Genomic DNA, 137,631 nt, shown 5'->3' with positions numbered 1-137,631 from the left:
TCTAAGTGTAACTTAAAACTTTAATAACAACAATGGTGATAAAAATAGTAATAGTAGTGGTAGCAATACTAATAACAATTTCGAGAGCTTCTCCGCGGTAGATACAAAATCTCTGTTCGCTCAGTTTGCCTCGGACGGCACACCTCGGGGACCTTCCTGCTGCTAGTGCTAGTGGTAACCGCGACGACACCTTCTTTTTGCTCAGGTATGGCGAACGAGGTCAGTTTTTTTCGTGCGGCGCAACTTAGTTTGCAACACCGTTCAGCTGTAGTGGGATGATACGATAGAAGAAAGGTATTGGGAGACGTCAGTCAAACGGCATGATACTACGAGTCTACTAAACGATGTTTGGGGTTTGAATACCGCAAGAGAGGAAATAAAATAATTGCACAAATTCACGCACAAAACAACGCCTTCGGACGAAACGCACACAGGGTAGCCATTCTAGTAGTATATGCCGGTGTAGCAAGCGATATCTCAAGCGTTTTGCGAGTGCACTCACTACCGCGGATACTCAGATACGGTAACTCAACGCTTCGAGTAGATCAAGCAGATCGCAGATCGTGCACCCTATTAAACGAAAACGGTGCTTCTATTACAAAGCTATTATCGTAAGCGAGAAATTGCTTACGATTGCTGTCCAAGAAAACAAGCGATTATTCGATCTTAGCAAATGTCCCGCTATTGCTTGTGTTGTGATGTTTTTTTGTTTTTTTTTGTCGATCGTCGCCGCACTGAGTGACTGGACACGAATTTCCAATCGATTCCACACGATCGTTTGTTGGAAGTGCTCCACGTAGTGCATTTGACGCTTGCGATATTTGAACAGCAGTTCAGAGCGGCTCAAGTATGCGCAAAGTAGGCCGATGGATGTCCGTATTAGATGCTTTCTGTCGGTTGCTGTCAGATGGAGCAGACAGAACATCACCCCAGGTAGTGTTAGTGTGTCTGTCGCATTTCAACCGACGAAATAGCGCCGTTTTCTTCCCCCCCGAAATGCTTATGGCAATCTTTTATCAGCCTAACCCTAAATCGAACCGCTGCCTCTAGAATCGAACGTTAATTACCACACAACGGTGGCCGATATTTATAGACGTTAGAAGCAGGGTCGACGGTCTTGATAGCTGAGCGTCTAATCGAACCAACAACCTGAAACGAACCCAAGGGAGGGGACCTTTATCGTCCAGGGATTGAACGTAAAAGCCGGTTCCCAGCCGGTTACCTTCTACTCGCGCACGCTGCTTTGAGCCCCATCAAGTGACATCGATCGAGCACTCGAGAACGCGCGCTTGGAAACACGCACACATACGCGCGTCGAATCAACAAACCAAGAATGCAATGAACTCGCCGCTCGTGGGGCTGATGACGAGGGTTCTGGATCCGGGAACCCCCTCACGATCCCGCACCCTTCCCTTACCCACCATGCCCGCTGGGACTGGGCTGGGAAACCGTCATATAAGAACGCACAAAAAAATCACACCCAACACCCCGTCAGATTCAATGTCATCGTCACGAAAAACCCCACAACCACAGTGTACTAAGTGGAGGGGTTGCGAGGAAAAAAAAAGCTCGAAAATGTTCCTCATTCTTGCTCACGCGCACACGAGAAGCCCCCAAAAACCCACCGAAGGGCGTCCATTCGCACAATCCCATACTCATTTACAAGTCGATCACCTCTTCTCTCGAGTTACATGTGCGCGCGCGCGCGTGCGTACGTTTTCTCTCGAGTTCTCTCTAGTTCTGTTCTCACGCACTATTACACCGCGTTGACCACCACGTCCTGCTTCGCAAGCGTGCTCGCCATCATATACCCTTATTCGGTTACGATTACCCGCGAGACTTAATATTTATCCATCGCCGCTGCTTGCTGGGATTCTGTTGCGGCGAGTTTGGTGTTCTCATCTCAGCATTTCCCGTCACCAATTAACCCTCTGCGTTGCTCGAGGCTGCCTTGCTGTTCGATCACGCCTTATGCGGTTACGACACACTCCACACGACGCACGTTGCAAATGATCGAGCTCTGGAAGCGCATCAGAACATCGAACATCCAAAAAAAATCACCGCACTCATGTAAAACACCTCCACACACTCGCACGTCTAGAGATAACTGATGTCGGAAAACGGACAACCATTCGAAACGGCACGGCACGGTCCCGATGTTGCACGGATTTTCCGGGAGTTTTCCACACCGTTTGTCGCTAGTCAACTCCAAGCTGGGCAACTCACAGCCTAGCGGTGCACACGCGGTTCTTCACCAGAACAACCAGAACCCCAAGGAACCAAATCTCGGCGGAACTTACGAGAAAACGGCTGAACGAAAAAACAAATAAAAAAAAAAGGAACCACGAACGTCGACGGGCAACGCGCACACCGCACTATCCGGACTCGGCCTCGCTGTCGTGGGGATCGTCGTGGCTGTCGCTCTTCGCGTGTCCTCTCCGATCGGCAATACTTTCCGAAATGGCGGCTGAGGTGAAACTTTGCGTGCAAGTTGGCTAGGTTCTTCGATCACACTGTCTAACCCTTTAGCGCGGCCCAGGCAGTGATGTGCGCGGCGCTCCACGTGCGGCCACCGATGTACGTCGTTCCGGATGGTTGTGGAGGGGAAACAATACCCGGAGAGAGACAGAGAGAGAGAGAGAGAGAGAGAGAGAGAGAGAGAGCGGGTTCTCTCGAAATACGGTGCAAAAACCTGGTCGCAGCTTGGCTGATCGTAAACACTTACACCAGAGGCTCAATTTGCGCAAGCCCTGTAAAAAGTGGATTGCAGTGAAGCGATTTTGTGGGTTTTTCACTCTGTTGCTGTGAGGCGTTCTCGGTGATTTCTTAAGTAGCAATTCACATTGGGAGCGAATGGCGCTTACTTCATAACTTCTAATATTTAGCGCCAATTTAGGAAAACTTTTCAAAATCACGTGTTGCAAATCGTTATTTTTGAGAAAAATGTATGCACAAATTTTTCTTATCACAAATTGTTGTGAAATCAAAAGGAGCTTGGGGAGGTTTGGGGACACAAGATAGCGATCTGGCATGAGAAACCAAACCGGTGACTCTCCTGTCCGGTCCACTCTCTTTGCTTCACTTCCATCGTTCGGTCCAATGCATTCCGGCTTGCTTGCTCATCCGTCCGTACACGCCGCGTCCCGTCGATGGGCTTAGTGTTGGTGCAACCGGCCTTTTTCCACGTTCGAGTTTTCTACCATTCCGACGGAAAGTTCTCTCTCGCATTTCCCCGCGCCCGCTCTCTTCAGCAGAAAGACCACACCGCATCCTTTTTCGGTGGTGCTGTGTTGGTGCGCCTGCCAAGATGATCATCGGCGTGCAGGGCTGAGGCTGTGCGCGAGCGAGCGAACGATGTAACCCGGGAACGGGATGGAACAATGGCGCTCCAATCAAGGAGGCAAACGCAGGACACGGTGTATGGTGTGGGGAACCGGCGAGGGAAACAAAGCAGAAGCCAAATAATGGAACCTTCCCGTTCTGCCTGCGTGTAGAGGAAAAGGGACCGCGAAAGATCAGAAACGCACAAAGCGAATGCCGAAAAACGTAGACCCCCGAAAAATATTCCACTCGGTCCAAAAACGGCAGCATTTTTTATTAAAACGCTACTCGTATGGGTAGGCATGCCGCACGGTTGGGAGGGACGAAAAAGAGGTGGCGGCAAGGGAAAGAACGGACAGAAAGGATGAGAGAAGAGAGCGATTGCCATGAGCGTACGAGAAAAATGAATGAAAACCAGCATAAAGCATAAAGCTGTAGCATGTGTGTGAGTATGCTTGTGACGAGAAAAAGAGAGAGAGCGTGAATGAGCGAGAAAAAAGAGGAAAATACCCAAAAAAAACTGACGCACCATGCACGGGGTGCGTATTCTTATCGCACGCACCGCGTGATCGTTGGAGTAGCAAGAGGAAAACTAAATTGGGGAATGTTACATTAAACGTAAGACAAAATCACTACTTCTTGCTCAGTTTGGTATAATTTGAATTAAAAACTAAACTTCCCTCTAAGGTTTCTTCGTATCAATTAAAACCAAATTACGATCCCCAAGTGATACTACTTCCAACCATGCGATGGTGATGGAATGTTTTTACCACAGTACACGTACAGTTCAGTACCGATCTTCTCACGTCCATGAGTGCGGTGAGCTTTTACGCTCATGCGTTTGTCTCACGCTCATCATCTCACGAACAGTTATCTAGCGATGTGTCATATTTTTCCATTACACTGTTGAATTTGTTCGATAAAATACCCGTAACGTGCCCGTAGAGGATAAATTCTTCAACGAACTGGCATCAAGATCCAAATGTCAGATAGGCAGTGTGCATCGCGCATGCGTACGTACATTCACACGGTGTGATGAGTTCTACAAGTTATCTTTAGACTTTTCGCTTACTTGCGATTTTTTTTAAATTTTTTCCTTCATTTAGCCTACGATGCCAAGTTACCATAGTACATCCATTTGGTCTATCTATCAAATGTGATCGATTGATATCATAGAATGTTCCGTCTTCATGCGCAAAAGCGATCCTCAGCAACCGGACCGGGTTCGTCGCTTGTGCTAAAAAATTGAAATCTCTGTTTTCGCGACGGTCCTCTCCCACTCTCACGTACACAAACACTTACCCAAGGGGGTTTCCAAGCTAAGGGAGTAGTCGCCCCAACATAGATCAGAGCACTCGCCACTCTCATGTTCGTAATCACACCGCGCATGATGGCGCGTTGATTGTTTGCGTGGCCAAGAGAGCTCGCGCTATTGCGATGGGGCGCGCGCACGCTCGCACCATGTGCACTAGGGAGAGCAGGCTCCAATAGAGCAAAGCAAATGGCGGCCTATCGCGTGGACAACCCATCGAACCGTGCCGCTAGCGATTTTTCCCGTGGCGTCCCCTATCTGAGTACGTGACCAAGTACCCCATGTGCCATGTTTCGATGCCATGAGGGAAAATAAAATAAAGAAAATATAACATCACAATTATTTGAGCGACGATTAAAAAGCAATTCTAATTTCCCAGACTACTAGCACATTGAATTAAAAGATGCAACATAAAAAACGTTTGTAGCCCAGTAATTTGATATTCAAAGGCATTCGGCTTGAGGAAAAAATATTGTTTTTTGATGAGAACAATTGCATTCCCGCTGGAAACGGAATTGAAAAGTTACGATAAAATTATTAACCGACAAAACCACGCGGCGGAAACAGCGCCTTCAGTGTCAGATACAAAAATAAAAGTGCACAAAAGTGGAAATGCTGCACGTGGAAAAACGTGTTTCTCTACCGTAATCGTTATATTTACAGGCAAACTCATAGAAACGTCCCGGGCGTATGTATGTGTATATTTTTTTTTCTTCTATTTCTAAAACTGTTTTTTGAAGCCCTAGCCATAGCAACCAGGACCAAAGTTTCCCAAAGCGTACCGGCTTAAACACGTTTCCTAGCGTGAAGAGGGACAGCAAGAAAAAAGGCAAATAATTCATTTAGGTTTTTTTATTCATTCTGTACCCGCAACCAAGCCAAAACGTGCGCGCCGACGACTGGATGAAGGGAAAACAAGGACCCCGCCAGAGGAAGGAGTCCTTTTTTTTGTTTGCTGCGTTTGATATTCCATCGCCCAGCGAGCAGAGAAAAAAAACATCGACCCCTAAAATCTAACGAACGTGCGAAAGGACACCCGGCCCGGTTCTAATCGCTCGTTCTCGCTTCCCATGCCCCCGGTGGAATAGTTTTCTAAATACACGTCTAACGTCTGCGTGCGTCTCCATGGTCGTAGAGATATCCTGTTTTGTGCGGTCGGCCGAGAAAGACCGAGCGTCCGACTTCGCCATGCTGCGGCACAATAAATACTTTATGGAAGGATCCTTCGCCAGGCGGCTGGGATCGGCGTGATTGCGCAGCGCACAGTTGTGGACATGAAATGGCATTTTTATCTTCTCGGGATGCCGAAAAGCTTTACCAGCGAGCCGTGGTTAAATGACGTACGAGCCATGAATTTCCTCGAAACCGAAGCTTCCCCAGCTGTACGAATGGCGCCCCAAATGAACAACATTAAATTATGCCACGGCACCAACGTTGTAGCAGCAGCAGCAGCTTGTTTTCCATCTTGTCGTTTCTTCACTCTGATATCGAATTAATTTTTCCACGTCCCTCCACTGGCGTACACCAGCATATACCCATGGGATCAATAATATTATGCCCACTCGAGTGGATAACCTCACACCCCCCCGAGGGATGCGACGTAACGTCCTGGAAAGTCCTACCCCGTGCATTACCTTCCACCGGAAGTGCGTAAGCGAATATGCAAATCAAGTGTATCCAAAAATGCGTAAATAACGGTCCTTTTGGTCCCCTCGTGCTTCCATACCCACTCATACCACACACACCCACACATACACACTGAAGAAATGATGCCTCTGTCTCTGCGTCAACATGTGGAATGAACCCTAACACAGCGGGTCCTTTTTCCGCGCTCGTTTTCCCCACTCTGTAGCCTGCTGGGGCGGTTTCTTGGCGACGCGCATTAACGAGCAATAATTTAGGGAAAACATATCCAACCCAGTTTTCCTCTATTTCCGCCCCGCTGCAACTCGCAAGGGGACTGGGAGATGTGTTTCCAACGGAACTAAATTTACGTGACATTTGGATAACCGCTCCAGTGAATGGAGTCGATATCGCAACGAATCGCAAGAATCGAAATGGAATTGAATGGAAAAGGTTTCGAGATTTTCATTCGTAGAACATCAGTTTCGTGAAGGAACAAAACAAAACGTTTTTCTCTATTTCTGGTGCCCAGACAAACACCACTCTGTCTTAAAACTATGAATACTTTAAATGAATCTAATTGAACATAACTTATGTAAGATAAATAACTAGTGTGAGTTAATTTATCTTTAGAAAAGCTCGATAGTTTGTTTAATTGTACTATGTTCCAATTATGTGCAAAACACAGTCTTAACTTCGATATTTATAAAATATATTCATTTATAACGTAGTTTCACCTCCATACAAACGATAACAAATCTTTTCGAGAAAGGTGCATAAAAATACTTTTATCACACTACATTAAACATATTGGTTCTGTCAAGCATGTCCAGCACGTCAATACTGGTTAACACGAGGAAATATACAGGGATACCGATCATTTTCTCCGAATTTTTAGTGTTGTATGTTTTTTGTATAATTTCCTTGTTACAGATAACGTTAAATAACGAATACCTTCGAGTCATGGTAAAACTTTAGTCCAACGCCTAAATAAATAGCCCCGAATTCACTCCCTCTCCACTACCATTCTGCTAACAAGACGCACTTTTTTCCCACAATGCTAAGTACATCTTCGCCGAGGGCGGCATTATCCTTATCGGTGCAATTTGAGCCCCACGAGGACGCAACGTTTGGACGAGCGAAAATTACATCCAACGCGACCGCGGCCGGGTGCGTTTCGACAATCTTCTCGGTTTGTTTGCGTTTGGCCCTTCCTTCGAGTGTCCCTCCAGGGCAGATAGGTCCTCTCAATTACCTGTAAGATTGGGCAGGCCAAATCTTGATCCAAAACACCGGCACACCTTCCCATTCGGCACGAAACCCCGGCACAGGTGTGGTTGAGCGCACGCAACGTGAACTGAGATAGCTCCGATGGAAAAGAACGGAAAAGAGCGAAAAAGAGAGAGAGAGTGTGGTTCCTTAGCAACCGGCCATCAATCAATACTCGATTACATAATTGACAGCGCTACCATCAGGGCATGGTACGTCCGTCTTATTTTGGGGCTTTTTTGGAGAGGAAGGAAACAAAATCGCTGCCCCAGGATGGGCCGCGCAGTAGCAGGATTTCCTTTCCGTTCGCTTCCTTTACGGGTGGCTGGATGCCTTCCGGACAGAGGCAGTGGTTTTGTTTGAGGTGCGCTTATTTTGCTAATCGAATTATCGAACCCGGGGCGGCCGCATTACAGCGGGCAATTACACTTATCCGGCGGTTACGCCGGCATTAGCAGCATGCAATGCGTCTGACCCGGGAGCTTCCTAACCTCAACATATCTCCACACGACCAACTAACCAGCTCGATCGTTATCCTCGCAGCCACCGTACACGCTCCGATCATTATCACTGACTGGACGCCGAACAGCTGGGAGATGATTTTGTTGCGGTTCCGTAACCCCGGAAAGGACTCGGGCGACATTTGCCGACGTCCCGATGGTCGCTAATGACGCACCCTTTTGCCCGGAAGGAGTTCATCGGCTGGAACCGCAACCACCTCTACCACAACCGTGGATGCGCCAGCCGGACACCGGCCATTTGGCAAAAAGCGAAAGAACAGCAAACATCCCGTGCATCGTCTAATGACGCTGCAATTGCACGCTTTTATGAAGAAATTAATTAATATCCTGTAAACGTGAGAGTGTGTGTACGTTTTTAGTTCGCTTCGGTTTATCGTTTTTCATTTCCACGTCCCAGAAAGACAATTTTTGTCTCCATTATTGCTCCCAAGTGGTTCATTGCCATCGCTGGCGACACTTGTGCGTTCGGCTCATGAATATTGATCACCATCTAAAGGGCCGTCCGAATGTCGTCAGTTTGAGGCATTGCTGGTTTTGTTTTCCCATTCGCTCATTTCCACAGCCCGCACTGGCTGCTCTTTGCGATCGATTGACGTGATTTTTGCCACTCGATAGCGAGTACAGGCGAGAGAATAAAAAATGGCAATGCTCCTCCGGTTAAAGTGTTTTCGCTAGCTTAAAGAGCGGAGGTAATTGCGCCCGGATGCTCGGAGTCCTTTAAGCTTCCTTCCTTGCCCAAGGGGAGCCAGCTCATTTCCCGGTTAAAGTGAGTTGAACTCACAGCAGAAGTTCCACCCTCTCCAAGTGCGTAGCCGATCTCCGATCTCGCTTCGGTGGCTTGAGTTTGTCAGCCCAAAAAGGACCGCTTGTGTGCGTTCACTCTTTTCCTCTCGTTCTCTCTATCTCTCTCACTCGATGTCTCTTTTTTCCAAGTGAAAAACTTTTCCCCGAAGCAGGTCATTTTCCGCTGGCATCCTTGCCGTGACATGGTGTTGGTGTGCTTTCCCGCCGCATGCTCGTAAGTGCGTGTGAGAGTAGGGGAAATTTTCGGAAAAGTCAAAGCCTCGGTTACACCGGGGGAAAATGGGCATTTTTCGGGGGAGAAAACAAGCCCGCTAAAGTGCAACCACACCGGAGCATCGAACGGAAAAGCCAATAACCTTTACTGCTCGAGCCGTGTAGTGCTCACTCTCGGCGTCATCTCTTTCACGCACACCAACGTCCGCACTTTCCTCCACCCTGGAGCGTCACTGGATGTCCTTCGGCATTCCGGCATGGGACGCCTCGAGAGACAACGGAGGTAGGCGAACGGAACAGGCTGTCTCTTTCAGTCTCCCGTGAACGCAACCCATACACGTAAGCAAACGGCCACAAGCCAACCCGCTTGACGTTCCTTGCAATCCCTCCAGGAACCCGACAGGACGATGAACTTGTAACGAAATGGAAAACGCGCATTTCCGCGCTCACACCGTCGGACCCGATTTTCCGTGCCATTTTGGACCCGGGCCCGGAAGAAGCCCCCAACACACACACGTGTGGTCAAGCTCCGGCGTGGAATGTGAGCAAGGGTTTGTTTCCCTTTCACTCGCAGTTCAACGACCGTCGGGAACGGGGGAGCAGAAAAATTAGGAAATGTTTCCACGCGATTAGAGACGTTCTTTACATGGAATTTGAATTAGAAAAAAAATCCGTCACACCGTTGAGCCGATCAACCGGCTAAAAGGATGCCTCACGAAAAGCGGCCTATTGATTTCCCATTGAAAACTCGCGCCAAGGACGCGTGCAATCACACTTGAAGAGGTATCCTTCTTGCGGCAAAGTCACGAATGACGACATCCTCGGCCTACTGAGGCTGACGTCAGTCATCGCTGCTGTTTTGTGCGTGCGTGCGTTCGTTCGACCTACGCTCACTACATGCATTACCATTTCCGTCGGTGGGACGATGCCTCGCTGATCCTTCGATCCAGATGCTTCAACTCGATCTCAACACGGTGATTTTTTGAATCCTCACGCACACCTTGCTGTTGGAGTAGGCTGTTAAGTGAAATGGATGGAGGTGGTGATTTCTATTTTTCACGCAAGGGGTGCCTTTGCGGCTGCACAAAACCAAACTGTACGGCACGAGGTGACTAAAACTGGAAATCCGGAGCATTCACCAAAAATCAATCGCCATAAATAGACACCTTTGCGGGACACTTTTGCGCGCGAGATCCTTTTCTTCTCGCGTACACACACGCGAACACCACCACACTCGCTCACGCGCGCACACGCACCGTAACGGAGGGAGCAACCAAAAACAAAAATGTTACACCTCGGATTTCCGGGAGCCCGGATGCCAGATGCCCGTCGGAAAAGCCTAGCCACGCGGAAGTACGCCGGGAAAATAACAAAACAATTGCGCACCCGCGCGCGTCCACTTTTTCGGTAGTCGCTGCTGGTCGGTGTGCTTTTTCACTTACTTCCGCGATGATGTCCCTTTGGCTGGACACCCGGGGGGGGTTTTTTTTTATCCGGCGTCACTAATTTGGATGAACGCGCGATATCTTCGATGCGCTTTTGTTTTACAGTTGTTTGAGTTGTGGGGTGTTTTTTTTTTGCCTACTGACTCCTGCCGAGATGCGGTTTGTGCCTGCGAGAGCCCCGCGCGTCTGGTTTGCTACCGAGTGCCGAAGAAACTGGCGGCCATTTTCAGCTCTTGCCCGGCGTGTACCCGGCGCGCGTCATCGTCCTGCGCTCGGGACGATGGAAATTCGGCGGGACGAAACATCAATCGAACGCGTGCTAGTATGGGTGAGCGGGGAGGCACACCGCGCGCGCTCACACTCTCTCTCTCTCTCTCTCTCTTTCTCTCTTTCTTTCTCTCGTGAAGGATAAACCGCCGCACGGAAAATAAGACAAATGAACGATAGTGACATCAGCCCCCCTTTCTGATGATCGTAAGCGTTAGAAAGAAGAAGAAGATTTAGGGGACTCTGTGTGACAGGATAGCGATCGAACGGAGTCAACGGAGCTTGAAAATCTCCGTCGCCAGCTGCCTCTCGCTCGCTCCATTTTATCCCATCCTGGAAACTCCTTTTCCCATGAGGCTTCTCCGGCCCAGCATGAGACAACCACACGTACACACACGCACCGAAACAAGCATGTAGGCAGTTTGGTGACTATTTCCAGCGCGGGCTTAGATCCCTGCGGCCCGCCAGCCGTTAGACGAAATAGGGCAGCATAACAAAACGGCGAAGAACGGTCGCCTCTAACGCACACCAGCAGACGTCGGGCGAGGATGGTAGGCGCCATGGTAGAGGATGTGCGTCCCGTTGCCGGACAAGGCCGTGGAAATGAGGCAAGAGCGCGGACCACCGAACCACCAGGGACGCCATCGTTGGCGGCGTACATACACGCACACAACCGCGGCCCCAGCTCATGCGCAATAGAAACCCACCGAAGAGGGGGCCACACAACGTACCGTGACATGTCGAGGACACGTACGAGGTCCCTGAGGGTGCAGGGATTCACCGTTGATGGTCTCAACGAAGGTTTACGCCTGGCAGGCTCTACGGACTTGAGCATCTCTAGCACCAATTCTTCGTTAGTCCACGTGTGGGAGTACCGTATCCGTGAAACCGGTAAAGGACAAGCTGCACGAGTGTGTGCGGGTTTTGCAAATGGCGGGAAGGTTTTGCTACCTGCACGGGGTACATCCAGCAACTCGAGACAGGCTAGCGTCTTCCAAGGCAAGGGTCCTGAAGCCCTATCGAGTGTAAAAACACGTCCAGAACCTGGCTTACCTGCCCGGCGAGTCCCACAAGGACCTTCTCGTTTGTGGCGTCTCGAGACTCTCTTTAACACTTCCTTCGCACCGTGTTGCTAAGGGTGGCAGGGGGTGACAACTAGCACCTAATTTCGTCTTCAATGGGATGCAGCAAACGGGGAGAAAGTACGCAACTGTACTTTTGGCCGTGTGATGGCTTCGGTTGCGAGCGGCTTTCTCCCACACACAGTTAAGCACCGTTCCTTGGACGTGTGAATATACACGCATACTAGGAACAGGACTGGGATTTAGCGGAAAAATCGGTAGCACGCCAGATGTGCGTCGCGGCTGTTGCTTTCGTTTTTTTTTAATTTTTCTCGTTGCAACAAACAGCCAGCTTTCCCTGGATGGGTGCGAAAAACCCATCGCGAGATCCTCATCGATGAATCATTACCGGGCGGATTTTGCACGGAGCTGGAATGCGAACGATTCGCGTGATCTCCGGACCGAAGCCACCGGAAGACATTCCTTTCCGCGGTGCTGCCATGTGATTCATGGCTGCTCCATTGTGTGATAGGTATTTCCGATAAACGCCGTGAAGGTATGCAATCGTGAGTCAGCATCCAGCACCTGGTGTGTGGCACTTTTGCGTGGGTTTTCCAATGATTTTTCGCAAAGTAGATGATTCTTTTTTACCCTCTTTTTTAATGTGAATCATGACCATCGCGAATAAGCTCAACTTTGTTTTTGATGGTCAATAAGAAGAATGAATTGTTGCTGTGAATCTACAATTTTACTGCTGTTAACACATGTTATTACACCTATTTCAAATATCAGTCATGACCAGGTAGGATCATCACTCACACACGCGGACAGCAACCCAAACAGGCAGATCGAGACGGGTTTCGGTGCCTTTTGCATCCATCCACGCTTCCGTTTAGAAGCACACCGCTGAAAGGTGGCGTTGTTCGCTCGTTGAAAAGTGAAACACGGCACCCTCCCCGGACTTCCTTAACCTTGAAATCATCGATTTTTCATTTCACCATTTTCGTCGCTACTCTCAAGATCACCGCCCGCTCGCCGGTACGAATTCTCCTCATTTGTTTTCCCTTTGTTTTCCTTCCTGTAGAAACTGCCGGACGTAATGGATGTTTCTTCGAGCCGTTTTACACGATGTCCGCAGTTTGTTTCGTGCCACATTAAGCTTGTACTGATCGATTCCACGTGCGCTTATGCAAATCGTGGCAAGATGCAGTATGTCGTTAGGCAATTATAAGCACCACACGCTGTGTATAGGGACAATGCAACGTTGTCTAACATATTTTCACACAAACCCATCTGAGCTTTGCAAGTTTGGGTAGGCTTGCCATAGCTGCTGCTTAAAATAAAATCTCTTGAAGGGAATATTTTGAAGCGACAACTTAAGTTTCTAGTTATTAATATAAAAACCATTTTGAAAGTCAAACTTGAATGCCAGTGGAAGGGTTCGTATTGATGGCAGACAGTACCCGAAGGAAGTAGAACACATCAGTCCCACTAGATAGCAACAGGAGCATGTTTTAAGTTCATCACCTACAGAGCATCGCAACTGGCATCAAGTTCGTTTCGCGTTTGTCTCTTCGCCCATTGTTACCATTACGAGCTGGCGAAAGAAAACGTCAGAAGAAAAAAGGGCGTTAGAGCAATCTATCGAACACTGAACGAATAAAAAACAGAACCAAAAGCCAACCGTATCGATGCGGAAAAGTGGGAAAAACAAACGTACGAGCGGATGGCAGTTACCGGATGGTGCAGTCTGGAAGGAGCACCATCTACCGGGTTCGTTCTGTTGGCGTGACGGAGGACGAACGAGCATCACCGAGGAAGCGCATGCATTTTCCTTTCGCTTGCCCAGCCGATTCGTAGTGGTAAAACAAAAAAAAAAACCCGCGCACACGGAGGGCGAGCGAACTTGAACTTGAGGGTCTCCCCTTTCCAGCTTCGGTAGGGACCTCGCGGAACGTTTCCGAGTGCGACACCACAAGGAATTGCAACAGTTCACCCGACGGATCGGTGCAACAGTGGACGAGTTGCAAAGCTTGTAAGGACTCACAAGTAGAACCGCATCTATTATTCTGGCGGGCGGAAGGGTTCAAACGCCGGCAACCTTTGTCGGGGGAGCCTTTGCATCATGGTTGGCTGTTTGCAGGGCGGCTTTCCTTGCATGTTTGCCGCCTGAAGTGCATTTGAACACGATGGGCTCTTTGAGGAATAAAACATCAATTACATTATTGAAAAAAGGTGGCCTTCTCTCCCCCTTCTCAGCTGAAGCCGACAGAAGTTACGTGATGCAAAGCAGTAGAGTCGATTAATCTTTTGGACGTGACCCTAGGCAAAAGTCCGTTTCGAAGCGGTCTAGTTTGGAGCAGTCGTGTTTCAACAGAAGTGTGATCTTCAACACCGACCATTTTGAGAAATACATTTTATGCAGATCAAGATTCCAATTATGCGCAAAACGTCATTAAGGTGACAACAGACATCAGGCGGTCGAAAAAAAAGGCCCTGCAAATTCGATCACAATTATCGCGTAAAAAAGGTGCAACGACGAGGCTCTTCGCTTTTTCACTACTCCCCACACTCTTATCGGTCTCTGGCCCCACGAAACCTGTTATTAAAGCAAAACTAATTAAAACACAAGCCCGACTGGGGACGAAAAAGGAGACACACACAAAAATTCAATTAGTAGCTGCTTTCGTGGTCGAAAGGAAAATCCCGCAGCCAGCCGCCGCCGATCGGGAGCCGCGCCTCATGTGCATAAATCATACGAACGTGGCCATTCGGGTCCATCTTGGGCTGATTTACGACAACGCAAAGTGCATTCCACCACACGAGAACCCGCTGCAGTTCGCATTCCAGGACACGGCCCGACCAGCGACATAAAACGATCCTCATCGACGCGGCTCCGGCATCCTTGCAGCCCCCGGCGCGTAATTGAAATTAGCTCCGTGCACTTTCGTTTCGCAATTTCTGCCAGCTTTGAGGAAATGCACCATCGACCCATGGGATGGGTTTGGGGACACGAACGGAAGGGCGACAAAGCCACGTCGCCGGGCTATGGCACAAGGCCAAGGTTTCTGTTGCCGAGCCCCCAAGGGTGGGATGGAGAAAGGAACCAGGCAGGATGGGAAACCGGACAGACAGGCAGACAATGCGCGCAGATGCACTTTTATCGCTTCGGCGCGTGCCCGAACCTGGGGGGGAAACTCGGCGAGTGCAGACCGAAAAGGAAAACAAGGAAAACAACCCTCCCGGTGCCCTCCCGTACCAACCGAGAACGGGGAGCAAAAAAGGTCGAAACGAGAAAAAAAAATTAGCGTAAATACAAAAAGCCCCGCCGCCAGCCGAAAAAGTGCATCCGCCAGGCGGTGCATATGCGCGTTCTCTCTCTCTGTACATCTCGCTTGCTCACACGCGCCTGTTGCTGCCTTTTCTGTTGCATCAATTCCCCTACGGCCTACCACTACTATCATCACCATATTGTACGCGCTCGTTCCATCCAGACACGATTTCGTCGGCGATGCAACAGTGCGCCGATGCCACCCTTGATTGGCACTGCAATCGAGAGAGAGAACTAGAGAGTGAAGCCGAATGAGCAAAAAGGAGACGGATATCGTCGAGTGCAGCCGGGTGCATTGTACCTTGCTCTTTTTAATGCTATCCTGCGCTGCATTAATGCAAAAAAGGACTCGCGATGGGCGACGTTGCATATTTGTTGGTTTAACTTATTCGCTCATGCCGGCTTGCTCACTCTCTCGACCATTCTCTCTCGCCGTTTCTTTTTTGCTTGCATCCTTGCATGCCACCGCATGTCCTCCGTTTGGTCGTCCGTCGGTGCATTTCGGTTTTATTTTGACTCGTGCGCGAAGGACGCTTAATTATTGGCCACATACGAGTATATGTGTGTATGTGTATGTGAGTCTTACATATGTTTTTCATCCCTCCAACTCGCGCTCGCACGCACTCCTTGCCATCAAACGACAACCCTTATCGCGCGCACGCCATTCCGATGTGTCATTCCACCGGTCCGGAAAAGAGGGAAATGACCGGACGTGGACGAGCTCGCGATCGGCAACGGGCGTCGCCTTGATGGCTCACTTTTACGATAATGGTTTTCTAATTTAGTTTCTGTACATTTTTTTAACGTTTGCTCGAACCATGGCACAAGAAACGCAATGATAATGTGTACTTTTTTTGTGCTGTTCGTTCCCTTGGTTTTGTAGCAGAACTCGAATTTCTTTTTTGTTTGTTCGTTCATATCTGACAAATTTGATTACACATTGACGGCGTGAATGATTTGAATATTCTCGAAGCGTTTACATGCACCTCGCGAAAGGAATAAGGTGGCGTTGAAAAAAATGCAAGAAGGAATGTTAAATGCCGAGCGAATTGAATAACTTCATTGTCACCCGCGACTGTGCGATTGGCGGATGGCACGCAATTATATACATTGTAAAAACAAACTGTTGCATAAATACGCATAACAGAACGCGGAAGGACGAACGCGCAAAAACGCAACGAAATCCACTGGTTCCATGAGGCCGCACGCGCCCGTGTGCGTATCGAATTACGAGCGCTTTCCCCGCGAACCGCCTGTTCGATGGCGTTGTTTTTCGCATTTTCCGTGCCTTTCGCCTTGCTGCTGGCGACCCACGTGCCGGAGCCGTTCCGGTACTGCAGCCCAGGTTGCATCACGCGCCACGTGCTAGTGCACCGTGAGCGAGAACGTGTTGGCATAACGATTTCCCGTGATTCCATCGTTCGATCGAAACGTCTGCCGTCCGCTGAAGATGTTCATGCGAACGAGGACGAGATTTTCTGGTCGCATCGAGAGTGGCGCTTGGTGTTGTCTTCCAATTTGCATAATTTAACCTTGCATACCCACCGAAGGCAAAGCAAAAGACATTTGCTCGTTGATTTTGTATCAAGTTTTGTTGAGTTCTGCAGCACGTTTGATTAGGCAATCGAGCAGCATGGCCTCAGCTGGTCCGGTTCTTCGCTTGTGTCCCATGTGGTCGAATCGAAAATAAATAAATATTTTAATAAGGCAAATCCATTTGCCCTATTTTATTGCTTATGCTATTCGTAGCACATACAAAGTGTCTATCTCATTTTTCCAAATGAGTTTACAAACATTCCCGAACTGTAACAGACGGTAGAACAGTATTAAATGGGCATCGCATTAAACGCTTCGCATTATCCCTGTGGATACAAACGTCTTGAGCCGTGTAAGGTGCATCAAAAACGCATGTCCTGCGTCACGAAGGTCCCTTGCACCGGGGGATTTTTCGTTAATTTGAAGGACCTCCCGGAATCAACGCACCAGCGCTCGTCAATCGATCATGCCTAGCTTAGCCTCGGGCACGGGAGTGTCTTTGACACGCGACATCGCCATCCTTACCGGCGGTCGAAGGGACATGGGTGCGAGGGTTTATTTAATTTAAAATTAAAACTAAATTAATGGCCTGCTCGTGTACGCGCTCGCAGGACTTGCAGGATGAGCTTCCCGTGTTGGTCGGAAGATGGCGGTCCCGGAACGGGTGGACACGTCCGGCACGGCAAGAGCTGCCGCGATCGAGAAGCCGAAAAGAGACAGTAAGATAACGATCCAGCAAAACAGCCCGCGCTCGTAAACTTTGTGCGAAATAATTTAGGAACCGACCGAGAGACGAACCATTACGCCGTGGAGGAAAACTCCCAATTTCCGAGCACCGACTGGCCGGTTTATTATCATCCCATCGTCCTGCTGTATCGCTGCTGGCCTCCGGTTTCAACCACAACGCCGCACACGAATGTGTCCATTATCAACACTAACAGGTACTTAAGGTTGGCAATAAACGAAGTAATTTTACCACGAGAGAGCCTCCACTGTGCACGAATCCACGGTCTGCGATGACGGCTGGACGGCTACGCTGTGATGAGGATTTCGGGAGGAAAATGGGTAGGTGAGCGAGAGCGATTTTTCACGAAAACGCTTCTCCTCTTCGCTCCCAACACCACAATCAGCAGGCCTAAGGAGCGGGGTGTGATAAAATACTGCCGGATTTAATGCACCGTGCTGGCGGGTTATGGCGGTTCGTGCTTGAAGGACCAAAACCGCGCTTTCGGTGGCGGGTGCGGATCGATATCCTTCAGTATAAATCCATCATCCTGTCGGTACGTGGCGTGTTTGCCTAAAGGCGCGCTAAATGCTTCCGCGTAATCAAGCTGATCGAATCGCAACTAGTTCGATCACGATCATAACTCATCCCCAGGACGAAGCACGCGATACTCGACCTGATGTCCATCTGCATGCCGAGACCCAGCCGGCCAATAAATCCCATCAAAGGCTTCCCCTATGCATGTCTGGCAGGTCCGCAACACCGCACCCGAGCGCACTCGTTCTAAGCGCACTCGTCTAAGTCAACGCGCAACCCCCCACAGGTCAACTGTTCCACCTTCCCGGGGCCTGTCTGCCGGCTGGAACGTCTGGCTGTCTAACTGTCCGTCTGGCAAGTGATCGCCGCTAGGAAGCGCCCCAGACGTCGTTATCAGACCGGAAAGGGCTTAGGGCCACTGGTCGTCAATAAATTACGCCCAGGCAAGCCTACGGACTTTCGGACCTTCGCCAGCATGAGTTATGCACGGTTCGGCCGCTGGAACGAGGACCTCAACTGGTGATGGAGGCAGAATGGCGGCAAGATGATAGGATAATTGGCGTGCTTAGGAACTCCCTTTTTCGGTCGAACCCCTCTTGTTTCGAGTGTGGGGTTTGCGTTTTTTTTGGTTTGTTTCGAAAAACAATCAGCAAATGCTTCGCTTTCCGCAGCTGAACCGCCAGCGTCAGCTGCTGCCGAGCATCGCGAAACGATCGTTCCGATCGGTAGAGTGCTGAAGGAGAGTCAAGCGAGGGTTGCGGAAGGAGCCCCGCCTATGATTTGTAGCATGACGCTGGGACTTTGCTCGGACGTTATGCAAATGAGGATTGAGATTTGAGTGAATTTGTTCCAACGATCAATTCCAAAAGCGCGCTTTTTTTCAGCTAATCAAAAATTATTGCACAGAAAATAAAAGTCCCACTGTCTAATAAGATACTTTTAAGAAAATTTAATGAAATTTTTAGATAAAAACGATTAAAAATGGCACAAAAACATTTAGACCTGTATAATTGATGTATATTCGTTTAATATGTTGTTAGATAGGTATTATAAAATAATTATCGTACAAAAAATGATTCCCATTAATGTATACGTGAACGTTCAATGTGTGAAATAGCAAATGGATAAATGCGGAAGCAGCATCATTCGTGGAAGAGCGCTTAAATACGGCTCGAAACTGTTTAAGGATCAACACACTACACAACCAGAAACGTAATAAAAATTCAAACATTAAAAAAAGGGAAACAGTTTGCTTGAAATCCCATAAAACATGGCCCAAGCCGCCACAAAGGACTCGAGGACCTGCGTCAGAGCCGTTTGTCTAATCGTTAGCGCACGTTACTCGCTTTAGTACGTGCCTTCGCGTTCATCCCTTCTTTCACTCGCACTAAGTCGCTTCCCCTTTATCTGACTCTGCACGGTGTCTCTGTTCGCGATTTCGAGCTTCTTGCACCTGTCCTGTTCGTGGGGCAGCAAACGAAATCGATACGCGAAAGCTTCGTTGGCGAACAGCTAGCAGGATCGCTTGGGCAACAGACCGGACATTAGAAGGTACTCGGGTCCCGAGACCGTCCGGCCGTAAAACGAGCAATGCCAAATGATTGCTAATTTTTATGTGGGTCTCGGTTGGCGTGGAGCAGAGAAAAAAAGGCTTACAGGCACCGAAACATTGGCAGCGATGGGAGCGAACGAGAAAGAGAGAAAGGGAGCGAAAATAAATATGAACCCTTTTGCCGACCCCCATCCCAGAGACGACAGGGGCTTGATTTTATGTCCCGGATTATGGTCCGGCTGCACCGACCGATCGAGTCACGACGTCCGGCGTCTGACGTTGAGACGGCGTGCCATTATTAGCCAAATTATAACGTCAACTTTGGCACCGGCCGCGACCAGGACGCGCGTGCTCGCTAATAATCGCAGCTTATCGAGGTGTTACGATCGGATCGGCGCACCAAGCGTTGCCTCGCGAGACCGCACGGTAGCGGGCAGACGTTTTTCGCCGCATTAAGTCACATGCGGTCGCGGGAATTCGCCCGCTCGAGGACGATAACGATCCTACCGTGGACGCCGAGTTTTTACTGGGAGGCTTTCCCACTTGATCGTAATTAGGCGCAGCACCGTGTGGAGCACCGGTGCATCGTGTGCATAAAGGGAAAACTACCGCCCATTGGGCAATGATAAAGCTCACCTACCTTAAGTCAGAGCCAGCTGCATAGCTTACACCGTTGAAACCGCTGCTGGAACTACCACCTGGAAAGGAACGGAAGCGTTAGAGAAAAAGAAACGAATGGAGTGCGATTACGAGTTTGAAATCGTGCGATAGTGGACTATTGGGTGGATTAGAAGGACAAACAGCCGGCGTGAGTGGCCATTTTTATAACCCCATTTACCCCCACTGCCACATGATGGCATGGGTGACGGCAAAGTTGAAAGGCAAAAGCCGAATTCGGTGACAATTAGAGACCGGCAGGACCGCGGCTCTAATTGGGTTCGCACAAAAAAGGGTGATGAAATAATAGTTTTTATCGTCAAATCTCACACAGACTGGACTATTCCGACTGATTGAGTACATCAAATACACCATACGAGTGCCATTTATATGCACTAGCAAATTCACATGTTGGATTTAAGAAAATTTAAGGCTATCATGCTATGGTAGTTCAAAATGTGCGTCTTTTCCAGTTCAACTGCGACAGCGAGGACACACTTCTCACAGCTACTGCCAGCATGCAGTCACAGCTGCAAGAGGCCAAACCGTGAGCTCCCTTCAACGACATGTCATTTAAATTACTATGAGATTTATCTTGCATATTGTTTTGAAACACAGAAACATGTTATCTCAAAGATAAATGGTGTTTTCGAACTATTTTTAAGAATTTTGAGAATGCCTAAGTTAAAGAGCAATCGCATGAGTGGAGCTGGTGCCTATAGTGAGATGACAGTGAGCTCAAAAAACGCTTAATTTTCTCACGCTAGCGAACCATTAAGAGTGAGTGAAAGAGAAAACGGAATCTCACGCACACTGGACACAAGCGCTCACACGAATTTTAACGCATACAATTTCATGCAAGCTCTCTCGCTCTCTTAACCTAAAGCCCCCCAATTCCCTCTCCCAACGCACCCCCTTCTCAACTGGTGCGAATGATGAGTTAAAAAAAAAAACAAAATACTCAAATATATGTGCAGAAAAAACCACTAATTTGCGACAAACATGTTGTGGATAAATCTAACTCCGTTCTGGCGCGATTTAGAAAATCGCTCCGCTACCAGCATTGGCTTTGCTAGTTCAGCGAAGAACACCTAAATTGCCATATGCTACGCTGTCAGATAGAAAGTCAACGGCTCCCTAGTTTCTTGAGCAAAAATGACAAACGGAAGTAATGGGTTTTGCAATGGAGCAGTACGCACTTTACCTGTTGCATAGTTAGAAATATTCATGCTTTCACACTCGCACTACCGGTTCGCTTTTGGTTCTCTTGGTTTGGCCCCAACAACAAAAAATTCGGTTCCTGCTCTCACACTCGCACGATTCGCACTTCTCACTTTGTTTCACTCGCACCAGATACACTACACACTTGGGATGTTGTAACTTTACTCCCCACTCACGCTATCTCTTTCTTCTAATCTCAACCACACTTTGTCACACGGTCAACTGGTTGTTGCTTCACCAAACTACGGAAGATGAGAAAAAAAACAACAAATAGAACAAGAATGAGAATAAGCCGGCTCGAGTGAACACCTTATCGGGGCGTGCACATCGTGTACTGTTTCTATTGTTCCGGTCCCAGCCGATTCCGGATGCCAGGCAGGAATTCGTGGCAATAGCTAGCAGAGAAACACACCCGCACGAACACACTTCAACACAACGCCTGACGCCACAAAACCAGCAGTACGATACACTCCCGGCGACCGTCTAGAGTACACTACCGAAAAAAGAGACGAAAATCTACTACACATCACGCACTGAGTCCGCCTTTTTCGCCTACTGCGAGCAGCTGCACTGGCGACAGCAATCGATCAAGGTTGGCTCGATTGTGTGGTGTTTTTGTTTTTTGGTCGACCAAATTTGCTGCCACTACCAACACTAGTGGTCCCGGGGCCACTTAATACTGATTTATCTTTGCACCAGCGTGCGGGTCGCTTCTCTGTGGACACTAAGGCGCGCGCACACACACGCACACGTCCGGGGACACGCACGATGACATCCGCAATTTGCATATGCAAAGTCAGTGCCGGGCGATGGGTTTTGATTGAGGTTAGGAGGATTTTTCGCTCGCTTGCAAAAATCCTGCTAATTTCGTTTTGCGGCGTGCGTGCGTGTCGTGCGGCGAGTTGTTCATTCGCGTTAGTAATTAATCATTACGGAAACCGATGATTGGTGGCAAATGCGCTAACTCCCCATCGAATCCTCACACCACACGCCCTCCTCCAGCCCAACGTCACCTTCCTTCGTCATCGGGCCGGATCCATATGACAAATGTTACGTGACGGTGTTTCACCCATACGAAGGGTTCGCAAAGGATGGAAGGGGAAAGAGAGCAGCACCGGACTAGAGGGGAAAATTGTCTCCAAATCGTACGGTGCGAATTTTTTCCCCAACAAGCGTGGGAAAATGGCGGGAAAATGGACGGAAAAATGGAGCAAACTAATCAACGTTTTTAGTGTAGAACACCAAATGTGGAAAAGCAAGATGCGTCGAAGTAAAAAGGCGCACCGCAGTAAAGACAAAACCAAAACACGGGGAAATACCGAGGCTGGAAAGCGCGCGACAAAGAAGAAAACAAAACAAAAATCCACTCCCGAGATGACACAAGTTGCCGGAACAGAAAAAGCTGCGAGTTGGAGCCCGCGCGTTTGGCACAACGGTTCACAAATAACTTAAAACTGGTCCACCGGGTCGAACCGAGAGCGTGCAGAGATAGTCCCTCGCCGGCAGGATCGACGACCAGACAGAAAATTGGGTGCCACAAGAGCCCCCCACCCGCATCCCTACTCCACCACGGCCACCGGCACACACATATATTGGCGTACGCATTCGCGCTTACGCCTGACGTAGGGGCGGGCCCTTCCCGCGTACTCTCACCCCCTTTCTTCATGAGAGCATGGATGAAGAGGAGGGGGGAGTGGGAGGGGGGGCTTGATGAGGGAAGCAGGCGGGAAGGGCGACGAACACATTTGCAGTCTATCGAAAATAATAATAGGATGCCCAGAGGAACGGGACGGAACGGGCCGGGAGCGATTAGAATGAGGGTACGTTGGGGATGACGAGGAAGGTCCGTGGAGCAGGGAAGTCACCCTATACCCCCGCCCACCCCTTAGTTCTCTCTATTGCTATCTCTTTTACTCTCGCTTGGAAGCAATGTTTAACGATCAGAATCTAAAACGAAGACAGAAAGAGATAGGAAGGATGAGAGAAAAAACAACAAAAAGCACGAGAGAGAGGGCGGGGGGGGGAGCAGAGAGAGAGAGAGATTTTTGAAAAATAGTTTGATTAGAAAAAAACCGCATACAACCCTCGTGTCGAATCCCGGAAGATTTCTTAGTATTCTCCCGCCATTCGTCGTAGGACCCGGCATGAGGAGGAGTAGTTCTAATGCGGGGGAGGGAGGAAGGAGTCGATCACACACAGTCACAACTACGGCTGGCGCTCGAATTCCAGCCAGAAGGGACAGGAAGGGAGGCAGAGTCACTCACCACTACCAAGCCGATTGGTTGGAGCCGGCTTCGTCGTCGACGCCTTTCGGAGAGACGTAGAGGAGGGAGGGAGAGAGGTAGGGGGGATGGGGTTGGACAGACGCTAGGAAAGTGCACAATGTGCTCGGTTGGAATGTTGCTATGGCGTGAAATAGCCAGAAACAAACACACCAACGCGAAATAGGACGAAAACAAGCGCTAGACAACCGCCAGCAGGATATGAGATCAGGACTCTTCGAGGTCATCTCGTGTGAGTGTAGGAAAATCATCCTTTGAATCGAAAAACAGGCAATCGACTAAACGTGGTATTTGTTGTAGCATGACTGTTATTTTTACCACCGCTTTTACGTTCGTAAAATTACAATAAGTATCGAACCAACTTTTGTAAATCCATTAGCCACATTATCCTGCAATGGACGTTTAGTCGTTGAAAATAAAGAACACAGTTTTTATTACAAAAAAATCCATAACTGTGTATTTTGATTCCTGGATTAAGTATCCCTAATCAAATGGTCATAATCGATGGATTCAGGACATTTTTGAACAGTCTACCTTGATAGGGGTGAAAACTTCATCCCCTAACTCCGATCGGTCAGAATAAATTCCCTAAAAGCGGAAGTTCCTTCGACTCGAACGGTGCTAAGCCCAGTGTCCAATGCTTACCAAACCCCATTTGGCCATCCCAGACACCAACCCCCTGCTGCATGTGTGCGAATTTTCGCGAAATGGTTGCACTTCTTCCCACTGACGTGGCGTTCGTGTGCTTAATCCACCCCACAAGACAGCTCCGTTCAAAATGTCCGCGATCTTGCGCTGGCGTAAGACGCATGCACCTCGGGTGGACGACGAATGGAGGTGGGTCTTGGGGGGCCTAGGCGAAAGGGGTAGAGGGTGAGTCGAGAAAATTCGGTCAAATCATCTCGCACACTCACACTCGCTACCGGTTCGTCGACTTTTTGTTTTTTTGGTCATTTCATGGTCGCTTCTTCCTATTCCTGCCTACCCCACTTGTTGTGTGTGTGTGTTGCGTTGGGGGTTGCTCCCCTACCGGACCGGAGAAGGAGCGAGCGAGAAGCCTCATGTTCCGTTTCCCGTCCGTGTATCGAGGGTGCACGCGTGTGTCTGTGCGTTCGAATCGCCCGCAATAGGGGTTGATGTGGGGCGAAATGGGCGAGAAAAAAAATAACAAGATCAGCCGCAACTCTACACACCACTTCCCCACGGCGTGCGACATTTGGGGCGAAAAGTCGGCCCCACGGTTGGGTAAACGCACACTCACGCACGATCGCCGTTCACGAGGGTGAACTCGCCCCGATCCGATAAGAACGCACCCTCGTTGGTGGTGGTACGATCTAAGGGGGTTGTGGCAAAGTTATCACCATCTTACCCCCTTGAGAGGGTAGCAAAAATGTAACGGAGTGTGCGTTGAACACCACAAAAGTCAGAGCGAGAGCGAGAGAGAGAGAGAGAGACACAGCGACCGAAATGGCTTGAATTGCCAACAAGACAACTTTCGGTGCGGCGCAAAAATGGCGGCTCAATCCGCGCAGGCGCGACCGTTTCATGCACGGATGAGCCGATTACGCACCAGTCGCGGGCTTTCCGATGGAAATGGAGGATTTTTCACGTAAACCCCAGGGCGAAGGTCGAAAAGCCGGCCGGCAGGTTGCACTTGACACGCAGGCCGCGCCCTTGACGCGTTTCGAAAGCGGCTCCACACGAGAGCGCGTCGTAAAAAGGGGGCCCACATTATGGAGACGTGACGATCGCTAGCCCTTGTTCGCTTTTTAGCTGTGTGGGAAATCACTCGCTTTGGGGCTTAAAATTTAGTCCAAATTTGTCACTGGCTTTGTGCTTGGAAAGTATTAGCTTTTGAAAATAGAAGGCTTTCTTATTTATGCACGACATTTTGCTCGAGCCATTGCGATGATAAATCACACATTTGTTTGAAAAACATGCAGAGAACTTCTCTTTCAACTCAATGAAAATTTGCTTCAAAACTAGAAATCATTGTCACCTGATGTCTGACAAAAACAATCTCCGTCTTGTTGAATCGTTTTTCCCTCGCTTGAGCCTTGAGTTGAATCATTTTTCCATGCTTGTTGACTGCTAGCGTAGGTCTAAGCTGAAAGAGAAACATTTGAAATAGTTAAGATAATTTAGTGAAGATTCAATTCATTTTCAATTTCGCGAGGGAGCTCTGAATATGTAAAAGGAATCGAGTATTGAGTGAATAAACCATATTTTTATTATAGGAAAGGTAGCATTAAAGCAATCAGAGCCAATTTCCTAAATACAGATTATTGAAGATTGATTGGAGTTAGCTAATAAATATTTTTTTTTTTTGAAAGAGGAATACCATGCTTTAGATACGCACTATTCGAATGCATAAGAAACAAAACATGGCGCCCACAAACTGCCTATTTGAACGATCTAAGCCATCTACGATGCATCTCGTTTCCAAAAACTTAACTTCCATCTACAAACCACCATCGAGTAGGCAACGATCGAACCAAACCGCTCCAAAAACGAGAAGGGACGCCAATTATCGATTCCAGCGCCGTGATCGCGCGAGATCTCAGCCCAAATCAAGCGCGACCGCCTCGTGTGCAACTGCACCTCCCTTTCGGCCCAAAGGGCTCGTTGATAAAACCCGTTCCAAACCGCCCAAGGTCCCCGTGGCGTGCTACAATGTAACGTGCGGCTCCCATCTTTCCTTGTACCGCATTCCGATGCATTATGGAACATGTCCAGCGGCTGGGAGGCGAAAGTCAGCGCAGTGGTTTGGGCAGGGAAGATAAGGCGCCCTTCTATGCTCTTCCGCCCTGGAGGTTGTGACTACCGGAACGGAACGAAACGGTTTCGGGTGCGTGGAATATTGGATGTTCAGCGGCTGTAGACGTTCGGCAGTTGCTTCCGCGTTTCACAGGCCACGGTCGAATGTATAATGCAGTTCGGGAAGGACTCGTCGCTTCGTGCCACTGTTTGTGCACCCTGAGAAAGCTCCCTGTTCGGTACTTCCGCGTTGGCCGGTGTGATTTCCTCCCTATTTTCCCTCGGCGCGCGTTGCCGTATTTGACGCGCGTGAATCCCGTTCGGTGTGAGGCGCAAGGATAATCCCGCGACCGGTTTTGCTGGGCGCGGGCTTCGGTGGGAGGCACGGGGAGACTGCGACACAAAACCGGAAGCGATCGGACTGGAAGCCGCTTGTCGAAGGGCTCGCGGAAGTAAACATTGACGCAAAGGCTCTGTCGCTTGCTCACAGTCGAGGGCTGGCCGCTTATCAGATGCGTGTGTTTGCTGATGGGATAGGGCCAAGGATAGGCTGCCCTTGGAAGCCCATCGCCTCGTGGAAAGGCGTCGAAGGGATTGAAAATCATAGCAAGCTCAAAATTCCGCTCGCTCAACAACCAAAAACGCAAAAGGGCGAAACCTGTGCGTTTGCGTTCCCGGTAAATCAATTCCCGATACTCCGTTATTCGCCGTTCGATAGGTTTATGGTCCCTTTAGTGGGCTTCCTTCTCGCTTGTGACCATCTTTTCACTGGCCTTGGAACGAACAGCGGTCGGTTGACGGTCGGAAGGTCGGAAACACAGGCAAAGAAAGAATCCTAATGATGAAACCAGCGCTGGTCCAGCGCGACCGGGGTTGTGGAATTTTGCTTTTTTACCGAACCGAAGATCATAAAGCCGTTGAGCCGAAGAAACCGAAGCTGAGAACGCAAACAAGCCCACGGCGATGCAGCGGTCGTTTGATCCTTCCTGGAACACGCTGGACGCTCCGATCCTCTAGCCTTGGGGATGAAAGTGAAATGCTGCTCCGGTTAGGATTCACACGCGCACGGAGTAAGGAAAGAGACTAAAGCAAAAGAGCAGCGAGAGAAGGGAATTAGCGAAAAGGAACGCTCCCGAATTCCTTCTCGCAAAACAACGGTGAGTGGAAAAAAAACTATACATCCCTGGCAGGACAGCGATCGTGCAGCATGTAAATTTAAGTTGTTTCAAAAATCTTGCACATTTAAGGACACAATTCAGTGTCCTTTCTGTATCTTTTTCAGGGAATTCGATGCTTCAAGAGCAATCGCGATCATCATAGAGGTGCACCAACGTGCTGCACTGGGACGAGCATTACAAGCACCTTAAAAGGGTCATGAGAATTTCGGGGTCACGTGGTACACGTTGCGAAAAACGGCTCATTTCCGATCCAACCGGACCGTCCAGCAATCGTCCCGAAATCCAAACGGGCTGCCGGGGTCTGTTTATTTGTTTGTACCTTCCACCGGACGATGTTCCTAAACAACAAAGCGAAACGAGGGGGCAGAATCCACCAAAGAATCCGCAAAGGGATAACTAGTTCGCCATTTTTTCTTATGGGTCGCGCGTTCGTTTGCTTTTGCACAAAATATCACCGCTACCGGCGACCGTACCCGGCACATGAATGGAAAGTCCCTCATCAACCGTCATCCGGGCGATCCGGCGAATGAAAGCGGCTCGAACGGATGGGAACTAGCGGCCGGTCTAGGAATCCACGCTAGCGAAACGACCGCCAACCGGATCCGTGTCGGATTCGCGTCCTATTCCTGGCCCGCGTGTGCTATTGTCTCGCGGGATTGAAATTCGCATCCTTTTAACGGAGCAAATGCCGCGAAAACGAAGGCTAGAAAGGTACCATCGGCTAGATAAAACCCTTTTTAAAGCTTTCCGTGGCTTCGGCGCGTATACCATGAGAACAATTTGCTTAAGCTATTTGCCTGATGCGTCTACTTTTTATGAATATGCGCTATGTTTGCGCGTGTTGCAGCTGAAACAAAAAAAAGCGACGTATGGGATTGATATATTAGAATTAACGGACGAGTGTACATTGTTTGTTAGATTTTTAAATGCTTTATATATTGACAGTATTGCCTTGGTGCTTTTAATCAAATTTTCCTTGCATAAAAATTTTGCATAAAAATTTTCATTATAAAAAACACGTGTTATGCTAATCAAGAGATTTTTAAAGATATCTTATCAAATAACAAAATTGGACATTTCCTTCCAATTCTAGCCTTATCCCGGGCTTGCTCGGTTGCTGCTACAGGAACTTATGTTGCGAAAATGTGGAGCATAAACGAATGCACCAAACAAAGACTAATAAAGGATTTTTTTTGCTTCCCGCTTGAAAAAACTCTCTCTCCAACCGTCATCAGGATCCCGACCATTAGCTAGGAAGTTGTCGCCTTCCAATCACACACATACACCGACGTGGCAGGAGAAATGCAAATCGGTTGCATGCATGCCGAAGGGGAACAGGTTCTGCACTTGCACAATCGCACTTGCATTTCGGCCGTCCAATTGCAGTGCATCTGACCGATGCATACCCTCCCTTGCCGGTGTCTTCTCATCAACTGTTCCCTCGTTCATGCTGCATACGAACCGCACACCACCAAAGGACACGCGTACGCATCCGGTGCGTACGCAAGGCGCGCGTTGGGGAAAATTCGCACGAAGTGCATCTGCATGCGGTTGCATGCATGCAGTTTTTCCTACACACACATACCCACAAGCGCATACGGGTTCGCGATGGATCACGGTGGCGTCCAATCGGCCAATTGGCGTGCGCAAAATGGCGTCACAGTTGCAGTTGCAACCAATTGCAAAACGGGCGCGCAATCCGATGCACGTGACGATGTCCGGTATCACACCCACGGTGTCGCGAATTATGCGAGACTACTGTATTAAATATTTTTAATGAAGATAATGATAAACTGCTGATGGATATCAAAATAAGGAAACTCACGTTTAACATGTCTGTCCTTTTTGGTATAAGCTCTATACGCCAATATTGTGCTATATTTGTTAGCGTTTTAATCATATTTTATGTTTTTCGCTCGTTCTTTCCTACAAACACTCATGCCAACAAAGGCCGCATAACGTCGCCTGGTACACGGTAGTGGACGATATAACGAGGGTGAACCCATCTGTGCGTGAGTATTGCTTTCCCTAAAGTTTCGCCGAGTAACGCATCGATTCATCATAAACTCGCGCAATCTAGCAACATCGCCAAGTGATGAAGGCCCCCCCATCACTACGCACTCGCTGAGTGGTTACTATTTTTAGCGACGAAATTCATGCTCCTTCCAGGCTTCCGCCCTGTGGCCATCCCGCAAATCTCATCCCCGAGGGGTGTTGGCTACAAAAAAAAGCGGAAATAACCTACCAACGCCACGTGTTCGCGCTGCCCCGGGCACGTTTGGGTTGATGTGAAGGGAAATTAAAAATAGCATCTCCCCGGAATGATGCACACGCCTGCATTGGCCCAGATGGTGGCGGAGTTGGCGAGTGCCTTTGTTCGTGGGCAGCTTCGAAACGCCGCGGGCAGTGTCGGCATTTCGCGGCCATTTTGTCGAATTTTGGCATACTTGGTCACACGCGGGAAAACGTTGCCCATAGAGCAGCTACGCGGCTGGAAAGCGTATAATTTGTGCGTAGCACAACGATTATTTTGCCGTTGTGATTGGAAAAAGGGCGCAAATAGGTATAATTTATGCAATACGCACATACATGCAAAAAAAAGTGTAACATTGCGTAGTGCGTTAATTATACGTCTTCGGCAGGATTCGGTACGGGATTTGGCAGATCCTTGAATTTCCCACACTTTTCACGCTGCTTGCATGGTTGGGTGCGTTGTAACGGTCCCTGCGCTGCGAAAAAATCGCCAGTTGGCGCCAGACCAAACCGCCAAAACAGCCTCCCCATGTGGCTCGGTTTGCTAGGCGGAATAGGAGCGAAGCTTCTTTGTGGCAAGATCGAGACATGAATGAGATGAAAAAAAAACATCAAGGAAATGCTGAGCCTCGCATTTGGATTACATTGTTCGCGAATCAGAGGCGAGATTTATTTCCACCCGATTTTAATGCGATTCCTATGCCCGATGGCCGGACCGGAACGGTTGGTGGTCGGTGGTCAAACAGGCTCGGTGCGTAAGGAATAGTTCACGCATGACGCCGGCCGAGGACACACGCATGATAGGGGATGGTGATAAAAAAACTCTGACCCACCCAGTACACCACCGGAGGGTGACGGAAGAGACCGGATCTGATGGTGGTAGCTACTTTTCACGTGCGGATTACAGGACATCGTACGCAACTGTCAACCGGACGTCTTCGGGTGCGCTGACCCTCCTTGAAGGGATATCGAGACAGCCTGCCGGCCGGTCCCAGACTCCGTTGAATGGCATTATTTATTCGAAATTCAAATTGAATTTAATTTTCGCTACTCGCCCATTCCACCGTGTGGTGAGGGGCAGTCAGGCGGGAACGTGGGGAGCGAAAGAATAATTTAATTAAATACAGAAAACAAGTCGTAAAATCGTGATTGTTCGAAATGCTTTATGCGATATTAATAGTGAGGCTTGTTACGGACAAAAGTACGGATGGTTTTTTTATCTACATCCACAAGTTGCCAAATATTCGAATGGGCAAAACGTTGTCCTTATGGACGTTTTTTGTGATCGTGTCTGCGGAGTTGAACGTATTTCTCGGCTGACTACGTAAGATCTGACGGTGTGGCTTTCACGGGACAGCGACGTGGAAGCTGCGTTTTAATTTGATTATAATAACAATGGAGCCCTATCTTTTCCGATACCAGTTTCGGTGTCCAACCGACCGATGACAATTGGGTAAAAGATTTTGTATTAATGCAAATTTAATGGTACGGTAGTTTGAACATTGGTGGGTAGTCTTCGCTCCGGGTCATAGGTGCTGCTTCCGACCGTAGGAGCCCGGTCGGTTGAAGAATTTCCCGCGCGTCGGTTTCTCATGCTGGACCCGCCGCATGCTGGATGTTGGCCATCTGGCCTGATTAGAGATGATTTCTACTCGACCGGTAAGTTGCCTTGGGAAATCCGCGGATTCAGTTAATATGCAAAATTCTTTGCATCTAGTTTTTCAAGAACTACAAAAACCGTTAAAAATGTCACAAGCCCACGTGGAGCGGATTTTCGGTTGGTGATCCTGTTTTCACAGAGCTCAACAAATTTGAAAAGAGTATTGTATTCTGAGAGTACCTTTTCGTTTTTCGCTGGTTTATTTTCTATTTTTTTTTTCTAATTCGAAGCCGTTGCTACAGGCTTCTTTTCTAAATGGTATTGCTGCAGTCTCAGGTTTGCAGGCATATATTTCTGCTACAAATTACTATTGGAATATGACAGATTATGCTGTTATAATAAATAATGGAATACTAGCTTATGAAATATTTAGTTCAAAACTTATTTTTTTGTCTTTTTAATTATATTTGAATGGACATTGTTTCAATTGACAAATGTACTACTCCAGCTGTTCTTCACGTAAAAGTTTTACGAAATAAAAAGACGTATTAACAAAATTTCTCCCGGTATGTTTATAGGATGGATAAATAGATTTATACAAAAAGGATAATTGTGGTGTGTTTCAAGCATAAAATAAATCTAAATAAGCTTAATGTTATTTAACGGCTATTAATTTGATGCTACGCGGTTTGAAAGAGTATTTGAATTTGTGTTATCATTTCTGACGTTTGCTATGCCAGTATAAGGAAGTGTGTTTGCATTGTTTTGTTTAGTTCAACATAGGTTGTAAGGTAACTATTGTAATCTTGGAGGTAAATTTATTCAAAAAATGTTATCTCTTACGACTACTAGATTAATATTTGGTTTTAACTATGGCGTCTTTACTTTTAGGTTATGTAATTACTCTGGATCCTGACCAAACTCTGTTTGCCGGGTCCAGTATCATTACGATATACAAGTATAGTCAACCAGAGCTATTCAACTTCATCTCACCAAACATCCTTAAAAGTAAGGTGTTCTAGTTTATTATATTTGATATGTATTAGAGTGGGTTCATACGTGGACCATGTGCTCTCTTATTTAAAAACAGTATCATGTGTATATGAAAGAGATGATAAAATGAGTTATGCAATGTTAAACTAAAATTAAAGCATGTGAACAAAGTAATTACTATAAACTACTCTCGGCAAAACAAAACATTATTCAACATGAATTCATTAACAAAACATTGGATGCTCTTCAAGAAAATTCGACAACCTATTGCCAAATGTGCGGCCTTAAAAAAAGAACAATACAGCAGCACACGAAGCCTCGAACATTTTAAAGATGGTCCCTCACTGCAGGATTTTATCCGTGCATCGTCTGAAACTGCAAACATTTACATGGCAGCACGAAACGAAAATGTACCTTATATATCGGCTGAATCCCTCCGGGGTCAAAAGCGAAAGGTGTTTCTCGAAGTGTATGGTTGCCAAATGAACACCAATGATACGGAAATAGTGTGGTCGATAATGAAATCTCACGACTATCAGCGCACCGTACAGTTAAAAGAAGCGGACATCGTTTTAATGATGACATGTGCTATTCGAGAAGGAGCCGAAGATACGATATGGAATCGGCTGAAGCACCTTCGCTTGTTAAAGCAGAAAAGAGAATCGAATGCCGAAAAACCATTGCAGATTGGTGTACTAGGTTGCATGGCGGAGCGTCTGAAAAAGCAATTGGTAGAAAAGGAACACTCGGTTGATGTTGTAGCTGGACCAGACGCATATAAGGACCTACCAAGATTGCTAGCAATCGGTCAAAAAGGGCAGAAAGCTATCAACGTGCTGCTTTCGTTGGATGAAACATACGCTGACGTAGTTCCGGTAAAACTGGACCGAAAATCGAAGACGGCGTACGTTTCTATTATGCGAGGATGCGACAACATGTGTTCCTATTGTATAGTTCCTTTTACTCGCGGCAAAGAACGCTCCCGTCCCATTAAGTCGATTCGCGATGAATTGCTTAAACTGGAAAGTGAAGGAATAAGAGAAGTAACGCTGCTAGGCCAAAATGTCAACAGTTATCGAGACACAAGTATCAACTCATCGGAATCTGATACAAAAGAAGCAACTATTTTAGCACCAGGCTTCCGCACCGTATACAAAAGTAAAATCGGAGGACTGCGATTCGCTGAACTTCTGGCAGATTTGGCAGAGACTGTTCCCGAGGTTAGGATTCGTTTCACATCACCGCATCCCAAAGACTTTCCTCGAGATGTTTTGCAAACTATCACGAAACATGCGAATCTTTGCAACAGCCTACACTTGCCAGCACAGTCCGGGAACTCAGAAGTTTTGGAACGCATGAGGCGAGGTTATTCGCGAGAAGGTAAGCGAGAAAATAAAATAAAATGGTTCTATTATGCTTTTATGATATTTAACATTATGTTTTCTTCTTTTAGCTTACCTAAACTTAGTTAAAGAAATTCGCTGCATTATACCGAATGTGACGCTTTCAAGTGATTTTATATGTGGGTTTTGCGGTGAAACAGATTCCGAATTTTTTGATACTGTTTCCCTAATTGAAGAGGTCGGCTACCATATGGCGTTTTTATTTGCATATAGTATGCGAGAGAAAACTTCCGCCCATCGCCGATTTAACGACGACGTACCGGAAGAAATAAAGCAGGAGCGGTTGCGACAAATGATATCCGCTTTTCGGAGAGGTGCCGAACGGCTGAACAGTAAGTTTGTTGGTAAAACGGAACTAATATTGATTGAGGGCTATAGTAAACGATCGCGAATTGAATTTGCTGGTCGTAACGACGGTAATGTAAAAGTAATATTACCTAGCGGACCAATAATGTCTAGTCAACACGCCAAAAAAGATGATTTAAGGCCAGTGAGTGTGGGAGACTACGTCGCAGTACGAATTACAGCATCAAATTCACAAATCCTTAAAGGAGAACCATTATACCATACTTCAATACCAGAATTTCATTTAAGGCAAGATTCGGTTCTGTAATATACAATAAATTGTTAACTTCATTGAAATCATTGGTAGGTCGTTGATTAGTGTTTAATCCCTTACCACCGAAAAGTGCATCAAACCAATACGGAAAAGAAAGCACTCACGATCTTTTCTCAGAATAGTGTTATTATTTTTTACATAAAACAATAATTTTTTTTTAAAGTAATAAATAAATGTTTTATGTTCACGTTGAACGGAATGATAGAAAGAAATTTTATTATTTAAAATTAGGATTCGAAACGTCCCGTTTGAACAGCGATTTGAATCTTTTTCACATCAAACTTTTTGCAACGCCCAATCTTGCAAGAATTTCGCCCAGCGCAGAACCGAGCTGACAATTGCTTAGAGTGTCAACATCGATTTGAAAAACATACAGCATTTTAATGTTTGGAGTTTATTCCTTGAGTGATATGAATTGTATTTAGTGAAATTTGATTACCATGTCGGAACTAAATGCCACACAAATGGCACGTCGTCGTTTTTTAACGATGGCCATCGCCTCACAGCTAGAGGAAACAGGATTTACCTCTGCTGACAAGGATGCACTAGAAACGCTCACCGAAATGATGCAAAGCTGTAATAGCCATAGTATTTGCCGACGCAAATGCTACCGATATAGTAATGTTGTTCTTTTTATTTCAGTTTTAATTGAACTGGGACATTCAGCCCGGAACTATTGCGAACTAGCTGGTCGAACGCAACCTGTGATTGGAGATGTGGTGGTGGCCTTAATCAATATGGGTATTTCTATTCGTGGTCTAGACACATTCGCGAAACGGGAAGGACGGCATGTGCTTCCACAGCCCCAGCAAGCGCAAGCCCAGAAACAACAATCGATATTGCAGGCCGGCCAGAAAATTTCTCACCCATCGCACATTCCAAATCATATGCCAGCATTTCCTGATCCACATGCATACATTCGGACACCGGTTAGTATGACAAGCGGTTTTGTAAATAATAAATTTTTCATCATTTTCATTTCATTTCATCGATTCATCTGCACAGACTCATAAACAACCAGTAACGGAATACGAAGTGATTCGAGAAAAGGCTGCTCAGCAACAGCGGGATGTGGAGAAAGCGCTGACTAAGTTTCTCGCAAAAACAAGCGAATTCGATAGTTTGTTCGACAACGAGGAAAATCCTATGTTTCCTCTGATTGCCTGCAAGCCTTCGTTTCCTCCGTACCTGCAAGCGCTGAATCCCAGCGATCAGATATTCGATTTTGAGGAGCTTGAATATTACTACTTGGTAGCGAACCGAAAGGAAGACATCACGGAAACTAAGGAAGAACCCGATGCTGGAGACGATGACGACGACGAAGATGGAGAAGTTCCGAAGAAAGACGAGAAACAAGACATTGAAGAAATGTCATCCCCACCCGTAGGAAAAAATGATGCCATGGTTACGAGTAATGCTGGTAACAGCACGCCGAGTGCATCTATTCCTGCTTCCAGTACTGTAGCTCCCATCGATAATCCGTATCTGCGGGCGGCAACAATTCCACGTAAAGTTAAAAATGATTCATCACGCTAATAAGAAATGTTACATTTCACATCTGCAAGAGAGTACAGGTGATGCTTTCTTTGGCAATAAACTGACTGATTTCCATGAGTATTGGATCAAACATTTCTGTTCATTCCATTTAATGAAACAAACAAATATACAGCTCGTACCGTCCTCCGGATGAATCGATTATGTTACTGAGTCGCTTATAACTAACGCACTAGCTCTTCGCCTCAAGAATGAGGTGTGTCTGAAGGGGCTCTACAGTTGAAGTGGGAGGAAGGCCGAGGAGCTCCTTCAGCAGGCCCCATTCGGCGAACGATGATCGAACGCACCAGCAGCTGTCCCTTCTTAGGCGGCTTCCTTGGCCAGACGTTCGGCCTTCTCTACGACCTCTTCGATGGGGCCGACCATGTAGAAGGCGACCTCGGGCAGATGGTCAAGCTCTCCGTTCAGGATCTTCGTGAAGCCCTTGATGGTCTCCTCGAGCGGCACCAGCTTGCCGGCATGTCCGGTGAACACTTCGGCCACCTGGAACGGCTGCGACAGGAAGCGCTGGATCTTGCGAGCGCGCGCGACCGTTAGCTTGTCCTCCTCGGACAACTCATCCATACCCAGGATAGCGATGATGTCCTGGAGCGACTTGTAGTCCTGCAGGATCTTCTGCACACCACGGGCAATGTTGTAGTGCTCGGCACCAATGATGTTCGGGTCCATGATACGCGAGGTCGAATCGAGCGGATCGACGGCCGGGTAGATACCCAATTCGGCGATGGCACGCGACAACACAGTGGTGGCGTCCAAGTGAGCGAAGGTGGTAGCCGGAGCCGGATCGGTCAAATCGTCAGCCGGCACGTAGATGGCCTGCACGGACGTGATGGAACCCTTCTTCGTCGTGGTAATACGCTCCTGCATGCTACCCATGTCCGTGGCCAGGGTTGGCTGGTAACCGACAGCGGACGGGATACGACCCAGCAGAGCGGACACCTCCGAACCGGCCTGGGTGAAACGGAAAATGTTGTCGATGAAGAGCAGCACATCCTGACCCTCCTGGTCACGGAAGTACTCGGCGACGGTCAGTCCAGTCAGAGCGACACGAGCACGGGCACCGGGAGGCTCGTTCATCTGACCGTACACCAGTGCGACCTTGGAGGACTTGTCCTTCAGCGAGATGACACCACCCTCAATCATCTCATTGTACAGATCGTTACCCTCACGGGTGCGTTCACCGACGCCGGCGAATACGGAGTAACCACCGTGCGCCTTAGCAACGTTGTTAATCAACTCCATGATGAGTACGGTCTTACCGACACCGGCACCGCCGAACAGACCAATCTTACCGCCCTTCGCGTACGGAGCCAGCAGGTCCACGACCTTGATACCGGTCACCAGAATCTCCTGTTCGACGCTCATCTCGATGAACTCGGGAGCCTCGGCGTGAATTGGGGCCGATAGGTTGGTGTCGATCGGACCGCGCTCATCAATCGGCTCGCCGATAACGTTGATGATACGGCCGAGCGTTTCAGCACCCACCGGAATACGGATGGGTGATCCGGTGTCGAGCACGCGCTGTCCGCGCACCAAACCCTCCGTACCGTCCATGGCAATCGTGCGGACGGTGTTTTCGCCGAGATGTTGCGCAACCTCCAGCACCAGCCGGGCGCTGCGGTCCTGCACCTCCAGGGCGTTCAGGATGGGCGGCAGCTGCTCGTCGAACTGCACGTCCACGACGGCACCGATAACGGCCACAATTTTGCCCTGGGCAGAGGCGGCGGCTTTTGTCGCTGCCTTGGCCGCGTACGATCGGGCGAGCACCTGCTCAGCCCGGACCGCAGTGGTCATCAGCGATTTCATCGTCGAAAACATCCTAGAGTTCTGGATGCTTTGCTCGTTTCGAAAACTGAGAGGTTAAAACAAGTATATCGATCAGATTATCTAACAACGAGTACGGGAAGAAAAGGAAATGGCCACTAGGAACTGCTTATTCTAAAGTATAAATAGAGATATGTAAAATAACACTGATTACGTAAACTTACCAATTGTAAAATTACCTCCCGAGGCTGTGCCCACACTGCGCGTTGACCGAAACGAACTAGACTGGGCGACAGTCGCTTTTGTCTGTCAAAAATGACATTCATAACGAATACGCTTCGTGTGTACTCGGATTGAATAAATAACGAAAAAACATTTATTTACTACTTTAACGTATAAGTAAAGTACATCGACGGGACATTAAAGCTTACGTACATTACATAAAGTATTACTCATTTTATAGACAAACAGCTGTTTTGAAGCTACTGCGAGTATACGTGGAATTTGCTTGCAGCATCTGACGGAGCATTGACAGAACAAGGCGTGACCTCTGTTGTTCAAACGTCAAACGTATTTGTCATAAGCTTCTAAATTGTTTTGGAAACTTTCCAAACTCCTACCGAAAGCAGTCGATTGCTCGCGTTATTTTGTGTTAAGATGTCGAAAAAACCTACTACTGGGCCTGCCTTGCATAAAGTGATTATGGTGGGTAGCGGCGGAGTCGGGAAATCCGCGCTAACGCTGCAGTTCATGTACGACGAGTTTGTGGAGGACTACGAGCCTACGAAAGCAGACAGCTACCGTAAAAAGGTATACAGACGAGGGAAAAGCCAAGCTTCGGGTCTATTGTGATGTTAATTTGTACGGTGGGAAAGTCGACGATTTCTCCGTTATTCACCGTACGTCGGGGCCCTTTCACAGGTTGTCTTGGACGGTGAAGAGGTCCAAATCGACATCCTGGATACGGCGGGCCAAGAGGACTATGCCGCGATCCGGGACAACTATTTTCGCAGTGGGGAAGGATTCCTTTGCGTGTTTTCCATAACCGAAGACGATAGCTTTCAAGCCACTCAGGAATTCCGGTAACTAGCATCCACGCGCGACGCATACCATGTGATCGGAATATACACCACCCCCTTCCACTGGGTGCAATGCTAATTGACCTTTTTTGTCATTCATTTGCACCCCACAGGGAACAAATATTACGTGTCAAGAACGATGAGAACATACCCTTCCTGTTGGTTGGGAATAAATGCGATTTGAATGACAAAAGAAAGGTACCACTAGCTGAATGCCAGTCCCGTGCCCAGCAGTGGGGTGTGCCATACGTCGAAACATCGGCTAAAACACGCGAAAACGTCGACAAGGTATGTGTCATCGTATCAATCATTCCAACATGCACCCGCCATATCATAACGGATGTTTGCGTATTGCTATAGTTGCTTACTCAGGGTTCGTTATCTCCCCTCGAGTCTGGGCTAGTATAAGCTGCCATTTAATCATCTTTTCTTTGTAGCATTGTTTGTATGTATCCGATTTCTGTTATGTTGCTTTTATACAACTCTGTTACTCATCAGAAATATTTTGCATATTCTGTCGCAAGTTTGGGCGTAATTAAATTATGTTTGGCAAATGTCATGTAAGCACAGTGGGGGAGGGCATACCACGCATTGTTTGTGTGTGACATTATCACGACTGTACAAAGTTAGGATAACTGGCTCGAAATTAACAAATTAACACCTATCACCATTGCATGATGTGCGAAGTGGACATAGAACTCTCACAGTTTTTACCCTCTAAATATAGTAAAACTTAAGGTTAAATATTTACTAGTTATGTAGCTCCAAGATTCTATCTTTCAATTGGGAGTAAGTTATTGGCCCACATGTTTTCCCTCTTCCCTATTCCAAAGGTATTTTTTACCTGATCCCAAGATCTAGTCTTTTGTCTTTTTGTCTTTATTCATAATCTTCAAGCTATTCCTTTTGATCGTCAGCTTATATTGCATTTGTGCTGTGAAACCTCACTACTTATTCCGCAGGTTTTCTTTGACCTGATGCGTCAGATACGCTCACGGAAGACGGAAGATTCGAAGACTACAAACGGTCGCGTTAAAGACAAGTCCAAGCGGAGGAAAATCAAATGTATGCCATTATAGAGTCGAAACACCTACGTCTCATTTCACGGGGAATCGGTGGTACGATGCGTCCAAGAACAGGGCATACGACCATGGTAACAAGAGGGAAGATACTCACCATTCTTCAAGAATCCTAAAACGCAACGGCTTGCGTTTTATATTTCCTCATTATCATAATTTTTAAAAGTGCATCCATTTACAGTATGCAAAAATCCTACAATACATACCCATAGACACACACATACATCGCTATTTAATGTTACTTTAGCAATCGAAAATTTCCAACACTTGAAAAAGATAAGATAATTAACACGATCAGAGGCGTGTTGATAGATATAATTAATTCCGGTATGCGAGCTGCGTGAGGAGGTTGCTTATACTTCATGTTTATGTGCAATACGGATTGCATAATGTGTTCCGTACCACGTTTAGCCTATCCCTTTGAGGTCCTATTTAGCTTAGTTATTCTATATATTTCTTCTCATACGCCTTTACGTATCATTAAAATGTATTTTTGTTAGGTATCACACCGAAGCTGCAGTGTGCATGTCTTAGGAATGGCCCTAAAGGTCTGAACAAATAGAGATGAAGAATAACTCATGTTTGTTTACTGTTCAAAGTATTCTTTCCATCTAATGCAAAACCGAATCGTGCTGCAAATGTGGTGTTGTTGTGAATATTTCTATGATGCTTTCAACCTTTGCTCTCTATGCTTCTTTAACGCTATTGAACGGTATTGTATTGGAAATTTTGGCTCGTTGTTTGTACATTCCTTGGCGTTGCACCGATTGGATGGCGTAACTCAAACATACCCACACATTGCTGCTCCATTACACGCTTTAGCAGAGTTGTTAAGTGCAGTGCATTGTGAGATGTTTACATTTTCATCAAAAAATCATACTCAATTCGATTTAAACATCCAAAGTGTCTGTTGATTTTCAAACAAAAAATATAAAACAAACATCAGGGACAGTTTAATTCTCTAGCTAAGCTTGAGTGCGGTATGGATTTTAATTATTGCTTTAGTATTTATGTTATTTTAATAATTTTTTGTCTTGGTTTTTAGTATTTTACTATACTTTTTGTCGGTTCTTTACCTTTCTTTTTAATAAAACAAAATGATGCACATTGGCGAACGATAATGATACTGCTACCCGATTGCATGCATCCTGTTTTCCTCCTGTTTGCGGAGGCGCTTTTGCGATTCGGTCGAATGATGCGCTCCGGATGGTGACCCGTGTATGCAGATCTTTTACGATCTCATTCGAGACATCTCGAACAGAAAGAAAATCAGCCAAAACACGACCCCGCAGCCCAATCGGAACAAGAAGGGCTGTTGTCGGATACTCTGAGTATGAAGTTTCATACTCAACGCTGAACCTCTCGTCCACACCGACCTGCCACTCATCGTGTAAACTAAAATGATATTAAAATCAGGGCGAGTGTAAAACTGCAAGGTTTCACTCGGAAAAGCGAGAAGGTATCATGTAAACGGAACCAAACTAATGTAAGATTACTAATGTATGCTGTTCTGCAGTAAGCTGAAAATTAATGTTCGGGTGTATCGACACACCCTTTGCAGAGCAATTTTTGATGGGCCATTAATACGGAGATGGTACAGTACATTCGCAGACCTCATAAATTTTGCTGAAGTTAAAACTGACGAACGGTACCAAGTTGACAGGATCGAACCAATAAATCCAAACTCGTCGGACAGAATAGTTAGTTTAAGGCTGGACAGTTGAATTTATTTACTGACCAATTTTATGTAAAAAAGGAGTTATGGTGCAAAGATACTTAGGTATTAGTCTCGTTTCCATTCGATTATAATCTCACGCCAGCGCTGTATTTTGTTCACATTTCGATCTTTTCCTCAATTTTCTTTTACTATTCCAAAAACGTAACAAGCTAAAGAATGTGCTTGTTTTCGCTTACGTTAGACAATATATGTGCTCGCGGGAGGGAAATACATCAATGTTATTTGTTTGAGTGTAAGATCAGAGTAATCGTAATTAACACGTGTCGGGTATGTTCGAGAAATTAATGGAAATTATTTTATCAGCAATCAGTATATATGTGTTGCTCTAAGAAAAACCAATATCAAGGCAAGAATAAATAAAACTCTGAATGGATGAATGCATAAAGAAAGCCAATGTTTTATTGAAACGCTTTAATTAAGGTATACTTCTAAATCGATATATTTAGCTTACGTAGTGGGGACCGGGTGTAGGAACACTCTTCAACGGCGAATCAAAATCCGTTTCCATCGGTTCCGGTTGCGCTTCCTGCGTCAATGCACCCACCCGCTTTTGCAGATTTTCGTACAGTTTGTGTACGCTTTCGTGATGCTGCGCAGTTGGTTGTAATGCTTTCATCAGCGTCATGAGCCGTGCTTGAGGAAGCTTCTGATGAATGTACCACAGCAACTTAAGCATGTGCCGTGTTACGTTATCACGTGTCAGCCCAGCAAAGAGAAATTCGTCAAACAATCCGGTACAAAAATCTTCGTTTGCGAATTCATCCGACATCGGAATAATGAGCGCAATGAGAGAATGTAAGAAAGGATCCTCGTATGCTCGATCGTCCTTACACGAAGCTAGGATGGTCATTACGCGCAGAATGCCGACACGATCCTTTTGTCGTGCAGTGTGTAGTGTATAGTACATCGCAAGTATCGAGGCGACCGCGTTATCCTGAATATAGGCCTCGACCGCATCCGGTGCCGGTCCAGAATGTTCGATAGTCGTGATCGCACTTTCACGTTCGTCGGGAGGCAGTTTCGAATGCAAGTGGCGCACCTGATCATCGACCATAAGAGACATGAGGGCGGGCAAAAACTTCGTTACCACTTGGCTGTCGAGCTTTGGTTCCTTGAAGTCCTGTGAGTCAATCATGACCCAGGCGGATAGCCCCAGTGCCAGCATGCGCAACAGCAAAATCAATATAGTGTTTTCACGCGAAAGACCTTCATTGTTTATGAGATGTTGCAGAATCTTAATAGCAGATGTGGCCAAAAAGTTGATCGCATATGGATCACAAAGCGTCATCGAAAGATCACCCAGCACCTGCTCCTGTCCTCGCTTGATATTATCGAGGAAGCCTTGCAATTCGCGTGATCGCTTGATATCGACATTTTTCTCGCGGATGCACGCATCTAAACACCAGGTGAACTTGTGACACGGATCAACCGAAATGATATCTTGCACTTCGAGATCATGAAGCGCCATAAGAAGCTCCGCCCGTAGAGTGCAGTAGTGGACGTTACGTGTGCGAAGGAACAGCGTACGCAAAAACTGTAAAACCATATCATACAGCTTCACACTGTTACCGATCATGTGAGCTAGCTTTTGCACCACCTCACCCTGCCGTCGAACTTTAGGCGTTGGTGTGAAGAAGAGATTATTCAAATTTAGATGATCAAACAGAATGTGCTCTTTCTCACGAATGTACTGTGACAGAAGGGGGGACACTTCGTCGCCAAAAAGGGATTGATTGTCGCGCCAAATCTGTCGTTTCACTTCAGTATCTGTGTCTTGGTACAGCTCTCGATCGCGAACTAAGATGCGCAAATACTTGTCTTCAATATGAGGCGTGTTACGGAGAATGCACATGACGACAGGTCGGAGCGCTTTGACCCGAACTACCGGAAAGCTTTTCACCAGCAGCTCCTTCAGCTTCAGATCACGCTGGCGTCCTTCCTTTGCTCCCAGTTCATTGATATGGGCAATAAGCTTATCCCGTAGTTCTTCAAGCACTGACGTGTGGAAATCCAGCCGGCGAACACCATGCAAATCTAACAGGGGTAGCATCGGCCGCAACGAAGGCAATAAGATGCCATTTTCGACCTGGAACGTTTCGATTGCCTTCAACGGATCATCGCACTCCGAAAGACTGAAAGAGATGCTAGAAAACATCAATATATGCTCAAACAAGTTGAACTATTGAATACTTACGCGTCCTTCAAAAACAACGGACCTGGTACATTAACTTCCTCCAAACCGCTGGGGAAAATTTTCTGGGAACTCATGGTTTTCAACGAAATTTATTAACACAGCGCCAGAGAATAATACGAATGCAACTTTGAAGTCGCAGTCTCACAAATAAAAACAATACTTATTATTTCCAGCGAGTATTGCTGACAAATAGGTTTACAAACAATTTTTACAATGTTTTATTATTGTTTTCTACGAGGGGATGTTTTTTGACATTTGTTATATGAAAAAGCGTAGGAATGATGCTTGTACGTTTATTTTACTACGTTCAATGATCAAATTGATTTCAAAGGCCTTTTACTTGATTTTTATTTTATTTTAGATTAAAGAGATTCAAAGCGTTGTTTTCCTTTTCAGCCATACAAATTCGTTTTAGTGATTTTGCCATGTCAAAACGGTTAAAATGCCCTTTCCGAATTGTAGTGAATTGCATCTTATATAAACCTTGAAAAAGTATGCAATTCTTTCATGTCAACATGTTTTGAATGTAAATACACAAGAACAAAATATTTAGAACGCGATAAAGAGCAAATTCATTTCAAGGAGCTGATTGAAACTCTAGATCAAAGCCCTTTATAAAAATCCATCACTAGCTACTTATAATATTATATAAAGCACGACCGCCAGCTGTATGCTGATTGCTGATGTCGCAATAAGTAAGTTATTGTCCGGAAAAGTTGTGGAAAACTCATCTCTTCTCAGGAATGGAACCAGAATGTTGTCGACTTTGCTTGAAGACTGATTCAACGCTGAATAGCGTAGCTTCCCAGGAGCTTCCTTCGTCAGAACATGGAGGTAAAATTTCGCTGGGCACTCTTATTCAGCAGTATATATCAATCAATGTAAGTAGAGTGTGTGCTAATCGAAATCAGATACTTTTGAGAATGTTAAATATGGAACGCTTCGACCTTTTCTATACTTTTGTTTAAATAGCTAAATTTCATCACATCTGAAGCTAGGATCTGCGAAATGTGTTTTACGCACGTAAAAGAGTGGCATTTATTTCGCGAGAGCTGTCTAGAAATCGATCGCAAACTACAAAAACAGCATATTAAATTCGAAGAAGTGATCACTGCCGAGTCTTACGATCTACATTCAATTGAATTCAATTCAATCAATGAGATATCATCGAAAACCCTAAAAGACGTCGAAGAAGATCGGTTTGCAGACAATCTCGAAGAAGAGTTAAGGCAATGTTATCCGGAATCTGGCATCAGCAAGGGGGCTTCAAGTGATCTGAATACTCCAAACAGTCGCCGCGAAAAAACACGAAGAAAAACACGCACATCATATATTTCAAAAGCCACGCGTGGTCGCACTAAAAATACTATCCATGAAGTAAACCGTAGCAAACCAGTGCAGCATGAACAGGCTAGTCGAAAGCAACGAGTGTTGCCGAAAATCTGCACTATTTGTGGAATGGCGCGTACTGATATGGCCGCACACATGCGATGGCATAATAATGAACGACCATATCAATGTCCGCATTGCCCTAAAATATTTGTGAATAGCTCTAACCTTAAGAATCACATAAATTTGCACACTCGCGAAAAAATGTACAAATGTGACCTCTGTGATAAAGAATTTCCTAGCTCAACCGGACGCAGCAAACATCGAGAAACGCACACCACCGAACGAACGCATCTTTGTGCCATCTGTGGGAAATCGTTTAAATATCGCGCATCCCTTGCCCGCCATAAAATAATCCATTTTGAGGAACCCAAAGTAAAATGCACCGTGTGCAATATGATGTTTTTGACAAAGTATAGAAAATAGCGTGCCATTAAGACTCGATAGAATTTATAAGTACATTTTTTTCCTATTCCATAGGACTCGATTAACGAAGCACGTTCTAGTTCATCTGGATAAGAAACCCTTTAGTTGCGAAATCTGTGGCCGAGCATTCAATCGTAAGGACAACTTGAAGACCCACAAGAGAACGCATACGACAGCTGATGTATTACCGAATAAATCGAATAGTGTTACTTCTAACCCGCCGTCAGGTTGATGCTAAATATATTTTAAAAAGAATTGAATTTAAGTTCTGACTAATTTTTGAAATGCAATGTTTTGATAAGGGATAGATTAGGACAAGTCTGATAAATTAACGAGTGCAGAAAACGAAAATTGAATGAGCGTCAAAAAGATGAGTTGTTTCTCGTGTCTTCTCATTCAGATGTATAGAATTAGAAGTGCATATCTCTTCTCCTTTTTTCATTCTTAAACAATTTCAACAGCATTTTTGATGATTCTGTCCATTTTGACTTAAAATACGCTCTGTACGCTACCATCCTAAAACAAATTCAACACGTGGCCCGTATTACTAGAGTGAAACAACGTGTTTGCATCAATCATAACGTACTGTTGTTGCGGTAATCATTTTTTCTGAAATCTTAATCTAAGAATCACTTTAAATTACTTCATTGTAGAAACAATTATCAGTTGAAATGGAATTCAACGGCTCCGTATTTGATAAACATTAGTATTTAAAACCGTGACAAATGAAATCTGACATATAAGTCAAAGTGTGTATATGAATGAATGTATGCACAGTTGTTTTGGTTAAAGAAATTAAACACCGATTTTATTCGCTTCTATTTAATTTGAGTATCAAATCCAAGCAAACAAAACTCTTGTTTCCCGACCAAAGGTAAGAAATGTGTTCATTCCCATGTTCTATATACTGTGAATTTTACTGGCGGTTGCTTTTTGATTCTCACTACGTATTGCAGCTTCATTGCTATCACTTGTTGAGCAGGCACAGTATGTATAATGGAGTTTACCAATAATCGACTAGTAATGCTCAAAATAGAGCCAGTGAAAACACTGCATACTAAACACAAAGAGGAAGCTTGCGTATTTGATCAATCGACGGTTGCATTCAAAAGGAAGGACGATTTAATTGACACAAAAACAGCTATCTCTATAAATGACTATGTTGAGGAAAACAGCACTGATGAGTTCGTAATCTATGAAGAATCAGAATCTGACGAGTCGTCAAATTTTACTGACACTGATCCCAAACTCGATTTAGAGAGACATACCTTGAAATCCCAAAAGCGTCGAAAGCGAACGTTTTGTACAATTTGCGGGAAGTTTTTAAACAACTTTGCTGAGCACAAACGAATGCATTTAAATATCCGAAAACAGCAGTGCCCGTACTGCGGGAAGACATTTGTGCACCGGTCAAATTTATATTCACACCTGAACATTCACACTAAAGAGCGCGTATACAAGTGCCAACATTGCGATAGTGAGTTTAATAGCGTTCAGGGATTGAAACAACACCTGTTGACCCACTTCGAAGGACAGTATACGTGTACTACGTGCAACAGAAAATACGGTCGGAAATCTTACCTTCGAATTCACCAACAAAGGGTACATATGCCGAAGCAAAAACACAAGTGTATGATTTGTGATCGAGAATTTCATGATCTGTAAGACGATTCATGGTGTCTTGTTACTTTCTCTAATAATTTCTTTTGATTTTACAGACTGCTGAAGGAAAAGCATATGAAAATACACAACAACGCAGCCTTGCATGAATGCATTTTATGTCGCCGAGCTTACAATGCGAAAAGGAATCTACTGAGGCACATACGAATGGCTCATCCCACAGAGTAACCCTAATTTTTAATTCATACAAATTTGATGAGAATAAAAAATTATTATTTCGGGTAAACTTCTAAACTGAAGGGGTTAAATCATTTCGCAACATTTAAAAGTAATTTATTTTACCACATACACACAACCTATTTTCGCCATCAATTTATTGACAAAATATAGCACAATAATTTCAATCCTCTGTTTTAAGCAACATTTTTACAACAGTTCGTATGTATTAAAAATTCATTGGACTCTAGTTATTCTGCGCTTGATGAAGCGCATATGTAAATTTAAAGAACAAAATTAGAGAAGGTTCTGAGAACTCACCCTTCCGTTAACGATTTCCCTGTACTCATCATGTTGTTAAGCAAAATACATCGAAGAAAAATTGTATGTGCTTCTTTAACATCCATCAAAACCTTCAATTAGGTTACATTATAGTATAAAAAGAAGTGTTCAATCACGATTTCCACAATTCAATCGATTATACTGTATCTGCGTCGACTCTTGGGACACAATTTTAGTCCACCCTAGCTAATAATAACTGCGTGAGGTATTAGTTGATACAAATAGCTAGCAGCAACTTTATACTAAACGTTAGCTGACAAGTTACAACCGCAAACGGTTTTTTTTGTAGACAGGGTATGTTTCACATGAAAGCTATATTTTCGACCCATGGTTATGTGATGCTATGCAATCGGCATCGGATTCCGTGTCATATCTATAACTACAACAGTAGCTACATTGTAAATTTTTTAATAGAGACGGGTATGGATGGGCATGTTACAAAGGAAAGCATATTGGCCTCTCTATGCATTGTAAGCGTTGCGAAATATACAATTATCATTGACGCTTACAAACATAGTTGTTTTTTGTCGTGAGTTTTTTTTGGTTTCGCCCTTGCGTCTCTTATTGCAGGGTAGATAGTGCATCTTTGTTGGGGTTTATATTATTTTTATCATCACACATCTCCCATGGAACGATGGTTAAATACTTTACATCTGAAAATATACAAAAAAATATAACAAAAATTACAATAGAACACTTAGAGGAATAGAAAAAGCAAACAAAAAATATGAAATCAAATTTCAATTACATTTCAATTAAGAAATCAAATATTATTCTCTGTTTTTCCGATGTAACCTCAACGGAACAATCCTGAATCAAATAATTCTTTTGCATTTCATAGGGCTGTTTCAATGCATGCTGCAAAAATACGTTTGGTTGTTTATTGCACGTTGCGCTGACGCAGATTTCGATAACACACGTGCATGTTTACTATTCCGACAGCAGTATTCACCCATTGAGTAAATAATTACCCACTGGCCTCTTGTCGCCGTGTAATTTTCCAACAAATACATGCAAGATATGAGTCATGGGGCAGAAAACTGTAAACATTTCATTAGAAATTGCTTGGGCCACATTGGGCCTACCAACTGGAAGAAACATTTTCGAATGCCTGTAGATACCATTATGTCTAGACACATTTAGAGCCAGTCGTGTGGCTATTATTGAATTTTGTGATGTCATAAAATTTGGCCCTAACATATGAACGATAGAAATGAATCAATGAAATCAATTAGTATGCGACAGACGCACTCATCATAAGCACGCTATACGATTGTTTGTCACATCCCATGAACAGCACATCACATGGACCGGCAATGTTTGCACAAAACTCCACATACGCAGTACCGACGACCGTCGGCGCTAGGTTCACGAGGAGCTAACGATAATGCTTCTGATTTCAACGTTATCTTGCTCGGTGAGGAACTGCACCTATGACCGTCGCTATCGCGTGACACTTTTTTATGAAGCTAATCGCATTGCCATCGCTAAATCTACAACCAATTTGTACGAGCGATACATTAGCGGCGCTGATCTGAATTCACGATAACGGTAGATAATTTTTGGATTGGCACTGATTGACCAATCAATCACTGTTTTTACTGGTTGCGCACATTGAAAGTGGAACTTAGCAATCGGAAGTGAGATGCTTCCGCTAACAGCTTACCTGTTTCCTATTAATAAGCGTCGAATATTACGAATCCAATCCACGAGCTTTACGCTTGATCCTTGCGTACGGCCCGATAGCAGGATCGGTAATGAAATCGTACAGAACTCGCGTCCAGGAGGTATGCTGCGGGATGGTGTCGTAGAACTCTGGTGCAATTCGCTTCACTTCCGGAAGTAACCGCCCGGGCACGGCAGGGAAATCATGGTGTTCATTATGGTAGCCTACATTAAATGTTATCCAGTTCAAGGGCCCGTAATAGGAGTACGTCTCAAAGCCTTTTGAGAACATGTAGTGCTCGGAAATGAAGTGGCCTGCCACAGGATGTAGTCCCATCGCGAGGAGCGATCCGACTATTAGATATATCATCACTTTCCAGCCGAAATTGTACACTACCATGGCGTTAAAGGCCAGCTGTATGACACCGTTGACTAGCTCCAGCTTTTGGGGAGGCTTGGGATTCACAATCAACGGCCGAAAGATGTAGAACAGGGGCTGCAGACACACCCAGAAGAATTTTCCAACGGTGGTGCAGAACAGTTTCGCTTCCAGGTACGTAGGCAGATCCGTGTCAATCACTTCGTCACCCTGATAACGATGGTGCTCCAGATGGTATTTCTTGAACGATACGGACATCGGCAATCCGATCGGAAGATTGCAAAAGAAGCCAAACAATCGATTCGCCATTGGTCGCGCGTGTCCAAACGCCAGATTGTGGGCAATTTCGTGGCATGCTAACATAAGCGAATGATTGATTACTCCGCCGAAACAGTACGCCAGGAGAAACACCATTTTCCATGATTGGTCTTTCACCACAAACAGCATAACCAACTGTGCCATAACCATCGCGCTGGCGACCCATTTGAACTGAGGATCATACCCGAAGAGCTTCTTGATTTGCGGATACTTTTCTAGGATTAATTTTCGCCGACTTGCATGCGGTTCTTCAGTGTAGGTCCATTCAAAGTCCGTCCTGGATACTTGTTGTCCCATAATGCATCGAGTGTTTAAAGAAAAAAACAAACAATTTCACTACCTATCTAAGGTTTTCGTTCGTAGCAATTTCACAATACGACCACAATTTCACCAACCGGCTTCTTCGCTGCGCGAAAATCAAATGTCACTAGATGAAATATGCTGAAGTTCAGGCAATTGCGGTAAATGCTGCGATGCACGATGGTTAAATTACGGGTTAACTGTAAAAATGTTTATAACATGAAAAAATTCACAGTAATGCTCTAAAGCAAGCCTTGAATGTGTCTGAAGAAAAATAATGATTTTTCGGTTTGTTATTATTAGTTAGATACAGTTAAAAGAGGAAAACATAAATCTACGATAATATTGGGTTAAGTGACGTTCATGGTGAACCAGAAATGACTTATAAAACTGGTATGAACACTTAGTAGCTGAGAGAATGAAGTATGAGAATGGCTTTTATAATCTATAATATATTTGAAATATTTGTTTAAAATATACCGTATAACGTATTTTTGATATCCACTTGACGAACTCCGCGATAGCAACAACCCACAGTGCGAAAACATATGAGTTTGACGCAGCAGGTGGTTATCAGCTACTGTCAATCGAAGCGCTGTCCCTTTCTACCGATGGCCATGATGGCCTGCTTTATCCTACACGGCATTCAAAAGCCGGCATATTCTAGTTTTCGAAACATAAACAAACGCACTATTAAAATCAATTGCATAAAGCTTTACAATTGTCAAATAAACAGTTTTCGAAACATAAAAAATATTTACTATTCAAAAAAATTGTATAATTTTAATCATTGTTTTAAACATGTATTTTGCGTCGTCAAATTTTTATTGTACCGTAGGATTTTACACGATTGGTGTTTATGTTGCATCCAGTCTACTTAATGTTTTTTTCTATGCAACCTACCTTTCCGATCGATATACTATGCCTATGAAATCAGTGTACGACTATGTCATTGTTGGAAGCGGTACGGCGGGATCCTGGATTGCAACCCACATCCCTTCAGACAATGTGCTCATTATAGAGGCCGGTGCTACTAGAAGTAGTTTGATGGATGTTCCCCTGTTTTTGCCTCTGCTGCAAGGAACGCACTATGATTGGCAATACGAAACGGAACCACAACTAAAGTCCTGTTGGGCTATGAAAGAGAACCGGAGCAGATGGCCAATGGGTAAGCTAGGTTCACGGATTTGAAAGAATCTCAATACACTGGTTATCCTTTATTACAGGAAAAATCTTGGGAGGCTCACATATGCTCAATAACATGATATATTACAATGCTGAGCGCAATGATTTTTCCGGTTGGTTTGAAAACCCCCTTGACTTGGATCGCTTTATGAATTTCTTTACCCTTGAATCGTCGTATCCACACAAACATTTGAATAATGGGTTTTATACCGAGCTGGGACAAGTTTTCATCGATGCAGCAACTAGTTTTGGCTTCAGCGAGCAGCAGTTTTACCGACCACTACTGACAATGAAAAAGGGAAAACGTTGGACGACAAATCACATTTATGAAGCGCTAAATCGATCCAGTCACGAACGAATAATGCATAGTTTGGTAGAAAAAATAATTATAGACAAAGGCATTGCAAAAAGTTTGATAGTTTCAAAAGCAAACACGAAATTTGAAGTACATGCTAGAAAAGGAATAATCTTAGCTGCAGGAACCGTTGGCTCCGCAAAACTTTTACTTAATAGTGGAATCGGACCGCGGTCGCATCTAGATCAGTTACATATAGAAACGTTAGTCGATCTGCCGCAGGTTGGAAAGAATCTGCAAGATCATATAGGTACTGGTTCAGAATTGATTTTGATTGGAAAATCGTTACGTCTGCAGCCACTAGATCTTTTAAATCCCAAAAATTTCTTTGACTATTTTACCGATAACTTCCACATGTCTTCCCTTTCGTTTGGAGGCTGTGAAGCTGTCGGTTTTGTATCACTCGGCAGTAATTACACTAGCGACCTCCAATTCATGGTGTTACCAGCGGGTCTCAGCTCCGATGGTGGCGTGCATTTACGAAAGATAGTTAACATACGAGACTCCGTGTGGGAGCACTACTATAAGCCGTTGACAAAAATAAGTCAATTTGCAGTTAGTATTTTGCCTGTTCTTTTACATCCAGAAAGTGTGGGAGAAATTACACTCAGAAGCGCGGATGTGCGTGATGCGCCTGTTATCAATCCACGCTATTTAACTGCAAAACATGATGTGAATGTCTTGCTGAAAGGCATTCGTATACTACAGAAGATCACTATGCAGACGAGAGCACGCCACATAGGGCTGGAATTCAATCCTAAACCTTTTCCGGGTTGCACGGCTCATCCATTCGATAGTGATGAATACTGGGAGTGCTATATTCGATCCGTTACACATACTATCTACCACCCGGTTGGGACTTGCCGAATGGGCCTCAGTAGTAAAGATTCGGTTGTTTCATCAACTGATCTCCACGTGCACGGATTGCAAAATTTATATGTGGCCGATGCATCCGTGATGCCAAGTCTGCCAAGTGGAAATCCCAACTCTGTCGCCATGGCCGTAGCTGATTACTTTATCCGTTCCAACTTCAAATACAGCAATTCAGCTGAATAAAATAATTCAAAAGCAATGTGGCAGTAGTTCTTGCGGCTACATTGACAAATACAAAAGCATATGATGCGTTTTTATTTCTAATTATTCAAAAAGGACGCCTCGGTCACAATATAATTAAAAGCAGATGTTGGTCTCCTCAGTTCAGTTAAGCATTAATGCATTCGTTAGCTTCACAAGCATTTTTTTGGTTTGATGTTCAAAAGCAAGTCCGTTCATGAATAACTATTTTATTGAGTTGGCGCTAGTCCTAGTAGCGTGAAGCGTACTTCTGACGGATCTACTTCGATGTATTTTTTGCACACTTTCACTGAATCCTTCAGCAACGTTTCCGGAGTCGTGGATCCGTGCTCAATAGGGAAGTTCTTCCGCCCATCTAATTCGTACAATTTACCATCTACGTGAACAAACGCTATGAAGTGATGATAAACTGCATCGTTTATATCTGGAGCAGCAGTTTGACCCTGCAATGCATTTTCTTCATGCGTTTTCTTAAATTCAGTACATTTGTTCAACAGTTCACCACGTTCCTTGGGTGATAGATCCTTGACTTCGTTGAAATAATTTTTCAGTACGCTTCCTTCCTCTATTTCAATATCGGGATTATTGAGAACGGCATGAATCAAAGCAATCGTACCACAAGCGTTGTGAACATATTGTCGGGTGAAAAAGAGACTCTTCGGGTGCTCAATATTTTGATCCTTCAACTCTTCGTCTTCCTTAGCGCGAAGATCTTCATACTGAAATGAACGAAAATAAATCAAATAAATTAATGTGTTCTAAATAACTATAGTACACGCGTTTTACCGCTTTAGAGCAAGGATATAGAAAAATCAGCGACTTTGCCGGCTTCGGAACCATGTCTAGAACTTCGTCATCCATTCCATAGATATCAACGATATTCCAAAGCGGAGAAACTCCCAGTTTGACTAAGTAGTTGGACAACACCTACGGCGATGCAGAAAGCATGCATTTAAAAATAGCAATCAATGCAATTTACCCGCAACGCCTACCATCTACCTTACCTCAGGGTTTGACTCCAGCGGTAGCCATACATTCATTTTTCCGACTGTGTTTTGGCACGACTGTACTGGAAATATTCGTCAAGTTCCTGTAGTGACTCTGGTTTTGCAAATAATTTAATTATATTCAGTTACCTAAGAGAAACCTAACAACCTAAACTCGATCTCTTTCTTTGTCTGACCGAACACAAAAATGGAGTTTTAGCAAATCAAATTTAAGAGGCCGGGTGAGGAATGCATGTAAGGCCGGATAGCGTAAACATGAGCAAGCAAAAACGAGCAAACTTTGACACTTCAAGCCTAAACTAGTTCGAAAAATACTTTAAATTGATAAAATGTCGTATTCCAATAGCAAAACGAGCACAATTCTTTTCTTCACGAAATATATGATTATGGTATAACAATAACTAAGAGCAATATTAAATCATGGCATGTATAATAAAAAATACCCACGCAGGAGATTCAGCGAAACGAGCTGCAGTTTGATCGATATGGAAATAAATTTGAACTGCCTCATTTGAACTATATGGCTCATTTTGAATAAGGTCTATAATATCGTGAACCAACATATTGATTTATTGTAATACATTGTTAATTTAACACAAGATCTGATATAGAATGTTTTGGAGTTATGCGATCTCGCGACTTGATATACATTACGAAAGCGTACATCGACCATGTGTTACTACATCTTTATTGACGTATAAAATTATTAACATATTTAAAATCGAAATATTAGATCAGTGAACATAAGAAAACTTTACATAAATTTCTACTGCAGAGAAAAAACTCTATGCACTAAGGATGCGTAACGAAATCGGGGCTACGAGTTTAAATAAAGTTAATGTGTTTTATTGTTAGCATATCATTCAATCTAATACTCGTGTATAAGCTTTTGCACAGGTTGAACAAAAAATTCATCACATGTGGGGTTGACGATTACGTTAAATAAAATAGATGATTTTTCATAGTCCTTTATCAGACGTAGCTCTCTTATCTTTTGTCAAATTTTTATTACAAAACCTGTTTCCATGTAATCTTGTTACGTACATTGATAACGGTTATGATAGAAGTTCAAATACTGACTTATCTTTTTTTCTGCTCCCCTTCTGGTTGCCATGATTCATTTATCAGACCGATCGTTTTCGTGACTGTAGCTTTCGGTTTGTCCAAGCTCTTACGCTTGATTCTAGCGTATGGTCCTACGGCTGGATCAGTAATAAAGTCATATAGCACGCGCACCCAAGACGTGTGCTGAGGCATTGTTTCATAGTACTCGGGAGCGATCTTTTTCAATTCAGGCAAACGGCTACCAGGGATGGCAGGAAAATCATGATGCTCATTATGATAACCCACGTTAAAGGTGATCCAATTCAGTGGTCCGTAGTAAGAGTACGTCTCGAAGCCCTTCGCATACATGTAGTGTTCGGCGATGAAGTGTCCTGCAACGGGATGCAACCCCATTGCTAAAACTGATCCTATCAGAAGGTAGGCCATCATACGCCAACCAAACACGAGCACGACCAATGCATTGAACGTCAGCTGCACAATTGTGTTGATAATTTCTAGCTTCGTCACTGGGAGAGGATTAACGAACAGCGGTCGCAGGCCGTAGAAAAATGGCTGTAGACAAACCCAGATGAATTTTCCAAAGGTTGTACAGAAAAGTTTTGCTTCGGCTAGCGTTGGCACATCCGGGTCAAGATCGTCATCCGCCAGATGTCGGTGGTGAAGGTTATGATATTTTTTGAATGACACCGACATCGGAACACCGATGGGGAGATTGCACCACATGCCAAAATATCGGTTGGCAAGCGGGCGGGCGTAACCAAATGCCATATTGTGCGATATCTCGTGGTTTGCTAACATTAGCGAATGATTGATCACACCACCAAAGCAGTACGCCACCAACACGATCATTGGCCACGATTGATTTTGCATCACGTACAACATCACAATTTGTGTTAACACCATGGCTGACACAATGTATTTGAACTTGGGATCCGGTCCGAATAGTTTCTTAATGTGGGGATATTTTTTCACCATTTCCTGCCGTCGACGGGTGTGCGGTTGATCATCATATACCCACTCGAAGTCCGTACGAGAAACACGTTGTCCCATGTTGATGCCGGAACTGTTGGCTGCGAGGTGAATGCAATACCCGAAGAAAGCGACCACCTAACCGGACACTAATCCGGACATCTGCTTCTCCGTGTGTTCAGCAGGTTTGCCCAGGTCACACTGTGTTGATAATTGGAAGTATCGCATCGCCATGGAATCACATTCATCGATATCGATACCAGTGTTCCCTAAAGATAACCTTATTTGTCGTAGCGGCTTATCTCTATCGATTGGTAACCATGCGCAAGTGTGTATCTATATACAGCCGATAAAAGCAAGATTCTTATGTTGATCTTTCGAAAGATGATTGAAATGTATTAGCTAAACTTAAATTACCGTTGACGGAGTCATGCACTAAGATTCAAATTATTGGCGCCGATTCATTATGTGACCTTTTTTTAATGTTAAGTACATAGTTAAGTGTAACGATGACTAATTGTTCATAATACTTTGTAAACGTTATTTTTTTTAATTAGAGATAATATTAAATACTGTGAAGTGCAATGAACAATGAATGAATCACTTTGGAAATAGGAAGAACATTCATCATGAGATAGCACACTTCAAGTTTCATAACACACAAAATGAGTCTGTCTAAAAATAAAAAAACTATTCTGATTCACGAGTCTTATCTAAGAATTTATACTGTTTCTTGCTATTTAAGAAACATATTGAAACGGGTAAATTATTCATTATTTCCTAAGGTTATTTGAGCGGGTGAAGCTAGCTTATCATCATTCAGAGCATCATCATGACGGTTATCAGTACCAGTGGCACTCTCTGTCTTGTGAATTTTTTTCACGTGCAACCACAGAAGAGAACTCCGACGATAGAACTTATCACAGAATTTGCATTTAAAAGATGCTCCACTATGAGTTAAAATATGTGCTTTGTGGGCGGTTTGGCTTTTAAAACGCTTATCGCATATATTGCACACATACGGTTGCTCCTTAGAGTGCACTCTTTCATGAACTCTCATATCTTGCCTACGGTTAGAGAATGTGACAATGCGCATTTAAGTAAGCTGAAGCTGAAACGTGGGTGAGTTTTTTTCTTACTTGATTTTGAACGGTTTCCCGCACGTTTTACATTCAAACTTGTATTCTGTTCTGTGGAAACGATAATTATGATCTCTTAGCCCTCCAGGATGATTAAACTGCTTGGAGCATATTTTGCATTCATATTTTTCGCCGATTCCATGTACAGCACGCTAAAAGTATGTATAACAAATAATCGATATTTGAGAAGGATTATGGTCATGTAGCCGAGTGGAACAACATAGAAAACGGGTTATTTTAGTGAAATTGAATCAGAATTAAGATTTCGCTTAAGTACCTACCATATGCGACTTATACAAAGCGTTGTGTGTAAAACCCTTGCCGCATATTTCGCAACATTTTGATATAGTCTTCAAATGTACTGCTCTTATGTGGTGCAGCAGATTTGTTTGGTGAGTAATTTTCGCTGGACAATGCGGACAGGCGTGTTTAGTGTCCTTCGAATGACCCTGCATATGAAGCGTTAAGTCATATACCATTTTTCCACAAATGTTGCAAAGTTTTTTTTCTCGGTTTGCATGTTGCGAGCGATTGGTTTTCGATTTTGGTTTTATCGATTGCTTTTTTTTATTTTTACTCTCTTCCTTCCTTTCTTTATCGATGTCACTTTGTTTCATGTCTGTGTTTGCATCATTAGATAAATCATCAAATCTATCCATATGATCTTCTTGGCTGGAATTAGGTGAGCCTACCGGATCGTTAGAAACATCATCCGATCTATCCATATGATCTTTTTGGCTGGAATGAGACGAGTCTAGCGGTTCAAGCTTTATGGAATTAATATTATCTTGCTCAATATTCTCTTTGCTGCAATCGGTAGGCTCAGTCTGGCCATTAGCGGGCGCGTCTGATTGTTTATCAGAGTTTTCATTACTGGATTTGGTGGAATTACGGAGGACCATCTTACAAGTTCTTGATTTTCGTTCAACTTGTTCGCTTCCTTCTGGCATGTTTGCTTTACTTGCAACCAATACCTCACGCAATTGTTTGAAAAGTGCATCGTTGCTTACGCAGCTGTTGTGGAATGAAATACTTGCTCTCAGCCTAGTAATACAATCGAAACACATTGCACTAGAAATGTTGTCGTCTGCATTAAGCTGCAATATATTAATTTAATCATGACACGAAACATCACCAAGTTTAGCTAGATATCTTAATGGTACCTGAATGCCTGCGAATTGTTGAATATTCTCGGTAGAAAATGCAGGTATTATAAGGTTGATGGGCGAAAGATGATCATCGTCCTGGCATAAACAAAGCCGACAAACATTGAATATTTCGCTCGATGGTTTCGCCATACTGAATCAGAGGATGTTTGTTTAACAACAAGGTTGTCTTGAAACGTCAATGATAGTTTGGTTTTTATGATTTTTGCTATGACATGAAAACAAGAAAATAAGATCACAGGGTGGCTATTAAAGAAAAAAAGTAAATTTGTGTAACAACTATAAATAAAACCAAATTTGCTAACCCATTTTATCATTTTATATCGTCTCACTATAGCCGTTCCCTGGTGATATGAACTCGTTTATTTTGTTGCTTGAATTGTACATAATTCTCTGTGCCAGTTTATGTTTAATGTCGCTGCCCATTACTCGGCATTGGGCATTTTTTCTCTTTTACTTCATTATTATAAGCGAAAGGAAATGTTGTTGGTTGTGAATCACTTCATCGAAGCAAAGGAAAGTGAAAAGAATTGTTGCATCGAAATCGATGAGTCTCTCAAAAAGTTCTGGCCTTGAAGAGATTTAACGGTGGCTGATCAACACGTGGTTTGTTGGTTGCTGATCAACACGTGGTCTGTTGGTTGCTAATCAACACGTGGTCTTTAAACTTGCTGCATCTTCTAATTCAGCGGTTTTTATTAAAATACGCATTATTATCTAATTAACTATCCTTGTTCTGAAGGTTGTTACATTGGTGAGTATTTCTCACATGCATGTTGAGAAGAGTTTTGTATTTATACGATTTGTCACAAAGGGTACAGGTGAAGAGAATGCCACTATGGGTCAACTCATGCGTCTTTTTAGCGTATGCAGTTTTAAAACGTTTCGTGCATATCCTACAGGAATACGGTTGTTCCGAAGAGTGTACCTTCTGGTGTGTTTTTAGCTGGTAGCTGCAACGATTTTGTGTAAATTTTATTCAAGATAATGAACCGAACTGAAAACAAACTATACCTGCTTTTAAATTGTTTGCTACACGTTGAACATTCGAATTTACACTCAAATACGTGAGCTTTCTTAACATGATCCCTTAAGTTGCTTGGATATTTGTATTGTTTCGGGCATAGTTTACATTCATAAATTTCCCCAACACCGTGATGTGAACGCTAGAAAAAACATTATTCATTATTGTGTTCAATGTTGAAGCTTTGCAACCTTTGATTTAACGGCCGAACATACCATGTGCGAAATGTAGGTGTTGTTGTGGGTAAAACCTTTTCCGCATATTTCGCAGGACTTAACTACTTTCTTTAGATGTACTGCATTTATATGCCTTAAAAGATTGGAGCGTTCCACCATTTTAATTGGACAATGCGGACAGGTATATCTGGCATCATTAGTGTGACTTTGAATATGACGTCCCAAAGACTTTACCATAACACCGCATATCCCACAAAGCTTTTTTTTATGTTTCTGTTTTATGTAAGCAGCACTATTGATTGGATCGATATTGTTTGAGCAAATTTCATTTGTAGTTGAATTGCTTCCATCCTGTTTCTCGTTTGTTTTCGGTAATGTTGTTTGATTTGAAGACATTTTACTGTTACTATGAGTTTTTTCGTGAATTCTTCTGGCATTATTACTTTTGTAGCTCTTTAAACAAATAGTGCAGTTGTATGGTTTAAGCGTAGAGTGTGTTTTTTCGTGACATGATAATTGCGTCCTAGACAAAATAAACGATTAAAATAATCTAATAACTGGCCTAAAAGTAGCTAACTTTTCCGAAATTAGTCTTACCTGAGTTTGAACCGTTTACCACATGTTCTACATTCAAATTTACTTTCAGTACTATGGCTTTTGGCTACGTGATCTCTCAAATTACTAGGATATTTAAATTGTTTCGGACATAATTTACAGCTGTAGGTTTCTCCTATATCGTGTTGCGAACGCTGAAATGCAATATACATTATAAAACAAATTATGAAAATCCAATGGTAGTGTTTACCAGATGAGATAAGTAGGTGTTGTTGCTAGTGAAACCTTTGTTGCATATTTCGCATGTTTTAATAATGGTTTTCAAATGCACAGCATGTATGTGACGAACAAGATTATGACGTTGCACCATTTGCGTTGGACAGTGCGGGCAAACAAATTTATCATCTTTCATATGCGTCAGCATATGATCATTTATATCGCTTACTTCTCTTTCGCATATACTGCATTCGACTTTTTCAATCGATACTTTAGATTTTACGCAAATTTTGGCGAGGGGAGGGTGAATAGTGACGTTGTTAAAATTCTCTTCTATTACTTTTTCAATTTCAATAACCTTTGTCGAAATGAAAGTTTCACTTAAGTCTTCTTCTTCAACACTGTGAAGTGGAGAATCGTTTGAGCAAATTTGTATGGGTATCACGTTTTGATCTACTGGATTAGACATAGAATCACTTGGTTCATTTAATTTGTTTTCTCCACAGTGTAGATCTGCAAATTTGTCAGATGAATTTTCACGGATTGTAGTATCATTTTTTGGTATCAGTACATCGGCTACTTCCAGCGGATCTGTTTTCAAACATGCAACATTTCCTCCGGTTTTGCACATGGGCTCAGTGCTTACTGTCAATACCTCGAACAGCTGCTTGAAAACAACATCATTGCTTACGCAAGTATTGCGAAAGTATACAGATTCTCGTAGCTTATTGATGCACTCCGAACACAGTGCGTTTAACATGTTGTCCGCATTTAGCTAAAAACATATGTTAAACATAGCAATATATCATTAGGCATTGCTGTTCAAAACCACACAAGGATGGCACCAATCTTACCAGGATGCCTGTGAAACGTTCTATATCTTGGATCGAAAGCGATGAATCCATTATTTGGATGGCAGGACTAAGAAGTTCTTCGTCATCGCACAAGCAAAGCCGACAAATAGTGTATATTTCTCGTGGAGGTTTCGCCATATCGATATGAAATAGTTTTGTAAACAATCAATGCTGTTGTGTCGTTGACAAACGCCAACATATAGTGCTGACAGTTATGCGCGCAACTGTACTATGAACAGGAACAGCAAATATACGGCGGCCAGGTTCAAATGTCACTTTAAATTAAATGTAAACTTCCATAGAATGGTTACTTTATTCAATATTAGTTATAAATTACATCCTTAAAGATATGAGCCCTCGCAACAAATCTGATGGTTAAAATGTGCGAGATCACGTGCACGCGATAGAATCACATTGATCACTCAGGCCATCTTCCAGATTTTCGTTACTCTGATCTTGATGCAATTTTCTTATATGCATATTGAGAAGAGTTTTGTATCGATATGATTTATCACACAACGAACATTTAAAACGAGTACCACTATGAGTCGATTCATGTGTTTTCCGAGCATATGCACTTTTGAACCGTTTTGGACAAATCCTGCAAGCAAATGGCTGATCTGTTGAGTGTACTCTTTGGTGTATATTCAATTGTCGCCTGTTAAAAAGAAACCAAAATTTATTGTGTTTATCCAGCGGATTTCTGGAATCATCATACTTAATTTTGAAGAGCTTGCCACATGTAACGCATTCATAACTTGGTTTGTTGTTGTGGTATCGATTGAAATGATCATTTAAAGCTCCAGAGTGATGAAATTTTTTGAAACAAATTTTACAATCGTACGATTGTCCAATGCCATGTTGTGACCTCTGAAAGTAAAGTTAAAGTTTCGAACTCAGCGTATATATTGAAATTCGATGTAACAGGACTTGTGCGGGACTCATTTTACCATATGATAGTTAAAGCTGTTATAATGAACAAATCCTATGTTACATATTTCACATGATTTCACAATTTTTTTCAAATGCACCGATTGCACGTGTCGATTGAGGTTAGTATGAAGAGTCATTTTAGATGGACAGTATGGACAAGCATATTTGGTATTTTTTGTATAGCATGGAGCGTGTTGCGTCATGTATGTTACCAATTTACCGCACAAGCTGCAAAGTTGTTTTTTTCGATCAGTGCTTTGTAATTGATTAGATTTTTCATTTGTTCTCAGCTTAGACTCATGTTTAATCTCATGATTCTTATGAACCCCTTTGATTTGCCTTTTTGCGTGGAGTAATATGGGTTTCTTACTAATCTCTCCATTCATACTATCTTGGGCATAATCATCATCCATTTCATCAGTATAGGTGAGAAGTTTATCGGCTGCCATGATGGAGTTAGCGGAATAAAACCAATCGACAGCTTTGGCATCATCTAGGTCTTCGCCATCGCTTACTACACTTTGGTCCAACTCCAATTCAAGCTTTTCTTTTTCAACAATAATATCATGGTTGTAAGTGTTATTTGAAGCTAATGGATCCTTTTCTGAATCGGAAACGTAGCCATTAGTCTTTTCACATATTTCTGTAATATGCATCTGACATAGTTTTTTGAAGTGAACATCGTTGTTCATACAGAGGGTACGAAAACAGACATATTCTTCTAATTTTTTGGTGCAGTACAAGCATATAACGTAATAACAGTAATTTTCTATGATCTGAAAATAAGATAACCAACGATAAAACACACTACAAAATTGCACAATCGATTAAGAAACTATACGATACCTGAATACCTGTAAATCGTTCTATATCATCGGTGGATAGAATAGAAGCTACTATCTCCTGGATAGGTGTAAGAAGTTTTTCATCTTGGCACAAACAAAATCGGCAAATAGACGAAATTTCTCGCAGAGTGTTCGCCATACCTTAATGAGCCAGTTTGCCTAACTACAATTTGTTTATAAGGCACAGTGTACAATAACTACAGCATCTTCCAAATGTAAACAACTCCTCGGTTGACAAGAAACCTGACTTATGGCGGGGCAGACGAAATATTCAACACGTGTACGGGCCTCCCTCATGATAAAATCAGAGGATGGGTTTATTGAATTTTTTTAGATATAAGAATATGTAATAAGTAATTCTATAGTGTAGTATTTGTATAATTTCAAAAGTGTTGAATAATAATTCAGCAATAACCTTTTTTTCTTCAAACAATTATTTCACATTTTTATATGTATATATGTTGTGTGTTTTATTAAAATATTGTTTAAACTAATATAAGTAAGGGTATTCAACCATTTGCGCTTTCTTCAAAAAAGTCTCGATGTACTTTTTTCGTATGTATGTTGAGAAGAGTTTTGTACCGATAAGACTTTTCACAGAGAGTACAATTGAAAACGATGCCGCTGTGAGCCAATTGATGAGTGTTTTTGGCGTTTCTACTCTTATATCTTTTTCCACAGATATTACAGGCATAAGGTTTTTCTTCTGAATGAATTTTTTCATGCACTTTTAGAGCTGGTCTATAATGAAAAAGGTTTACGTTCAATTTAAATTGTCGGCATTTTTAAACATCTTGTTTATTACCTTGTTTTAAACACTTTTCCGCAAACGCTACAATCATACTTGATTTCATCATTATGAAATCTTTTACGATGTTCTCTGAGTCCACAAGGATATTTAAAAAGTTTCAAACAAATATTGCACTCATACGACTCTCCTATATCGTGTTGAGAACGCTATAAAATACGTCACATGAGAGGTTAAGAGAAATAATCGTGTAAAGAATAACATATCCAACGTTCTTACCATATGTGATTTATAGACATTATTGTGGGTGAATCCTTTGCCGCATATTTCACAGCTTTTAACTATGATTTTTAAGTGTACAGCGTTTACGTGACGCATCAGATTTGCAGGATGGTTCATTTTAATCGGGCAATACGAACAAGCAAATTTGTTTTCCTTTGTATGACTTGGAATATGAAGGGACAAATTTGCTACCATTTTACCACATATGCTGCAAAGTTGCCTATTTCGTATTAAAGTTTTCGAGAGCTTAGATAGAACACGAGTAGGGCTAGTAACTTTAAGCAATTTATCGTCACTAGCATCTGAGCCTTTTTTGGTATATTCCTTGTTACTCACTAATTGAAGTTTTTGTTCTATTGGTTCCATCGTAGGATAATCGACCAACTTTTCCATTTGCTCGTCATCTTTGCTAAGTTGCATTTCACTAGGATTGACATTATAAGCTGAATAGTTATCCTTGTCTATATAATCTACATCATCGCTTTCGTTATCTGTGCTTTTTAACACACATTGCCTTAAAACGAGGTTTGAGGTTTCTTCCACGTCCTCATTGTGGGGCAGGATATCATTATTTTCAAGAACGAGTTCAATTTCTAATACTTCAGTGCTAAACAAATTTGAACTTTCTTCAGATTCGTGAATGTTGCTTTCAGTACATGGAAATAACACTTGGCACCTTTGCCAAAATAGAACGTCATTGCTTAAGCAAGCACTGCGAAATGCAACCGAATTTTTCAATGCGTTGGTGCAATTGTAGCAAAACGCGAATGAAACACTGTCATTGTTATGAATCTGTAAAACAAGAACCAAACGATGAAATATTCGTTGCAGGTACGCGTGTTTCTGGCTGTTACCTGATGGCCGGTGAACCTTTCTATATCTTCTGCGGAAAGCGTAGAATCGATTATTTGCTTCACAGGCGTGAGAAGTTCTTCGTCTTGGCACAAGCAAAGACGGCAAATAGAAAATATTTCCTGTAAAAGTTTGGCCATTTCGCATCGCCGTAGTTTGTTTAGTAACAAGAACGGTGACAAGCGTAAGACCGTCATCTTTTCGTATATCAAAACAATAAACAACAAAAAGAAATGACAGGAAATACCGGGTGACTATTCAAATTAGAAAAAAAAAATCAAACGCTATTTAATTTCAGTTTTTTAACTAGATTTATAATAAAATTGAGAACTTGTGTTAAATCTTGAAACATAGATCAATCGTTAACAAATTCATTTTCACTTTGATGGTGGCATTTTTTTACGTGCATATTAAGTAGTGATTTGTATCTGTAGGATTTACCACATAGCACACATTTGAACTGAGCGCCACTATGCGTAAGTTCATGTGTTTTTCTAGCAAAACTGCTTTTGAATCGTTTTGGACACAAGGTACAATTAAAAGGTTGATCTGTTGAGTGGACTCTTTCGTGGACTTTCAAAGCCTGCCTGTTGGAAATAAAAAAGTTAAATTAATAAATAATGAAACACATGTCACTATCAAAAAGAAATCTACTTACTTGATTTTAAACTTTTTTCCGCATGTTTCGCATTCGTGTTTGGTTTCGTTATTGTGAAATCGATTAAAATGATCTCTCAAACCTCCAGGATGATTAAAACTTCTTAAACAAATTTTGCATTCGAATGTTTCACCAATGTTATGCCATGCACGCTAATGACACGAGAAAATACCAGTATGAAACGAGCAGTATACAGTTTTGAAATTATTCGTTGAATTCTTAGTCTGTGACAAATCCCTCGTAGTCGCGTTGGAGAAAAAGATATTCAGATGTATAATTGGAATTTTTTTTGTGTGAAAAATGATAGATAGCAACATGTTGAATATTTATCCAATCAGACTCACTAGGCTACGATAAACTAGTCATGTTATTAGAATTACATAGGACAACGTAACATTTTCAGTCTTTTTGATCTACATGACTAGGGTAAGTATTTTAGGTCTGATTTAAATTGTGCAGAACATCCGGGTGTTGCAATTGGCACCCAACAGCGCTCTGCAAGTTTCTTCTGGAATAAGTCTAAGTGGTAGTAACTCCAATCAAGTCAATCTGAACGTTACTACGAGTTCATTCTCAGATTTCGATATCGTCTGTCAAATAAAAAAAACAATTATCAAAAACTCGGTACTTACCATGTGAGACTTGTATGTGTTATTGTGAGTAAATCCTTTGCCACATATTTCACATGAAATTACCACTTTTTTTAGATGCACAGCCTGTATGTGGCGCAACAGATTTGAGCTATCATTCATTGTTATGGAACAGTGCGGACATGCATGCTTATTAGCCTTTGTATGACATTGTGTATGGCGTGGTAAGTTATTCACCAGTTTACCGCATGTTACACATAATTGTTTCTTACGGTTAGAGTATTTTTGGCGTTTTTTTGGTTTTCCCAAACCTTCAGACAAACGATATCCATCACCTCTACGCAATTGAGAGTTCTTGATACACTGTACACTGCTATTACGATTAGATTGATTTGCTGCAGATTCGTTACTTCTATGTTCTTCTAGCAGTACATCCGATTCTCCTTGGCTTCCCGATAATGATAATTCGTCTGAATCTACATAATTTATGGGCTGTTTTTCCTCCAAGATTATAGGGTCACTGTTTTCCTGAATTGTGCTTTCATCGATACGTAAATCTTCTGGTTCATCAAAATCTAAAGGTTCAATCTTTTCTACAACAAACTCTATTTTGAAAGGGGTTTCGTTCGAATAAGGCGCTGTGAAATCACTTTCTAATATGTGTTCTGAGTTCGAAATGAATACTGAATATAATTGTTTAAAAAGAACATCATTGCCAAGACAAGTATTGCGGAAAGAAATGCATTTCCTCAATTTATGAATACAATGCACACAAAACGCATATAATGCATTGCTGTAAGCATCTATCTGTAAAAACAAGATGAGTTTCTATAACGATGCCAATATAACATTATGACGACTTTTCTTAAACATACCTGAATTCCAGTAAAACGTTCTATATCATCGGACGAAAGGATTGGATCAACTATTTGCTTGATAGGTGAGAGAAATTTGTCGTCCTGGCATAAACAAAGCCGACAAACATTGAGTATTTCCCGCAAAGGATTTTCCATACCGATTCAATAAAGATTAATAAACAACAACGCTTAGGGTATCAAACCTAAGTCAAAATACAATAATGACAGCATTGCTGACAGCTCAACTGTCTGACAGGGTGGTACAGTTTTATATTTCTTGCAATATCCAGAAATGTAATAATTAGAAATATAAAACTAGATAAAGCATTTGGTAAATATAGAAAAATAGAAAAAAATAAAAAAAGATTCAATAATATTAAGTAACACATCTCTTTTTTTCCTCAGTAAATACTTGTATATACTATTTTAAAAATTCATTCAATCTTCCCCATTTTCCGTTGATGTGTGTTCTAGATGAAATTTTCTTATATGAAGACTAAGAAGAGTTTTGTAACGATACGATTTGTTGCAATGATTACACTCAAATAGAACACCACTATGAGTTAGTTCATGCATATTTTTCGATCTAGTACTTTTAAACCGCTTAGGACATAAGCTGCAGGCAAATGGTTGTTCTGTAGAGTGTACTCGTTGATGAATTTTCAATTGTGCACTGTAAATTGAATGTCACATATAAATAATAAATTGATTTAATTTGCATAGTTATCTTAACAATAAGATAGCTTACTTGACTTTGAATTTTTTGCCACAAGTCGTACATACGTATTGCCTTTCGTTAATATGAGTTCGTCGCACGTGGTCTCTTAAACTGCCAGCATGATTAAATCGTCTAGGACATAGTTTGCAATCGTATGTGCTTCCAATACCATGTTGAGTAAGCTGGAATGTCAGAAAAGTTTAAATAATCATCAAAATATTTACTGATTGCATGCACTTGGTTTGGTACGTACCAGATGAGAATGATAGGTATTATAGTGAGTGAATCCTTTGTAACATATTTCGCACGATTTTACAACTGTTTTCAAGTGGACAGAAGCTATGTGCCTTAGTAAATTCGAATTGTCCGTCATTTTTATTGAACAATGCGGACATGCATGCTGTGCATTTTTCGTATGAGTATGCATGTGTCTTGATACACTGCTAACCATTTGACCACATATGTTACAGAGTTGTTTCGATGAATTCGAGGTGACCGATTCATAAGATATGTCTTCTCGATGACCATCCTGATGTGTTTTACTCGTTGCAGATTTTTCAAAGTAAGAAGAATTGTAACAATAACCGTCTGAAGAAGTCTCATCTTCATCCGTAAACGCTTTATCACTTTCAACGTATTCATCACTATCTGAAAGTATGGATTCTCCTAGTTTGATATAATTGGCAGAGTACAAAGATGTATCTGCATTTTTAATGTTGATATTTGGTTCAGTTGGAATATTAGTGACGTTTTTACTATCAATAATTCTATCTGCTTGAATGACAAAATCTAAGTCTAATGGATCAGTGTTGGAATCTACCGTATTATTTTCAACTTCCTCGGTAGCTTTTTTTGTGGTTATAGCTACCATCGCACAGAGTTCTTTAAATCGATCATTGTTGTTTAAGCACAGGTTTCGAAACAAGGAAGATTTTTGCAATCTGTTGATGCAATCTAAGCAAAACGCGTATGCCATATTTTCATTATCGTCCAGCTATAAGACAAGAGATCGTCGATGAAACAATGCATCGATGATAAAGACACAATTTTCAATCGTACCTGAATGCCGGTGAATCGTTCGATATCGTCAGTGAAAAGCGAAGATCCAACTATTTGCTTAACTGGCCTGAGTAATTCCTTCTCCTGGCACAAGCAAAGTCGACAAATAGTGAATATTTCCTGCAGATGTTGCGCCATTGCGAATTGAGGTAGTTTGTTTAACAACAACACTATAAGCAATACGCGTCAAAACAAAATTATGACAAAACGGTCATTACGCACACGTCTAACAGATAATTATTGCTGCTATTGACTATCAACACAGGGTGGTCGAACAGAATGGAATGTAAACGTTGACAAATAATTTTGAATAAATAATTGATTAAACAAAAGTACTCGATGATGAACTTTTAACTGTTCACTGTAATTTGGAAATGAATATCAAATAGCCATAACTATTCTAATAATTGTATCCAAGATTTAAACTTACTTGGTTTAGCAACTTTTATCGTAAGTAGCTCAAATGTATTTTCCGTCAATAGTATGAAATCGCTCTACATGAAATCTTAAGTTACAAGCATGATTAAATCGACTATTGTAATGGACGAACTGAAAGTATACTGGCCGCGTATTGTATACTTTCAGTATGTATTGTAGGTTTCGAAACAAGAAAGATTTTTGCTGTTTGTCCGTACAATCTAAGCAAAATGCGTACGACTATTTTCATTATCGTTTAACTGTAAGGCAAGAGATCGTTTATGAAACAATGCATTGTTGATAAAGACATATTTTTTAATCACACCTGAATGCCGGTGAATCGTTCGATATTGTCAGATATCTACCTAAACTGTTGTTCCTTCGTCGTTTTCTTTCTGGTGAAACTTTCTCATGTGAACGTTGAGCAAAGCTTTATATCGATAGGATTTGTCGCAAAGTAAACATGAAAAAAGGATACCGCTATGTGTTAATTGATGAATGTTCCTGGCGTTTGTACTTTTGAATCGTTTAGGACACTGATTGCATGCAAATGGCTGATTTTTTGAGTGTACTCTATTATGGATTTTTGCTTCTTTTCTAAAACAAACAAATATTTGAAAAGCATAATAAAATTTGTTTTAGTTTAACTGGTTTTTTTTGGCAAAACTTACTTGGTTTTGAATTCTCTTGCGCAAGTCGAACATTTGAATTTGCTCTCAGTAGTGTGCAATCTGTTGTAATGGTCTCGTAAGCTACTAGGATGACTAAATTCTTTCGAACATATCTTACAAATATAAGATTCTCCAATTCCGTGTTGAGAGCGCTGTAAATTAAAAAAATTATATATATATATATATATATATATATATATATATATATATATATATATATATATATATATATATATATATATATATATATATATATATATATATATATGTTTGAAATCACAAGATCAAACAGTAATACTGACCATATGAGACTTGTAGGAACTTATACTTGTAAGACCTTTATCACAAATCTCGCAAGATTTGACTATGAGTTTCAGGTGTACTGCCTGCACATGTCGCATCAAATTCGAACCATCAATAATTTTGATGGAGCAGTAGGGGCAATTGTGTTTTATATTTTTTGTATGGCTCAGGGTATGTCTCGATATATTGTTTACAAATTTACCACAAACCCCGCATAGTTTTTTGGATGTGTTGGCAAGTGCTGACTCGTCGGATTTAGCATGGCATTCTAATGCTTTGTAATCATCATAATTTTCTGATGCTGGAGAAACACTGTCGAAACTGTCTTCGCTCTCACTTCCGTATTGATGGTTGTGTTCAATATCTGAGAGTGTTTCCTCAATTAGATCAGAATCATTTGTCGCCGTTTTACACTCAATCTCGGTTGCTGTGAACATTTGTTTGAAGAGCATATCATTGTTCAAGCAAATGTCGCGAAATATTATGAAGTTTTTTAAAGTTTGCCTGCAGCAAGTGCATATCATGCACGAGTCTTCTTCTGAAACCTTAAAAATCCACAAATGAATGTACAAAATAAATCACACCTAATGGAGATGCGTAGGTAATCTTTAAACACACCTGAATACCAGTAAATGCTGTGATTAGCTGATTATTTAGTGTTTTATCAACTATACTTGATATCGAAACTAGTAATTCTTCATCTTCACACAAACAAAATCGACAAATGTTTAATATTTCAAGCAACGTTCTATTCATTTTGAAAGCAATGTGTTTTGTTTGCTAAGAATTTCAAAACAATCCAAAGTTTGCATTATGCCAACAAATTGAAAGGATCGCACACAGGGTGGCTTTATTATGTATCCGGTTTATGAAATATATTTAATTCGATACCGAATTTAAAATTTTATATCTACTAGTATATAAAATGATAAAATATAAACAAGATATCCTGCTAACTCCATAACAATAACGAAAAACCATAAGCCTCCCAAACTTGCCCATAATAAATGCTTGTCGTCGATACGAATAGACCGTGTAATGATTAACCGAGCAATCTAATGGAACAGTATATTTCTTTTTTATTATTGTAACACTAAAATACAAAACTATATGAAACGAAGTTTTAAATGAAAACAAAAAAAAAACAAGTCTATTTTTAAGCTATTTTTATTTTCATATTTTATTTTGAATTTTATGTATGTGGATACAAATACAAATACATGCAAATTTGGTTAATAGACCGTTTGGCTGAACGTTTATGTTAAATCAAATTAGTCCGTTTTCTCCTCATCCTCTTCTGGGTGGAACTTTCTTAGGTGCATGTTGAGAAGAGCTTTATACCGATAGGATTTGTCACACAGTTTGCATGAAAATACAATTCCACTGTGCGTCAATTGATGGGTATTTCTGGCATAACCACTTTTAAATCGTTTTGGGCACAGATTACAGGCATATGGTTGGTTTGTGGAGTGTACTCTTTCATGAATCTTCAGTTGCCTCCTGCAAATATAAAATATGTCAGCATAGTGTATTTATAATGCAGCATGTTCAGTTTACGAAAAGTACTTGATTTTAAATCGTTTGCCACAAAGCGTGCATTCAAATTTGCTTTCATTACTGTGCAATCGTTTGAAATGCTCCCTCACCCCACCAGGATGATTAAATTTTTTGGAGCAAACTTTGCATTCGTATACTTCTCCTATACCGTGCTGCGAACGCTGAAATATAGATATGATTAATGCAGGTGAAATTAAAATTTATAGCTTTTTTAAATATTAAACGCACCATATGAGAATGATAGGTATTGTAATGTGTAAAACCTTTGTTACAAATTTCGCAAGATTTAACAATTGTTTTAAAATGCACCGCAGCTATGTGACGTAGCAGATTTGAGCTATCGGTCATTTTGATCGAGCAATGCGGACATGCATATTTTGCATCCTTCGTATGGCTTAACAAATGGCGTTTTAAATAATTCACCATTTGACCACATATGCTACAAAGTTGTTTCGGTGGGTATGCAGATAGGGATTGATACGATGCATCATTGTCTTGTTTTTTGTTGCTGCTCTGAGTATTAGATGCTCTTGACATGGTTGTAGTTTTACTAGTATATTCGGTTATTGGAAAATTTGATTTCTTGCTGCTTCCACTTTCTGCGGAATTTGGATGGCTTTTTTCGTGTGGTTCGTCATGCGATTCAGGTAATTCGTCAGGATCATAGCGCTCAGGAGATAATACATAGTTCTCGTCTTTGATTGTTATATCATCATTGAAAATGGCAGCGTCATTTTTGTCGTACTCAATGCTTTCCGTAATGATTTCATCCTGCAAAATAATTTCGTCTTCTGGTTGGGCCTCATGTAATTCTAGATGAACGCTTGTATTTTCGTGGCACTCGCTGCTGGTGCTTGCCAAAAGTTCAGAAAACAGCTGCTTATAAAGTCTGTCATTGCGCAAACAAGATCTTCGGAAAGCAATAAATTTTCTCAGTTTGTTTTTACAATCCCCACAAATCACATAGGAGATGTTTTCATCCTTCTGAATCTATAAAACATAATATAACCGGTGTTGAGTTTAGAGAAGCTTAGATGCCGATTTTACGTGCTTTGCTTACCCGAATACCAGTGAATACTTCTACGTCTTCGAAGGAAATCGATATTCCAACTACTGTAGAACCGAGGAATAGCAACTCCTCATCTTCACACAAGCAAAATCGACAAATACCAGAGATTTCTCGCAGAGTTTTCGCCATTCCATTCGAAGCTAATTTTGTTTGACAACATTCAAATGAAAGTTGAATCTGAGCTGTCAAAAACAGGGTGGTTATAGAAATCAAATTTATGTTATTGTTTGCAACGGTGAAATGAGAAACAAACCCAGCAGTCTTACTCCCTGGCTTTGTGATACTGACAATTTTAATACCATTACGCCAATGAGAAGGTTCGCCTATAAGATCACCAAAATAACAATGAATGAATGTTTCAAATATGTGAGAAGAGGTTCAATTTAAGACATCGCATATATATAACATATTTCAATTACTATGTTTCAAAGTAAAATTTCCTTCGTGATGCACAATCCATTATCTACTGGAGAGAAAGAGCTCAGTTGAGAGCGTGAGAAAGTACAGGAGTTACGAATGTCAAACTGTGTATAAAGATGGCTGTCAAAAAATGGGTATGACCTCACCTTTGCTGTGCCTTTTTTGATTGATTGTATAGAGGTATTAAAGCTATCCGTTTTGCAAAAGTAAAATTCCATTAAAACAATATTGCATGGTGTTTTACGTAGCGCTGTTCGAAGGTTTTTGCCTTGGTGCGCCGATCTGCTTGTGTTGTTTGTACAATTTGCAAAAAGTAGCATTCAATCAATGCATTTAGCAAAATCGTAGCACCCGCCTGCAAACAGCCAGCATCCGTACAATAGCCGCGCGCTAATTTGCCGTATACGAAGCACACCGCCTCTAGGGTAAATGGCGAATGGCCGCAAGTAATGCATTGTGGTCCATAGATGTAAGTACCGGTTAAAAATATTCATGATTTTCGGTATTTATGTTTGCTATTTCTTTGCATGGTCTTCGCTACGCACAAATCATCGTTAGGAATAATCAATATCATCCTCCGGCAGCTAGTTGGAAATTACTGAATTTGCGAAGTGCTGCATTCTAAGTAAAGCACAAACTCTACTCAAGTGGCTGCTAAACGTGTAGCTTTTGAACCTTCCACGTTCTACGGCTGGTGGTGCATTTGTTCATCGTTCCTGTGTATGTGCCTGTGTTTGTGCATGAGTGCATGTGCTGCGGTTTTGTACGTGATCGTATTGCAGGTTGCTATCCGTACTGGTCCACAGCGAAATCTCTATAGAAGGTGTAACGATCGAGTAGGGTCTGCGATCTCGACCCGATCTCTTCGCAAAGGTCACGGCGCCAGCTTAAGAACATATTCATATTTTAGTTCCGGAGAAAATTAAATCAAAGTAGACACATCTAGCTGCTCCGTCTTAAACTCAGGATTGGATAAGGTATATTATGAGTATTGTTTGTTGTATTATATCATATTTTATGGTCAACAGATTATTCGTGATAAAAAAAGGATTTTTATTTGCAATATCGCACTATTTTATTTTGCATTTTGTCAAAGTTTAAAACATGCTTAGATGTATAATATAAATCTTGACAAAATGTTATCTAAAGTATTAGAATTTTTCCTAGCTTACATACTAACGGATCGAAGTTTGATGTAATAAGAAATTTGCAATCTTAATCCTATAATTTATTTTGTACCTTTACTTTAAACTACAATATGATTAGCTATATAATTCTGTAATGTGTGGAACATTTGACTCTAATTGATGAGAGAAGTTTGCATGAAATTATTGTTATACGTTATTATACGTTGTGTTATCTTGAAGAAATTAACTGCTTATATTATATAATGCACTGAAATCATTCCAGGCGATGCCATCGGCGGTTAGTGGCGGCGGAGGTCACGGCGGAGGCGGCGGCGGTAATATGAATCCCCAGTCGAACGAAGAGTGCGGGATCCGGGACGTTTGGCGGCACAATCTTGATGAGGAGTTCCGAACGATACGGCTCATCGTACAGAAGTATCACTTCGTGGCGATGGATACAGAGTTTCCCGGCGTAGTCGCGCGACCGGTTGGCGAGTTCCGGTCGTCGGCGGACTACCAGTACCAGAGTTTGCGCTGCAACGTGGATCTGCTACGCATCATCCAGCTTGGGCTGACGTTCATGGACGACGACGGACGCACGCCGACCGGCTTTTCAACGTGGCAATTCAACTTCAAGTTCAGTCTCGGCGAAGACATGTTTGCACAGGATTCTATCGACCTGCTGCTCAACTCGGGCATACAGTTCAAGAAACACGAAGAAGATGGCATTGATCCGCTTGACTTTGCCGAGTTGCTGATGACGTCGGGCATTGTGCTGATGGACAACATTAAGTGGCTTAGTTTCCACTCGGGCTACGATTTTGCCTACCTGTTGAAGTTGCTTACCGACCAAAATTTGCCGGCAGAAGAGGGAGACTTCTTTGAGCTGCTGCGGATCTACTTTCCGACCATCTACGACGTCAAGTATCTGATGAAATCGTGCAAGAATCTTAAGGGCGGACTGCAGGAGGTGGCGGACCAGCTAGAACTGAGGCGTGTTGGACCGCAGCATCAGGCCGGCTCGGACTCGTTGCTGACGGGGATGGCATTCTTCAAAATGCGAGAGGTACATACCCAGGGTTGCTTCGCCGTCAATTCCAATTGCGGGGACGGTCCAGTCGATCGTCACTTGAAGACTAGCCCGAATCGAAGCCGCAACAGTAGCGGTATCGGTAGCTTCGAGTGCAACTGTGCCGAACGGTACGAGCGATCGCTGTGCCAATCGCTGAACCACATTGATACTCAGCTGAAGAGCTATGCTAAATCGGAGGAATAGTTCCATGCGTGTGTCGGAGGCATCACTCAGCGAAACCCTCGCGAATTTACAATCGTACTGTGATAGACATGTAAACGAGCCGTTCCATTGAGGACCCAATGCATAAGCTCGTTGCCAGCCGAAAACGGTCGTTTCAATCAATGGCTGAGTGAAACTCCTCAAGCATGATGATGGTGGTTTGTTAAAGCTGTTTTTGTATTTTTGATCTCGTACTTTACCTACTCAAAATCGCTGTTCGTATACTATGCAATTTTTGTTGAAATTATCGAAGTTTGGAATAGAAATTAAGCTTGCTGAAAAGCGACCGAGCATATAGCAAATTGGTGTTTGGTTTCCTGCTCACTTGCGGAATATCTGACTTCGAATGTCCGGGCATGTTTGCGAGCGTTACTTTCCGGAATAAGGATATTCGCGTTAGAAGGCGCACCCAAGTCACAAAGAAGTGAAGTAGAGTGAAGGGGAAGCGGGTGAAATGTGATTTGGGACAAAGATGGGATTGGTTCGTTCGCGTCATTTTTCATTTGGATATTCACTATGATTTTTCTTCTCTCTTCTTCTCTTCTGTGTCCCGCTGCACGCCTTCGTTCATGCTCTGTTTGATGGTCGTCACTTAGATGTTCTTTGAGGACAATATCGACAATGCTAAGTACTGTGGTCACCTGTACGGTCTTGGGACACCGTTTGTCGCGAATGGCAACAATACGACGACTGGCGGCGGTGGAAGTGGCGGCGGTGGGGGCGGTAGCACCGGTACTGGGTCTGGCGCGGGGGGCCCTTCTGGAACAGGCACCGGCACCAACAATGCGAACAGCGGAAACAACGCGAATAACAACAACAACAATAGTACGAATTAATTTCTTCTTCCTCTCCCATTCCCCACCACGGCGGTTACAAACGCTGGTGCAGCGGTTGTGACCGTGTCCTTGTTTCGGATCGCTTAATCAGAATGGCCGATTGTGAACAGGAGGTTTAGATCGAACTATTTCTTGCAGGTAAACCAGAGCGGTAAAGCAGACAAAGGACGACGAGCCGACGTTGCAAGCTTCCGTTGGGAATCCGATAGGACACATGGAGCCACCTTCGTAGCCTTGTGGCACTTTCGATGCCTCACCTTGTTCTACTTGGTAAGGCCAACGTGGGCGGACGTTTGCGGTCAGAACGACACACTGGGCCATATGCGGAAATAGCAGAACGACCGGCCCGGCCACGGATGGTTCGTGATCAATGCGGAACCATAGCTTGGTTCGCAGTACGATAGTACCGAACGGATCAACAAACGGATGCAATGGTGTAAAATATCGAGTTATCGTGAGTCAGGTGCGTTAGAGTTAAGTTAAAAGAAGTGCAGAAACAAGTTTACAATTATGACCTATTAAAGTGATTATGAGTAAAGGCTAACATTAGAAATTAAAATAAAAACAGTGTAAAAGAAAATTTTTGAAAAATGCTTTTGATTAATGTGTCGAGGTGTAACAAGAGAAATAAATTGTTCGATTTGCTTATCATTGCTGTTTACGGGCCAGGATTCGAAATCTCTTAAAGGTTATATAACCGCTAATTTCCAGCTCCTATTTCGTACTGAGCAGTATATATCGACTTTTTATTATTGGACTGCATAGACCGCATAAATGGCAATGTGGCCCCGACAGAAAATTGAGTTTCACATGCCTGGTGCACGGTATTACTGTCACGCCAGAAAAGCTCATCGCCAGCAATTGAATAATGATGGAACGACGTCTTTGATGTGCTCTGGCTAATTGGTAACTGCGTGCGTAAAAACACGTTAGAGGCAAGAGCGATACCGTGCATTAACGAACGCAATCGTGTGAAAGCGGAAAAAATCCATTCGCAATTTTCATTAGGTCATCCAATTAATAACCCCGCAACGTCGAAGAGGATTGGTTGGTTTGTCAGTTCGCTTGTTGGCTGCCTCACATATCCTGTTACAAGAACAAAAACCCGTCATGGTGATCGTTTCAATACAATATATCCAAACGTGTGCTAATGGTTTTCTCGTGTCCTGTCGGCTCCTGTTCGTTCGCTATTGTTTTTCCATGCGACTTCGTATCAGAAACGCGTGATCATGATTCGATTTACAAGCGAATTTTCGATCGTTAGAGCGCTGAGCATTGCCATGTAACGCATTTACATTAATGGCTTGGCGTTTGGCACGTAGGCGTAGGTCGAGGGAACATGTTTCAATAACAAAAACAGGAGGAGAGTGCAACATTCGAAGGGAACTAAATAGCCTACAAGGAAATTAGTTATCAGTGACACGTGGCATGTCTTCTAACGTTTTCAATAAAGCAATTAAGTTGAAAGCAAAAATCACTTAATCAGCACGTCTGACCAATTATGAGAAAACGAAGGAAACAGCTATCTATGTTTGATCTTCTAACTAGTTGAAATATTTTTTCTTTAACATCTGCTGGACCGTAAACCCAATCAGCGTGGCGTTGGAGTCTCGTGCCATGTAATTGGCACCCAGTTGCTCTCGTTATCGAATTTAGTGGCGTGCTGTTGGTGGTTGGCGTCGGATTGGGAAACACAAAACGAGAAGCTTGCATGCATTGTGGAAACTAATGAGTACCGCTGTTTTGATTTGAGATATGCTAAACGCATACCGGATTGAACAGAAAACGTATTTTCCGGATATTTTTACAAGTTCTTTGGCATGAATCAATTTACGGTGCTGTTTTTATGACTGTTTTGTCACCATTTCACCTTACGCTGCTGATGGTAATGATGAAATGAATATTTAAGGTGGCAGAATGCGATGCGTCACACTTTTCTAACCACGATCGGTGTAACGACTATTATCTTCCGGTTGCTTCGTGGTTGTAATGTCAGCTAAATTTGAATTGCAAATTCATCGCGACCGTTCCGGGTCGAAGCGTTCCAGGTCCATTCCGGGCCCGAATGGCGCGGTTCCCGTTTGATCGATTCCGTAACCGGATTAGGCGGAATCGGCTTGCTCTTAGGCTTCAATTTTCGTGCCGAACGTGTACGCAACCAATCGGATCACACACGCACGTGGTAATAAAGATTTTCGCGAGCATCTTCCCACGCGTGGAGCACCAGTTTTTCCGACCCTGTCGTGCTTTCGGTGGCTTCCACCCAAAGATATGCAAATCAATCATCCGTAGCGGTGAATTGCGGGTGGTCGTAATTGAGTTTTCCGCACCGTGCGGCAGCTGAAAATCCGCTTCGTTAGCAGAGCTTTTAACCGAGCGAGTGACGTCTGCGGCGGCATGGGTCCCTCCTGGAGGTGGTGATGGTTAAATGCAGAGCAAAGCGAGGATAAGTGAAACCGGATTATTTATATTATCCACGAAATCATGACGTGCCGCACAGGAACCCACCAATTGGAGAAGAGAAGGGAAAAAGGGTTTTGCATGGTTGGGTAAAGCACTACCGTAGTGGTGTTTTGTGGTGCAACCTGAACACTGAACCAGATGGGATGGAGATATAACGTGAAGGGGGGTGTGAAATTAGCAATCCTTTCATCTTTCACGCGACCACTACGGGACGGTTGGCGCCGATGCTAATTGAGCTAGAAATAGTCCTGGGGTTTCCACAGTAACGTAATTGCTTGCTGCAGGCTTCGTTATTGGTGCTGCAGTCGTAAGGAGTGCATGTAACGTCTTCGTACACCATATACCTCAGTTGGCCGTTAAAGCTATTTAGTAGACTGCGCTACCGACATGCAGATTGTGGATATATTTATTTAGTTACATTAAAGAGAATCCCAACAACACCTTCGATGTCTACGGTGAAGGTAGTTATATATGAGAGATTTGTTTTTAAAAATCACGAGCATTTTCTACAATTTCATGATTGAATTGTAAAAGTTTAGGTAATGTTTTAAATTTGAGTTTGAGCACGAGCTATGAAGGGATTATTTGTACTCCAACCCTATAGAAGCTGTAGATATAACTTATAACATAAATCGGAAAGCTTTACATCATACCATCGCACATTATGCAGCTGTTAGAGGATACTAGCTACTCAAGGGCTTTCCTTAGATCAACTCCATTCATCGAACGGTTTAAAGACTGCCTTTGTGCGAGGCTTGCAAACATTGAAGCCTGAGCGAAGCGTGCCACGTTCGAGCAGTTATCGTAATTCATCGCAATTTATGAACTTTAAAACGACGCAGTTGTGGGAAGCCGACCTAGGGCAAACCCGCCCTGCACCTACCGGAAGTTGTCGAATGTCCCAGTTATCGGTTTTTCCTTTTACGGCACGTTCCTCACCCTTTTCGGTGGCTCCTGTGACTTTCCACATTCCTCGATTACGCTCCACCGGTCGGAAATATGCATAAATTATGCGATGGAAACGAAGTCCCACGTCGTCGTACTTTCTTGCGAGTGTTCTTCACTAAGACGTTTTTAAAGGCACCGTTGGGACGATAGTGCCGGCCAAAGAAATGCCGCAACGTAACCATGGAAAGGCGAGGTGCTATTTGTGGTTCAGATCGGGAGTTTCCCACCGGGACCGGAACCGGGAGCGCACAGGGAAAGCAACTAAATGGCGAAATGGCTAGAAACTAGGTGAAAGAGAGATAAAAACAGCAACCGAGGACATTTTCCTGCAGGGCACTAAGACGGCCAGCGGAAGCATCATAAAGTGTGCCGGAAACGGCCACACTGTTGATATAAGTGAACTTAATTAAGCTTAAGCGATGGCTATTACGTGTCTAGCCAATGATGATGATAATGATGACGGTGGCATAGATCAAGAGGCAAACAATCGAATTTCTATGTTCATTTGTAAGTCTAAAAAAGTTTCATTTATTTCTATTCTACAAGAGCAAATAGTTGAGAAGTTCAGTTTTTTCCATTCAATTTTCAGTAGCATCGCAAAGAAACTTGCGCGAAGAAGGTAGAGTTTTTTTAGTATTTGAGTTCTACTCATTCAGCCATGCCAACTGCATTTGAACTCCGTGCTATTTTGATGCCTTTCTGGAAAACTCACAGAGCGGGATCGGAGTTCTAAAGAAATTCGTTAAATGGTAAAGGAACGATTTTTATTTTTCGAATATAGGAAGATGTTTTTTATATATTTATATATTGTATATTTGTTAGAAATTTCAATATATTTATTACATCTGAATTGGTATAACAAGCGATAAACTTTGATATATTTAGCCTGCTAAAAGTTTTGCTTTTAAAAATAAGGTCTTTTTGTCGGAATGTGGTGCTTCGACAAGCTCTTTTAATGGATCCAAACATTTGATTGCTATCGACACCAAACGCAAACCACGTGCGTTTTGACCTAACGTGTATCTTCGCGTGTTAGCCAAACGTGGAATACGGCCCACGGAATTTCATATTTAAGCGCGCTGCCAAGCGGCACTATCGCCAGAATGGAATTACCCACCATGAGACCGTTTCGCCGATCGTTTGGCATTTTCGGCTGCGTCACGTTGTTTACTTCCCGAAAGACTAATCACAATTTAAATGGTTTTCACCCTCGGCCCGCGCTCTCCGTATGCGACGCTTTCCCAACCCACGTGCCCGATTCGTGCAGTCTTCCGAAGACATTAAACTCGAATCGTTATTCCGTTTCCAGGCTGTTCTGCAGCCCCGTCAGGGCCACCTTCTGGAGACGTTGCGTTTGGCAGCAATAGGGAAAAGAAGAACAAGAAAAAAATACAAACACACACAGCTATCTGTGTAAGCGATTTACGATAAAGTTGTCTTCATTGGTAACCCCACTCCAACATCCCACGCCGGTATGTGACTCCTTGTCAGGGGTCTGCATCTTTCCGGGTGGGCTTTTCTTCGGGGGGTTCGGTTCGATTCGGGATGGTTTTCTTATTATTGAAACCCGTTGGGAGTTGTTTTGCGAGTGACTACGGAGCACGGACCGAGCGGAGAGATATGGGTTGCTGATGCGACGGCATTAAAGGGCCTATGCCCTTTAATGCTATGCAATCGATTACCGGATACCAGGCGCCTCCATCGGTGTCGGTGTTGTCTTCCGCGTGGGTTGAGCAAGAGCTTTTCGTGTTCCTCTGTTGGTAACATAATGGGACCGACGCACGTAGGCTAGCTTTTCCACTTGTTTTGGTGTAAGTGACAAATAGTTTCAATCTTGTTCGTTTTTTAAGCGGCATTCGTTGACATATCTCTTAGGTTGAAAGTGTTTTTGGCACAAAATAAAATGCGCATGTATTAATTAATTGTAAAAAAGCACTATTTCATAACTTTCATCATCACTGCTCTTGTTTTAGGTATCATTAACAAGGTATATTCATTATCTGTAAGTATTTCAATAAGGGGTTTCAATAATTCTGAAGTTGATTATAGAAGATATCTAATCTGTATCTATCTAAGATATCTAGTCTTTAGATATCTAAAGACTTGGATGGTGCTATTCTTAAATGCCATAACAACATTTCTAAGCTGGTATAACGTAATTTTAAGAACTAACAATAAACCACGAGCTGACTGTACAACATCGCTATTCATCACACCACTTAAACCACTTACGGAAATCGTCCACGACCAGTTACGGAGAGAATCCGATTAGTATAACCATCTCGATTCCTGCACGACTAGCTCTTACAGTGAAGTGATTTTCCTGGAAATTCACTTTTTTATTCCTCTTAAAAGCAAGTACGACGAACGAACGCAACGGAAGGCTTCATTCATTCCCGATGGGCGTGCTCAAATATTTGAGAGGCCTTTCCAGTGACCGTCAGAGTCAAGACCGGTTTGAGGTTTCACCCAGACGCCCAGATTATTTCTTCCGGCCACCACCATCAATGCCGTCGAGCAAAGTGTCGAAAATCTCGTAGGAAAACTTTCGCCCACAAGCGTCTCACTTTCCTTTTGGTGGGTGGAAGAATCTGTACCCCTTGTGAACCGAGCCGATGTTAATGTTCCGGTGGTCTTTAGTTAAACATACTTTCGTAGCTTTTCTTGTCCCGTTTGCTCGGTGGGTGCCCTGGTCCGCTTCTCAGGAACGCCTCGGAGTGGATTCAATTTCCTGCCCGGTTCCAGCACTATGATGCACGTAAAAGGATGAGATTGGTTGTAATAAACTTCCGACTTGCTACCGGCACCGTCCGACCACGCAATATTTGGGCTTAGATTTATGGGAAACTCAGGTTCCCAGGAAGCAATTATATCAGCCCGATCGGGCTATCGTTTGCGGAAGGATTCGACGAATGGCTACCGGGCGTCCATCATCTCCCGGGTTGGAAGCAACACCGATACGGGTTTCATCTGCCGTATTAAAGTGTGCAAGCAGTCTGTGTGACCACTTTTATTTTACGCAACTCTCGTCGAGCCTTGCCATCATCTTTCTTCAGCCACCGTGCCGAACCGCACTTGACGTAACCTTCTCGTGGATGATGGAGCTTTTGAATATTTATGATCACTTCGCACGATAACGGAACGGGTCGACGGCGTGATGGATTGCTGATTTTGAGATTCGCCATCAGATTTTTCATCCACCTTCCTAGGGCACCGTCTCGGGGTGGCGGTGGTGATTGATTTTTAGCATCCGAAAGTGAGCTTTCCTTCGAAAACGTAGAGAACGTGTCGTCACGGTTTGTCGAACGTTTGGCAGCCCTTCGGGTTGTAATATCGGTTGCCACGAGCCGTAGGGAATTTGTCGGCAATCGGCGTCTGGTTTAAGAGCCAACAACAAGCAAACAAGCTGTGAAGGATGGCCGCGGGAGTATAAAGGGCGCCCGTAAGTCTGTAATCTTAATGGGAATGTAACAGAGGTTGAGGATTTAATTAAAGTCAATCAACTGTGAGATTATCCCCATACAGGTAAAATATCGTATCGTTAATTGACATTACGTGCTGTTTATTTGCTAGGGAAATAGGTTGAGAGCGCTTTTTTTACGGTGTTGTTTTCTAAAATCGATACGACGTATGAATACCTTTCGGACCCTTTTTCGATGAGGCTTGTTCACTCCGTCATGAACATAACAGTTGTTTTGTTTAGCTTGTTTTGATACGCACTCACGCCCTGTATACTAAGGTTGGCTTGACAGGTGTCAAGCTGTTTGATGTGTACCGCTCTTAGTACACGAGTGCGCCTTGTGGGGTACTAAGATCGCAAACTGATCTCATAATTTGTTCAAATGGATGGAGAGAGGAAATTTGGCTGATGACATAAAGAACCCCCCCTTGAACGGATCCATCCCACACGCTGGATTATTTCTGATTGGGATGGCTTTGAAATGGGTTGAGGCATAAAAATTTCCATTGTGATAATTCCTCCCTCACTTGAGCATACACTCTTTGCTGGGAAACAAAGCCACCCAGGTTTGGGTTTTTTTTCGTTCGCATCGTTCGCAGCGCCATTGTTGTCACATTTCGTCGTATCGCAATCAGTGGGTTCAAAACCGTACTTCCCAGATCTTTCCTCAAGCTCGGTTCCAAGATGTTGAAGGCAGTAGCGCAGCTGGCTGGAAAGCGTTGTAAGTTATTTTTGCCACAGCAGGGACAAAAGCGTATAGGAAGTATCTCATTTCCGTTCGGTTGTGGTTTATGTTTAGACTTCTATACTACTCGAAGCCCTACGTCAGCAGGCTGACAGGGAAGAAGCAGCCAAGCTTCAGGGCGCCTTGTAGTGGGGAATAAAAAATCAATCATAATGAAATTTGTCCCTACGATTCGAGATTGATTTTCAGCCACCCGTTGCAGCTGGGTTCTACGTAGTTCTTGGGTGCGTGGCGAAGGGAAAGCGCGTTTAAAAAGCGCTGATGCAGGCCACAGCAAAACGGGCAATCCCAAACAGGACACCCGCTGCACCTGAGAAACCTGAAAGGGGCATTTTTTTCTGAGGTAATATTCGGGATAAAAGGCAGTTTATGGCGGGACTGGGGTTAAGCTCCCTGCTGACACACGCACACACTGCTGCGCTATTCGCAGTAGCAGTGGCGCTTTTCTACTACGTTCGCAATTTGATTGAAAATTGGATTTTGATTGAAACAGACAGTGCCGGTGCGGTAAAGAGTGAAATTTTGTTTCCAGGAAACGGATATAAACACGGCCGGAAGAGCGAGTATAAAATGCGCTATGCAGGTGCGTCATGCGCGAGCGAGAGGCTGCAGCGCAGCCGAGAAACGTTGTAAAAGGGCGTCCGCATAGTTTGGCCGGTGGAAAAACAGCAATGGCTGGGCTGGAAAACCGAGCGACGGTGAAATGTCAATATTAATTTTCCCTCCATCGTGGAGTGCTTTCAGCAGCCGCGTCTCTCGGTCGACATTTAAACGTACCACTTTGGACGTGAATCGCGCGTGACAGCAGAGCGCAATGGTTTTGCGTTGGTGGAGTTTGGATTTCCGTGAAATGTTGCAGCGCTGATCTACCTCAGCAGCAGAGCCGATGCGATAAGTTAAGTACCATGACTTTTATTAGCCGTATCGTGAAATCGTCTGAACGTATCGGTCTTCGATTGGGCTCGTGATTAGGGACCTCACTCCATGCTACCAAGTGCCAATTTTCACACTTGTGGGTCGGTTCGTATTTTCCCCAAACTGCTCGCAGGTGTTTTCTATGCGCACTATTTATCATAACCGCTTATTGCACCATTCGGTATTTAATTAAAGGTGGCCCATTCTTCAAAGCTCACGTTACACAAAGGAGCCATACCTTCGTTTCCGCGAAGGAGCCTGCCAGCGGTGGGATGGTTGATAAGTTTGGCACGCGAAGGAAAAGCTCCGCTCGACACCCACAGGTACCGACTCCGTAATGCTATTAGCTATTAATGAGAATTTTAATTACACTTATTCATTTCGAATGCACCGCTGGGTCCGGGTCGTGCTAGTGCCGTTCAATTTCCAGCCGTGAATACTGCCGCTCGACTCCCGGACAACTGTTCCAGCCTGAAGGAGCGCCACACCGAAAGGCTATGGCTGCCAAGCTGAATATCTCTAGGGTGAGACTCCACAACTGCACTTACCGACGAGCAGTCGGTTCCAATCAATGGAGTTGTCGCAATCGAAACCTTGCCAGCGGAAACAGCAACAAATCGTGCGCAATTTGTCTCCATTAGTTCAGGGTAGGCAGAAGGGCGCCAAGGATGGTGGCTTCTCTGTCCTGTGTTCCTTTTTCCCTATTGCTTTCCATGGCCGCTTACGAATCCGACACGCTTGGCGGGACGAAAAGTTTTTCGTCCATTCGAGAGGGAGACATTTGGGCATTGGAGATTTCTAGCTACCTAAACTACCATAGGGAAATGGCGATTACACAAGAATCCGGAACGTGCAGAGCTTCGTCACAAGGGTAGTTTGATAAGTTTGTGACGGGAATCAAACTGATTTGATTTTATGTCAGTCGTTGATAAAAAGTAAATGCATGCAGCCCTCTTGAGTTGTAATAAAAAAACCCAATAACGATAAAAAATAAGCAATAAAATAACGCAAATGAAACACCTTTTCAGCGAAAGAAAAAAAGTCCTTCGTCGTGATCATAGCGGAGCTACAAAAGTACCGTCTGTACAGAACTGGCTTTGAACTTTTTGAAGTTCAATAGGTAAAATGTGAAGCTTTACCAGCGCAAGTGAGCTAGTGAGCCAGTAAGCGTCCTAAAAGAGGTTGTCAAGCTCGAAATCGACTATAACTTTCTATGATTGAAGTGGAACGGTCGCAGATGGAAGCCACGGTCACGGAAAGCTGACTGTCGCTGACGGCATCTCAACGTTTCACATGCAAATCTAAACATGAAAAGGCTATCCGCGCTGTGATTGCTTACACACGGCTATAAGAACTGGCTCCAGATTATTCCAAAAGTGGTGACGCTTTAGCGACGCTAACCCACAATCCGAAAGAGTTTTGGAACAGTTGAATTTTCGCACAGCGGTTCTGTTACTGTGTGGTATTTAAAAACTCTCAAACTGAACGCGATGCTCTTTTGTTTCATTTGCTAGCCTGAGGCGAGAAGCCGCATCTGAGAGGATTGATTCTGATGAGATTAGCGTTCTGATCAAATGTTTCCCAACGGTAACGGTCAAGAAAAGTTTTGCAAACCGGACACGATTCGGTCCACTGGAGCGTACTTTTGGGAGGAGTGCTTTCGGGTTTGGTTATAAATTTGCAATCCTGACTCGACGAAGGAGGAAGTGTCTGAAGTGGTGAGTTTTTGGCTGCCAGCTTGGTGTGAGCAATTCGTTGAAGCTTGCCCCGAGTAAAGTTAGTTGGTTGGTATAAGGTGTAGAAGTACAGCAGTCAGGTTCCTTGTCGAACGACGTCAATTTCCCCAACTTCATGTTTTTCATCTGCAAATGCGCCTTGTTTGCAGCGGCACCATTGCGGTTCGGAATCTTCCAAGCAGTTAGTGATGCAAGAATCGAACGAATTGTCGAACACGTCGATTTTGCAACAGCACAAGTTATGCAATGGAATTCCTCGTCCATGGTTAGAGAAGCCGTAAAGCTCGAGGTAAGTAAACTCAACGAGGCAGCACCTTGTGAGCTTACCTTGGTGTAACACGTTGGTGTTATGCGAGCCACGGAGTCCATGGAGTAGTCGGATCAACGGGATGGCAGTCGGTCAGGTGGAATGGGATATGCCCGGTGCCTTAGTGGCGCTGAACAGGAATGAAAACGCAGCATTAGTAGCGTGAAAGTGACGGCCCCGATACACACAACAAATAAAGCTGGGTTTACCTTTCACTACGCGACGTTCGGTTTCTAGCGACCTTCACCTTCCAGTCCATTCCCAACAAGCCGCAATCCACCTACGAGGGTGATTTTGTTTGCGATAATGTTGCAAAAGTAAAAGAACAGATGTTTTCTCGTCCTGCCGCATATTTTATGTGATTGGAACAATGCGTAACAATGCTGTCGCTTGAGAGCATCGAATTCTGCGGATGTCGTGAGTGATGGAGCGCTTCCGATTGCGCAGACGGAGCGCGGATGTTGATCTGTATGCCGACATTTACGAAGCATGTCACTGGAAAGTGATTGATACGATGACGTCATGCCATGTTTGAGGAATTGCTGATGGGGAGAACGATGACGTCCTCAAAAGGAGAGCCCTGTTCATGGTGGTGGTTCCTTGTTCTGCTATAGTAGACCCTCGTGAAGAGGCCATTTTGCCATCTTACTCAGGTTTAGTACATTGGGCGTAGGATGTTTTTTGTCCTCGAAACTCTCGGCAGCAGGTTGTACAATTTAAATCGACAAAGCAGGCGCAGCTCGTCACTCATGAACTTCGACACAAGCGTCCGTTAGATGGCGGGTGTAATTTACATACATTTACATTCGTTACCGTGCGCCCCACCGTTTATCGTTTAAAGGCCTGTTGCTTGGGCGTGATAGTTTAAAATTAATGGCTAAGAAGTTGCTCTTCGCTAGCTCGCTCCCCATGCTCAACAGCATGCGTGCAGGTAGGGGCTCGATTCAATTTCATATCGTAATAATACGCGTCCATTATTGAGCGTGCCGGGAAGGAAGCGAGTAAAATATTAAACATCCTGCCCAGCGCGTCCTGGTGTACGTGTGGCTGACCACAAGCGGACAGAACGAACTGTTCTGTGAGCTTACCGCAAGTTTCACGTGTGCGTGAAATGGTGCTTTTTTTATCATCAGTGTTTCACTCACCGAGTAAGCTTACATTGTACTGGCCACGAATATGCCACCGGCAAGCATGACCTGTGAAGGAGGTTGAAAAAAAATACCACACACATCAAACAGCCCTGAAACCATCGCGCAAGAATCGGGCGTTGGAAAATCGATAGTACTATTGATTTTCACCAGCGTTTTGGTTTATTTACCACCGCCGATAATTGAATTACGATCTAAAGTGTCATCAGCACGAATATAAGCGCTTCCCGTAGTGACACATCGAACCGAAGGGACCGGTTCCGGTGTGATCGATGTTGGCTGGCGTTGAAGGCACGAGCCTGTGTCGAGGGAACGGTGTACCACGAAAAAAGAGCACACAGCACAAGAGAAAAAGCAAAAATTTTAGTAAAACACTCACCCATCGATGGGCGGGATAGGAAAATGGTGTGCCATTGTTTTACGACCAGCGAGTGTTGTATAATTTGCTTCACAGGTCCAAGAGGCGGAAGAGCTGTTAACTCTGCCCTTCCGTGTCTCTGCTTCGTGCCCAAAAGGGGCGCGCCCGTGCACTCGGAAGGTCGTTTCGAAAATTCAAACACGTTCTAGCGTGAAGGACTTTCCCATCGCATCTGGCATTGAGGATGGGAATTCATACATGTATCTATGTGAATGTGTGTGATATGAAGGTTATTGGTTTTCAGGTGGGATCGTCATAGGAGGTCCTAGATTCCCTCGAGAGCGCAACCGTTGTTGTGTGCCAAGTGGTAGTTTGCTTGCATCAGCCCAACACGGGGGTTTGACCCGGACCTGTTATCCGCGAGTCGGAGACCTAGCCGTCATTTTAACTCCCAGATGAGCGAATTCAGCGGACCGAGCCTCAATTCCACGAGCCCACGAGTAGTCCTCACCCAGTGGTGACTACTCACGTGCTGCCATAGCAACAAGCACCGTGGCTTTTCCTTTGGGGTGGTACGTGTTTGTTTGAATTTATAATGCACCTTCGAACACGGTACGATGAGATGAACGTAGTGAAGAGAGATTCTGGTTTGCATGAAGTTCATTATCAACCGATCGATGCCGCAAGATATCTTGGGATTTTCCAACCCCCACGTGGATGAGCGAACTTCTGGACATTGTGGGGGTGCTCTCGATTCAACTTCACTCGGGCCTCCAGGTCTCCACCAAGAGCGCATAATATTGTGCCAGCACATCGAAGCATCTCCTGCTCGCTTTGTATTACTTGTGACCTTCCCCTTCCGGTTGCGGAACCACCAGAAGCTGTTATCAGCGGCACTCACTGCGTCCGGTCGAAATGGCGAGGTTTGATGCCGTATCCGTACCCGCCGGCAATCGGGGACTAACTTAGTTCCTTTTTCTCTCACCCTCGTTGACGCAGCAACTTTCGCCCTGCGTGAAACACAACGGAGGCAACGATAACGTGACAAATTGAGATAACTTCTAAAGTGCTGCTCGCCTTAAACGCACAAAGTATCCTCCCGTCGGTGGCGAGACAATGAAACATCGAGTGTTTTGCTTCCGGCTTGAATTTGAACTCGCGGTCCTTTTCATTCCTCTTTCCACGGTCCGTGTGGTTTCGTTGACGATCGATCGATGAATCCCGGTGATGGACAAGATAGGCGGCTGGCATGGGGCGTCAGCCGGGTATCACGAGGGATGCTTTTTTACACCACGAACACGGATCAAGATGATGACAGGGATGAGCAAGGTCATCCTTCTGAAGGGTCGATTTTCCGACGGTGGCGTTGTGAGGCTCCCGCTCTAATCGCTTGACGTTGACAAATGCTCCGCGGCCACGACCCGCGTGCGCTCTCCACTTGCCTTCGTGGGTGTAGTTTGTTAAATTTCATCCCCGGAAGTGCTGCTTGCCGGCAGGACGCAAGCTCGCACCGGTTCGATTGTCGGAATTGCTGAGCAAACGCCTCGGTGGGTGGAAAATTAATCTCACCGTGCTTTCTACCATCCATCGCGGGCTGACCTTTCGCTGCTCGGAGGATGATAAATGAGGTACGGAGGAAATTTGGGAGGATAAGGAGAAACAGGATAACAAGAAGAAAAAAAACACTCACTCCTCGAATGAGCCGTATCCCAATCGATCTCGTATCGATTGTTAGATTTCTTTTATGCTATTTTATTGGAATTCTTCGCACCGGGATGCTGCGCTCTTCCAACAGAACCCGTCTGATGCCGGTGCGGCAATTTAATGCAATCTTGCGCATTGTTGGGAATCAATCAGCTTTATTGAGGAGTTTATTAGATCCCGCGAGTGCGCTGAGACGATGTGTGGCATGTTGGGCAGTGTATTGCCGCTGGCTTGCGTGACACTTGAGCAATTAATCACGATTATCTGATGGACAGTCATTTTGACGCTAGAATCTCTGCATCTGAAGGCCATCTCGTGATAGAGCCATAAAGAAGGATAGGTGAGGGTTTTTTGCTATCTTTTCTGCATTACGTGCAGCGTCCGGGCTAACGGGAGGCGAATTTCCATTTCGCCGGAGCCTTCAATCCGATGTTCCTGCTCAGATTAGCCACGCTAGGGTTGTCACTCTGGCGCTGCAAACAACGTCGTACTTGACTTGATCCTGAGCACGAGTGTGCTCGTCTCTCGTCCCGGTTGGTCGTCGTGGTTGACGTGGCTCCACCAGACGTCCTATCTGAGGGCCCGAAGGATGATGCGGAAAGAATGGCAGATAAAATGTTGCACCGCGATGATGCGACACTGGGTGACCCGGTGGTTCTTGGAGGGCGAGAAGATGAACACCGACGAAGCGGTTCGGTTTAGCAAACAATTTATCTTCCCTACCCTAGGCACCAGGACCCAAGGGCGCCAGAACAAGGCTCCATCGCACCGGCATGGCCCAACGGGGCGCGTGAACAAGGACGTGCGTTCGGTCGCGTGGCCTTCGTGGCGCGTTGGCGAAATAAAGTAGTTTTGCAAGCACGCACGCCGGCACGCCTGACGGGGTTACGTCGGTTGCCTTCCGGTAGGAACAGGGAACAGGTGTGGCGTCGCGAAAGAGATTAGAACGCACGTCCGGGGCGTGGGTTCTTACCTTCGCCGGTTGCGTTCTAGCCGCACAAAATGTGACGTCCTTTTTTTTCGTTTAAGGAGCTTTTCGGAGGTGTCTGTCCGTGACGGCGCTCGGGAGCGATTATGTAAACGGGGTTTGCGAGTGTTTCGTGTGAGCTCGCTTTGTCAAGATCCACGGGTAGGGAATGCAAATTATGCTGCAAATTTCAGTGCAAATATTGACGAAACAAGCATCCGAGCGTCACTAAATACATGCAAATGCTTTACTTTACATTACATTGATTGCGTACTGGCAAAATGAATAATCATTAATAATGCTTCACGAGGAGAGAAATTAGGGAAATGGATGTGCTGGCAGAGTTCAAGGAAAAAGGAAATCAAATTCACCAAGCACTTCATTTTAAGGCGTGCTTTAATGTCTACTTCGACGTGCGGGTGTCGTGCAAACAAGCGTTGCTAGAACGAACGGCAGCACGATCTAACGGTATGATTCAATGTTTTTTGCTCTCATCGCAACGTGTGTTAAATATTCCATCGCGAGCATTTGAGGCTTTAAGTAAATTTTTCGATGGCTAAATGAACGTCATGGTGCGTGGTATGTTAAATGTGCTTCATTATGAAAACGTGCGTTGCACATAATTTTTACCGTGCGTTGCACATAATTTTTAAACTACGTAACAATAGAAAATTGGGATGATAAATCAATGCTGGCAATTAAAATAAATTCATTTTAAAATCAAATTAGCAAAAAGGATAGATTTTGTATCATTATTGTAATTCAGAGAATCGTCCTTGCAAAAACCAACTTGAATAAAATTATAATGAAATACAGCCAAACATTACTAAGAAATATGAAAGATAAAATTCAATGAAAATAGGTGAATGGAGATAGCAAGAACGGATTTATAGAATGTTTCATAAGTCTGATAAAAACTTATGAAAATGTAGAGCGTCTCGATAGGAAATGATAGCACAGAATGAAAGATGTGTTATTAACTGTAATTTCAGTGTATATAAATACCGAAATAAATGTACATTATAAATAAATTTATTATGGTTTAAATAAAATAAAGACACTATTTCCAAAATTATGAGATTATTGTTATTATTTATTTAGGGACGGCCAGGCCGTATTGTAATTTGTATAATTGTATCTGAACTGAAAGGCATTTCCTCCCAACAGCCGCTGTGAGCCTTATCCCGGGCTGACTCGGTTAATTTTTCTAGTGGATCTATGAATACTGTAAATTGTAGTTTATTATCCGAAATCAAATAATAATAAAAACCAACCTTTAAAAGTCGCGATCATCATAGAGAACTCGTGCAGCTTTTCGCCAAAATAGTATCAGCCTGATATGGGCGCATCTCCAGACGCACGTTTCAGTTATCCTTTTGCGCGCGTCTTCGGCATCCACTTCGGCACGATCCACTAAAGAGCAGCACTAGGAGAGCTAGCAGCGTGGCCATATCTGCTCGAGCAAGAGAGCGTCCGTTTAGGGGCGAAAATTTCGCCCGCCATTTACTCCCGGCTCGCGGCCCGACAGCTGACATCTCGGGCGGTCGGGTTGCGTCGGCGCGTCCCATATGATATTTGTTTTGACTATTGGCGAGTCTCTGGGGCGCCCAAGCACTCACCAGCGTACCAGGGTGACGCTTCCGGATGCGAGCAGGAGAACCGCTGGACGGTGGCAGGATGCGAGCGCTCGTCTGTTGCCGTCAGGTTTTGCCGCCAGTCGCAATCGGACGGTCGTCGCGAGCGGATGCGTAGGTCTTCCCGCCGGTGCTCCAATCGGGCGTAGAGTAGCAGCACCGTCACGCGTAACGGTGACTGCCCAACGCCGTTTGAATTATAGAACAGCAGCGTTTGATGAAGTGTCCGCCTTCGGATGGTTCCGCGCGGATGATGGTAAGGGATCGGTTGGCCCCAGGTGTCACGAACATCGCCCCGGGCGGAGTGTCGCTTCGAGTTAGTGAAAATTCAATTCAACGTGCACTGGTGCTGCCCGAATGCCTAATGGAGCTGTGAATTTTGGGACCGAACGTGCTCAGCGTGAACCGGGATGGGAAAGTGACTCGAGTGCGAGGGAGGATGAGTTGTTGGGCCCAGGTTTGGCATGAGCCGTGTGTGAAGGAACCTGTACCAAAGGTTCGTACACCTTGAACGGGTGCGATCCGTGTTCGAAGTAATCGAGAAAAATCAATTTGAACCAGAATAAGAAGCAACAAAAAAACAAAAATCGTACGTGTTTTTTTGTTTTCGTTTTCGTTTGTGTTTCAATATGTGCTCAACTGCTTTTGCGATAAACGAATCTCCCGGCGGTGCACCGGACAGGACTTAAGCAGTTGATTGCAGACAGCACGCGCCCGGGCATGGTTATTGGATGCGATAAATCGAAAATTGCCAATCGATACCACCGATCGGTTGGTATCGATTCCACGGGCTTCACTGAAAGTGCCGGCCGGAGGGAAAAAGGTCGATCAAAGCCATTAGTTTGTAGGTAAGTTCCGTTGGATGAGTTTTGTGGTTTTTGCTCGTTGATTAAAAGGCCCCTCCGACTTGTTCCGGTGCGCATGATGGATGGATTAAGTTTGCAAGCTGATCGAGCTGAGGGTGAAAAAGGTTGTACGGAGAGAAACAAAAAAAAACCATAAGCCATGCGAAAGTGTGGCGGTTCGTATATGAGTTATGCGTTGTATGAACGTCTGCGCCAGATTAAGTTGTTCTCGTAAACGCTCTCGAGTGGGTGGGCACGGGACCGTTCGAATGAGATTGGGATAGGATAAAACTGCTCATAAATTTCCCGGAGCTGCGTAATACCCGGTGGCGATGGCAGTCGGATGGTGTCGGATCATAAAAGACAATTTAGTTGCTCATCACGACGGCAAAACGCACGCTAGGACACCCCGAAAAGAGAGCATTGGCGTGGCATGCGAACAATTTGGCACCAAAAATTCCACTGACAGTTTTTCATCGAGCGCTTGCGGTGGAGATTTTCATGGATGCTAAATCGAGAGCAAAAACTGGCGACATCCAGAACCGTCACACGCATCAAAGATTCATTCGCAAAGCAAACCCCAAGCGTGTGCGAAAAGCGCATCCGAGGCGATAAAGTTGCGGTCTCGTGGCAGCACGATAGCGTTGGCTTTGGTTTTATTAGCGCAATGATAAGAACCCGACCCCGGGATAAGCATCTGCCCCCCAACGTTCAGAGGCGTGTGTTTATCAAAACCGTCAGATACGCAACCGATACGCCGTGAAAGGGCAGTAAGTGAGCCGGAGCGTTGTGGCTTGCAGGTTCACTCGCGATTCCGGTCACGTGCGGTGCGATGACACTGTCCTGTTTGGTTTCGGTACACAGCCACATGGTCCTCACGTCCAGCGTCCCGTGGGAGATTAAGAGGCAATTACTTGCCTCATCGCTGGTACGCTGCCTCCGGCCGGGAATCTGGGGCGCTTGACAGCTGCTCCGGAACGGTAGAGCGTGAAGGTTTGTGGATTGTCGTCCCCAAAATTGGTACAATCTTAATCGGGGCACACGACACTCGCCCACAGGGTGTCTAGCGGTTGGCGAGAAGAGCCGATCGTAGAGGAAAAGTGCTGTTTGGCTTTTTTCCATCTCCCAAGAGAGCGGGACGATAAATTGCGAAAATATTCTCGCTGTCTCGGCGCGCTGAAGGTGAAAGTAGGTTTACTTTCGTCGCCCACTGGATTGTGTCGGCGCGGCCAACCGAGGCAACACCAGCGTCGCCGCTATTTCCAGAAATACCCACATTGAAACCTAGCACCTCGCAGGTTTCCTGCCCTCGAGGGATTTGTATTTTTTGTTGCCGTTGCTGCTGTTGTTGTTGTTGATCATGCCGCCCTTACCGTCCAGCTAAAGTGGTGGTTAACAAACGAAAATAAACACCACCGTTCATGAGCTGTGAGCGGTGCTCGGTATTCTTCATTTTAGTGTACTTCTGTCTTCCCGATTATTTTACTCTATATTTATTCATCTCCCGAGAAGAGCGGGATCGGATTTCACAAGTGTTTGTTTACTTTCTTCTGGGAAACGCAAAAGAGACGAAAGTAGTAGTACCGGTCGCAATTGATGTAGCGCAGTCCGAATCAGTCGGAAGAATCAATTTCGCTTCCAGCCACGAGTGGTGGATGGTGGGAAAATTAAACGTACCAGCGGACAACGAGCTTTGCGTGGAGTGGCTTGAGTTTTTCTTTCATTAAGAGAGAGTATCCCACGAAGCGCATCCAAAGCGTTGGAGGGTGGAAAAACATTCCATCGTGTGATGGATTTTTGGGGTGGAATTTCACGAAGAAAATGTCGGTCAAGCGATCCGACGTGAGGGTTGGTTTTTCTGTACCATAGAAAAAAGTTAACTTTTCCTCTCGCAGGCGTCCCACGAGTCAGTTGTTTTAGCTGCGTTCACGTACATGGAGACGTGTGCAAGTTAAAGCGATGGATTTAATCCAACCAACAATTACCATCTTCCAGTGATGATGAGTTTAATTAGCGATAGCTCAGCGCTGCTTCGTTGCACGAAATCGAACACCCAACTGGCACTCATCCGTCAAATAATCCGGGCCAATTGATCGATCGATTGATTCCTGTCATCAATTACGGTTGCCGGGAGCTTAGCCTATTATCCACGCGCCGGTGCATGCACGCGAGTTTTCCCTAATCAACCCCGAACGTTCACCATCGTTGCGTGGAGTCTCGGCAACCGCTGATCTGATGATTGTGCCAATAAACGAAGGGCGAACGCAAATGAATTCGGTCCAAAGAATGTCTGCCCCGACCGAGGTTAGTAGGTATCGTAATCATCTTTCGTCGTTCTGGCTTGTATTTTGCTGGCGAGGGAGTATTCGCTCCATGTGCAGTTTTGTCCCGCGATGGCTAAGGGCTTCGTTACGAAATGCCCGGCGCGAAATGAGAACATCGACTCAAGCATATGCCAAATGTCGCCAGATCGTTATGCGTCACGGGACCGTCCCGGGGAAAGATAAAAACTGCCAAGCATCCCGAGCAAGGATCGAACAGCTGTAAGAAAAAAATGGCCTTGGGGTTGGTGGCGCGATTGTGATGCAATCGGGCCGGTTCTCGAATGGAGATAAATTACTGTCGCATCGTTCCTCGCCGGTGCTGGATTATCCCCAGTGAGTAAAGATCGTTAATCTTTCGCCAGCGCGCGACAGATTCAGAAATTGTCGCCACGTGTCACGCGTGCCGTCGTTGGACGGACAGGCACAGGTCCGTCCGGCACTCGAGGGATGGTTTAAAATTGGCCCCACTACAAAGTGCCGCATTCAAATTCATGTTTTGGTTTGTTATCGCCTGAAGCCGCAGGAATCGGTACGGTTCGACAGGGTCACGATTGCTGCAACCGGACAAACAACTGTGCGCTCGGGCTTTATTGAATCAATTTAGTGTCAGATTAAATCAATTTGATGCAGCGCGTTTGTCGTCGCTGGGACGCAACCCAATTCTGTCCAATTGCTGGATTTGCCGGATGGAACCGAGGAATGCGGGTGACGAGAAGGTGGATAGTCGAAGGGATGATGATGTGGGAATGTATTTACGATACAAGCAGGCTATGGCAGGTGAATTTGGTTTGTTTGAATGTAACGTTTCATGTCGTGGAGTTTGAAGTAGTGTACTCGAGCATGATTCGGAATAGTTTTTAGCATATTTTCGGAGAACTATTCATTTCGTTGTATTTTGCAGGGTTAAGAAAATTACCTCTGTGTATTTCAGCGCATTTATTACTACGTTACTTGTATGATGCTGATAAAGATGATACGAATTTAAATCCCAATAGTCCTTGCCAGATCCTAGATTCCCAGTAGCTCTTATCCTTTTTCAATAATGGGATCTTAATTTGAAATATTTATTGTGATACGGCACATCGTCTTACAAAACAGAGATTAAAGAAAATAACCTAACTAAGCTTTACTTTTGTATGTAGGGTTACAGCTGAATGACCCAATTCAAAGCCAAATCGTAATCAACTCCAAGTCAAATTGAATGTAATGATCCTAGGCTTAAAAAGTCGTCCTGATATAAAGCGCTTGAAATCGCATTTTTATCTCAATACGCTTCTACTTCAAGCGGCTTACAGCTTCATACGTGGTGTGTCCGGACCTGGTTTCAGGTGGGATTATCCTTCCGAGAAAGGCGACACCGTTGCGAAAAGACAAAAAAAGGCTTGGTCGATCGAAGGTGGTGCTATGTTATCCATCGTAAATGCGCTTCCGATTCGAAAAAATTTGCTCGCAATCTTACATTTGCAATCGAAGTGTTGAGAGGGGTTTTATTCCCGCATCGAAGCAAAATCTCTCGGTTCCGGTTCCAAGAAGCGGTTTCTTCCGGTGGCTCGTTTGTTCCGATTCCCGGATGTCCTTGTGCGGGGAGCTTTTTTTATTCTCGCATTTCTTTCATCTCAAGGAGGATTTCACCTGGAACGTAGCGGCGTCTGGTTCGGTTAGTTGGGTCGCAATATTTCTTTCCCATCCTGGTGGGTTCGTTCTTGTGCTCCATTCCCTTGCTAATGCATACCGATGCGGAAAGAAAGCGAGAGTTTAAATTCCTCTGAATGGGACGTGGAGGCGGAATTCGGCGCTAATCGACCGTTGCAAATGTGAGGTTTTGGTGCGAGAATCTACATTCTTCGGAGCGCAGTGAAACGGGAAGAAATCGTTGATTGAGAGGTAAAGTAGGTGCCGCTCGGGCGTGTGATGACCTTACCCGGGCGGTGGGTGGTGAAATTGGCAAACCGGGAGGAAACGAGGCGAATCCGGTGTCGGAAGCAATTTCTCGTCTAAACCGTACCGTTACCAAGTGTGATGTGCCTTTCAGCGAGATTGCGAATGCTGTTGGAAGAGCAGATAGAACGAAAAACATAAACGCTAAGACGGCGGTAGTGAAACTTTCCTTCGGACACTAACCGGCGGTTTTAGCTGGCGATAATCTTTCCCGGTGAACGTCCTTTTTCGGGGTGAAATGATGAATGTTTACTTTGGCGCCTTTCTTCACGAAATTGCTTTCATTCACGCTTTTCCCCCCATCGTGCTTCTATTATGTTCTTTTATCAACCCATCTCCTTAAGAGGTACATTCAACTGACGAGTCCTGTAATTGTGAAGCTGTTTCTTTAGCAGGCGGGAGTAATTACATCCAAATCTCTTTAATCTCGCCTCGTGAGAAAAACGAAAGATGCATTTTGTGCGCTCGAATGAATGGGGTTTTCTTTTATTTCTTTTTTTAAAATTTCAACCCCAAACAAACATCAGAAGCACACCCTGGTGAGTGCATTCCATGCGAGAAAACTTCTGTAAGTTGCTCTCGTTTGTGTGCTGATGCAGCTGGGGTCCGATCTTTCGCGCGTAACTAACTCCTATGCACTCGAGTGCACTTGCAAACGTTTCGGTTCACAAACGTAAGCAGTGGCAGCGAAAAACGTGTGTCGAATCGGTGCTAAACGTACTCAACAGTTGTGCTGGATTTGTTGCCGTTAGATGCACGGTTTTCACGGCTGGGGCGTTTTGTGTTGATTTTTCAGCAAACCACTTCAAACGCTCGCGCCTTTGTGCTGCTGCTGACAGAGTGCAACTTCCATTGTAAGACGCAGATTCCAGCTTGCCTCTGGTGCTTTCTCGAAGCGATGGAAAAGGGTGAAAATAAACGTTGGTTTCTCGTGTGTTTTTCGTTCCGTTTCGGAAAGAACACCCGCTGGTAGGGTGCTGTGGGTGCGCGTGAAATGCGGTTTGATCGTACAAATCCGGTTACAGGCCGGCAGTAAACAATCCGCCACCGAGCACCGATACTCCGAGCAGGGTGCGGATGTGTGCTTATGTGTGTGCCGCAGGCAAACGCAAACACATTTCAAAACAGCCAGTTACACGGAGTGAAAAGAAGAGGCAAACACAAACACACCTACAGCCGGACAGGAGCGGCTTCAAGTTCAATTTGTCCGAAATGACGGCCCCTATTTATAGGTGCAGTAAATTTAGAAATAAAGTTAAATTCTCATACCGTTTAAGGCCGTCATCGGGAGATGGGTGGAGTGAAAAAACGCAGCATCTTTCGCTTGGATGAGTTTTTGAACGACTATGTTTGGGACCGGTGGGAAATGTCGCATTAGGGGGATTAGAGCGGACGGATAATTGATTTTTGGGACATTTTTAAAAACTGTTTACTCGCAAGGCGTTTCATTTTTCGTCTTCCGAACGATAAACACCGAGAGTGGTTTTAGCTGCATTTAATTTACGGCGATGGGACAGCGTTTAAAGTCGAGCTCGTCTGCGTCCATCACCACTGGGGTCCGATGGAGACGCCTGGTGCCTGGTGGAGACGCCTGGTGCCGCGTGGTGGAAGCGTGTGGGTTTTAATTTAACACGATTTACCGAACGGTCGGTGGGAAAATGTGTCACTCGAGTGCACGGTTGGCTGGCGGCCAAAGGTGCAAAATGTGCAGCCACTCGCGACGGACCACTCGTCAGATTGGACACCGTCCGGGTAACCGTGCCGTTGACCGAGTCCTCTTGTTTGCGAAGCACCCTGTCTCGCTTCGGCGAGAGGCTAGGTAGGCGATCTGGTCGTGGTTGTGTCTGTAGCGTGCCGACGGCTATGCCAGGTCACGGTATGTTGACTATGACCACCTGTTTTAGACGCATTATCGGTCTCTTTCGTGCGTTTAGCCTGTGTGTTTCCTTCGTCCGTTTGTTTTAAGATTAAGCGCTCTTTTTTTACTGCTTCGTCAAACAACAGGCCCGCCAGCCCGAGGTGCGAACGACAAGGTGTGATTGGAGAGAGCATTGAATTGAAAAAAAAAAAAAATAACGTCGTTTGCAAATAAAATTATCTCTCGTCAAAGCGACACGTGGGGAGTGTTGCGTGTTGGTTTCCACAATTCGTGCCGTGGCGAAGGGCATGCAAAATGTCATCGTCACGTTCGCCGAGGCCACTTTTGTGCGTTTAATTAAATTATTTTGCTGATGAAATAAAACCCTACACGTGCCTAGTCGGTCTGGGTCCCAGCTTAATTAGGCGCTCATTCGTGCCCACATGGCGCTCGTGTAAAATGGGCGCAACCCCTTTTTTGGGCCAGGATGACGCCAACCGATCATTCTAATTCGCCGCGCTCTGCTTAAACACGGCTGAATGCCGTTCGTTAGCACTTTTCAGGGTGTTTTTGTCATCGCTCATCAATGCGTTTGACACGCGCGCACACAAACACATAAAAGGACGTATTTCCCACCGGGGGAGCCGGATTCGCGTTCGTTCGGTTTCCAATTTTCCGGTCGCCATTTGCAAGTCTAATGGCCGTCGGATGGGTCCGCTGAAAAGGGCGTGAACGCGCCAACGGGTGACGGTTTAAAATGGGTTGTGCCATCCGAATCTGCTTATCATGGCGATGAAAATCCCGTTCTAGATTTTCGGCGGGAAGGTTTTCCTAGTGATGGGGACTTATGTGGTTTGCCCTTTCGCGGCATCTTTGCCATTCCTTAACCGCTTGCGTCATTGGCATGCGACGGCACGTCACAGTTGCGGAAGGGCTTACGCTTATGTGTTCTTACGTGTTTCTGCGAAAAACATATAGCAACTCAAACGGATCCGACGTTTACAAGCGCGCCGAATGAAAGCAGGAGAAACACGACCCAGAGCAGAAGGAAACCTCACCCGGAAACGGTGCCACGCACGGCAACCGGGCCCATCATAAATCATCGCGCTGGATTTTTTGCTCCACGAGTGTATGTGTACGTGTGTGTGCGTGGCCGTGTGATTTTGTTTCTTTTTTTTCCAGCCCACCATCAGCCGCTTTGTCGCAGTGACTGCGGTGAAAATTGCGGCTGCCGGCACCGCGCCGTATGCAAATCCGTCCGACGAGCGTCTCCATTCATGAATCCGCCACCAGAGTTCGGTGGTTCGGGTGCAGAAATTCCCCACATCCTCGCTCGTATGCGGGTCTGCTCCAATTTTCCACGCGGCTTCAGGCGGCCTTCAAGCGATTCAGGCCTTTTTTCTCCCTTCATCACGTTTTCTTTACCCGATTTGTGTAAAGTGCACGACCGAAGAAACGTCGCAAAATGCCACAATAAAGAACGGCACGGCTCCAAGCCGGATCCATTCTCGGCCGTCCGTCGCGTTCGTTTGGTGAGCGGCCCGTTTTTCACGGCGAGGCGAGTGACCTCAATAGGGGTTATTTAATATCGTCGATACTACTGCCGGGGGGAAAAATCATGTCTTCCTGCTTCCGAGCTGCAGTTGAATGCCAGCGCAATGGGAGCAGGAATTCCTTCCAAAGGCTTAACCTTTCGGATTTGCAGGCTCAGCGTCCCCTCTCGCCGTGGAAGGTGGAATTTCGCTTGGTATTCAAAGACGAACCCGGGGATCTAGAAAAGGCGTGGGTAGAAATGTGTGTCAGCTGACACCGAGGTGGAATGGGAAACGAAACATCCCCAAATCCGGTTGGTGTGGGTATCAGTGCCCTCGCCGTTTTTCGTTCAAGTGCCAACGGGCTGGTGAACGGAGGAGTTTGTCTCGGAACGCGCTCGAATCAAATCCCCCGGGCAAATTTGAGACCGTCTAGCGGCTAGGATGAGCTTCAGTAGGCGTACGGATGGAAATTTTTTAATGTTTCTCTTAATTTTTCTTTCTCTATCCTTTTCCACAGTTGGCGCACAGCTGGTCGCATTGGTTGACATTTGCTGGAGCAGCGATCCTTGGTTGGCTCAACGGATGCCCTGCGGGGAGTCAACTTAATTAAAATCTTCCCTAAGCGTAAACCGTCCCAGACACGGGTTTCAGGCAATGAGAGGCGAGAAAATTGGTGGCAAACGGGGACTCGTGTTGCATGGTTTCGTGGCAGGCAGCATTTGGTTTGCGACTTCTTTTCACACCACACCCGAATTTCACGGAAAATGTGCTCTAAATATGGTTTTTATTTTGTTACTTCGAGGAGTCAAACGACCAGAATGCTGTCATAATGCTGTCAGTTTTTCCAGGGATCGAAACAAGCGAGCGCGGTGTGATTTTGAGATAAAATTAATGTTTTCACAGTGAAGTGCAGCGTATTGTGCAAAAATTACATATACACGTAGCTCAGTAGTGGTGGTCGCAGAAGCGACGAATACTGCGAGCGCAAGTGATGATAATTGAATTTACACCAATCACCGGCGGCCCTTCGCAGGGTTGAATGCGCGCGACCCGGAAAAGGCCCACGGTGAGCGATGGCATGTTAGGGAAGGATCGCTCTCTTCGTCAAACACCTGCCTGCGGTGAGGTAAAGGAAGAGGAAAAATAAAACCGAAACGCGTAAAGCGGTGAGGAAATCAAGCGCGAATAAAAAAAACCCCACCACCGGAGGCACGTTCTGGGTTTGGGGCGGGCTACACAACGACCCGGAGAGTCCGGAGCAGGGGTAACTTGACGTTTATGGCCACGATGCTGCGGAACTGCGGTTGCTTTCAGCGAGCCCGTCGTAGCTCGAGCTTCGAGGACTCGTCCTCCTGCCGGTCGTCCGAGATCGAGCGGGGCGGCGAGATGACACCGCACAGTGGCAGCCTCCTGAAACTGTTCACCTCGAAGGGCTGGTGCCGGCAATGGCGGAAGAGCGGCCGTGGCATGAGCATGACCAAGATCGAGCGCAGTAAGTACACAATGTAACGATTCTGTTTCGTTTGGGGGCTTTTTTTCTCTCGTTCTGGGAGGGTTTTTTTGTGGGTGTTTTTAGCTTCTTCTACAGCTCTTCAGGTTCAGCAGCATCATTAACTAGAGCCCGGAATAATTCTTGAGCTGGGGTCGCCGTTGAGCGTGCGGGTGAGGCTCCTTGGCTTTACGATTCCCGTTTCGCTTTAATCCGCATTTTTCGTGCCGTGCCGCATTTTATTATCTCCGGCAACCGTTTGTATCCCTCAGATGCTGTGGTGACTGTCATTCTTTTCGTGTTACAGACAACCTCCTATCCGGGCTGGTGATTGATTTTCTGCCGTTAACTACAACGCCGGAGTTGGCCAACATTTTCCCATCATCATTATCGTAGAGTGGGCGTCTCATTCAACCGTCGTGGTCGGTTCGCTAACGAGACCATCGTGAGACGAATCTGTCGACGTTCCAGTGGTGTCCGATTTCGTTGTTTCTGGTGTCTCGGAATGATGCCATCGATACACTATCACGATCGTCCATCGACCGGTGGGACGAGAGTCACGTCAGCTTGAAAAATGCATCCCGGATGGTTTGGAACATCCGGGATTGGAGCGGGATGGGATTTCCGGCCGCTCGAACGAGAGATCGTAAACCTGGGCGTTCCATCCGGACGGGGACGGAGTTTGTAAACATTCTATGTCGGCGTGCTCGTAACGTTCGATGCTGTTGCACTAGAGGCCGTGTAACACAAGCCTCGGGTAGATTTACACGGTTGTAAAACGGTGGATGTAATGCAATAATGCACTCAGCCTTGATAACGATGCTTACATTGTAACGTCCCCTTCCGGAAGCTCGCTCGTCACGGCACGCAATGTAGGATACAATCACGATGCAGCTAGAAAGGATTCTTTTGTATTGGCTGCGAGACTGCACCCGCAATCAATTGAAACGCTTCAGTGGCTTCAAAAGTGCATGTTTTTGCGGTAAAAACGCCATACAAACGCTGTTCGAATGCCTTTGCCGATGGTGTAGAATTTTGGACATGGAAAAGTTAAATTGAATGTCGTAAAAACGAACCGTGAGGACGAAAAGAAGAACGCCCCAAGAACCACCGGTTCCGCGAATGATGTCACGCGGGAACAATATGCGGCCAATCACGGCGTGCCACGGCAGCCAGCAAAAGTGATTTCACCCTGCGACGAAGCCAAATAATGCAATCACTTTCCCGTTGCGCCGGTGCAATTTGCGTGCGCCGTGGGGTGGGAGGGTAAAGTTGCGACATTTTTCTACCAACACCCCACGCTGGTCTGGTTCTGGAGCAGGATCCGTGCCAAAATTCGCACCGACAAGAGGACAAAGTTTTTCGTTTCGCGTGCCCGCTCCCGAAAGTGGCAAGCACATGAAAATGAAGGCATGAACGAAGCGAACGAGGAAAATAGAAAAAAAATATGGCCGAGCGAGGAAACGGTAGAAGAAAGGGGCTAAAATGACTTGTTTTTTTTTTGTTGTGTTTCGTTGTCTTTTGTCAATCTCATTTGGACCAGTTGGCGAAAGTGAATAAATGTAAAACAGGAAAAACCGGAAAGAGAGACACGATAAGCCATCAACGTTCATCGCTTGCGTTGTTTGTACAGCTTTGGCCCATAGCCGGGAACCAGCAGGGCAAAGTTTGGCAATGTGGCCGTAAAAACAACACACATACCTACACATGCACAAGCTAAAATAAAATAAAGTCAGGCAAGGCACAGAAAATTCCAAGGCCGCCTGTTTAGGAGAAAGTGCAGTACTGACGTCGACACGCTCCTCATCATCGCCACTGGTCGTCGGTGGTGGAAAGTTGACTGCGGAAAATTCCTTCTCCGTCAGTGGCCGACAAATCGGTGCACGAGCAAAGGGCGCAAATTATGAACACCGACATGAAAGGAACGTATCCATCATGCGGCCCCGGACGCGGATGGATGCAAAAAAGGGCCACAACTCAACGGTCGTTGGGGGTTTATTTTACCCGAAGAGAAAAAAGAAAACAAGCAGAGAAACCTCATTTACACGAGAAACCGTGCCAATGGGTCCTGTTTGCCGAGTCATCGCAAACAGCCGGGACCGGGAAATATATTTTACGCATCCGGCCGCAGGGAGCGACTAAAGGACGACGTGCGGTTGGTGCGCACGCGAAGGGCACGCACTCCAAACGTGGAGGGATATAAATAAGCGGTCCGTGTACGGGACGGCAATCGCGTCATTACCGGACTCCCGTTGACGGACCAGCTGGCCAGTCACGGGGCTCGTGTTCATTCATAAAAATTCACGCTCATTTATCGCTAATGGAAAGTGAAGACAGCATGAGGGGACTGTGCTAAAGGGAGACGAAGGAAAAAAAATCATTCCCTTCGAAACGCGGTGCCACTGGACGCTAGAATTGGAAGTTTTTTCATTGATCCGGCTGGAGTGTGCTTGAAAGTTCGACGACCAAGTAGGCGCTTTTCTTTTGCCAAAACGATGGTGGCGTTGTTTACTTCCTTGGCTATTTTCGTGTCCCTTTTTTTGTTGCTCAAAATAAAAGCGGCTCACCAAATGGAAGGGATTTCGTTTCGTTTTTTCGCCCTCATTCTAGCCGGACTGCTAGCAGCGCATCAACCCGGAAGGACACTCTCGATGGCCGTAAAAGTTATCGTCGTAACGTAGGAGGATGAGATGAGACTTAGCCGAGAATCGGTACCACCGGCGTGGGCAATTGATTATTCATTTTGCATGTTCCATCGAAGGAAAGGCTCGCATAAGGATGCTTTGAATGTTGATGCGCGCGTAGCGTCCGGACGACAGCCAAGAGCAACATGGAGGGATTTTTATGTCGATTTTTTGATTGGCGACCCAACCAGGAGATCGGGTTGGTCGAAAAAAGGGACGAGCTCTCACTCCAGGAGGAAACGTAATGCAAAAGTTAAACGAAAATTAATTCATATTCTACGTCCGGTTTCGAGCTTTTGGGGGGCTTTTTGGCTCAGTCCAGCTTACAGTCCAACACTGGCCAGAAGTGGGGGTGAATTGAAGCGAGAAAACCCCACCGAAAAATGTTACCGAATGGTGTGTCTTGTTTGTGTTTGCCATTACCCACCGAAGGCGTTCGGTTGGAGCAGTTTTCGTAGGAAGCATTCCTCTTCTCTATTACTCCGACAGCTACTGCTGTTGCTGCTGTTTGTCAGTGAAAGGCTTTTCTGTTACTTGTCGAACGACCGAAACAGCAATAATGGGGTGCCGAATTCGCAGTTACTTTCCTGAGCCACTGGGTTCGCTTTCCATTGCAGCAGCAGCCGTGAAGGCCGTTTGCATCGCTGGAAATTGAAATTTGATTTAAAATTTAATTGGCGCACGACTTCGCATTTGTTAATTAGATTTGGTTCGAGCGCTCGAGTGGGAGTGGAATTAAACACCGCTTCGCAGTTTCCATTGATTGGAGAAATCGGTAAGCCGATTTGGAGTGGATGGGTTGCAAATAAAAGGGAGTTTGGAGAAAGTTTATTAATTGGGGAGAGAGCAAAAAAACAGGATGAGCTGTAAACATACACTGACAGCTTTTGTAACGTCGCATCTTTCAAATCATCCACAAACAATGCAAGCTTTCTCAGGTGTAATGACACAACGAGGGATTTCACTTCCGACGGTTGCGTTTCATCAACACGAGTACCTAAACGGATTAGGGCGTTTGATTGAAGTGGCGACGTAATCGAGGCGCAAAATAAATCAAGCGAAAACCCAATTTCCCTCAGCTGTCACGGTGAGTTTGTTTAATTTTCATCGCGAATTTGCGAAGGGTGAGATTTTTCGGTAGCTCCTTCGCCGGGCGTTCGTTCGAACACCGGTATCGTGGAGCATTATCCTTCGACCGAAAGCATCTAATAATAATGTCATCATGTTACCGCTTTACTTTTCAACGACTCGCTGCTCGGTGGCTTTTTAGGTTGATTTTGTTTTTTTGTTTTGCATCGTTACATTCGACCGTGGTTTCAAGGACGATGTGGAACGCTATGAAACCACTCGGTGCCATTCCCACGTTTCGCGCAAAATAAAGCGGTCGTTTTGCCAATTTATGGTTGCATAAACTACCCGAAACCTGGTCGTACCGATGGCACGGGTATCGAATGGTGGCACAGGGTGACACCACCGACCGGAAGCCGGGCAGACATTTTTGGGTAAAATTATTATCCAACGCAACATCCACGCTGCTCAATTTCCGCTCAACCGAATCCTGACAGCGAAATGTCGTTTTGAAGTGATATTGTATTTTATTTAACATCACTCCAGCACTGTTATACGCTCCATATCGCTCAGGATGCTGCGCTCGTAAGCGCTAAATGAGCCTCGACGTGCGGAAAAGTTAATGTTAGTTAAAAAAACGAACCCCTTGCTCGCGTGCGGTATGGTGGTTTATCTCTCTAGCGAATGTTCTCGCTCGAGAGGTAGAATGAACTGGCACTAGAAAAAAAAAGCACGCAACTCCCTCGAGATCGAAAGCCGAAGATGCTTCATCAACTTGGGGTCGCATCATCAAGCGCGAATGGCACCGTGCGGGAGAAAGCATGAAAACACGTTCCACCATGGACCGTGTAACAAACCGAAAGGGAGCGAAACGCGCGATCCATAAAGCGAGTGCACCCTTCTCGAGCTTTGCCGGAGCGTGGCACGTCGAGGCAGGATGCCCGGCTGCCTTCTGCATTATATTATCCCTGTTTTACGAGGAAATTACGAAGCATGCTTTCCTGTTGGTTTTCCTCGTTTGATGGTGCGCGGTGGTTGGTTTAATGGATTATTTCTTGCTCTTTACCATCGATCGCCCCACCATTCGTCAGCGGGCCGTGGATTATGGGGAGCCATTTCTCGCCGTCGTCTTTGACTATGGAACAGCGCGGTTTTTTGTAGCTGCTTCTGCTGATTCTCATCAGCTCCGGCGCTTGAGCGTGTTTGGGTGATGAAAAATTGTTCACACTCCGTTAGATGGGAATAAAGCAAAAATTTGGAGCGTACCGAATGGCGGAAAATTACGCTTCCATCGATTGCCGGTCGATGGTTGTGGATGTGATTTAAGGAGCGTCACTCAATTGAAAGCATCCGCTTTGTGGTTGCGCTCGACAATTAGAACCCGTAAGTAATAGGAAAGAATGTGCGCCACTGCGGTTGGGGCTTGAAAAACGGGCCATTTTTCTTTCGTTTTTTTGCTGCTCTACGGCGGGGCAAACGAAAAACAAACTTCATCCCACAAAAGGTGAGCTTTTCTGCAGCATTCTCTGCGGTTCCTTCTCGGCCGTCGCTCAATGGCAGTCGGTGAGAAATTGGCACGCGTCACGCGAAGAAAAACACGCGGTACTCGGTAGGTCGAGGGAAATTTATTTTCCCGCATCGGTTGGCGTCAGACCGTCACGCGGAGTTTTGCAGCGCGCGGGAGCCACGTCCGAACGTTCATTATCTGATTTTTCTGGTTCCCCAACCATCGTCCTGGGACTCGGACCCGACACCGATGCGTACCAATTAAGTATAATTTCCTAAATCTTCAGTTCCTTCTCCCTCGCAATTTCCTGCCATCGACGGACGGGAGCGAAGAAGGAAATAAATTGATTTTATCGCCAGCGTGCGTACCGGTTCGGGCATCCGTCGGCACCGACGAACTGACTGCGAATGGTAGAAGGGGATTGGTTTAATTTGCGTTAGATTGAATTTGTGTGTGAGCAGTCGTAACCGTTTGCGTTTTTCGGGGTAAACCGGATGGATTCGTTCATCGCATCGCGGCGATGGAGACGCCTGGTGTTTTATGACCCCGATTAAAAAGGATGTAATTTATGCTCGGAATGCTCGTGGATCGTACGGTTCGACGTGCCTGTCAGTTATAGATCGCGTTGGTTAGATTTTTAATCGTGTTTTGTGTGCTTCATCGAAAAAAGAAATAGAAAACGGAAACCAAAAAAAAGGTTCCATGAGATACTAATTCGTTCGGGATTTTAAGGTGCCTTAGCTGGATTACGTGATCGGCTTGGGAGATCATTAACCGCTTAAAACCTTCAATGGTACCGGAAACTGCTGTAAACCGGCGAAAAACCTTTCAACATTAGGAGTTTTTTTGACCCACTTTTCAAGCACACTACAAGGCGGTTTGCGCACTGCAACGCGATTTATTCGCATTTTTGCGCCATCGCGAAGCACTAAATTAGCATAATCCCTGTATATCGTGTAAATAAAGCAAGTGGACCGAAGAAAAACCCCACCCCGCCTGAGAGAAGGGCGGCATTTGTCAGCGCATTGTTTTTATTAGTTCCCATGGGACCGGAGTTCGAGCGTGCTGCTGACTTTAGCGCACACCCCATTCAAACCCCATCGTACAAGCGTGATAGTGACGTGGCGGCTTCCGATTTATTGCCATTCTGGGGCGCACAGAAAAAAACCATGGTCTCGGAAGGCAAACGAACGTTTCGATACGCCTCGAAATAGCGTTCCATTGCTGCGGCACCCTGTTATTTGAGCTCGTGCACCCCTGGAAGCCTGCTGATGGCCAACCGCTGGTCAGGCGTGTGCATCGTAATGACCCGCTATTAGCATAATTTGGAATTCATCGGTAGTCTGCGGGGTGGGCGCAGGCATCCCGGTATGAGAGAGAAGAGCAGTGTTGATGTAGCAAAACAACCGCAACCGGACCCGCCGGTTCCCACTAGGTGGGTTTCATGAACCGGCCAGATAATCTAGCCCACCGTATTGTGGTCATGCAAAAATTTGCACAGCATAATTTGCTTTGACGTTCGGGCTTCTTGCGCCAACCGGTTCGGTTCCGTTCATGTGCCGTTTGCGTGCGATTACACGCCGGGGGTTTGCGTGGTCGCACCCGCAAACCGAACGAACCGCAGAGGGAACGGTGGCAGAAGTTGGTGCACCGCCACTCGATGCCGGTGCTGGTTTTTGCGGCAAACTGATGACGCGTCAGTAGGCGCTTCCATTTTGTGGTGAACCTTAAGTGGGTGTGAGGGTGCTTTCGGGTAGGGTTGGTTGATTTTTGCTAGCCACTAGCTGTGTACGGTTCGATAAGGCTTGCAGAACGCGTGGCTTCGACTTCCGGGGAAGGCTTAGCCGATGGAGGCATAAATTGGATCTAATTCGAAGCTGTCACGGTGATGCCGCACAATAGCATCCGTACGAACATATGAGTGGGAGGAGAAAATGCGTGTTCGATTGCGGTTGTGAAAGAAAATGCGCTCGAATTCGTTTCGGAGCACGGCGTCTAAAGATGCTGCTGTTTTGCAAGTCATGGCACAATGCCGGTACAAGAAGGTCCTGGAAAGAGTTGACTTCTGTCGTGTTGTAATTAAAATTCAAATCCAGCTTAATTGGATGCCAGCTGGAGTCCAATAGATGAATCGAGCACGGTTCTTACGAGCTCTGAAAATTGCAATCATCACTTCGAAATCTTCCTTTGGGAGCGATTCAAGGAAAGTTCGACCGGTCCAGATGGTTTGGCTAATGAGGTGAAAATATTCGTGACATTTAAGCTCAACCGGTTGTCAGCTGGAGAACTTTCCCGACAGCACATTCACCGTCATTTCCAATCAAAGGGCGAATAATTGAATATAAATTGAAAATTTTACTCTCCAACCTATCCCGTACCAGATGAAGCGGTTTTCTTGTGCTCTCTATTTGCTTCATTTCCAGCGCTATTGGAATATTCTCGCGATATCCTCGCACCTGTCAACGGACCCGCGAGGAGCTGTTTAAAGTTTAAAGAACATCAAAAGAAAAGCGCCCGTGACATAGGTGTCAACGGTTTTTCCACGATGCCAAATACACCGACCGGTTCTCTGACAGGACAGCGGCTAATGAACGTCGCCTAATTAAACCTTGTTGACCTTTCCGGCTTGTGGTGCGGCTAGCGGGTCAGCGTCGGTGATAAATCGATATCTCCCGAGAGCAATTGATTTAATTAAAACCGGCTAGGGGGAGTCATTTTCCACCTGCCCTGCTTGTGTGCCATTGCCGTGATTGGAAACCTGATACGGGAAATATATGGCATGATTCAGGCTATGGAAAAGGATTGGTGTAGAGCGATCGAACCGAGCGATAAGGCGAAAAAGAAGGCGAGCATAAATAAAAAAGTGAAACGTTCCCGTAGGGAACGTATTTTTCTGCGATGTTCAGGATTTTGATCTTTTCTGCATAAGCCCCTTACAGCGCCGCTTGGATCAGCTGGAAGTAGATTTTCAGTAGTATGCCTCAAATTTAGCTTAATGTGACCTAACCTCCCAATCAGCTTATGTTTGTAGATGGGCTTAAGTAGATGAGGTAGATCAGATGAAAAGCTCTCCATATGCCGTGATATGCCGTTGCAATATGGTGAAGTTGACCGGATCAACAATTATTCGGAAGGTAGATCGATAAGTTCGAATGAATTCCATCGCCTTGTACGTGATAGTATCGATAGGTAATCCCTTCGGGTGAAAGCTAACGAAGTCTCCCAGGGTTTGAGCTCATAATCCAGCCGAAAGTAATTACTTTCTCTCGGCCCTGGATACAACTCACACATATCCCGTCGATGATTGCGACTAGTACTAAGGAAAAATTTCGTGTGCACGTGTCGTTCGGGTTAAGTGGACTTGAATATACTTCGCTTACGAAGGGTTTTTTCTTAGCCGGTTGTAATTCCGAGTCAAGTAGTCGGAAGAGGATGCAGACAGATTGTACAACAATAACAGATGGCATATCTAGGTCATCTCGAACCGAATAAAAGAGCTTTGTGTTTAATGAGATCCGAGAAATTTGAGACGATTTCGAACGGTTCCTCCGGTTCAGGTACGGCAATTATCTGGGGGTGTCGTTGGAATGGTACGAGGGATTGCTGTGAATTTAATATGCACTTGAAAGAAGAGTCGTACCAGCTATGGGGATTCTCCTTTGGTCCTATTCAATCCTTACGTTCTAAATGCAGTCATGCTTGGAGTGATGATGCTCATCAAGACGCTTCTGCCTTAGACCGAGCTGGCCGAGCAAACAGGGAAGACGTCCTACAGCGTGTCTGTTCCATAAATTCGCTCGACGATTGGTTGGTTTCGTCATAAGAATGTCCTTACACAACGATGTGGCTAGCAAACGGAGCCCCATTTGTTGTGCCAAGTGCACCTGCACCGAAACCATCGCAGCGGGAGCCATTCTCCTTTATGTCAACATTGCTTTGTAGTGGTTGTTTAGAGCATCAACCAAACCCGGTAGCAGATTCCTGTTAATGAGAAGCACTACTAAAGGATGTCGTACTATCAATTACACGTTGCGAACCGCGTGAATCCAGTCGACGTGAATTGAGCGCTATGTTTCCAAATTCCCCGGAGCGAAAATAGAACACCACGTTTCATGGAAACGTCGCAGAAAAATGGCCCTCCAGGCGACAACCCACTAAGGATGGGCTGCAATTATTTCCGCACGCATCAGCCCCAAATGGGTAACGTTCAGTGGCATCACCTGTAGCAAGTCCGCCTTCGGGTGGGAGGCTTCCTTTCCAAGCCCGAACCAACAAGCCGTGCCTTGTGTTACCGCGCGTAGGCTCAATTAATGAGCTGCCATGCGCTGACGACGACAAGACGATGACGATGAGAATAATGATAACGATAATGACGATACACCGTCCCTCGGCCGAATGATAATGCCATTCGGACGGACCAGGAGAAATGGTTCGCCTGCAACGGCAAGCCGTAGCCCAGCGTTTAAGATCGCGCACGCTTCCGGTCCGTGGCGATTTTCCCGGGGTGCCGTCCCGTTTAATGAGCTTTTAATTGGAATAAATTTGGCCCGCGGCAAAGACAATAAATCGTGGCCGGTCCTTAACGCCTCCGATGGCACCACCGTTCGATGTCTCGGCCCTGTAGCACCATACGCGCGCCGGCTCGCGGTGCCGGTTGACATAAATTAGAAAATATTTGTGTAATCATTTACGGATGCTTGCGAAACCGGGGCGACATTAGCATAGCGTTGCTTGGAAGGCTCCCGGTTGCCGGGTGTGTTCTAATTTGGACGAATTTCGCACGTTGAAAACTTTTAATCGAAAGGGAGGAGCTCACACCGGGCAAGGAAACCCACACTCGGGCCATTTATTTATGGATCACAAATATGTGCGATACAGATCAATAATTGTGATTCATTTATGCAAAGGGTGTGCCATCGTTAATCAGCGAGGGCTCTCACCCACCCCGTGGGGACAAAAATGATGAGCGCGTGTCAGGGTGGATAAGAAAGTTGCTCGTAACAAGCGAAAGGCAAGAAAAAAGGACCCACCCTTTCCGCCATGGTGACAGAAAAGTTTAATGAATTCAATAAATTATGCTGGCTTCACTGATCTCGAAGAAAGTTGGCCTAAAGTTTTGGGGCGTGCGTTTTTCGCTGCTGTGGCACGGATTTTCGCATCTGCCAGAGTAGGGCGTAACAGCTTCTTGGAACGCTGCCGAGTGCTGGAATAGCCGCGAGCGTAAAAGATGCCTCCAGCTGGGGTACGGGGTCAAGAAACCCTCCAAATGAGGAACCATTTTATCCCTTCCTTGCTCTTATCGGATGGCCCGATCCATCCGATATAACTTTGTGCCCCTATTCCGTGTGTTTTATGTGTTGTTCGTATTTTTTTCTTTCTTCAACTCTCTTTCTCTTTCTCTCTCTCTCTCTTGCTCTCGTAGCGATGAAGGCGGCCATTCTTATACAGCGCTGGTATCGGCGGTTCCTCGCAAGGATCGAAATCCGGCGGCGCTACACATGGACCATCTTCCAAAGCATCGAGTATGCGGGCGAACAGGACCAAGTACGGGTGAGTATCGCGGGGAAAGGAAACTTCCCGGAAAACCACCCTGTCCCAGGTGGTGTGCGGCTTGAGCAGAACGCCTCCGATTAGCATGCGGATCCAATTTATTATCAGCAAAGTTTACCTTCTCAATTACGATTGGCTCGATGATAAGCAACTGGATCATGGTGCATCTCTCTGGGATTATCCTTTTCAGAGCTTTTAATTCAGCTTGTTTGTGAGGGTGTATTTTTAAATGCAAAATTAATTTCATCGTGGGGTCGCCTTCGATGGTAATGCGCAATTCCCGCGGCACTGCAATTTATGCCGCTCGGTGCAATCATGAAAATGGCCTCTCGAGTACGGCTTATTGTTGAATGGATCAAATATTTACCGAACTCCGGCGGGCGTGCATCGGAACCGTATTGATTTTGAATTAGCCTCCTTTGCGCCAGTACGCGGCATCGAACCATCGAGTGTAAACACTGCATCGCTGGTATGCAAGTGGTATGCATCCAAAAGGCTTGAGCATACATCGTTTGCAGACACACGACCATTCTTGCCAGCCGTACGGTTGAAGCCAAGTGCATAATAACATCATCAATGAAGAGGATCGTGCGGAACGTGTGTGCTCTTGCTGGCGTTAATTAATCGATAATTATTATCCCTTTTTCGATCGGTTCTCACACCACACCAGAGTGTATATTGTGGGTGTGAGTGGAATTGAAATGTTATCCTTGCTTCGGTGAAAATTGGCGTAATCCAAAATGGCTTCTGCTTGCCTATTTTTCAGCTGTACAACTTCTTCAACGCACTACTAACGCACATTCCAGAGACCGCCGGGCGTCCATTAGACTCGCAGAACACATCCCGATCGTCGTCCGCAGGTAAGCCACACAGCCCATCAGCCCATGCCCCTAAGGAAGGAGCATGTCCTTAGCCGGCACGTATGAGAAAATTTCTTTGCTTTGAATGCGTGCTGCTTGCGAAGAGAAACGCCTCTGCGCTGTCTCAGCACGAACCGCGGAACCACTGGCAGCAGCTGAACGGCCTCAAGCATAAAGCAAGCCACATGACAAAAAGGACGAAAAAATAAGCAGCATTAATAATCTCACCCACCAAAGCAAACTAGTCATTTCGCGATTTTCACCAAATTAAAGAAAAAAAAAATACAACATAATACAACCTGACGTTTTGTTCGGTCTGGTGTTATTTTTATTCTTTTTCTTCTCTTCTCTCTTTCTATTTCTTTCTCTCTTTCTCTCCTGCTCTCACTTCTTCCCGCTGTGTTTGATGCTTTCTACTTAATCTGATTTTGATTCTCGTTTCTTGAATTCTAACCCCGCACTGACGCATCTGTACGACCCTCTGGCGGCGTTTTGACGTTTTGTTGGGTTTGTTACATCGCACCCCGTTTTGCTCCCGTCTGCCGTTTTCATTATGTCTAATTTTGAAAATAATAAAATATAAAACAAAAACCGCGTGATGTATCAACTACACACATTATGCGCGCACATCATGCCTTCTGATACGGTTGGCAATATCACCTCATCACCATCGCCATGTTTGGCCTTCAAAACCGTAACCGTACACACTGAAATAAATTCCCATTCTGGCTGGAATCGCTTCCAAAAAACACACTCACACACGCACATTACATCACACCCACCTACACCCACCCACCGTTACACCGTTTCACCACCAACACGACAGAGGCACTGAATATGAAATTTTCCGACGAATCGGACGATCTAGCCGACGAGGGCATCACGGGACCGGAGCGTGGCTACCAGGGCCCCGAGATCAAGTTCCCGCTCGACAAGAAGGAGCTGGAAGTGATCATCGATCTGTTCCGAAAGAAGAAGAACCGACTGCACGCGAAGTACGTCGCCGGGATACTGCGCGAGGCGACGTCCAAGCTGAAGCGGCTGCCCAATCTCAACCAGGCGTCAACAGCCATCTCGAAGCAGGTGACGATCTGCGGCGACCTGCACGGCAAGCTGGACGATCTGCTGGTCGTGTTTCACAAGGTGGGTTTGAGTTTGAGGTTTGATTGATGCATTCGGCACGTGGGAATTGATTGGATGTTTGCGGAATCGACTACGTTCAATCGGAATCGAATCAAGAAACACTCAACCTCGCGCTGATGGGTCTTGAGAGTAATGTATTCCTCGAACGAGAACGGAACGAGCCAAACGGCACGAGCTATGCCTCAAAATTAGTCCTGGGATGCCTTGCGAGGGGGTTTACAGAATACATTTGTGACAGAATTGCATCACCGGGATTTATCAGCATTTTCTTCAACCTTTCAGAACGGGTTGCCCTCACCGGAGAACCCGTACGTGTTCAACGGGGACTTTGTCGACCGGGGCAAGAAAGGCCTCGAGGTGCTGTTGCTGCTGCTCTGCACGTTTCTGGTGTTCCCGGGCGGTGTGTTCCTGAACCGTGGTAACCACGAGGACACGGTCATGAACGCTCGGTACGGCTTCATCCGGGAGGTGCACCAGAAGTACAAACACAACGCCGAAAGACTGCTGAAGCTCATCGACGAGGTGTACCGGTGGCTTCCGTTAGGGACGATAGTTAACAACCGGGTGCTGGTCGTGCATGGCGGCATCTCCGATTCCACCGATCTGGATCTCATCCGCAGTCTGGACCGCGGCAAGGTAGGTAGGAGAGAGCGATGGTTCTTCTTGAGGGCTGAAATTGCATTTTTCCTTTCTTCCGGTTCCGACGAACTTGTCCCTGTGGGTTGAACATACGTAGTACATATCGCTGCTGCGCCCACCGATCACCGAGAGCACGGCACCGGGAGCCGAAATCATCGACAAGGTAGAATGGAAGCAGGTAATTGATTGTCGACATAATGGCCACCGCCAGGCGTATCTTCATCAACGTCTCGATGGGAGTATTGGTTGCTTACAGGGCTTTGATGTGATCCCAATTTCATGGACACATATTGCGACACGGTTACAGCTAGTGGGCACGATATTAGCTCCTCGTAGCAGGACTCAATTAGGAACTTCCTTAGCCGATATTATAACCATATCCCGCAGCATGTGACACGATTGATTTAGGTATTCGGAGTACCCTGAATTGGATTTAGAGATGATTTAAGGATACACTAGGGATAGATGCAATATTTGTTGGGGTCAAGAAGGCCACTGGCCGTGCGTGCACTAAAGATAATACGAAGGTGATGGCAATATCAGTAAAGCGACATTTTACGCACATATAAGATAATTTTATTTGGTTGGATACGTTGCTGCATTGGTTTAATTACGAGCAACGACTAGAGCTTATAAGCAGGTGTGGTGTAGGAGCTACATTACTAAGTTTGATCACCGAGTTTTCTAGCTCACTGTAGCGGAACCCGCTTACAGCTATGCAAATCCCGTGCCACCCAGAAGTCCTTCGATATTTTGGGTCACACTATCCCCCTATGGAACAGGTTTCAGAGGCTAAGGGCTTGGCCCAACATGATGGGTAATAAATTTACACGAGCTTGGGCTGGACTTGCTGGTTTCGGTGAGGAAAAGTTTTAATTGCGTTCATCATCTACTGGGGCTGTTTGCAGCGAGATTAGTCGCCAACCAGCATTTTCAATTGAGTTGTCGCTTCCGGTGGGGGCCATTCAGTGACGAGATGGTTGGATCCAGCGGTCCCGAAACGTTCAGAATGGCAAATTTGATGTGGGCTGGGTACCGGTCCCAGCCTGGTGTCTAGGAACGGATCGCCACTGGAACGGTGAAAGTTATGCAAAGGTCCTAATTATTTCTAGGCCACAGCGTGTGACCGATGAAATTGATTCTTGCCACTGAATATTCAAGCGCATGATATTGCGGTCACACGCGTGGGATAGAGTTTTGGCAATCGGGAAGGACTATTAGTGTGCCGTAGAATATCATGTTAAGCTCATTTACTATGAAGCCACGGGACTGCTTCAACAAACTTTAGCTATGAATGCTGATTACATCACGCGTGAAATTCAGTTGAAAGTTTCTAAGCGAAATATGCACTTCTTAACACGTGATCGCTTTATGGTGTAGCTTTGTTGAAGCCATTGCAAGCTTATCAAATTTCACCTTCATAAGCACTGTTATAATAAAAGAATCAAATCGAGAATTGTTAGAAATATTCTCAACACAACAATGTGTTATTCAGTGAAACGAAATATCTCTTACAGCTTCATGTCATTGAATGTGGTCAATGGAATGAAAAGATTTTGAATTATGAACTGAGATGGAATCGCACCACAGTGAATAAGTTAGTTTAAAGCACCGGAGCCTGTTTCAGTGATGCGTTCTAACAAAAGGTTTTCCGCTTTGCAAGCAGATGAACTTGGAATAGAGAAAAGCAGTACATTTGGATGAAAGTAAGCATGAAATTAAATGCAAAACAAGTATAACGAAACGTAGGTGTCAGCGTAATGCACTCTGTTATGTTACATACTGCGTGCTCGGAAAGGACGAGTATAGCCCCGGAAAAGGATGCGCAAAATGGCGCACAATGCAAACAACAATTTGCTTTTTCGCCCGTGGTCGTATCGTCCCGAAAGGAAGGGCTTTCTCTGTAGCGCTTGTTCGTGTTACATGCCGCGAGTGGCTGTACGCGTTGAACCGGTTCAACCGGTTCACGTTTCGGTACATCTAGCTTGGTAGAACGTTCGCGCGTCGTTAGAGTTGCTAGTGTCGACGTTCCATTACCCTTTTCCGAGTGCATTTTGCAGTCGTCCACGTCAGTTTACACGGTGGAGTGGTTGCATTTGCATATTCATTGGTCTCCTTGCTCGCATTGTAAGAGTAATGTAGGTTTTCCTGTGGTCAAGGCATGATGTACGATGATATATGAGGCAATGTACGGTATAGATGGGATCCATTCAAGGTGAAAGTACCACGATTATTATGTTTGAATTAACCACCGGTGACCGCTCGTTGAACGGCACCGGAACAACGCGTTAATGGATGTCATTTGAAAATGCTCCCCTTTGTTCGACCGTGCAGGTGTTCGACATCCTTTGGAGCGACCCGCAGCACACCGAGGGCTGCCGGCCGAACTCTCTGCGAGGCGCCGGAACGTACTTCGGGCCGGACGTGACCAACAAGTTCCTACAACGCTACAAACTACAGTATCTCGTTCGATCGCACGAGTGCAAGCCTGATGGGCACGAGATCATGCATGGTGGAAAGGTGAGTACTTGGGAAAATATCCGTGTTTTAAATTCATCATTCACTGAACGCTCCATTTACGCACATTCCACAGGTCATTACTATCTTTTCTGCTTCGAACTACTACGAAATTGGCTCAAATAAGGGCGCCTATCTCAAGCTCGACCCTCAACTGGACACTCACTTCGTAATGTACACGGCGGCCGCCTCAAAGACTCGCAAGTTAACATTCCGCCAGCGAGTCGGGTTGGTCGAAAGCTCAGCCCTTCGTGAGTTGGCAGCCAAACTGCGTGAGCGTCGGATTGAGCTCGAGCGTGAGTTCAAGTCACGTGACGCGGAAAACACGGGTAAGTGAAAAAAAAATAGAAAAGAATAAAACGGATACGGACCCGGGACCGTATTATCACGTTAATCCATGACTTTACGGTGCAGTAGAACCGTACCGTTGCGCCGTTCTATACAATCCCGTCCCAATGGTGATGTGAAAAATACATATAACTCGCCCGTTACGGGGCTCCCAATCCCATCGATATATGGCCGAGTGTTGAAGAGTGCGGCTACCGGGTGGCTTTTCGCTGGCAATCCCCTAATCGCGACACGGGCCACCTCGAATGTGTGGATCCGGTGGACCATTGACGACAGCAAATGAAGCTGAAGAACGAAACCCTGGACCGGCGATGTCCGAGGGAGAAAAAGATTACCTAAACGGCAGGACGTGACATGTTGAAGACAGGATTGGGAAGATTTATCGCGTCCGTTGTTCGTTTGTTCGTCCGGATGTTGCCACCACGCCAGTCGGCCTCGTTGCGTTCGGTATCGTTCCGATGAGCCGGAAGATGCCACCGCAAGGGCTCGCGAAAATTGCCGCGTCAGAATGGAATCCGTCCAACGCTTTCAAAATTGATGATCCCGTGCGTTAGGTCTTCGGGAGCCAGGAACGGCTGCGAGTGTTGTTCAGCTACCTGAATCGAGAGTGGCGTGTTCTGAGATGGTGCCTGAGACGCCGGGACATGACGCGGTGGATGGGAATTTATGATGGTCGATAAAAAGGGCATTTTCGACCATCTGGAACCGATCGATGTGCGCGGAAAATCCGCAAGCTTTTCTTCGCGATTGAAAGGCTGCTCACCAATGGACGCTGGGAAACACCACACAGGGTGGCACGTTGTTTGCCAGTTTCTTCGGGTAACAGTTGAATGGAATTTCAAGAAAAGAAATATGAAAAAAAGGGTCCATGAGCTTTCCCCAACTGATCAGATTCTTTAGGCGAGTGCGGAATGTTCCCTGCCAGCACCGCATTCTCTGGTGTGGTTCGAGAACCGCACCGTCGTATATAAATCTGCCCAGAATTCCGGCAGTTCTCCGGCGAAAACCCGCTCCTAGAAATGAATAATGTGGCAGGGAAAATATAACGTAATCCATACCGGACTCGGTAGGTCCTGTGGTGCCATTGGACACTTGAGACGTCCCCGTAATCTACACCTGACCGTCTTTTTTTCGCTTTCCAATGCCAAACGAGAAACACCCGTCGTTGCGGGCTGCCGAGAGGCTAACGAGAGTGATAGGGAAAATCGCCTTTTTTACAGCCCGCCAGCTCTCCGGCGGGAGTACGTCCTTAGGACTGGGGAAGGGTTTTGCTTAATTCGGCAGAAATTTTATGACTTTCGCCGGAAATTGCTACTGTGCGACACTGGAGCCCTTCGGCCACTGGACCGGGTGGGGATGATTCCGCACGATCATTATTAACTTTTTGCTCTTTAGCACTCTGTTCATGTTGTTGCTCTGTGTGTGCGCTTTCTTTTCGCTTTTTTTGTGCTTTTTCGAGCAAAGGTTCTGGGTTAGCGGAACCGAGTTCGAGAGCCTGAAGCGAAGGAGCCACACAAAGAACACACAACCGTGTCCGCCATTCCATTTCCACCGAGACGACCGGGCGAAGCCTCACAGCCTGTGGCCGTGGGTCGTAAAATTTCCATCACCAAGCGCTACACGGTAAAAGAGTGGTTGCGCATTTTCGTGTCGAGGAGGTTTTTTTTTCTCCAACCGAAAGGGTTCCGTGCGGCATCCCGAAGTGTCGATGCGGTTCATGTCCTGCCGGGTTGTAATGCGGCTCCTTGTTACTTTTCGGAGGGCAGATTTTCCTTTTTGCACACCGAAGTCAAAAACCGACGACAACGGTTTGCGTATAAAAGTGCGCTGTTTACAGCTGCCGCTGATAAGGTTGCGTGCTCCTCATTACGATCGTCTGCTTGCGCTTCTGCAAACGAGGTGGCAAATCATTTGGTGGAAAATACGCGCCAGTTTCTGCTTTGTACCAAAAACTCTCTCACGGCCATTGGGACGATTTATGCTGCCAGCCGGGTCGTTCGTGTAAATGTTTTTCTCTTAAAACATGCACCCAAAAAAAACATAGACAGGGATTTAATTCGGTTCATTCGTGCTTGCAGGTGTACTGACGCTCGCCAAGTGGTGCGAGGCGCTCGAGAGCGCTACCAGCCTCGGTTTGCCATGGCGGATGCTGAAGGATAAGCTCGCTCCCGCCGATAATCCCACTGCCAGCTTGGTTGCGACGATCACGGAAGTCAGCTACCGGAAGACGCTGCACCTGCTCGACACGGACTCGTTCGTAAGTATCATCCAAATAGGCCCACTGAAAGGGCTCATGGCTGGGGTGGGAACCACAGCCTGCGTTACTAGGTCATCGTTCGCATTTTCCCCGAGGAGCTCCAGCATTTCCAGCGATAAGCTTCCGCGGAGGCACAGATTAAACGCACCCGGCTGTTTGAAGACGCCTCGCCTCGTCGTCGGGTTGTGGCTTTCTTTTGAAGAGTCTCGGTGTAATTTTATCACGGTGAGCGATGATCCCTCTGGAAAAGGGTTGTTTGTTTCGTCTGTTTGCTCACATTCCCACACCGCTGCGTTGTTGATGTCGACAACTGTTACCATCGCCTGACTATAAGGGTGGCGATGCTGACGTTAATAGTACCTTCCTTTTGATGGGTGGTCGGGAAAATTAACTTTGAAGCTTTTGAGCGGCTGCCCGGATGAATCTCGTGGCAGATTGCGCTTGGTTTGATTTGTTTCCAAATCTTTGTTGTGGTTAAATCCGGGCGTGGTTGATCCTGACGGAAGCGATATTGCGTAGGATGAAGGAAAACAGCATGCGCTTTTTCATGTTCTGTTCCATTTTCTTTTATCGTGGAAAATACTAAATCTTTAGCACATGTTTTTGTAGCAAGTTCGCTTCGTGCACGTGGTGGACCGCGTGCCGTGCCGATGTTTGTTTGAATGTCGTTGTTTGCTGGTTCCACGTTCCAATCAAAAACGTTTATGAAACGATCCATCTGCGGCGCGACACCCATCGGCAATTACTATTTACATAGTAATCATGGTAATCATGTTGCGGTCGCATTGTTTGTGTGTGTTTTTTTTGCCAGCGGCAACGCACCGCGATCAAATTTCGCGCTTTTATTTATTTATTTATTTATTTTGTTGCATATCGAAGCCAAGCCAAACAAGCCAATAAGAATGGCGAAACTCAACCGCTTTGGGGTGCTTTTCTGCGGAAGTGCTGGGGATCTGTGATGGCAGATAAAAATAAGAGGAAAATTACGGGCTCCCAGCTATTCCATTCAGGGAATGGGACACGCAAACAAAAACCGATTCGGGTATCCAATGAGATGATAATCCGCACGCGAACGCAAACAAGCCAGCGGCATGGCGTAATGGGCGCCCGGGAACGATGCGTTCGTCCCAGCAGCGTGATATGGTTTGGTTTGCGTTACCGGGCATCATTTCCATCACTCACCGCGGTTTCGTTTCGCACGCAGAAATCGGCCCAAAACGGTACGGCCTCGGTGGCAGAGTCGCTGTACAAGAACAAGAGCAGCCTGGAGGCGATCTTCCGCATCCTGGACAAGGACAACTCGGGTCAGATCTCGCTGGAAGAGTTCGGTGAGGCGTGCGAGCTGCTGCGGCGCCATTTCCCGCACAACACGCACGAACAGCTGCTCGACATGTGCCGCATGATGGACATCAACAAGGACGGGCTGGTCGATCTGAACGAGTTCCTGGAAACGTTCCGGCTGTGCGAGAACGCCAAGGAGCAACTGCTGACCAGTTTGGAGCAGCGAGCGTGTGTGGAACCCGGCGTCATCGGGGACCAACCCTCACATCCGAGTGCCAATGGGGTGGCAGCTGGTGTTGAACGAGCGGCCGCCGGTGGTGATGGCCGGCGAAGGAGCAAGAAGCGTTCGAGTAGCAAGCGAAATGGCGCCAAACCGAACGGGCTACCCGAGGCCGACGAGGACTCGGACGATTACGAGGACTATGAGGCGAACGAGGAGTCGGAGAGTGTGGCTCAGACGGGATCAGCTAATGGTACGGTTTTAAACGCAGCCAGCACTGCCGCAACCGCTAACAGCACCGCCAACGGTGACACTCACAAGGACACTACCGCCTCTTAAAGGGGCGAGCCTCCTTGTGTCCATTCTTTCCTATCACTCCCACTGTGTGTGCATGTGTATGTGATTCGGATCTCCAAAGTACCTCTTGTGCTCTCTCTCTTTCTCTCTCTCTCTATCTCTATCGTCCTTGCTCCTTCACCTTTTTCACAGTTGTTTGATCATGGCCCTCACAGGCAGGATCGATCACGAGCTGTTAGAACGAACGGCGAGGGCCACTTTTCTCGCGGTAGAACGACACGTCACTTCGCACACCTGTGAACCGTTTTCACCCGTACGCGCCCACCGAACCGCACGACCTACTTTAATACAGCTTGAATATCGTTGCCTCAAAAAAGACTTCACACCCTTTTAACCATTCACTTCAAGAGGTTCATAATATGTGCTTTCATTGCTCAACGCTCTGGTTTATCATGAACGCTAGCAGATGTAATTTACACCGGATTCCCTATCTGCCAAGCTGGCAGCACGTTCCTAGCGCTAGAACTCGAGTGGTAAGTCCCTGTGCATAAACATATCCCACAGAATGGGAAGATCCACAGATGTCCGTTTCGGCTAGATGAGAAAAGTTGCCCGAGTGGTGGGAGGAGCGAAAGTTTTGTTCGATTGACCACTGTGAAAGACATTTGAAGGAGACAACCCGATCCAGCAACCCGTGCCGTAACATTATCTGACCGCGCGGGTGGAATATATTCGAGGTTCTTTGGGATGCTTCGTTTTACAACTCCGATAGGGTTCGAATTGACAGGTTTCGCACGGCATCGGCGGCATCTTTCGGCAGACGGAGCGGAGCCAGATGCCAATCACTGTCATCCCACGTGATGGAAGGTTTTCGAAAAGGTCCCGAACATACTTCTCGGCTGCAACGTGACCGCGGCTGCGAGCACTGGGAGCGTGTTCATTCGACCACAATTTTTATTGAACGCGGTTAGTAAACGTCCGACGAGAGGAGAATTTGTTTGTCTTTAATTTTGTAACCAACTGGAAATGCCTGCTTTTGAAGGGATACTTTCATTTATTGTTACGAAAAGCAAGGTTACCATTTGCGATGGTATGGTTAGAGAAAAGCAGATTCGGACTTATGAAACGCACCGATGAAGTTCAAACCCATATCAAGGAGATAGCAGCATGGACCATATGCGAGTATTTTTGACAATTGTTCATTTTACGATTCGCTAGTGTCATTCAAGCGTGATGCTTTCCCATCTCCCGAACCATCGTTCGACGCCCTAGGGGTCGTTACGGGCGATGGTCACTTTGTTATCGCTTTTTTACTCCAAAGCCATTAGATCACTGACAGGCCGTATAAAAGCGGCTACGAACGCTGCGAGCGAAGTGTGGATAAAAACTAGACACAAAATAGATGGCACAAAGCACCCTCTCATACGTTGAACGGTACACGATGCTGAGTGGTTTGCTGACAACTTCCATTACGCATGGAGTAATTAACCGAGTGAGGCGCACATCGTGGAAGGCCATCAGTCAACGGTGCTCCGGCGATGCTCCCGAATGGTGGCAGCGGAAAGCGAATAATTGCGATCAGCCAACTTATTCTGCCGAGTACAAGGAAGAGAAGGAGAAAAACGTGTGACTCCACGCAGCGAGTCCTTATAGCAGCGTGGATTTTCCCTCATTTCCGTCTGTAATCAACTGGATAAATGGCATTCTTTCCTGTTGCAATGGTGCCTTCTCGCTGACGCGCAACCTTTGGTGCGTAGGTGAGCGTAATTCATCATTGTGTGTGTGGCACGGAGAGGGTATTTGTTTCTAACTGCCTCACGAGAGCCGTGTTCTAAGTGTGCTTTGTTGTTTCCTTACGTGCACTGACGTGGGTATGCCATGCGATGGGTGAACGAAACGCCTGAGCCAGTAGCTGATTAGCAGGTGATGGGCAGATAAACATAAAAGCATGTCTCGAACTCCCACACGGTCTACTCGGGAGGTTTCTTCTTCTCCTCAACGAGCCACCCAACGCCGGTAGTAAATGGCTTCAATTAGCGCCTCCCAGCGGTAATTGCGCGCGTGAACAAAGGAATGAAAGCTCGCTTTAAATCGATTGGCTTTCAGGGCGCCATTGCTTCTGTGCGATAAGAAAACCGATCGGGTGTACCTGCTGCCGGGTCTGATCGCGTGACACAGGCCGCCATTTTTACCGGTGCAATTAGCATTCGCTTTCAGACGGCTCTGGCTAATGTGCACCCAGAGTAGCAGGCGTCTCCACGTCGCCGGCTAATGCCATTAACGTCAATAATGTGTCACTTTGCTCTGGGGAGTTGTGGCAAGCCCTCAGATTCATTGCCATCTACATCTGAGACCAGCAGCATCTCACCAGCGCCCCACGAAGGAACGGTATTCTTATTCTTCTCCGGCACGTGCCAGAATTTGATTCAATTTTTGCCACTTCCATTCCGGCTTTTGGTATTAACTTTTCATCGTCCGGGACGCGTCTGACCGGTGCGGCGTATGACACAGACCATTTTTCGTTCGCTTTTTTGGTGGTCTCGAGCTTTCATTTCCATTAGAGCTACGATCGGGCGGCTGCTGATGGAATTTCCATTCGCGACGCACCGGGAACGCCTCTTCGGGAGTGAGTTAATTATGATAAATGATAAAACGCGACGAACGGGCGCATGTGACCAGAAGAATGTCGTTGGCTGAAACATTGTATCGAGTTTTAATTACTTTTAATTACGCCCAACACTTAACGGCGCGGTATGCGTGCGTCGTTTGCTAGAAAACACCAGGCGCCTCCATCATGCCATGGGCTGCGGTGTTGCGTGCGGACAGTGAATATTTTTACCACCGCTGGGAATGGCTACCGGGGTGGGGGCGACAAAAAGCAGCTAGAAAATGCGGTGGAAGCGATTCGAGCGATTCGAAATACGATTCCCAGCGATCCAATTTACCGTGCGCATAAAACGAGATGAGCTCCGGCTTGAGCGGCTCCGCTTAAGTGTCGTAAAATGGCGGCCGGCTTTTTCGCCGTTCCCACGTTGGTCTGACGTGGCGGAAAGCTCAGGCTATAGCTGCCAGAAGTTGGCTAGAATTTGATTTTGAAATTTCCCACCCACTCTAGCAGATTGCGGGGAGCATTACCCTGCTAGGATTCGTACCGACCTTTCGCAAGAAAACGTGCCCTGCTGAGATCAAAGCACAATAATCGTGCCCCGCATCAGATGCGATCCCCGGTGCTCGTCTTCCGTGGGAGAGAAAGTTTTTCATCAGGTGCTTTTTTTGCTTTCCACTAAACATTTCAGTGGGCTGCTTTCTTAGAAGCGACCAAGCGGTTGGTACGATCGGGAATGTCGGCTATGTGAAGAGACCGCTAGATTTAAAGCAAAAAAAGGCAGGAAGTATGTATTTTTTTTTCTTTTGGCATACCACCTAATGGGTTTGGGAAGTGGTTACGTCTCGAGTGACATGAAGGGAATGTAAAATATGCAAACACTCTCGCGTGAAATAAAATTATTCTCATCCCACCTCGACGCGGGATAGGCGTGAAAGGGCTGGCTTTCCTGGAAGCCATCTACAAAGGGTGAGTGAAAAAGAAAGCAAAAAAAAGCAACATCGCCTCAAGGGAGCATTTGCTTCCGGCCTCAACGTTCGTTTCGATTACGGTTCATTATAGCGTGGTAGACGAACAATGATCTGGTTCAAATTATCATTTCTTTTATTTGGATGATTTGCCTACCGCTGCACCTAAAGCCGTGGCAGTACGACATTAAATTTGTTGCCAGCTTAGCTTTATCACGAGCTTGAAGAAAATGTAGAAACTAATTCTCGCAATCTTCTGCAAAGCAACCCTCATGGGCACCCCACCAAGAGCAGCAAATTTCGGCCCAGGGTAAAAATGGGAAAATTTACAAAGTTTTTAATCTGTTTGTCGCGCTCCGGGGAGGCAAAAGAGCCTCAGTGGGAGAAAAGCCGGAAAAGTGTAGTGTAATAATACGTATTGGGTCGCAAACTCGAACGAATTGTGAACGCGAAGTGGAAATTATGAGTTTTCTTGTTTGGATGCGCCCGATAAGATCATTTGGGGTGAAATAAATGGGATTCCCGTTCCATCTCGCCAGACAACCGGGGGTAGATTGTTGTCGCGCATATTTTATTGTAGTCAACAACTGTAAACCAGACATGCTACGTTGCGCTTTTAGCTCGATTAAATATTTCGAACTAGAGCTGTCTTATGTTCTAGGAAATTTGATCTCCAGAGCACTGATTGTCATTCAAAACTGCTGAATGAATTTAGCATCACATGCAAGGTTTGATGGAGACACTTCTAGGCAGATATGCATAGTTTTTGAGTTGACAGTTGAGCTTTGGAAGTTAAAATGAAATTTATTTGTATCACCATCACAGAATTTAATTACAGCTAGAGTGTTTTCAGTATCGAAATGTTTAGTAAAATTCAATCTTTGACATTCTAAGAATAAAAACATACAGCGATCAAGGTATTGTCCAGTTAGGTAATCAAAGTTGTGAATGTTGTCGCTACCAAGAAATATTGCAGTTTCTCTAGCCTGCTGCCTGATGCTGCATCAAATAGCTTTATGCACAGGCGGTCGTTTCCAGGACACATGTTTACTTCGTTATCAGATGCAATTTTCTTTTCCTCCCACCACAACTGACCGGTGTTGTTTTTCCTTCCTCACTCCCGAGCAAGGACCTCTACATTGCGTGGCGCATTGCAACCCCAAAGCTCAATGCTTAAAACGTAGCGCACCTGCACCTCCTTTCTTTCGATAAGCAGCTTACGGGCTTTTCTGCGATCAAATAATTTCTTCCCACACGTGTGTGCAATAACGGCAAACAGTAAAGCGAAAAAAAACCTAACGCGCCGAGCTGGCTTCTGTATGCGCGCTGCATTTTCACCGTGTGCGATATGGACGGCTAAATGCGAGCTGGTTTGGAAGAGCGACACATGCTCCGACTTAAATGACATTCATTTTTGCATGTATGACCGATGACTTGGGGTTTCTGCACTCATCAAACATATAAAAAAACATACTTCCCTGCCGATGGTTACGACACCGACGGTGTGAATTCTCCCGAAAGGTCAACGCTGGGCGGAGGAAGTCAGACCCAGGCCCAGGATTGCATTTGCGTAGGTGTGTGTGTGTGCTTCCGGTGGGTGAGACGGATCTGTGAACGGAACCGGAATTGCGATGGTGGACGAGACGGTGTCGGTTGTAGTTTTAGAATTTATAAGCGAAAAACCATACCGACGCGAAAGCGAATCTTTGGGAACAATGTTAAATCGACTCGATCAACCCTTGTGCACCTTCTGAATGTTACCTTATCACACGAATCTTGTTAGCCGCATGTGGTACGTTTAAGCATTGATATACATACATATAAACCAGCTCCCTCTATTATACATCGGAAAACGTAGACGTTTTAACAATTTGATAAGAAATATGGCGCAAAGCGAATCAACGTGGCAAGGACGTAGTCGTGGTCGATGGCAAGAGCCGTTCAGGATGATAAACTAAATTAAAAACTTGTAGCTGTAAGCGATAAACGTTTCTCAATCGGTGGTAAATTCGACATCTCTTCAATGTTTGCTATATAGCGGAACCCACAGACAAACAAACAAACAAAAACAAAACCCACTCAACTGAAACACGACGGTTTCTTGGCGTAGTGAAAACCAATGCAACTAATCATTTAGACTGGGTTCCGTAATCGACAGTGTAATGGGAACGTTAGAGAAGGTAAACGGATGAAACCAGATATCACGCGTTACTCCTCGCGTAAGCCAAAGTGATGTTAACGATATAGACAGGAACACATGTGACTAACCGGAAATGGGAAGCTCCACATGGAATGCGGAAGGAGACATCATGTTACCACTCACCAAATACCGATAAGCACTCCTCAAGCAAAGAGGAACCAAAACAAATAAACAAAAAATGCACGCAAAAATCCCCTTTTTCGAACTTCATATTCGTAGTAGTTGGTTTTAGCTTCGCCAGCCAATAACGTACTAGTTGTTATACACGAATGAGATTTAAAACAAAAAGTAATCAAAGAAAACCAAACATACAACAAACCCGTTTAGCTAAAGCGCCATTTGCCGTACTCATAAAATATAAAAGACGAATATATTAGCTGTTTTATATCGAATCGACATTATATTGACATTTATTGAAGAGCAGATTAGTAGCAGGGCAGAACTCACCGATGGGTTAAAGTCGAAAAAAAATCGACCATGAACGAGAACAGAGGAATAGAGAGGTAAACTCTACTATACAAGCCATAAACTATTTTTATTACATAAAAGCATACAAATAGGATGCGCCGAGTGGGTGGGTGTCGATTGAAAAAAAAAATATAGGCAGAATATAAGCAAACACCACCGTCGCCGAGGGCGCGTAGTATCATCCTCAAGAATGCCAAAGATGTTACCCACTTTTCTAGTGCGATAAACGGATGATGAAGATGATGAAATCATTTTAAGCTTTACCCGCAGGATACCCCCGGAAACACGGCCATTGCGTGTGGAAGGCGTCGAACTCCGTTTCGATTTTCCATTTTTCATTTCGGTTTTGGTGTCGTTTAGTGTTATGATTGATAGCTTTAACGGTTCGATTTGTGCGTATAGTTTCGTTCAAGCGTCCGGACAAGTGCGCCGGTGGACGAATTCTCATTTTGTAATAACATTCTTCGAAAGAACTTACGTAACTGTGTTAGTTATTGCTTATCGCAGTGATAAGCACGCGAAAAGACTCGTGTAGCCCGGGCCCCGGGGTGGTTGCTAGTGAAATAAAGTACTGATTTTTCTTCGTTCTTGGTTCAAACCGGTTCGAGGAAGTGGTGTGTCTTTTTGAAAGAAATGTGTTCGAACAAGGTAAGTTGAGAAATTCTTTGCTAGAATCTTGTTTCATCGTCTTTGCAGCATGGAGCATATTCTCTTGTTAGCTGTCCCATAGATTGTTTTACTAATTAAGGGTTCAAATAGCTAGAAGAGCTTATTCTAGGAGTCACAGTGGTTGATAGGAACGATTAAAATGATGCCTTTCAAAGCAACATTGAAGAAGTTGAACTACCGAACAAGTTTGGTACAATAATCATTCTATCTTATAATTGATCTTATTAGCCTTATAGTCTTACCAAAGTCTACATTATTTTGCTGTTGCAAGCGCTTTTGACGAAATCGAATTAACAGGATGTCCAAGAACATCAGATCTGTAACATTGTAACATTTCAACATTTTCATAAAAAGAACTGGCAACGAAACGATAGCTTGCTTTGCTGATAGTCCGAAAATTCAATTAAAAATAGAAGCCACTGACCAGTATCAAATACCGTAGAGTCTTTTTTTTATTTGTTTGTGTTTTTGTGGTCGAAAAGTCGACTTGCTTGTTTATTAAAGGTAACATTGCTGAATAGCATTGTATCGTACATGCATATATATCCCCTCCGTGCTCTAATACCATCAATGCATCTCTCCGACAGAGAAACTCCCCACCCGGCAACGGCTAAAGGCTGGCCGTGGACGAACACACTAGCACTTGACGTTCTGCACCCAATCACAAACCTTGCGGACATCGTCGAAGGCAGTGCCGGTCGGGCAGCTGGTGAAACGCAGCAGCTCCGTGCCGATGCAATTGACGAACTGTTGGCAGTTGGACGGGTTACGGATCTTCGCACCAATCGGCTTTCCACGGCACAGCATCTGCAGACTGTTCAGGTTGCTTGGAGGCTGCACGGGCAGCGAGGGTGGTACGATCGGAAGCGTAGGAGGCAGAACTGGTGGCAGAACCGGGGGCAGAAACGGGGGCAGTTGCACGGGTGGCAGAAGTATCGGAGGATTGGGCTCTGCTACGGTTCCACAGATGGCCACCTCACGCTCCATACACATCTTCTGACGCGAGTCGAACAGCGTACCGATCGGACACTCGAATCCGATGGCACCGGTTACTGAGCACTGGTAGAAGCGGCTACAGTCAGCGTTGTTGGCCAGCAGCATGGCAACCGGACGGTTGATGCAGGCCGTGACCGTATGCTCGATCTGGGACGGTTGGGCTTTGATGGCGGACGAAATGACGCTCGATGGGAGCTCACCGAATTCGCAGTGAACGCGGTTGGTTAGGTCACAGACTCGCGTGCGCGGGTTGAAGAGTGTGTTGTCCGGGCAGGAGAACAGGATGGTGCGGCCCGACCGACACATAAAGAACTGCTTGCAGTTCATCGGGTTCGGAACGAGCTCACCCGGGGATTTGCAGAGCTATTGGGGCGTAAAAAGCGATGTATAGTGCAAAAAGCATCGCATTTTTCGCCAAATAATTGCTTACCTGTGCGCTCGCTGCGGCAATCAAGGCCGCGAGGATTAGGAAGCGTTGCATTGTGGTTGGTTACTGACGCACTATACCGTATGTCCTTCGGTTCCTTCAGGGTGAGATATATATAGCGCTACAAACGTTCTTCGATGCTACACCTCAATGGCTCCAGCCACCTGATAAGCAATCACGACCAATGAAACAAGTTCCCGTTCCTCCACTGTACCGATGGCAGGTGTACAAGCACTGTGCCCGTCATATGTCCATCAATGGCTCGTTGGGACTGGTTTGAGGCGACATGAACGGGGTCATAGATTTACGAGGAGATCGTATTATGTCGTCCCAACCGTACAAACACGCCGGGTGTCAGTAGCGGCGGCGTTATCGGCTCGTCACCATCAATGAAACGTTAGTTTAGCGTCTTGATAAGTGATGATGTAGTACGCATGTTGCATGCCGGTTGCTTGTCAAGAGCCATTTTGGTTCGATAACATTGACAGTAACTAAAACAGGGTGGTATTTCCCATGCCAAACAAATTGAGAGTTTCTCCAGTTGTTCTGTTGGGCATGTTTGATGATTCGAAATGCTGATTCAGCCCACCATCGATCCTCGCGAGAAGGGAATCCTGCGTTAACAAATAGTTTGAAGGTCACGCAACGAGACCTGTTGTTGATCAGTTTGATAAAGCGAATGATAATGACAATACAGGAAGTTATTTGGGTGATATTTGAGCCTTTTAACACACGAAATACATATCTTTCAATGAATTGCCGTCTCAAAACAAAAGAAAGAGACCGTTTGAAACGATTACATGAAGCGTTTTATATGGTTTGAAAATAAAACGCTTCACGCCACGTGTTGGTTGGTAAATAGGGAAATAAACGCTTCCCATGCATAAATTCGAGCAGCTGCTCGACATGTCGATTAGCCGACGAGTATGCATCAAATTTTCACCGTTGCATGCTGCTTGAAATGTTGCTTGAGTGAATGTAATTCTGTAAAATGTAAATGTAAATCAGACATTCGTTAGTTCATAATGTTTTTCATTTATTCCCCAGTTTCATCGTTGCCGAAATAGAGAATGCAAGTCTGCGTGGTGGGAAAAAAGCGTCTCCATTTTGTTCTCATTTAGACGTCGTTATGATAGGGTCTTCTGATGCAGAGGGCTTCATTCAATCGAATTGCTTTAACATCTGGTTAGCTCAGCTCTAAAACAGCGTCCGGTAGGACCCCGTAAGCAGAACCTCCAAATACAGAGCTTAAGCATGACCTACAGCATAACCCAACAGCAGAAGCCACTGCCGAGCCCCGTGTGTACAGGTCAAAGTGCGACGGATCTGACACTCCAGGTACGCACATTTCTCCCGGTGGCGATGAACTCCGAGGGTCGGGTTCAATTTCCAACCCAGGCGTCAACTGACACCAGAAGAAAAGCCTAAAAATCAGGCCAGAAAAAAACCCGCACTAAGGGTAAAACAAAAGCAGAAAGCACTACACGCATCGCACCACAAATTCTTCCCCGTTGATCGGCACGCAATTTTTTATGCCGCCCATTCTGGGCAATTCGATCAGACTGAATTTTCGCTGGTCGCTGGCCATTTGAGCACGCAAGAGAGAGAGAGCGAAAGAGTGAAGCCAGGAAGAGCGAGTGCGCACGTTGACCTGACCGGGGTTTGATGGACGAGTTCGAATGCGAGCTGACACGCTGAAAGCTGAGCCGGTTGCGAGGTGTGAAGGATTGATTCTTACAAGTTTAATTTTATTAAACGCCAAACACGGTCGTATACGTAAAAGGCCTGGCGAGGCACACGTTGCCCGTGGCCCGTGGTACGCAGCACATGGCGGGCTTGGGGGCACTAACGCGCTTCCCTTTCGGTCAGCGTTACGGATCATTGCGAGTGAGTTATTTCACCCTGGAGGACCCCATTCCACACCCGGGGGCAGTATTTTTGCGTACAGAGTGACATAACGCTTTTTTTTTGTGTCTCCCTTCCTTTTTTCCCGCCATTTGCGCTAACGTGCGTGCTCCTTATTTTTCTCAGCCCCACCGGTCCGTACCGGTCCTCGGTTGTCCCGCCGATTCGATCAGTAGGAGACGTGCACGTGCGATATTCTGACGTTCGGATGCGGAGCGTCCTAATTAAATTATTGATTCGTGGTGGTCCGTGCCCGTCAGCCATGCTTCGTTTGTCGCGGCCAGTTTGGACTCGAGCGGCCAAGTGATGGTCCGCGAGCGGGCAGATAGAGACGTGGGAAGAGCGCGACATCTTACCGTGGAGCCACGAACCCTTCCAAGCTACCGAGCAGCCGTTCGTGATCGTTTTTCGAAGCACAGTTTTAGTTATAATAACACCCTCCCTGGACAAAATGCCACATGGAGAAAAAAAAATCAGTTAGGCGGGCAAAACAGAAAAGAGATAGAAAAAAAGTAACTCTTTTTCGAGGAGCTTTCGTGACGACCGGAATTACAATGGTAGGTATCATTGGGTTTATTACCGCTTCGTGGGTTTTCAGAGGTCCACTCCTTTTCTAGATTCGGTAGCTAGCCCGGGACGGATAATTGCGTAAACTTTCTCGAAAATGGCTCACGATTTATTTTTCCTCGAAACCGCGTGCCCTTCGGCGTCGGTGGTATAATCGTCGTGTAGTCCACCTCGTCCGGCTGGTTCCCGCCTACCCTGCACAGGCCCACAAAAGGGACATGCAAAATGAAGCCCCGATCCGGTGTGCGGGCATTGACAAACGCCGGTGCCGGGGAAATCAACCCATTAATTAGCCACTGGGTGCCCGGTGCACGCAGCCACGGTGGGATAATTTCGTCAAATTTCTTCCCGCAGTTCGGCAGGAAGACGAGAGAGTAGAAGGAAGAAGCAGTGAAAAAAAAGCCCAGCAGCGTAATACCGCACGGTTGGGCAGGACGTGCGAACCGCGTACAACGGCTTTTCGTTGAACGGATTCGAAATGTCACGTGATGGGCGGATTGCTGGGAACGGGCCGCTTCAAAAGGGTGCGTGTGTGTGTGTGTGTGTTTGTTTTTGCTCCCTGGTTTTCCATAGCCCTTAAAAAGCAATATTGATTTCACAGACCGATTGGCTCCCGGAAGGGCAGGTTACCGGAACGGCTTTTGCCTTACATTGGCTTTCATGTCGATATTTAACGTCCGGAAGCCGGACAAGCGAGCGTACAATCGAATAAAATGGCCGTTCTGAGAGGGGTTAGGGTGTTGCAGTGGAATTAAAAATGGTTTTGTGACCAACAGGGCTTGATTAAGCTGATCAACCATTATATATTTATCGTGGGTTAATGATTAGGCATGTTTTTGTACCGTGATTTGTTCAATGCTGATTATGTTTGATAAAGGAACCAAGTTGTGACATTGACTTTGTTTAATATTACTTTGGCTTCCACCGCTTTGGTGCTGCTACTACTGACCACAAAGGATTTTAGATCCGCCTTATGCTTGAGTTGATTACAATTGCACTTTCGGGTGCATCGAGGGGCTATCAATATGGAGAACAAATTCAAGTTCATGCCCAACCGGAAGTAGGGGTTTCCTCGACGTGCGTACTCATTGAGCTCCATTCGCCAATCCCTCCTCGTTGTAGCTCGGTGGCATGTAATTTAATCAGCTACCAAACCATGGCACTGACAGAGCGTACATTCACTGCAGTTTGTGAATGGATGCGCATCTCGAGTGCATCCCGAGCAAAACAATGCGTAAATGTGAGAGCATTCGTTCGAGTATTCGTCTGCACAATGCTACCCATTCACCGTGTCATGCCGATACTTTCATTCACTCGATCGTCGCTTTTCCCATCAATTTTTCTCAATGACATTCGTGTTTGTTTCCCGCCCGCTGCTCAATCGCATGATACCCAGCAGTTGTGGCATTTAATAGTTTCCGAGTAAAGTAAAACACGCTCATCCGGCCAGGCAGGTCGTCCCGGTGAGCGCTAGAACCGCTAATTAGTGCCCACGGTGCATGGCTAGACTTTGTCCGCCTTGGCGTGCGTATTTGTGTGCATTCGAATGGAAATTGCCGCCGAACGGTGCGCCTATCATTAGCGATGGGTTTATGATGGGTTTGCGCTTATCGCGGTCACTACTGTGAGGTTGTTGATTTCAATATCAGCGCTCGAAGTCCACACGTGTCTGATGATTTGACAATTGTAGTCCACACTGAAGACAGGGCTGGCAGTGGTTTGAGAGTGTGGAACACTCTACCGAATGCGATGAGCATTCTGTCCACGTACAGGGTAATTGTAGCCACAGTTTCCGTTTGATCTGACATCGGTTAGTGGATGACATGGTAGAATTGACGATTACTACAGAAAATTTCCCCATCTTTGCTGACAGAGACCGCTTATTAATTTTGCAATGCCACTGCAAGTGTCGAAGAATAGGTAATGACTAAGTAATTAACCAAATTTATGAAAGTTTTGGTTTAGTTAGGATGTGCGTATTTGCGTTGGTTGCTTTCAAAATCATGTTCAGACCATAAGAAAGTGAACCTAGAAATTTGAAAGTATCTAGCAATACTGTAGCCAACCAGCCAACTGCAACTAATTTACACGGTTTGTGTAAGCTGCGCTGTAAGCCTTTCAAGGTCAGTTCTATAATCAACTCAAACGATTGTCACACACTTGTACGCTTAAATAAGCCTCAAAAAACACCATATCACCCGCACAAGCTTGCTCCGGGGCTGCTCAGGCTACCCATTTCGCGCGATGAGCAGGCCTTGCTTTATTTATACTTCTGCCCGCAGCGCTTGCTGCGTTGCTCACGTCGGCAAGGCCAACCACCAGACCGGCGAACGTGAAAGCCCATCGCGCTTATCGTAGCCTTGGGCCTGTTGTCGATGTATCGAGCTGCCTTATATTATTTTTCCAACTGCCTCCTTTCGCCTTGTCTTTTTGTCCCACCTCACATTCGGCTCACGAGCGGAAATTTCAAACGACCACTGCGACAAACGGAGGCCATTGTTGGGTTGGTCCGTTCGGTTTGAGCGGGCGCCTTTTTTTCCGACGGCTGGAAAAAGACGACAATGCTCGAGGCGCCATTTTTGTCCCTTAGCTCGTTCGTAGCACCACGCAAACAACTACGCCATCGGTGGGGGTATGAGAAAAATTAGCTCCTCGTTCGGTTTGTCGCATTGTGGAATGCGGGTTGAAGACGGTGTTTTTTTGCAAACTGAGTGGACAGAGTGGGGAAAGTTGAACGTTTGGGGGACGAAACGCACCAGGGATGGGGTGGGGAGAATCGCATTTTGTGGTTTTGCTTAGCCACGACGCAGACATGGATGATTGGGTGCAGTTCGTCAATTATGAAGCGACGGTGCGCATGGAAAATGGATGAGCATTTTCCCGGCTCTTGCAGCGTAGACGAACGCTGGTTGGGTGCATTTATTAGTCATATGATAAACAGAACGTTATAATTACGGGGTGAAAAAAGTAAAAAGAAACCCTCTTGAAGCCATGATTTGTAAAGGGCTTGGAGTGGTGTAAAGCTGTGTAAGAGTAATCTTGTAGCGACGAATAAATCCCTTCACAGCATGATCTTGACTCTAAAATTTCCTAGAACCGCGGACACCTCGAAGCTTCGGGCATGAACTTATGGAATTAGAGACCACAGGGCTCAAAAACCTTTACCTGCCAAAAAAAGAAAAAAAAAACGTCCTAAACCGAACGCGTGAGTTTTTTGTAAGAAAAAAAAAGTTTCCACTTGACGTTGATCTAGGAGGAATTAGAGCGCCGTCGGATGGCGGTCCTCGGGTTTGCTACCGAACTGGTCACGTCGAGCCGTTTCCCATCCGATCAAGCGGACGAATGGCTCGTGCATCTCGTCTGGTGAAGCGTGAAATTTGATACCGAGCGTTCGCGGAGCACGGTGGGAGCCGGTTTTTTTGGAGGCACGCCTGGAGACTAAGGTTGGTTCGATATGGGTGCGGATTCACGAGGTGGCACAGGGGAGCTCAGCAAACGAGGGTGAATTCGAGGAAATA

The 137,631-nt window shown here is 45.2% G+C and overlaps 20 protein-coding genes across 21 annotated transcripts; 8 read left to right on the top strand and 12 right to left on the bottom strand.

The window, feature by feature from the left end:
• Positions 1-32,672: 32,672 nt before the first annotated feature.
• On the top strand, positions 32,673-34,473 carry LOC128729265 (CDK5RAP1-like protein). Its single transcript, XM_053822934.1, has 2 exons — positions 32,673-33,837; positions 33,911-34,473. The coding sequence occupies exons 1-2, from the start codon at positions 32,673-32,675 to the stop codon at positions 34,471-34,473; spliced, it is 1,728 nt and encodes a 575-aa protein (XP_053678909.1).
• A 446-nt stretch (positions 34,474-34,919) lies between these two features.
• On the top strand, positions 34,920-36,015 carry LOC128729254 (transcription initiation factor TFIID subunit 8-like). The gene is made up of 4 exons (XM_053822924.1): positions 34,920-35,055; positions 35,122-35,408; positions 35,485-35,890; positions 35,945-36,015. The coding sequence occupies exons 1-4, from the start codon at positions 34,920-34,922 to the stop codon at positions 36,013-36,015; spliced, it is 900 nt and encodes a 299-aa protein (XP_053678899.1).
• Positions 36,016-36,094: 79 nt separating this feature from the next.
• On the bottom strand, positions 36,095-38,066 carry LOC128731343 (ATP synthase subunit beta, mitochondrial). The gene is made up of 2 exons (XM_053824454.1): positions 38,022-38,066; positions 36,095-37,885 (listed from the first exon to the last, which is right to left on the bottom strand). Exon 2 carries the CDS (start codon positions 37,849-37,851, stop codon positions 36,337-36,339), a length of 1,515 nt encoding a protein of 504 aa, XP_053680429.1. The 5' UTR covers positions 37,852-37,885; positions 38,022-38,066; the 3' UTR covers positions 36,095-36,336.
• Positions 38,067-38,454: 388 nt separating this feature from the next.
• Positions 38,455-42,069, top strand: LOC128731344 (ras-related protein Ral-a). Of its 2 annotated transcripts, none has more exons than XM_053824456.1 (4): positions 38,455-38,607; positions 38,719-38,879; positions 38,990-39,164; positions 41,182-42,069. In XM_053824456.1, exons 1-4 carry the CDS (start codon positions 38,455-38,457, stop codon positions 41,284-41,286), a joined length of 594 nt encoding a protein of 197 aa, XP_053680431.1. In that variant the 3' UTR covers positions 41,287-42,069. The 2 variants fall into 2 exon arrangements, with proteins under 2 accessions (XP_053680431.1, XP_053680430.1); XM_053824455.1 differs by lacking the exon at positions 41,182-42,069 and adding an exon at positions 39,839-40,492.
• Positions 42,070-42,135: 66 nt separating this feature from the next.
• LOC128731342 (negative elongation factor B) lies at positions 42,136-43,961 on the bottom strand. The gene is made up of 2 exons (XM_053824453.1): positions 43,888-43,961; positions 42,136-43,825 (listed from the first exon to the last, which is right to left on the bottom strand). The coding sequence occupies exons 1-2, from the start codon at positions 43,959-43,961 to the stop codon at positions 42,136-42,138; spliced, it is 1,764 nt and encodes a 587-aa protein (XP_053680428.1).
• A 669-nt stretch (positions 43,962-44,630) lies between these two features.
• On the top strand, positions 44,631-45,934 carry LOC128729244 (zinc finger protein 724-like). The gene is made up of 3 exons (XM_053822913.1): positions 44,631-44,768; positions 44,860-45,689; positions 45,757-45,934. Exons 1-3 carry the CDS (start codon positions 44,631-44,633, stop codon positions 45,932-45,934), a joined length of 1,146 nt encoding a protein of 381 aa, XP_053678888.1.
• Positions 45,935-46,698: 764 nt separating this feature from the next.
• Positions 46,699-47,574, top strand: LOC128729235 (zinc finger protein 354C-like). Its single transcript, XM_053822900.1, has 2 exons — positions 46,699-47,363; positions 47,421-47,574. Exons 1-2 carry the CDS (start codon positions 46,699-46,701, stop codon positions 47,548-47,550), a joined length of 795 nt encoding a protein of 264 aa, XP_053678875.1. The 3' UTR covers positions 47,551-47,574.
• Positions 47,575-47,633: 59 nt separating this feature from the next.
• Positions 47,634-50,578, bottom strand: LOC128722065 (sphingolipid delta(4)-desaturase DES1). Its single transcript, XM_053815884.1, has 2 exons — positions 49,547-50,578; positions 47,634-48,533 (listed from the first exon to the last, which is right to left on the bottom strand). The coding sequence occupies exon 1, from the start codon at positions 50,537-50,539 to the stop codon at positions 49,574-49,576; it is 966 nt and encodes a 321-aa protein (XP_053671859.1). The 5' UTR covers positions 50,540-50,578; the 3' UTR covers positions 47,634-48,533; positions 49,547-49,573.
• A 765-nt stretch (positions 50,579-51,343) lies between these two features.
• Positions 51,344-53,138, top strand: LOC128729229 (glucose dehydrogenase [FAD, quinone]-like). The gene is made up of 2 exons (XM_053822889.1): positions 51,344-51,710; positions 51,769-53,138. Exons 1-2 carry the CDS (start codon positions 51,344-51,346, stop codon positions 53,136-53,138), a joined length of 1,737 nt encoding a protein of 578 aa, XP_053678864.1.
• A 40-nt stretch (positions 53,139-53,178) lies between these two features.
• LOC128731727 (ubiquitin carboxyl-terminal hydrolase) lies at positions 53,179-54,351 on the bottom strand. Its single transcript, XM_053824860.1, has 4 exons — positions 54,293-54,351; positions 54,161-54,220; positions 53,943-54,083; positions 53,179-53,875 (listed from the first exon to the last, which is right to left on the bottom strand). The coding sequence occupies exons 2-4, from the start codon at positions 54,194-54,196 to the stop codon at positions 53,366-53,368; spliced, it is 687 nt and encodes a 228-aa protein (XP_053680835.1). The 5' UTR covers positions 54,197-54,220; positions 54,293-54,351; the 3' UTR covers positions 53,179-53,365.
• A 615-nt stretch (positions 54,352-54,966) lies between these two features.
• LOC128730380 (sphingolipid delta(4)-desaturase DES1-like) lies at positions 54,967-56,366 on the bottom strand. Its single transcript, XM_053823425.1, has one exon. The coding sequence runs from the start codon at positions 56,276-56,278 to the stop codon at positions 55,244-55,246; it is 1,035 nt and encodes a 344-aa protein (XP_053679400.1). The 5' UTR covers positions 56,279-56,366; the 3' UTR covers positions 54,967-55,243.
• A 3,078-nt stretch (positions 56,367-59,444) lies between these two features.
• On the bottom strand, positions 59,445-61,465 carry LOC128729218 (zinc finger protein 77-like). Its single transcript, XM_053822877.1, has 5 exons — positions 61,328-61,465; positions 61,120-61,248; positions 59,742-59,930; positions 59,560-59,668; positions 59,445-59,455 (listed from the first exon to the last, which is right to left on the bottom strand). The coding sequence occupies exons 1-5, from the start codon at positions 61,463-61,465 to the stop codon at positions 59,445-59,447; spliced, it is 576 nt and encodes a 191-aa protein (XP_053678852.1).
• Positions 61,466-63,029: 1,564 nt separating this feature from the next.
• On the bottom strand, positions 63,030-65,127 carry LOC128729207 (zinc finger protein 317-like). The gene is made up of 4 exons (XM_053822868.1): positions 64,990-65,127; positions 64,133-64,288; positions 63,911-64,062; positions 63,030-63,036 (listed from the first exon to the last, which is right to left on the bottom strand). Exons 1-4 carry the CDS (start codon positions 65,125-65,127, stop codon positions 63,030-63,032), a joined length of 453 nt encoding a protein of 150 aa, XP_053678843.1.
• A 215-nt stretch (positions 65,128-65,342) lies between these two features.
• Positions 65,343-67,248, bottom strand: LOC128729197 (zinc finger protein 596-like). Its single transcript, XM_053822856.1, has 4 exons — positions 67,111-67,248; positions 66,278-66,502; positions 65,646-65,797; positions 65,343-65,574 (listed from the first exon to the last, which is right to left on the bottom strand). The coding sequence occupies exons 1-4, from the start codon at positions 67,246-67,248 to the stop codon at positions 65,343-65,345; spliced, it is 747 nt and encodes a 248-aa protein (XP_053678831.1).
• A 282-nt stretch (positions 67,249-67,530) lies between these two features.
• Positions 67,531-69,007, bottom strand: LOC128729186 (zinc finger protein 433-like). The gene is made up of 4 exons (XM_053822845.1): positions 68,870-69,007; positions 68,064-68,804; positions 67,841-67,992; positions 67,531-67,765 (listed from the first exon to the last, which is right to left on the bottom strand). Exons 1-4 carry the CDS (start codon positions 69,005-69,007, stop codon positions 67,531-67,533), a joined length of 1,266 nt encoding a protein of 421 aa, XP_053678820.1.
• A 487-nt stretch (positions 69,008-69,494) lies between these two features.
• On the bottom strand, positions 69,495-70,697 carry LOC128729175 (oocyte zinc finger protein XlCOF19-like). Its single transcript, XM_053822834.1, has 3 exons — positions 70,260-70,697; positions 69,958-70,109; positions 69,495-69,883 (listed from the first exon to the last, which is right to left on the bottom strand). Exons 1-3 carry the CDS (start codon positions 70,695-70,697, stop codon positions 69,652-69,654), a joined length of 822 nt encoding a protein of 273 aa, XP_053678809.1. The 3' UTR covers positions 69,495-69,651.
• A 769-nt stretch (positions 70,698-71,466) lies between these two features.
• Positions 71,467-73,015, bottom strand: LOC128729165 (zinc finger protein 28-like). The gene is made up of 4 exons (XM_053822823.1): positions 72,878-73,015; positions 72,046-72,807; positions 71,827-71,978; positions 71,467-71,760 (listed from the first exon to the last, which is right to left on the bottom strand). The coding sequence occupies exons 1-4, from the start codon at positions 73,013-73,015 to the stop codon at positions 71,532-71,534; spliced, it is 1,281 nt and encodes a 426-aa protein (XP_053678798.1). The 3' UTR covers positions 71,467-71,531.
• A 1,704-nt stretch (positions 73,016-74,719) lies between these two features.
• On the top strand, positions 74,720-77,125 carry LOC128730631 (CCR4-NOT transcription complex subunit 7). The gene is made up of 3 exons (XM_053823707.1): positions 74,720-75,499; positions 76,324-76,552; positions 76,702-77,125. The coding sequence occupies exons 1-3, from the start codon at positions 74,720-74,722 to the stop codon at positions 76,716-76,718; spliced, it is 1,026 nt and encodes a 341-aa protein (XP_053679682.1). The 3' UTR covers positions 76,719-77,125.
• Positions 77,126-102,726: 25,601 nt separating this feature from the next.
• LOC128731440 (serine/threonine-protein phosphatase rdgC) lies at positions 102,727-123,350 on the top strand. Its single transcript, XM_053824561.1, has 10 exons — positions 102,727-102,940; positions 113,619-113,746; positions 114,513-114,606; positions 115,433-115,749; positions 116,032-116,385; positions 116,486-116,566; positions 118,723-118,908; positions 118,982-119,234; positions 121,332-121,510; positions 122,715-123,350. The coding sequence occupies exons 1-10, from the start codon at positions 102,727-102,729 to the stop codon at positions 123,348-123,350; spliced, it is 2,442 nt and encodes an 813-aa protein (XP_053680536.1).
• A 7,504-nt stretch (positions 123,351-130,854) lies between these two features.
• LOC128720886 (probable endochitinase) lies at positions 130,855-131,782 on the bottom strand. Its single transcript, XM_053814585.1, has 2 exons — positions 131,645-131,782; positions 130,855-131,577 (listed from the first exon to the last, which is right to left on the bottom strand). Exons 1-2 carry the CDS (start codon positions 131,693-131,695, stop codon positions 130,855-130,857), a joined length of 774 nt encoding a protein of 257 aa, XP_053670560.1. The 5' UTR covers positions 131,696-131,782.
• Positions 131,783-137,631: the final 5,849 nt, after the last annotated feature.

The sequence above is a fragment of the Anopheles nili genome, chromosome 2 (genome assembly GCF_943737925.1).
Source record: "Anopheles nili chromosome 2, idAnoNiliSN_F5_01, whole genome shotgun sequence".
Classification (NCBI taxonomy): domain Eukaryota; kingdom Metazoa; phylum Arthropoda; class Insecta; order Diptera; family Culicidae; genus Anopheles; species Anopheles nili.
Note: the sequence above shows the minus strand (reverse complement) of the source record. Positions and strands in the feature narration are given on the sequence as shown.

Bases quoted from the DNA above. Each gene is read 5' to 3' on its own strand.
- LOC128722065 (XM_053815884.1), bottom strand. From the start codon at position 50,539: ATGGGACAACAAGTATCCAGGACGGACTTTGAATGGACCTACACTGAA.
- LOC128731344 (XM_053824455.1), top strand. From the start codon at position 38,455: ATGTCGAAAAAACCTACTACTGGGCCTGCCTTGCATAAAGTGATTATG. The intron at 38,608-38,718 runs GTATACAGACGA...GCCCTTTCACAG, and splicing joins CAGACAGCTACCGTAAAAAG to GTTGTCTTGGACGGTGAAGA. The intron at 39,165-39,838 runs GTATGTGTCATC...CTTATTCCGCAG, and splicing joins CACGCGAAAACGTCGACAAG to GTTTTCTTTGACCTGATGCG.
- LOC128731343 (XM_053824454.1), bottom strand. From the start codon at position 37,851: ATGTTTTCGACGATGAAATCGCTGATGACCACTGCGGTCCGGGCTGAG.
- LOC128729186 (XM_053822845.1), bottom strand. From the start codon at position 69,007: ATGGCGCAACATCTGCAGGAAATATTCACTATTTGTCGACTTTGCTTG. The intron at 67,993-68,063 runs GTACGTACCAAA...CTGACATTCCAG, and splicing joins ATACCTATCATTCTCATCTG to CTTACTCAACATGGTATTGG. The intron at 67,766-67,840 runs GTAAGCTATCTT...TTCAATTTACAG, and splicing joins GGCAAAAAATTCAAAGTCAA to TGCACAATTGAAAATTCATC.
- LOC128729229 (XM_053822889.1), top strand. From the start codon at position 51,344: ATGTATTTTGCGTCGTCAAATTTTTATTGTACCGTAGGATTTTACACG. The intron at 51,711-51,768 runs GTAAGCTAGGTT...CCTTTATTACAG, and splicing joins CCGGAGCAGATGGCCAATGG to GAAAAATCTTGGGAGGCTCA.
- LOC128730380 (XM_053823425.1), bottom strand. From the start codon at position 56,278: ATGGGACAACGTGTTTCTCGTACGGACTTCGAGTGGGTATATGATGAT.
- LOC128731727 (XM_053824860.1), bottom strand. From the start codon at position 54,196: ATGAATGTATGGCTACCGCTGGAGTCAAACCCTGAG. The intron at 54,084-54,160 runs GTAAGGTAGATG...GCATCGCCGTAG, and splicing joins CGCTGGAGTCAAACCCTGAG to GTGTTGTCCAACTACTTAGT. The intron at 53,876-53,942 runs GTAAAACGCGTG...CGTTCATTTCAG, and splicing joins TATATCCTTGCTCTAAAGCG to TATGAAGATCTTCGCGCTAA.
- LOC128729218 (XM_053822877.1), bottom strand. From the start codon at position 61,465: ATGGCGAAACCTCCACGAGAAATATACACTATTTGTCGGCTTTGCTTG. The intron at 61,249-61,327 runs GTAAGATTGGTG...ATATGTTTTTAG, and splicing joins AACGTTTCACAGGCATCCTG to CTAAATGCGGACAACATGTT. The intron at 59,669-59,741 runs GTATGTTCGGCC...TGTTTTTTCTAG, and splicing joins ACACCTACATTTCGCACATG to CGTTCACATCACGGTGTTGG.
- LOC128731342 (XM_053824453.1), bottom strand. From the start codon at position 43,961: ATGAGTTCCCAGAAAATTTTCCCCAGCGGTTTGGAGGAAGTTAATGTA. The intron at 43,826-43,887 runs GTAAGTATTCAA...CATCTCTTTCAG, and splicing joins CCGTTGTTTTTGAAGGACGC to TCTTTCGGAGTGCGATGATC.
- LOC128729265 (XM_053822934.1), top strand. From the start codon at position 32,673: ATGAATTCATTAACAAAACATTGGATGCTCTTCAAGAAAATTCGACAA. The intron at 33,838-33,910 runs GTAAGCGAGAAA...TTCTTCTTTTAG, and splicing joins GCGAGGTTATTCGCGAGAAG to CTTACCTAAACTTAGTTAAA.
- LOC128729165 (XM_053822823.1), bottom strand. From the start codon at position 73,015: ATGGCGAAAACTCTGCGAGAAATCTCTGGTATTTGTCGATTTTGCTTG. The intron at 71,979-72,045 runs GTGCGTTTAATA...TCTATATTTCAG, and splicing joins ATACCTATCATTCTCATATG to CGTTCGCAGCACGGTATAGG. The intron at 71,761-71,826 runs GTACTTTTCGTA...TTATATTTGCAG, and splicing joins GGCAAACGATTTAAAATCAA to GAGGCAACTGAAGATTCATG.
- LOC128729207 (XM_053822868.1), bottom strand. From the start codon at position 65,127: ATGGCCAAACTTTTACAGGAAATATTTTCTATTTGCCGTCTTTGCTTG. The intron at 64,289-64,989 runs GTAACAGCCAGA...AGTCATACAAAG, and splicing joins AAAGGTTCACCGGCCATCAG to GAAAACAAATTTGCTTGTTC. The intron at 64,063-64,132 runs GTAAGAACGTTG...CGTATTTTATAG, and splicing joins ATGTCTATAAATCACATATG to CGTTCTCAACACGATATAGG.
- LOC128729235 (XM_053822900.1), top strand. From the start codon at position 46,699: ATGGAGTTTACCAATAATCGACTAGTAATGCTCAAAATAGAGCCAGTG. The intron at 47,364-47,420 runs GTAAGACGATTC...TTGATTTTACAG, and splicing joins GATCGAGAATTTCATGATCT to ACTGCTGAAGGAAAAGCATA.
- LOC128729254 (XM_053822924.1), top strand. From the start codon at position 34,920: ATGTCGGAACTAAATGCCACACAAATGGCACGTCGTCGTTTTTTAACG. The intron at 35,409-35,484 runs GTTAGTATGACA...TCATCTGCACAG, and splicing joins ATGCATACATTCGGACACCG to ACTCATAAACAACCAGTAAC. The intron at 35,891-35,944 runs GTAATGCTGGTA...CCAGTACTGTAG, and splicing joins AAATGATGCCATGGTTACGA to CTCCCATCGATAATCCGTAT.
- LOC128731440 (XM_053824561.1), top strand. From the start codon at position 102,727: ATGGCCACGATGCTGCGGAACTGCGGTTGCTTTCAGCGAGCCCGTCGT. The intron at 115,750-116,031 runs GTGGGTTTGAGT...TCAACCTTTCAG, and splicing joins TGCTGGTCGTGTTTCACAAG to AACGGGTTGCCCTCACCGGA. The intron at 116,567-118,722 runs GTAATTGATTGT...TCGACCGTGCAG, and splicing joins ACAAGGTAGAATGGAAGCAG to GTGTTCGACATCCTTTGGAG.
- LOC128729175 (XM_053822834.1), bottom strand. From the start codon at position 70,697: ATGTTCACAGCAACCGAGATTGAGTGTAAAACGGCGACAAATGATTCT. The intron at 70,110-70,259 runs GTCAGTATTACT...TTTAATTTACAG, and splicing joins GTTCCTACAAGTCTCATATG to CGCTCTCAACACGGAATTGG. The intron at 69,884-69,957 runs GTAAGTTTTGCC...TGTTTGTTTTAG, and splicing joins GCAAGAGAATTCAAAACCAA to AAAAGAAGCAAAAATCCATA.
- LOC128720886 (XM_053814585.1), bottom strand. From the start codon at position 131,695: ATGCAACGCTTCCTAATCCTCGCGGCCTTGATTGCCGCAGCGAGCGCA. The intron at 131,578-131,644 runs GTAAGCAATTAT...ACGCCCCAATAG, and splicing joins TTGCCGCAGCGAGCGCACAG to CTCTGCAAATCCCCGGGTGA.
- LOC128729244 (XM_053822913.1), top strand. From the start codon at position 44,631: ATGGAACCAGAATGTTGTCGACTTTGCTTGAAGACTGATTCAACGCTG. The intron at 44,769-44,859 runs GTAAGTAGAGTG...TTGTTTAAATAG, and splicing joins AGCAGTATATATCAATCAAT to CTAAATTTCATCACATCTGA. The intron at 45,690-45,756 runs GTATAGAAAATA...CCTATTCCATAG, and splicing joins AATATGATGTTTTTGACAAA to GACTCGATTAACGAAGCACG.
- LOC128730631 (XM_053823707.1), top strand. From the start codon at position 74,720: ATGCCATCGGCGGTTAGTGGCGGCGGAGGTCACGGCGGAGGCGGCGGC. The intron at 75,500-76,323 runs GTACATACCCAG...GTCGTCACTTAG, and splicing joins CATTCTTCAAAATGCGAGAG to ATGTTCTTTGAGGACAATAT.
- LOC128729197 (XM_053822856.1), bottom strand. From the start codon at position 67,248: ATGGAAAATCCTTTGCGGGAAATACTCAATGTTTGTCGGCTTTGTTTA. The intron at 65,798-66,277 runs GTAAGTACCGAG...TCGTGTCATTAG, and splicing joins ACACATACAAGTCTCACATG to CGTGCATGGCATAACATTGG. The intron at 65,575-65,645 runs GTAAGTAGATTT...TATTTCCAACAG, and splicing joins GGAAAAAAGTTTAAAATCAA to GCAGGCTTTGAAAGTCCACG.